Source organism: Lampetra planeri, chromosome 55, assembly GCF_965212315.1.
Source record: "Lampetra planeri chromosome 55, kcLamPlan1.2.h2, whole genome shotgun sequence".
NCBI classification, from domain to species: Eukaryota; Metazoa; Chordata; class Hyperoartia; order Petromyzontiformes; family Petromyzontidae; genus Lampetra; species Lampetra planeri.
Window position 1 is genome coordinate 1,221,835 of NC_136161.1, and position 123,119 is coordinate 1,344,953.

The 123,119-nt window shown below is 49.7% G+C and overlaps 1 protein-coding gene across 3 annotated transcripts; it reads left to right on the forward strand.

Moving 5' to 3' along the window:
* Positions 1–6,021: 6,021 nt before the first annotated feature.
* On the forward strand, positions 6,022–120,787 carry LOC144735410 (uncharacterized). Of its 3 annotated transcripts, none has more exons than XM_078617802.1 (12): positions 6,022–6,162; positions 54,573–54,869; positions 57,007–57,075; positions 57,337–57,405; positions 58,179–58,247; positions 65,371–65,433; positions 65,702–65,767; positions 72,843–72,927; positions 90,146–90,268; positions 93,399–93,506; positions 110,083–110,211; positions 120,633–120,787. In XM_078617802.1, the coding sequence occupies exons 1-12, from the start codon at positions 6,141–6,143 to the stop codon at positions 120,742–120,744; spliced, it is 1,212 nt and encodes a 403-aa protein (XP_078473928.1). In that variant the 5' UTR covers positions 6,022–6,140; the 3' UTR covers positions 120,745–120,787. The 3 variants fall into 3 exon arrangements, with proteins under 3 accessions (XP_078473928.1, XP_078473929.1, XP_078473927.1); XM_078617801.1 differs by having other exon boundaries at positions 6,024–6,162; positions 65,371–65,439; XM_078617803.1 differs by lacking the exon at positions 65,371–65,433 and having other exon boundaries at positions 6,023–6,162.
* Positions 120,788–123,119: the final 2,332 nt, after the last annotated feature.

The following is a 123,119-nucleotide window of genomic DNA, read 5'->3' on the forward strand; positions in this document are numbered from 1 at the left end:
AAACCAACTCATAACTATGCAATGTTTGGAGAAATGTATCATGAAAACCAAAATAACGTCAATCACACCTTGGACCATGGCCAGTGACAAAGTTTCACTGCGATAACAAGTCAATGATTATCCAAATACGCTTCATCAGCAGCGTATTTTTTTTGACAAGCAACGAGCTCAATTTGTATGGTTCTGTTGCAGAAACGTCCTAGAAATTATTTTTACTTAAAAAGTCAGATATGGAATTCACTGCATTTTTACCAAAAAAAAGTCGTCAAATAAGGACACTATTATCGCACTAACATTTTTCGAAAATAATAATCAAGGAGAGGTCTTTGTCAATTAACTGCTGGATGAGAGTCACCAAATGCTGCGATTCCTGGGAATTGTTCGATCACACTTCACCCTGCTCGTCAGTGCAGGTTGCTTACGATGGAGGCCCAGGACTCTTTCACATATCACTCGCCATTGAATTTAGTCATGGCCAAATTGTTTTCGCCATCATCATTAGCCATGACGTATCCACTGCTGTATGAAGGCCTTCCCATCCGTGTCCAACCCTCATGATGTTGTGATGCAACAATCTTTCCATTACCAGCATATGGGTTGATTTTCTGCACAGATATTAACATCATCAATCATTGGAAGGACATTATTAGCCAAGTAAAGTCTTAACTAACTGTTATGTTTCCATCTTACCTGCCTATGTTAACTGTTATTTCCGACTCTCTGAGTACATCACCAGGTTAAATATCTTTGAGGCGTCCCAGCCACAGGAGGATCCCCACCACCTCCAGTGGCTAGGACCGTCTCACATTGACATGCTAATCTCTCACATTAACATTTACGTACAAACTCCTTCTCTAGCTCCGCCCACTTACCCTTGGGTTAAACCCACCTAAATCCTATGTAAACTCTTGTTGCAGCAGCTCTTTCTCCTATGTCACCAGTTATCCTGCTGTATCTATTTCACCTGATGATGGTTGCTTGTTTTGCGATCGAAACGTCATGATCTATTAATTTTATATCTACATGACTTTACCGAAAGAACCAAAGAGTATAATCACGTAATTCTCAGTTCATGAACACCATGTTGAAATTATTGGTACTAAATCATCACTCAACTTATTTACTAATATATTCAAAGAACCTTCAAGCACATGTAAATTCACATCCGAAACACAACTCTTAGAGCCATTGTGGTTTGAGCTATTTGGTCAATCAAAGAGTTATTTCTGGACCAAATTTGGGAGTGATCCACCCTTTTATCATTTTTCCAAACGAAATCTGCTATGGATACAGAGTCTATGTAAAATAACCTACACGGTGATTTGCCCTTGAATCTTCATTTGTGTTGTGATGACATCAAAATGGGATTTTGTGAAAAAAGCATATTTGGAGGAAATGACTAAGTGAGGTCAACAAGGTCAAATAGCAACATACCCATTTCCAGTAAACCAGCTCGAAACTATGCACTGTATGGAGAAACGTATCATAAAAACCAAAAGAAAGGCAATCACGCGTTGGATCATGGTCAGTGACAAAGTTTCACTGCGATAACAAGTCAATGATTCTCCAAATACGCTTCATCAGCAGCGTTTTTTTGACAAGCAACGAGTTCAATTTGTATGGTTCTGTAGCAGAAACGTCCTCGAAATGCTAGATTTTAAGCTTTCGTGACTGCAAGGATTCATACTGTTATTTTTTTTTCGGTAAAGTCACGTAGGTAAAAAAATGAAATTAAAATTAATAAAAAATTAAAATAAAATACAATTAATTTCATTTTTTTACCTACGTGACTTTACCGAAAAAAAAACTAAGAGTAATAAAAACTAAGAGTATGAGTCATCGAAATTATTTTAACAAAAGAATGTCAGATGTGGAATTCACTGCATTTTTACCAAAAAACGGTCGTCAAGTAATAACACTATTAACGCACGAACATTCATTTAAATAAAAATCACGGAGAGGCTTTTGTCAATTAACTGCTGGATGAAAGTCTCCCAAAGCTGTTTGATTCCTGAGAATTGGTTGATCATACTTCACCCTGCTTGTCAGTGCAGATTGGTTACGATGGAGGCCCAGGACTGTTTCACATATCACTCAGCAATAAATGTATTCATGGCCAAATTGTTTTCATCGTCATCATTAGCCATGAAGTATCCACTGCTGTATGAAGGCCTTCCCATCTATGTTCAACCCTCATGATGTTGTGATGCAACAATCTATCCATTGCCAGCACATGGATTGATTTTCTGCTCTTTCTCCACAGAGGATGCTCAATTTTTCGTTGTGTTCTCTCCTTTGCCTACCTCTCCATCGGTATCTCTATAATTGTCTCTCAATTCTAATTGCTATCTCTCTCTGTCAAAGTGCTGGCATTTCATCTGCCACTCTTCTATCTTACTGGTGTGCATTATCTAATTAGTTTGATCTAATTCCTGTTTCTCAGTTTAATCCCCAAAATGCACCTCACCATACCAAATATTGCACTTCATAGCGTAGATCACAGCAGACATCACAGCTGTCTCGATGGCTGGTCAACACGAAGTGCATATTGTAACGCCGCGTGGTCCGTACGGACAGTGAAAAGCTGCCCATAGAGATACGGCCGATACTGTTGGACGAAAAAAACAATAGCCAGTCGCTCGCGGCGGGTGACGCAGTACCTCTGTTCTGCCGGTGACCACTGACCTTGTCCGAGCGCCCATACAAACCCACCTACCCTCACCGAACCAGGACCCGAATCACGCGAACTGTCAGGTGCGGCGCAGTGAATCGTGTGTAATGTGTATGTGGGCCGAGCATGTGTAGTGCCGCGACTTGCCGGAGACTGCTGTGATGACTTTGGAACTTGGGCGTCGTCCGGCCGAGGTCCTGATGCGCGCTGCCATGGAGCCCGACACCCTGAAGCAACGTGGCCCCGGAGGCCACAGTTTTAACAAGTGACGAGGGCCGTCGCTGGTCTCGGTTGCTCCAGCTTGCGCGCTGTGTGCTGGGGCGGTCGGCCACCCGACCTCCAATCCCCTGATCGAGCCGCAGCGAAGACCTCCTCCGATGGCTGAGCGTCTTGTGGTCTGCTGGGCGCCGATGCTGAAGCACAGGCGATGATAGGCCATTTTCGTTTAAAGACTTCGTGCACGTGAATGTTCATAGTGACTCGCAAGGAGCATATATCAGCATCGTCTGCCGCGTGGATTACGATGCCCAACTTCTGTGCCAACGCTAATAGCTTTTCCGTCACCATGGCATCAATGCCTTCGCAGTCCATGCGAGGGCCAGGAGTGCTGTGCGGTAGGCGAGAGGAGTCTCCTTCTCACCCTTTCGCCGGTCGTGGAAGTGGTGTCGATTGGCAGACAGCGGTCCATAGACCGTGGCCATCAGCTGAAGTGCTGCTTGCAGTGTAGAGCGGCTCGATCTCGGAGTCGACATAAGAGTGGCCAGAGCGTCGTCATCCAGAGTCGCCGGGAGAGCTTGCAACGCATTATCGTCGGTCCAACCAGACATCTCCTGGTGAGCGAGAAATCGTCAGTGAAAAGCTCCCCAGTTGCCTCCCTCTGCTGTGAAAGCTGTTAAAACGGGCAGCCGCTGCTGGAACGTCTGCTTCGTTCCCGGCTGCCGATGTTCCCACGCAGCAACGTCATACAGTGCAATGGCGGCCCCCTCCGTAGGTCACAGCACGTCTGACGCGGAGGCCGCTGGTTGGTCTCGGCAGCGCCCGTCGCTTAGAGATGCCGTGGCGGGCGGTGGTTGGACTCCGCCACCCACATGGTGCGCTTGGCCCCCGTCACTCCTGGAGCTCGTTGCAGAAATGGCGCCAATTTCAAGTTGCGGCGCGGTGCCGGTTGCGGGAGCCGCCGTTTTTGGCGCCAATTTTCCCGACGCGCTCCAGCAACCGCTCCGCCCGCCAGAGTGATCTCTTCCAGTATGGAGGCGGCGGCGAGCAGCAGTTCAGCAAGGCGGAAGTGAGCATCCTGGAGCCCACCCCCCGACTGCGGCGGTACGTCTGGCAGCTGCGGCGGTTGTTGAAGCATTGGCATCGCCTCAGACTCCGTTTCCGAGTCCCGCGGACTCGCCTCCGCAGAGTCGTCACGTTGGCCCGGTTTGTGCGCATGAACTGTCTTCCTTGTGTCCCTCTCGTGCAGGTAGAACCACTTCTGACCCCAGTTGTAGTGGGCTTATATGACGACGGAGAAGGTTGATGGAGACAACACGTATTTATTACAGGTAACTTCAATTACAGCAGAGTAGCGACCCTGACACTCGAAGAGGAAACGGCTGGGTAGGTTAGAGCGTGGTGGAGGGTGAGGAGGGTGATTTTGAAAGAGGAACAACTTGGTGTTCATCTTGGGGGTAATGAGGTGTGGCTGTGATATTGTATGTTGATTTATACAGAGCTCTAACATGTTTAAACGTGTGTTCCTTGGACAGAAACATTAACATGACTTTGAATTTGTATGAATTGGGATAGAGAGTGGAGGAAAAATTTATTTTTTATTTTCATTATGCTTGCTGAACAAGGATCCAAAGGTTTAAAATTGGAACTGCAGACAACAAACAAACAACCCACAGAGTGGTGAGGAAAAACTATCCCAAACAATTCAAGCTGTAAGAGATAAAATATTATGGCGTTTATAAACCGAGTAAGTCAACTAGTCACCTAAAAACCCTATTATATGGTCGACTAGCTGACTCGTTGATGGGTGGTTTGAGTGTATCAGACCCTTAACGATGCGCCACAGAGCACGGGAGCCTCGAGCCGACTCATGACATGCAGAGCATAGAACGAGTTGCAAGACGCAATAATGTGTCGGTTGGCAGATCTGCAGGCTAGTCGGAGAGTCTCGAAACCAGTTTTCTTCCAAAGATGCTCCAGCTTCATCAGATTATGCTTTGCTGTGATCACCTCCGGTAACAGCGAATGACCTGTTCTCCTTGGACTTGTTCGGATGGGCACGACTTCATCAAGAACAGCAGCAATATCATTTTTTTAATTGAGTTGCAAATTAATCTCCCATCGATGCAGGATGTAGACATGCCAGTGATGACCTGAGCTTCTGACAGAAAGCATCGTGGTCCCATCGTTTCTAGTTTATGTACGATATCTTTGTGACAGGTTTATGAATAATCAATAATGCCACTTTGCACATTACGAGACTGGAACCTGATATGAGCACATCTTCAATAATAATGTCGGTCACAGTTACGGCTTCGGCGGATTTGCAGATGTGATCCAGTATATTTTTCGAGCGACATGTTGTGGCACTGACGTACTGGGTTAAACTGTGACTGTTGATAATCTCGGCGAGTTCACTGTTGATGTTACCACAAAAGCTGGTAAAATCAGAAAAGCTGATAAAATCACAAAATCTGGTAATATCGCAAAAGCTGGTAAAATCACAAAAGCTGGTAAAATCACAAAAGCTGGTAAAATCACAAAAGCTGGTAAAATCATAAAAGCTGGTAAAATCACAAAAGCTGGTAAAATCACAAAAGCTGGTAAAATCACAAAAGCTGGTAAAATCATAAAAGCTGGTAAAATCACAAAAGCTGGTAAAATCACAAAAGCTGGTAAAATCAAGGGCAACAGCGACATGGTCAGGCTGTTTCATGGGACTGGTGTGTTATGCTGCACTGGTGTACCGCCAAAACATACTTTCATCATTTTTTGGAAAGATGGATATATGAAGTAAATATATGTATATTCTGGCAATTTATACTTCAGCATGGCACTCAGTGCAGTTTTTTAAAGGTATGAATCAGAGATATAGTTACAATTAACACTTATAAATTTTGTAAATTTGCATATTAAGTGACGTGTCATAAGTTTACGTTCAGCGTAATAGATAAAGGCTGTACTCGAGTTTGAAAGGGATACAAGTGCTGGGTGTTTAGCACAATCCCCCGTGGGCAACAGAATGACGTGAGTTCATTAAGAAACCAATGTCAAAAACAGCTTCCTCTTTTCTCAAGAGATGCCACAAACATTGAACGTCTGGCAATGACCTTTAAGTGGGGTGTGTGGGAGGTTTTATGACCGGGGAAAATGCTATATAAACACTTTCACAGCATCTTGGTGGCATCAGTGTGATCCGATCACTGAAGACTGTGCATGGCAAGTCATTGAACAAGTGCAACTAGATGCTGTGATGCATACAGGCGACTCAGAAGGTGAGTGAAAATGACATGCAGTTAACCCTTTCCCATTATCTGTATGTACATATTTAAAAAAACGTATTTAAATGAAAAATTAAATACAAACGACAAAATATAATTTCACTTTACCCTGTTTAAAAGTCTTGTGAGATTTGCCGTAGAAAATATCCAAACTCAACACGTTTTTCAACACTGCGGCCTTTAAAATACTATATTTAAATGCGACATTTTGGGTAATTCATCATGCTCAATAATTGTTATCCATGGATCACTTGCCCATCAAGGATGTGCATTCTAACCCACAACCATGATCTAACCAAGTTAGAAAGTCCGCAAATTTATAAGCTTACATTTTGTTTCGGGATTATTGGCTATATTCTCATACACGAGCAGGGTAGGGAAATTGGTTTGCGAGCGCGACCCGAGGTCTCGCCGTTGCGGCAGGGGCCAGCCGAGATAGCTCCCAGCTCCTGCCGGTACTTGTGCGCTATCATCGCTCGTCCCTGCTGACGACTCCACCGAGGACGCATCACGTGGCCCTTTGCCCTGCTGCCGGGCCTGGCCACTGACTCGGAAGGGCTGTACGTACGTATGTTGAACTTCTTTCGGACCGTACATAGCCAACTATGTTATATGGAGGGCTGGCCTCAATGCACCTCGAACTCATCATCCATTATTCACTTTTTTGTTTTAGATCGCATAAATGTAAATGCGTCATGAACCAAACTCCACCCGCCACAGTCAATGAATAAGGGTTTGTCATGTGAACAAAACTTGCCAAAAGTTACTGCTTCAGTATACCGTATTCCCATATCCTGTATCGGCAATACCCCTTCCCCCGAGTGCCCGGGATCCCCGAGCCCAATAGTTGGTGTATGACGAGTGGTGGTCCAGCCCGAGCACACGTGAGGGAGTCCCCCCACTCGGGCCTCCATCCACCTCACTATTAATACCTCACTATTAATACCTGGAGACTCGGCGAACTCCCCATCGGATGCAAAGTTGGTGACTGGGGGTGATCCGTGGTGGTTTGAGCAGCGCAACAAAACAAAAAAGCCAAAAACATAAATTTTGTAGAGATTACAAGGTTATTAAGGAATACTGCACAACTAACAAGCGAGGTCGTAAATTCAACTCAAGAATAAGAAAATTGGTTAAAAAACAAGTGTTGCACTCAAAATGAGAAAATTCATTATTTTGATCCCAAAATGTTATTTTTATCGAATTTGACGTGCTGAATAAAAGTGGGTAGATGTGTAAATAAAACGAAACATATCGAAACCCACCAACTTTTGTTCAGCCCATCAAATTTTAATACATTTGGGGTCAAAATAATGTATTTTCTATACTTGAGAGCAAATAAAAGTGTGTGCATTGAAAAACTAATTTTTGTTTACCAAATTTAGTTTATATCGTTTTCAATCTAAATGTCGACGGCTATACGACAATGAAAGTAAAATTATTTATTGGTAACAGTCATGGTAGGAAATTAATTTAAGTAACCACTGAGGAAGTTATTGCGTTAATGTAAAAAAAAGTGTTATATTTATGGCTAGACACTGTAAAAAAATACGTTCGAGTCCCACTGGTACACTTATTAAAGACTTGGACGTAAATTTTGGTAATTTGCATATAGTAAGCGTTTGTAAAGTTTAAGTGCAGAAAATAAATGGAAGTAGCATTCGTCTCGCTGCTTATACATATGCAAATTTAAAACGTGATTTACAGGGGGAGAACATGCAAACGGACAATATGTAAGTGGCAGGTTAAGGATGGAACCCAGGACCTCCTGTATACCAGGCAAGGTAGTAATCATCTTGCCACCACATGATGTTAAATGTGAAGAAAAGCAACCCTATTTGCCTTAAGGTCTATGAAGAAATCATCCTAACATAGAATGTGGTCGATCTGTTTGGACCTCGAAATTAAAGAAGATGAGCAGGGATAGTGGCACAAGCAAATTGTCATAGGGCTGGGGGGCACGTATTTACCTGCAGTTGTACTATAAGTCTATGCTGCTTGCTTTCAGCAAACCGCACTGACCAGTGGTGGGTGAAGTTTGGTCAAACGGCCTCTGCAACCAGTGCAGTGAGTGGAGGCTGTCATCCAGCAGTGGAATGACAAAAGGTCTCTATGCTCTTAAGGGAATTCTGTAGAAATTGTGCATTGCCATGGCAGGGGCTATGTTTAACAACCACTGACGACATTGCTGAAGCAGAACCTATTTTGTTAGCGTGTCGAGATGGCAATGGTGGCTAGCCTACAGAGGGAAAAAAGTATTTGATCCCGTGCTGATTTTGTACGTTTGCCCACTGTCAAATAAATGATCAGTCTATAATTTTAATGGTAGGTTTATTTGAACAGTGAGAGACAGAATAACAACAAAAAAATCCAGAAAAACGCATGTCAAAAATGTTATACATTTATTTGCATTTTAATGAGGGAAATAAGTATTTGACCCCTCTGCAAAACATGTCTTAGTACTTGGTGGCAAAATCCTTTTTGGCAATCACAGAGATCAGACGTTTCTTGTAGCTAGCCACCAGGTTTGCACACAACTCAAGAGGGATTTTGTCCCACTGCTCTTTGCAGATCTTCTCCAAGTCATTAAGGTTTCGAGACTGACGTTTGGCAACTCGAACCTTCAGCTCCCTCCACAGATTTTCTATGGGATTAAGGTCTCGAGACTGGCTAGGCCACTCCAGGACCTTAATGTGCTTCTTCTTGAGCCACTCCTTTGTTGCCTTGGCCGTGTGTTTTGCGTCATTGTAATGCTGGAATACCCAATCACGACCCATTTTCAATGCCCTGGCTGAGGGAAGGAGGTTCTCACCAAAGATTTGACGGTACATGGCCCCGTCCATCGTCCCTTGGATGCGTAGAAGTTGTCCTGTCCCCTTAGCAGAAAAACACCCCCAAAGCATAATGTTTCCACCTCCATGTTTGACGGTGGGGATTGTGTTCTTGGGGTCATAGGCAGCATTCCTCCTCCTCCAAACACGGCGAGTTGAGTTGATGCCAAAGAGCTCCATTTTGGTCTCATCTGACCACAACACTTTCACCCAGTTGTCCTCTGAATCATTCAGATGTTCATTGGCAAACTTCAGACGGGCATGTATATGCGCTTTCTTGAGCAGGGGGACCTTGCGGGCGCTGCAGAATTTCAGTCCTTCACGGCGTAGTGTGTTACCAACTGTTTTCTTGGTAACTATGGTCCCAACTGCCTTGAGATCATTGACAATATCCTCTAGTGTAGTTCTGGGCTGATTCCTCACCGTTCTCATGATCATTGCAACTCCACGAGGTGAGATCTTGCATGGAGCCCTAGGCTGAGGGAGATTGACAGTTATTTTGTGTTTCTTACATTTGCGAATAATCGCACCAACTGTTGTCACCTTCTCACCAAGCTGCTTGGCGATGGTCTTGTAGCCCATTCCAGCCTTGTGTAGGTCTCCAATCTTGTCCCTGACATCTTTGAAGAGCTCTTTGGTCTTGACCATGGTGGAGAGTTTGGAATCTGATTGATTGATTGCTTCTGTGAACAGGTGTCTTTTATACAGGTAACAAGCTAAGATTAGGAGCACTCCCTTTAAGAGTGTGCTCCTTATCTCGGCTTGTTACCTGTATAAAAGACACCTGGGAGCCAGAAATCTTTCTGATTGAGAGGGGGTCAAATACTTATTTCCCTCATTAAAATGCAAATCAATTTATAACAATTTTGACATGCGTTTTTCTGGATTTTGTTGTTGTTATTCTGTCTCTCACTGTTCAAATAAACCTACCATTAAAATTATAGACTGATCATTTCTTTTTCAGTGTGAAAACGTACCTAAATCAGCTGGGGATCAAATACTTTTTTTCCTCACTGTATGTAAGCAGTTGAATGCAGAGTAATTGAAAGCATGCACATCGCTGTATGACAGTGGAGTGAAATGACATTTAGAGCAAGGCAAGACATATAGCACGTTTAATTTTCGTATTTACGATCTTTAGGTTATTTAATGTATGGGAGACGGCAATACACATGTAACGACTGACGACGAAATAGTAAGAGACACTTTTATTTGGACACAGCCACAATAAGGGACCATAGGCTTCATGCTTGTTTTCCAGCTTGTAACTTCCTCCGAACGTCCCTACTCCACGTACTATCCGCTTTTATATTCCTCAGCCCCCTTTCTCGAACCTTCTTGTCCTTGTTTTCCCCTCTAACGGATACTCTCTGTTTTCCCGATTAATCTCGTTCAAACCTTGTTCCTCCAATCCCTTTAAAAGTTAGCCTTCCGACCAATGACCGTGGAGGCTTATTTCTACCAATCAGAGACCTTTGTTTATTTTTAAATAGCCGTTAGACTGCATTTTGGACTATGGAATTATTTAGTCATTACACACATCTTATAATAATGCGCGTATAAGCACAGCAGTGTATATATCTCTTTGGTTTTTTCGGTAAAGTCACGTAGGTATAAAATAAAATAAATTAAATCACGAAGTTTCGATTGCAACACAAGCAATCATCATCAGGTGGGAAAACCACAGCAATCATTTGTTTTGCTGAAGTGGGAGAGAGAGTTACCGTGGTAAGAGGATATATAGGTAAGAAAGAGGGAGGAGCAAGGGGGAGAGGGAGGGGTGGGTGTGTGGGGTAGGTAGAGGGCGAGCGCTGCGTCATGTAGTAGTACCTGGCAGATATGATAGACGACAACCACTACAAAGCAGTTAGGGTTTTACATAGTTAATAACATCCTTCCAATTATTGCTCAATTTGTATCCATCTTCTCGGTTAAAGTTATGTCTATGTTTATATATCTGGATGGCTTCATGAACAAACCTTTGATAGTAGCCCGAAGGTTTGCAGAGTTCCTTGGTCTCGAAAAAAAACAATATAATGCGAGCCCACATTGTTGGGCTGACAGGATGAATGATCAGCACGACACTAAAAGAACATCAGAGGGATATTAAATACTCACAAATACAACTGTCAGCAGTAGCAGAACACGCGTGCCAACAAGGACACTCAATTGATTTTGACAATCTTGAAGTTCTGTGCAAAATTAGCTTCTACTGGCCAGAACTAATTAGATAATCTATCGAAATTGAAAGAAATACAAATAATCTTAAACGTTCGGATAGCTGCCGACTTAGTGATGCGTATCATCATCAAATAACACATTGTGTAAATGCATGCCTATACAGGCCACCATACTTCAATAGGGATTACCGTTGGTATGGCTATTTTAATACACACAATGGACAGGAAGGACAATATGAAAGGGCTCACATAATGCGCATGCATAATGTGCGTTGACTCAGTAATCCCTCCTCCCACTTTGCGCAAGAGTGCAGAAGGGTGGTCACCACATCTACGCTTCTATATAAGGAACGAAACAGGTGGACTTCTCCACAAATCTGGCTGTCGCCTGACGAAGCTAGTTGCAATTACTGGCAAAACTTTGTAATCAGATTGTAAATGTTGTGGCTTGGCTCTCCAACAAACCGGTGTGCTGTACTAGTGACGAATTGACATGTTCTGTTTACATAACCCTTATTAGTTTGCTGTATCGGGTGGTGGCGGGTTTTACCGACACATTTATATATTTGCCCGATCTAACTAAAAAAAACTATTATTGGACAAGTCGTTTGCCGTCTCAGGTGGGTGTGACCATTCATGATTTCAAAAGGGTATGAAATGTACGATTATTAATTTAAACAATTTCGTTATAAACACGAATCGGGCCACGATGGGCAGGACCTGGTCCAGTTTTTTTCTTATGAAATCGTGAATTGTCACGACAGGCAAGTATGTATAGAAAATGTCAGCTCGTTAGGCTTCATAGATCCGAAGATATTAAGCGTCAAAGATTTGAAATACTATAAACAGATAACACGGAACGTTCACGAAAAATGTGTAATAAACAGCAACTATAATATGAGAGATCAAGAGGTGCCATATAAAAAGTTAGGTGCAGGTAAGCTTTGTTTTTGGTATAATAGGGAAATAAAGAGGGGGAGTGCATGGAGTAGCGATGCATAGAGCAAAGTTTTAGCGAATGAGATTTTTTATAGTAAGGATGCACTTCTGAGGCTTCGGGAGGGATTTAGAGGAACTGAGTGATAATTCATGTCATTGGAAGATTTATTTAAGAAGATCTTAAGGATGAAGACAGCCCAGTATTGGACTTTCCAGATATCCACAGGGACATATTTGAGTTAATGTACTCTGTGCAATAATGGGTGTCAAGGGCAAAACAGAGAGTTGAGTGTTATAATGGAATTATGCGTTTTCAGGTACATTCAGAAGATACGCAGTAGATAGTGTCACAATAATTAAATAGGGGCAGGATGGTTGTTTTAACTATTGAGATGGGGTCGAGGTGGAATAAAGTGTTTTTGTATCGGAATGCAATTTAGTGTTTATTTCTGTGGCCATGTTGTCAATGTGGGTTCTGAAAGGCAGTTCCGAGTCCAGAATAATGCCTCAATATTTAAAGTTGTCGATCTGCTCAAAAGGTGAGATTTCTGAGCCACAATAACCATAGGTGGAGAGACAGGTTTGGGGCAACTGTAAAATAACATAACTTGTTTTTTTTGCATTGCAGGGTATTAAGTTGAATATTATACAGGTAGGAACAATGTTCCACACTGCCCACCAGGGATAATTTGTCTGACTGTCTGTCGTGCATAAATATATATATAATATAAACAGCTCCTTGATTGCTGGAGACCTACTGCCGGGTACGGAGAGGGGAGGTGCCTAAGGGAGGAGGGTCAGGGGAGGGGCCTAAGGAAGGGGGAGTCAGGAGAGGGGCCTGAGGGGGGGGGGTCAGGGGAGGGGCCTAAGGATATGGGGGGGGGTCAGGGGAGGGGCCTAAGGGAAGGGGGGTCAGGGGAGGGGCCTAAGGATATGGGGGTGGTCAAGGGAGGGGCCAAAGGATATGGGGGGGAGTCAGGAAAGGGGCCTAAGGGAGGGGGGTAAGGGGAGGGGCCTAAGCAAGGGGGAGGGGCCGATAGTTAAGGGGGCTGGCTACCTGGCTGGCTGCCTGGCTACCTAAAGTCAAGTTATCTTTTATACAGGTAGGAACAACAGGTTCCACACTGCCCACCAGGGATTATTTGTCTGTCGTGCATTTTTGTCTGTCGTGCACAAATGCGCTGTCCAACCAAGTTCCTACCTGTCCACTCTGAAGGAACATGTTTTTTTGTCTGTCTGTCTGTCTGTCTGCGTACGCTCGCTTGCGGGGGATTTGGCTCTCGGGCCGTGGGGTTCGCCGAGATTAAATTTTGCCGGTGGGGACGCCCCCGGCCCCGCGGTGGGAATAGGCATTTCCGATTTTTCGTTCCTAAACTTTAAAGTGGTCCGATTATCGATTTAGTGCGAATTCTCTTTATTTATATATGTTTACGTTTGCCGACCAGCGCGCGACGAAGCACTCTGATGCACATGCGCGAGGGCGGTTGCCCCTGGCAACGGGCGGTTGCCCCTGGCAACAGGCGGTTGCCCCTGGCAACAGGCGGTTGCCCCTGGCAACGGGCAGCAACGCCGTCGCTGCGGGGTGGACGCCATTTTTAATTCCCGTTAAAAATATGCACACGCATTAACACGCGACACTGAGGTAAATTCATAAAAGTTTCACGTCCTCTTCACTCCCCCCCCACCCCAATGTGTGCAATTACTATTATAGGGTCGGTAGATAATACAATTATAGCGATTAGACAGTATTATTGTAGCGCGGGGAAGGGGGGGTAGCGGCCCCAGCACACAGCCTCGGCCGGGTGGTACTAGGCCTCGACACCCCACACTTGTCAGGCGAAGACTTTGTGCTATAAACTCGATATACCCAGCGTAGCCCGGGGGAAAAATACATTTAAAATCTTCTGAAAACTTTAAAACATAACATACCAATGAAAATACAACTGTGTAATTAAAGTTTTAAACCCGACTGCGCCAAGAATCGATTCTCTGAATCGCGCAAAGGAATCGAAGGTTGTAGATTCATTTAGAATCCGCTTATTCCCGTTTAATATAAGTTGGTTATAGAGTTGATATAAACTGCTACGAATGGGAAATATCCGGCATTGACCGGGGCAAAAATATAATTAAAAACTCCTGAAAACTTTAAAACATAACATACCAATGAAAATAAAACTCTGTAATTCAACATGTAACCAAGCGCGAAAAGAAGCGATTCTTCGGAATCGTTGCGAAAGAATCAAGGGTTGTAGATTACTTTAGAATCAGCCGATTCCCTTTTTAACAAACTGCGTGTCGCCAAGTTTGCTGAACATTTCCAACAGACCCACACATTCACACATTTAGCTTTTACATTTAACATACAAAACGTCAGCATGTACTGCTGTCATCATAAGCAAAAATATATAAACCCTCACCACTCTCCCTCACCACTCACCCTCACCACTGACCCCTCTCCATCAACACTCATGCTCACCACTCACCCTCACCAATCATCCTCACCACCACCACTCACCCTCACCACTCACACTCAACACTCACCCTCACCACCACAACTCACCCTAAACACTCACCCTCACCACCACTCACCCTAAACACTCACCCTCACCACCACTCACCCTCACCACTCACCCTCACCACCACCACCACTCACCCTCACCACTCACCCTCACCACTCACCTCTCACCACTCACCCTCACCACTACCACTAACTCTCACCTCTCACCACTCACGCTCACCACTCACCCTCACTACTCACTCTCACTAATCACCCTCACCACTCTCCCTCACCAATCACCCTCACCAATCATCCTCACCCTCACCACCACCACTCACCCTCACCACTCATGCTCACCACTCACCCTCACTACTCACCACTCACGCCTCTACCTCACCAATCACCCTCACCAATCACCCCTCGCCCTCACCACTCACCCTCACCAATCACTCTCACTACTCACACTCACCCTCACCACTCACCCTCACCACTCACCCTCACCACTCACCACTGACCACTCACCCTCACCACTCACCCTCACCACTCACAAATCATCCTCACTACTCACCACTCACCCTCACCACTCACCCTCACGACTCACCACTCATGCTCACCACTCACCCTCACCACTCACCCCTCACACTCACCACTCACGCTCACCACTTACGCTCACCACTCACCCTCACCACTCACACTCACCACTCACCCTCACCACTCACCCTCACCACTCACCCTCACTACACACCACTCACCACTCACCCTCACCACTCACCTTCACCACCACCACTCACCCTCAATACTCACCCTCAACACTGACCACTCACCCTTCACTACTCACCACTTACCCTTACCACTCACCCTCACTACTCACCCTCACCACTCACCACTCTTCCTCACCAATATTGCTCACCATTCACCACTCACCCCTCACCACTCTTCCTCACCACTCTTCCTCACTCCTCACCACTCACCACTCACGCTCACCACTTGCCACTCACCCTCACCACTCACCATCATTACTCACTAATCACCCTCAAAACTCACCCTCACCACTCACTACTCACCCGCACCACCCACCCTCACCACTCACGTTCATCACTCACCCTCACCACTAACCACTCACCCCTCTCCCTCACCACTCACCCTCACCACTCACCCCTCTCCCTCACCACTCATGCTCACCACTCACCCTCACAAATCATCCTCACCACCACCACTCACCCTCACCACTCACACTCAACACTCACCCTCACCACCACCACTCACTCTCACCACTCACGCTCACCACTCACCCTCACTACTCACTCTCACTACTCACCCTCACCACTCTCCCTCACCAATCACCCTCACCAATCATCCTCACCCTCACCACCACCACTCACCTTCACCACTCACGCTCACCACTCACCCCTCTCTCTCACCACTCACCCTCACCAATCATCCTCACTACTCACCACTCACCCTCACCACTCACACTCAACACTCACCCTCACCACCACAACTCACCCTAAACACTCACCCTCACCACTCACCCTCACCACTCACCACTCACGCTCACCACTCACCCTCACTACTCACTCTCACTAATCACCCTCACCACTCTCCCTCACCAATCACCCTCACCAATCATCCTCACCCTCACCACCACTACTCACCCTCACCACTCACGCTCACCACTCACCCTCACTACTCACCACTCACGCCTCTACCTCACCACTCACCCTCACCACTCACCCCTCGCCCTCACCACTCACCCTCACCAATCACTCTCACTACTCAGACTCACCCTCACCACTCACCCTCACCACTCACCCTCACCACTCACCACTGACCACTCACCCTCACCACTCACCCTCACCACTCACCCTCACAAATCATCCTCACTACTCACCACTCACCCTCACCACTCACCCTCACCACTCACGCTCACCACTCACCCTCACCACTCACCCCTCACACTCACCACTCACGCTCACCACTTACGCTCACCACTCACCCTCACCACTCACGCTCACCAGTCACACTCACCATCACCACTCACGCTCAATACTCACCCTCACCACTCACCCTCACCACTCACCACTCACCCTCACTACACACCACTCACCACTCACCCTCACCACTCACCTTCACCACCACCACTCACCCTCAATACTCACCCTCAACACTGACCACTCACCCTTCACTACTCACCACTTACCCTTACCACTCACCCTCACTACTCACTCTCACCACTCACCACTCTTCCTCACCAATAATGCTCACCATTCAGCACTCACCCCTCACCACTCTTCCTCACCACTCTTCCTCACTCCTCACCACTCACCACTCACGCTCACCACTTGCCACTCACCCTCACCACTCACCATCATTACTCACTAATCACCCTCAAAACTCACCCTCACCACTCACTACTCACCCTCACCACCCACCCTCACCACTCACGTTCATCACTTACCCTCACCACTAACCACTCACCCCTCTCCCTCACCACTCACCCTCACCACTCACCCCTCTCCCTCACCACTCACGCTCACCACTCACCCTCACAAATCATCCTCACCACCACCACTCACCCTCACCACTCACACTCAACACTCACCCTCACCACCACCACTCACTCTCACCACTCACGCTCACCACTCACCCTCACTACTCACTCTCACTACTCACCCTCACCACTCTCCGTCACCAATCACCCTCACCAATCATCCTCACCCTCACCACCACCACTCACCTTCACCACTCACGCTCACCACTCACCCCTCTCTCTCACCACTCACCCTCACCAATCATCCTCACTACTCACCACTCACCCTCACCACTCACCCTCACCACTCACCCTCACCACTCACCCTCACCACTCACCACTGACCACTCACCCTCGCCACTGAACCTCACCACTCACCACTCGTGCTCACCACTCACCCTCACCACTCACCCCTCACACTCACCACTCACGCTCACCACTCACGCTCACCACTCACCCTCACCACTCACCCTCAAAACTCACCCTCACTACACACCACTCACCACTCACCCTCACCACTCACCTTCACCACCACCACTCACCCTCAATACTCACCCTCAACACTGACCACTCACCCTTCACTAATCACCACTTACCCTTACCACTTACCCTCACTACTCACCCTCACCACTCACCACTCTTCCTCACCAATATTCCTCACCATTCACCACTCACCCCTCACCACTCTTCCTCACCACTCTTCCTCACTCCTCACCACTCACCACTCACGCTCACCACTTGCCACTCACCCTCACCACTCACCATCATTACTCACTAATCACCCTCAAAACTTACCCTCACCACTCACTACTCACCCTCACCACCCACCCTCACCACTCACGTTCATCACTCACCCTCACCACTAACCACTCACCCCTCTCCCTCACCACTCACCCTCACCACTCACCCCTCTCCCTCACCACTCACGTTCACCACTCACCCTCACAAATCATTCTCACCACCACCACTCACCCTCACCACTCACACTCAACACTCACCCTCACTAGCACCACTCACCACTCACCCCTCTCTCTCACCACTCACCCTCACCAATTATCCTCACTACTCACCACTCACCCTCACCACTCACCCTCACCACTCACCCTCACCACTCACCACTGACCACTCACCCTCGCCACTGAACCTCACCACTCACCACTCGTGCTCACCACTCACCCTCACCACTCACCCCTCACATTCACCACTCACGCTCACCACTCACGCTCACCATTCACGCTCACACTCACCATCACCACTCACGCTCAATACTCACCCTCACCACTCACCCTCACCACCACCACTCACTCTCACCACTCACACTCAACACTCACCCCTCACTACTCACCACTCACCCTCATCACTCACCACTCTTCCTCACCACTATTCCTCACCATTCACCACTCACTCTCACCACTCACCACTCATCCTAACCACTCTTCCTGACCACTCTTCCTCACCCCTCACCACTCACCACTCACGCTCCCCACTCACGCTCATCACTCACCACTCACCCTCACTACTCACTTATTACCACTCACACTCACCCTCAACACTCACCCTCAACACTCACCACTCACCCTTCACTACTCACCACTTACCCTCACCACTCACCCTCACTACTCACCCTCACCACTCACCACTCTTTCTCACCACTATTCTTCACCATTCACCACTCACCCCTCACCACTCTTCCTCACCACTCTTACTCACTCTTCACCACTCACCACTCATGCTCACCACTCACCCTCACCACTCACCCTCATTACTCACTAATCACCCTCACCACCCACCCTCACCACTCACGTTCACCACTCACCCTCACCACTCACCCCTCTCCCTCACCACTCACCCTCACCACTCACCCCTCTCCTTCACCACTCACGCTCACCACTCTCCCTCACCAATCATGCTCACCACCACCACCACCCACCCTCACCGCTCACACTCAACACTCACCCTCACCACCACAACTCACCCTAAACACTCACCCTCACCACCACTCACCCTCACCACTCACCCTCACCACCACCACTCACCCTCACCACTCACCCTCATCACTCACCTCTCACCACTCACCCTCACTACTCACTCTCACTACTCACCCTCACCACTCTCCCTCACCAATCACCCTCACCAATCATCCTCACGCTAACCACCACCACTCACCCTCACCACTCACGCTCACCACTCACGCCTCTACCTCACCACTAACCCTCACCACTCACCCCTCGCCCTCAACACTCATGCTCACCACTCACCACTGACCATTCACCCTCAACACTCACCCTCACCACTCACCCTCACAAATCATCCTCACTACTCACCACTCACCCTCACCACTCACCCTCACCACTCACCACTCATGCTCACCACTCACCCTCACCACTCACCCCTCACACTCACCACTCACGCTCACCACTCATGCTCACCACTCACGCTCACCACTCACACTCACCACTCACCCTCACCACTCACCCTCACAACTCACCACTCAACACTCACCCTCACTACTCACCTTCACCACCACCACTCACCCTCAACACTCACCCTCACCACTCACCTTCACCACCACCACTCACCCTCAACACTCACCCTCAACACTCACCACTCACCCTTCACTACTCACCACTTACCCTTACCACTCACCCACACTACTCACCTTCACCACTCACCACTCTTCCTCACCACTATTCCTCACCATTCACCACTCACCCCTCACCACTCTTCCTCACTCCTCACCACTCACCACTCACGCTCACCACTCGCCACCCACCCTCACCACTCACCCTCATTACTCACTAATCACCCTCAACACTCACCCTCACCACTCACTACTCACCCTCACCACCCACCCTCACCACTCACGTTCATCACTAACCCTCACCACTAACCACTCACCCCTCTCCCTCACCACTCACGCTCACCACTCACCCCTCTCCCTCACCACTCACGCTCACCACTCACCCTCACAAATCATCCTCACCACCACCACTCACCCTCACCACTCACACTCAACACTCACCACCACCACTCACTCTCACCACTCACGCTCACCACTCACCCTCACTACTCACTCTCACTACTCACCCTCACCACTCTCCCTCACCAATCACCCTCACCAATCATCCTCACCCTCACCACCACCCCTCTCCCTCACCACTCATGCTCACCACTCACCCCTCTCCCTCACCACTCATGCTCACCACTCACCCTCACAAATCATCCTCACCACCACCACTCACCCTCACCACTCACACTCAACACTCACCACCACCACTCACTCTCACCACTCACGCTCACCACTCACCCTCACTACTCACTCTCACTACTCACCCTCACCACTCTCCCTCACCAATCACCCTCACCAATCATCCTCACCCTCACCACCACCACTCACCCTCACCACTCACGCTCACCACTCACCCCTCTCCCTCACCACGCACCCTCACCACTCACCCCTCTCTCACCACTCACCCTCACCAATCATCCTCACTACTCACCACTCACCCTCATCGCTCACCCTCACCACTCACCCTCACCACTCACCCTCACCACTCACCACTGACCACTCACCCTCAACACTGACCCTCACCACTCACCACTCGTGCTCACCACTCACCCTCACCACTCACCCCTCACACTCACCAGTCACGCTCACCACTCACGCTCACCACTCATGCTCACCATCACCACTCACGCTCAATACTCACCCTCACCACTCACCCTCACCACCACTCACGCTCACCACTCACACTCACCCTCAACACTCATCCTCAACACTCATCCCTCACTACTCACCACTCACCCTCACCACTTACCACTCTTCATCACCACTATTCCTCACCATTCACCACTCACCCCTCACCACTCTTCCTCACCACTCTTCCTCACTCCTCACCACTCACCACTCACGCTCACCACTCACCCTCATTACTCACTAATCACCCTCAACACTCACCCTCACCACTCACTACTCACCCTCACCACCCACCCTCACCACTCACGTTCATCACTCACCCTCACCACTAACCACTCACCCATCTTCCTCACCACTCACCCTCACCACTCACACCTCTCCCTCACCACTCACGCTCACCACTCACCCTCACAAATCATCCTCACCACCACCACTCACCCTCACCACTCACCCTCACCACCACAACTCACCCTAAAAACTCACCCTCACCACTCACCTCTCACCACTCACCCTCACCACTCACTCTCACCACTCACGCTCACCACTCACCCTCACAACTCACTCTCACTACTTACCCTCACCACTCTCCCTTACCAATCACCCTCACCAATCATCCTCACCCTCACCACCACCACTCACCCTCACCACTCACGCTCACCACTAACCCTCACCGCTCACCACTCACCCCTCTCTCTCACCACTCACCCTCACCACTCACCCCTCTCCCTCACCACTCTTCCTCACCACTCTTCCTCACTCCTCACCACTCACCACTCACACTCACCACTCACCCTCACCACTCACCCTCATTACTCACTATTCACCCTCACCACTCACCCTCACCACTCACTACTCACCTTCACCACCCACCCTCACCACTCACGTTCACCACTTACCCTCACCACTCACCACTCACCCCTCTCCCCCACCACTCACCCTCACCCCTCTCCCTCACCATTCACGCTCACCACTCACCCTCACCAATCATCCTCACTACTCACCACTCACCCTCACCACTCACACTCACCCTCACCACTCACTCTCACCACTCACCCTCACCACTGACCACTCACCCTCACCACTCACCCTCACCACTCACCCTCACCAGTCATCCTCACTACTCACCACTCACCCTCACCACTCACCCTCACCACTCACCACTCATGCTCACCACTCACTCTCACCACTCACCCCTCACACTCACCACTCACGCTCACCACTCACGCTCACGACTCACCCTCATCACTCACACTCACCACTCACACTCACCATCACCACTAACGCTCAATACTCACCCTCACCACTCACCCTTACTCCTCGCCCTCATCACTCACCACTCACCCTCACCACTCACCCCTCTCCCTCACCACTCTTCCTCTCCACTCTTCCTCACTCCTCACCACTCACCACTCACACTCACCACTCACCCTCACCACTCACCCTCATTACTCACTATTCACCCTCACCACTCACCCTCACCACTCACTACTCACCTTCACCACCCACCCTCACCACTCACGTTCACCACTTACCCTCACCACTCACCACTCACCCCTCACCCTCACCACTCACCCTCACCACTCACCCCTCTCCCTCACCACTCACGCTCACCACTCACCCTCACCAATCATCCTCACTACTCACCACTCACCCTCACCACTCACACTCACCCTCACCACTCACCCTCACCACTCACCCTCACCACTGACCACTCACCCTCACCACTCACCCTCACCACTCACCCTCACCAATCATCTTCACAACTCACCACTCACCCTCACCACTCACCCTCACCACTCACCACTCATGCTCACCACTCACTCTCACCACTCACCCCTCACACTCACCACTCACGCTCACCACTCACGCTCACGACTCACCCTCATCACTCACACTCACCACTCACACTCACCATCACCACTCACGCTCAATACTCACCCTCACCACTCACCCTTACTCCTCGCCCTCATCACTCACCACTCACCCTCACCACTCACCCTCACCACTCACCCTCACTACTCACCACTCACCCTCACCACTCACCCTCACCACTACTACTCAACCTCACCACTCACACTCACCCTCAACACTCACCCTCAACACTCACCACTCACCCCTCACTACTCACCAATTACCCTCACCACTCACTACTCACCACTCACCCTCACAACTCACCACTCTTCCTCACCACTATTCCTCACCATTCACCACTCACTCTCACAACTCTTTCTCACCACTCTTCCTGACCACTCTTCCTCACCCCTCACCACTCACCACTCATGCTCCCCACTCACGCTCACCACTCACCATCACCACTCACCCTCACTACTCACTTATTACCACTCACACTCACCCTCAACACTCACCCTCAACACTCACCACTCACCCTTCACTACTCACCACTTACCCTCACCACTCACCCTCACTACTCACCCTCACCACTCACCACTCTTCCTCACCACTATTCCTCACCACTCACCACTCACCCCTCACCACTCTTCCTCACCACTCTTCCTCACTCCTCACCACTCACGCTCAACACTCACCACTCACCCTCACCACTCACCCTCACCACTCACTACTCATCCTCACCACCCACCCTCACCACTCTCGATCACCACTCACCCTCACCACTCACCACTCACCCCTCTCCCCACTCCATCTCCACTCACGCTCACCACTCACCCTCACCAATCATCCTCACTACTCACCACTCACCCTCACCACTGGCGCTCACCATTTACCCTCACCACTCACCACTCACCCCTCTCCCTCACAACTCACCCTCACCACTCACCCCTCTCTCACCACTCACACTCACCATTCACCCTCACCACTCACCCTGACCACTCACCCTCACCAATCATACTACTCACCACTCACCCTCACCACTGACCCTCACCAATGACCACTCACGCTCACCACTCACCACTCACCCTCACCACTCACCCCTCTCCCTCACCACTCACACTCACCACTCTCGCTCACCACTCACCCTCACCACTCACGCTCACCACTCACAACTCACCATCACCACTAACGCTCAAAACTCACCCTCACCTCTCACCCTTGCTACTGACCCTCACCCCTCACCACTCACCCTCACTACTCACCGCTCACCCTCACCACTCACCCTCACCACCACCACTCACTCTCACCACCACCACTCACCCTCACCACTCACACTCACCCTCACCACTCACCACTCACCCTTCACTACTTACCACTTAACCTCACCACTCACCCTCACTTCTCACCACTCACCACTCACCCACACCACTCACCACTCTTATTCACCACTTTTCCTCACCCCTCACCACTCACCACTCACCCTCACTACTCACTAATCACCCTCACCACTCACTCTCACCACTCACTACACACCCTCACCACTCACCCTCACCACCACTCACCCTCACCACTCACCCCTCACACTCACCACTCACGCTCACCACTCACCCTCACCACTCACGCTCACCACTCTCACACACCATCACCACTCACGCTCAATACTCACCTTCACCACTCACCCTTACTCCTCGCCCTCATCACTCACCACTCGCCCTCACCACTCACCCTTACCACTCACCCTCACTACTCACCACTCACCCTCACCACTCAACACTCTTCCTCACCACTATTCCTCACCATTCACCACTCACTCTCACCACTCTTCCTCACCACTCTTCCTCACCACTCTTCCTCACCCCTCACCACTCACCACTCACGCTCACCACTCACCCTCACTACTCACTAATCACCCTCACCACTCACCCTCACCACTCACCACACACCCTCATCACTAACCCTCACAACCACCACTCACCCTCACCACTCACACTCACCCTCACCACTCACCCCTCACAATCACCACTAACACTCACCACTCATGCTCACCACTCACACTCACCCTCACCATTCACCTTCACCACTCACGCTCACCATTCACACTCACCACTCACGCTCAATTCTCACCCTCACCACTCACCCTTACTCCTCGCCCTCATCACTCACCCTCACTACTCACCACTCACCCTCACCACTCACCCTCACCACCACCACTCACCCTTACCACTCACACTCACCCTCAACACTCACCCTCAACACTCACTACTCACCCCTCACTACTCACCAATTACCCTTACCACTCACTACTCACCACTCACCCTCACCACTCACCACTCTTTCTCACCACTCTTCCTGACCACTTCCTCACCCCTCACCACTCACCACTCACGCTCCCTACTCACGCTCAACACTCCCCACTCACCCTCACCACTCACCCTCACTACTCACTTATTACCAATCACACTCACCCTCAACACTCACCACTCACCCTCCACTACTCACCACTTACCCTCACCACTCACCCTCACTACTCACCCTCACCACTCACCACTCTTCCTCACCACTATTCCTCACAATTCACCACTCACCCCTCACCACTCTTCCTCACCACTCTTCCTCACTCCTCACCACTCACCACTCTCGCTCAACACTCACCACTCACCCTCACCACTCACCCTCACCACTCTCGATCACCACTCACCCTCACCACTCACCCTTCTCCCTCACCACTCACCATCACCACTCACCCCTCTCCCCACTCCATCTCCACTCACGCTCACCACTCATCCTCACTACTCACCACTCACCCTCACCACTGACGCTCACCACTCACCCTCACCACTCACCACTCACCCCTCTCCCTCACAACTCACCCTCACCACTCACCCCTCTCCCTCACAACTCACACTCACCACTCACCCTCACCACTCACCCTCACCACTCACACTCACCAATCATACTACTCACCACTCACCCTCACCACTGACCCTCACCACTGACCACTCACGCTCCCCACTCACCACTCACCCTCACCACTCACCCCTCTCCCTCACCACTCACACTCACCACTCACGCTCACCACTCACCCTCACCACTCACCCTCACCACTCACACTCACCATCACCACTAACGCTCAATACTCACCCTCACGTCTCACCCTTACTACTCACCCTCAACACTCACCCTCACCACTCACCCTTACTACTAACCGCTCACCCTCACCACTCACCCTCACCGCTCACCACTCACACTCACCATCACCACTCACGCTCAATACTCACCCTCACCACTCACCCTTATTCCTCGCCCTCATCACTCACCACTCACCCTCACCCTCATCACTCACCCTCACTACTCACCACTCACCCTCACCACTCACCCTCACCACCACCACGCACCCTCACCACTCACACTCACCCCTCTCTCACCACTCACCCTCACCAATCATCCTCACTACTCACCACTCACCGTCACCGCTCACCCTCACCACTCACCCTCACCACTCACCCTCACAACTCACCACTGACCACTCACCCTGAACACTGACCCTCACCACTCACCACTCGTGCTCACCACTCACCCTCACCACTCACCCCTCACACTCACCACTCACGCTCACCACTCACGCTGACCACTCACGCTCACCATCACCACTCACGCTCAATACTCACCCTCACTACTCACCCTCACCACCACCACTCACGCTCACCACTCACACTCACCCTCAACACTCATCCTCAACACTCACCCCTCACTACTCACCACTCACCCTCACCACTCACCACTCTTCCTCACCACTATTCCTCACCATTCACCACTCACCCCTCACCACTCTTCCTCACCACTCTTCCTCACTCCTCACCACTCACCACTCACGCTCACCACTCACCCTCATTACTCACTAATCACCCTCAACACTCACCCTCACCACTCACTACTCACCCTCACCACCCACCCTCACCACTCACGTTCATCACTCACCCTCACCACTAACCACTCACCCCTCTCCCTCACCACTCACCCTCACCACTCACACCTCTCCCTCACCACTCACGCTCACCACTCACCCTCACAAATCATCCTCACCACCACCACTCACCCTCACCACTCACCCTCACCACTCACCCTCACCACCACAACTCACCCTAAACACTCACCCTCACCACTCACCTCTCACCACTCACCCTCACCACTCACTCTCACCACTCACGCTCACCACTCACCCTCACTACTCACTCTCACTACTTACCCTCACCACTCTCCCTTACCAATCACCCTCACCAATCATCCTCACCCTCACCACCACCACTCACCCTCACCACTCACGCTCACCACTAACCCTCACCGCTCACCACTCACTCCTCTCTCTCACCACTCACCCTCACCACTCACCCCTCTCCCTCACCACTCTTCCTCTCCACTCTTCCTCACTCCTCACCACTCACCACTCACACTCACCACTCACCCTCACCACTCACCCTCATTACTCACTATTCACCCTCACCACTCACCCTCACCACTCACTACTCACCTTCACCACCCACCCTCACCACTCACGTTCACCACTTACCCTCACCACTCACCACTCACCCCTCTCCCTCACCACTCACCCTCACCACTCACCCCTCTCCCTCACCACTCACGCTCACCACTCACCCTCACCAATCATCCTCACTACTCACCACTCACCCTCACCACTCACACTCACCCTCGCCACTCACCCTCACCACTCACCCTCACCACTGACCACTCACCCTCACCACTCACCCTCACCACTCACCCTCACCAATCATCTTCACTACTCACCACTCACCCTCACCACTCACCCTCACCACTCACCACTCATGCTCACCACTCACTCTCACCACTCACCCCTCACACTCACCACTCACGCTCACCACTCACGCTCACGACTCACCCTCATCACTCACACTCACCACTCACACTCACCATCACCACTCACGCTCAATACTCACCCTCATCACTCACCCTTACTCCTCGCCCTCATCACTCACCACTCACCCTCACCACTCACCCTCACCACTCACCCTCACTACTCACCACTCACCCTCACCACTCACCCTCACCACTACTACTCAACCTCACCACTCACCCTCAACACTCACCCTCAACACTCACCACTCACCCCTCACTACTCACCAATTACCCTCACCACTCACTACTCACCACTCACCCTCACAACTCACCACTCTTCCTCACCACTATTCCTCACCATTCACCACTCACTCTCACAACTCTTTCTCACCACTCTTCCTGACCACTCTTCCTCACCCCTCACCACTCACCACTCATGCTCCCCACTCACGCTCACCGCTCACCACTCACCATCACCACTCACCCTCACTACTCACCACTTACCCTCACCACTCACCCTCACTACTCACCCTCACCACTCACCACTCTTCCTCACCACTCTTCCTCACTCCTCACCACTCACGCTCAACACTCACCACTCACCCTCACCACTCACCCTCACCACTCACTACTCATCCTCACCACCCACCCTCACCACTCTCGATCACCACTCACCCTCACCACTCACCACTCACCCCTCTCCCCACTCTATCTCCACTCACGCTCACCACTCACCCTCACCAATCATCCTCACTACTCACCACTCACCCTCACCACTGATGCTCACCATTCACCCTCACCACTCACCACTCACCCCTCTCCCTCACAACTCACCCTCAAAACTCACCCCTCTCCCTCACCACTCACAATCACACTCACCATTCACCCTCACCACTCACCCTGACCACTCACCCTCACCAATCATACTACTCACCACTCACCCTCACCACTGACCCTCACCAATGACCACTCACGCTCACCACTCACCACTCACCCTCACCACTCACCCCTCTCCCTCACCACTCACACTCACCACTCTCGCTCACCACTCACCCTCACCACTCACGCTCACCACTCACAACTCACCATCACCACTAACGCTCAAAACTCACCCTCACCTCTCACCCTTGCTACTGACCCTCACCCCTCACCACTCACCCTCACTACTCACCGCTCACCCTCACCACTCACCCTCACCACCACCACTCACTCTCACCACCACCACTCACCCTCACCACTCACACTCACCTTCACCACTCACCACTCACCCTTCACTACTTACCACTTACCCTCACCACTCACCCTCACTACTCACCACTCACCCTCACCACTCACCACTCTTCTTCACCATTTTTCCTCACCCCTCACCACTCACCGCTCACCACTCACCCTCACTACTCACTAATCACCCTCACCACTCACCCTCACCACTCACCACACACCCTCACCACTCACCCTCACCACCACTCACCCTCACCACTCACCCTTCACACTCACCACTCACGCTCACCACTCACCCTCACCAATCACGCTCACCACTCACACACACCATCACCACTCACGCTCAATACTCACCTTCACCACTCACCCTTACTCCTCGCCCTCATCACTCACCACTCGCCCTCACCACTCACCCTTACCACTCACCCTCACTACTCACCACTCACCCTCACCACTCACCACTCTTCCTCACCACTATTCCTCACCATTCACCACTCACTCTCACCACTCTTCCTCACCACTCTTACTCACCACTCTTCCTCACCCCTCACCACTCACCACTCACGCTCACCACTCACCCTCACTACTCACTAATCACCCTCACCACTCACCCTCACCACTCACCACACACCCTCACCACTAACCCTCACAACCACAACTCACCCTCACCACTCACACTCACCCTCACCACTCACCCTCACCACTCACCCCTCACACTCACCACTCACACTCACCACTCATGCTCACCACTCACACTCACCCTCACCATTCACCTTCACCACTCACGCTCACCATTCACACTCACCATCACCACTCACGCTCAATACTCACCCTCACCACTCACCCTTACTCCACGCCCTCATCACTCACCCTCACTACTCACCACTCACCCTCACCACTCACCCTCACCACCACCACTCACCCTTACCACTCACACTCACCCTCAACACTCACCCTCAACACTCACTACTCACCCCTCACTACTCACCAATTACCCTCACCACTCACTACTCACCACTCACCCTCACCACTCACACTCTTTCTCACCACTCTTCCTGACCACTTCCTCACCCCTCACCACTCACCACTCACGCTCCCCACTCACGCTCACCACTCCCCACTCACGCTCACCACTCCCCACTCACCCTCACCACTCACCCTCACTACTCACTTATTACCAATCACACTCACCCTCAACACTCACCCTCAACACTCACCACTCACCCTTCACTACTCACCACTTACCCTCACCACTCACCCTCACTACTCACCACTCACCCCTCACCACTCACCCTCACCACTCACCCTCACCATTCTCGATCACCACTCACCCTCACCAATCATCCTCACTACTCACCACTCACCCTCACCACTGATGCTCACCATTCACCCTCACCACTCACCACTCACCCCTCTCCCTCACAACTCACCCTCAAAACTCACCCCTCTCCCTCACCACTCACAATCACACTCACCATTCACCCTCACCACTCACCCTGACCACTCACCCTCACCAATCATACTACTCACCACTCACCCTCACCACTGACCCTCACCAATGACCACTCACGCTCACCACTCACCACTCACCCTCACCACTCACCCCTCTCCCTCACCACTCACACTCACCACTCTCGCTCACCACTCACCCTCACCACTCACGCTCACCACTCACAACTCACCATCACCACTAACGCTCAAAACTCACCCTCACCTCTCACCCTTGCTACTGACCCTCACCCCTCACCACTCACCCTCACTACTCACCGCTCACCCTCACCACTCACCCTCACCACCACCACTCACTCTCACCACCACCACTCACCCTCACCACTCACACTCACCTTCACCACTCACCCTTCACTACTTACCACTTACCCTCACCACTCACCCTCACTACTCACCACTCACCCTCACCACTCACCACTCTTCTTCACCATTTTTCCTCACCCCTCACCACTCACCGCTCACCACTCACCCTCACTACTCACTAATCACCCTCACCACTCACCCTCACCACTCACCACACACCCTCACCACTCACCCTCACCACCACTCACCCTCACCACTCACCCTTCACACTCACCACTCACGCTCACCACTCACCCTCACCAATCACGCTCACCACTCACACACACCATCACCACTCACGCTCAATACTCACCTTCACCACTCACCCTTACTCCTCGCCCTCATCACTCACCACTCGCCCTCACCACTCACCCTTACCACTCACCCTCACTACTCACCACTCACCCTCACCACTCACCACTCTTCCTCACCACTATTCCTCACCATTCACCACTCACTCTCACCTCTCTTCCTCACCACTCTTCCTCACCACTCTTACTCACCACTCTTCCTCACCCCTCACCACTCACCACTCACGCTCACCACTCACCCTCACTACTCACTAATCACCCTCACCACTCACCCTCACCACTCACCACACACCCTCACCACTAACCCTCACAACCACCACTCACCCTCACCACTCACACTCACCCTCACCACTCACCCTCACCACTCACCCCTCACACTCACCACTCACACTCACCACTCATGCTCACCACTCACACTCACCCTCACCATTCACCTTCACCACTCACGCTCACCATTCACACTCACCATCACCACTCACGCTCAATACTCACCCTCACCACTCACCCTTACTCCTCGCCCTCATCACTCACCCTCACTACTCACCACTCACCCTCACCACTCACCCTCACCACCACCACTCACCCTTACCACTCACACTCACCCTCAACACTCACCCTCAACACTCACTACTCACCCCTCACTACTCACCAATTACCCTCACCACTCACTACTCACCACTCACCCTCACCACTCACACTCTTTCTCACCACTCTTCCTGACCACTTCCTCACCCCTCACCACTCACCACTCACGCTCCTCACTCACGCTCACCACTCCCCACTCACCCTCACCACTCACCCTCACTACTCACTTATTACCAATCACACTCACCCTCAACACTCACCCTCAACACTCACCACTCACCCTTCACTACTCACCACTTACCCTCACCACTCACCCTCACTACTCACCACTCACCCCTCACCACTCACCCTCACCACTCACCCTCACCATTCTCGATCACCACTCACCCTCACCACTCACCCCTCACCCTTCTCCCTCACCACTCACCATCACCACTCACCCCTCTCCCCACTCCATCTCCACTCACGCTCACCACTCATCCTCACTACTCACCACTCACCCTCACCACTGACGCTCACCACTCACCCTCACCACTCACCACTCACCCCTCTCCCTCACAACTCACCCTCACCACTCACCCCTCTCCCTCACCACTCACACTCACCCTCACCACTCACCTTCACCACTCACACTCACCAATCATATTACTCACCACTCACCCTCACCACTGACCCTCACCACTGACCACTTACGCTCCCCACTCACCACTCACCCTCACCACTAACCCCTCTCCCTCACCACTCACACTCACCACTCACGCTCACCACTCACCCTCACCACTCACGCTCACCACTCACACTCACCATCACCACTAACGCTCAATACTCACCCTCACGTCTCACCCTTACTACTCACCCTCAACACTCACCCTCACCACTCACCCTTGCTACTAACCGCTCACCCTCACCACTCACCCTCACCACCACCACTCATTCTCACCACCACCACTCACCCTCACCACTCACACTCACCCTCAACAATCACCACTCACCCCTCACTACTTACCACTTACCCTCACCACTCACCCTCGCCACTCACCACTGTTCCTCACCACTATTCCTCACCATTCACCACTCACTCTCACCACTCTTCTTCACCACTCTTCCTCACCCATCACCACTCACCGCTCACCACTCACCCTCACTACTCACTAATCACCCTCACCACTCACCCTCACCACTCACCACACACCCTCACCACTCAGCCTCACCACTCACCACACACTCTCACCACTCACCCTCACCACCACTCACCCTCACCACTCACCCCTCACACTCACCACTCACGCTCACCACTCACCCTCACCGCTCACCACTCACACTCACCATCACCACTCACGCTCAATACTCACCATCACCACTCACCCTTATTACTCGCCCTCATCACTCAGCACTCACCCTCACCCTCACCACTCACCCTCACTACTCAATACTCACCCTCACCACTCACCCTCACCACCACCACGCACCCTCACCACTCACACTCACCCCTCTCTCACCACTCACCCTCACCAATCATCCTCACTACTCACCACTCACCCTCACCGCTCACCCTCATCACTCACCCTCACCACTCACCCTCACCACTCACCACTGACCACTCACCCTCAACACTGACCCTCACCACTCACCACTCGTGCTCACCACTCACCCTCACCACTCACCCCTCACACTCACCACTCACGCTCACCACTCACGCTCACCACTCACGCTCACCATCACCACTCACGCTCAATACTCACCCTCACCACTCACCCTCACCACCACCACTCACGCTCACCACTCACACTCACCCTCAACACTCATCCTCAACACTCACCCCTCACTACTCACCACTCACCCTCACCACTCACCACTCTTCCTCACCACTATTCCTCACCATTCACCACTCACCCCTCACCACTCTTCCTCACCACTCTTCCTCACTCCTCACCACTCACCACTCACGCTCACCACTCACCCTCATTACTCACTAATCACCCTCAACACTCACCCTCTCCACTCACTACTCACCCTCACCACCCACCCTCACCACTCACGTTCATCACTCACCCTCACCACTAACCACTCACCCCTCTCCCTCACCACTCACCCTCACCACTCACACCTCTCCCTCACCACTCACGCTCACCACTCACCCTCACAAATCATCCTCACCACCACCACTCACCCTCACCACTCACCCTCACCACTCACCCTCACCACCACAACTCACCCTCACCACTCACCTCTCACCACTCACCCTCACCACTCACTCTCACCACTCACGCTCACCACTCACCCTCACTACTCACTCTCACTACTTACCCTCACCACTCTCCCTTACCAATCACCCTCACCAATCATCCTCACCCTCACCACCACCACTCACCCTCACCACTCACGCTAACCACTAACCCTCACCGCTCACCACCTTCTCCTCTCTCTCACCACTCACCCTCACCACTCACCCCTCTCCCTCACCACTCTTCCTCACCACTCTTCCTCACTCCTCACCACTCACCACTCACACTCACCACTCACCCTCACCACTCACCCTCATTACTCACTATTCACCCTCACCACTCACCACTCAACCTCACCACTCTTCCTGACCATTCTTCCTCACTCTTCACCACTCAAGCTCCCCACTGACCACTCACGTTCACCACTCACCCTCAACACTCACCACTCACCCCTCTCCCTCACCACTCACCCTCACCACTCACCCCTCTCCCTCACCACTCACGCTCACCACTCACCCTCACCCATCATCCTCACTACTCACCACTCACCTTCACCACTCACACTCACCCTCACCACTCACCCTCACCACTCACCCTCACCACTGACCACTCACCCTCACCACTCACCCTCACCACTCACCCTCACCAATCAACTTCACTACTCACCACTCACCCTCACCACTCACCCTCACCACTCACCACTCATGCTCACCACTCACTCTCACCACTCACCCCTCACACTCACCACTCACGCTCACCACTCACGCTCACGACTCACCCTCATCACTCACACTCACCACTCACACTCACCATCACCACTCACGCTCAATACTCACCCTCACCACTCACCCTTACTCCTCGCCCTCATCACTCACCACTCACCCTCACCACTCACCCTCACCACTCACCCTCACTACTCACCACTCACCCTCACCACTCACCCTCACCACTACTACTCAACCTCACCACTCACACTCACCCTCAACACTCACCCTCAACACTCACCACTCACCCCTCACTACTCACCAATTACCCTCACCACTCACTACTCACCACTCACCCTCACAACTCACCACTCTTCCTCACCACTATTCCTCACCATTCACCACTCACTCTCACAACTCTTTCTCACCACTCTTCCTGACCACTCTTCCTCACCCCTCACCACTCACCACTCATGCTCCCCATTCACGCTCACCGCTCACCACTCACCATCACCACTCACCCTCACTACTCACTTATTACCACTCACACTCACCCTCAACACTCACCCTCAACACTCACCACTCACCCTTCACTACTCACCACTTACCCTCACCACTCACCCTCACTACTCACCCTCACCACTCACCACTCTTCCTCACCACTATTCCTCACCATTCACCACTCACCCCTCACCACTCTTCCTCACCACTCTTCCTCACTCCTCACCACTCACGCTCAACACTCACCACTCACCCTCACCACTCACCCTCACCACTCACTACTCATCCTCACCACCCACCCTCACCACTCTCGATCACCACTCACCCTCACCACTCACCACTCACCCCTCTCCCCACTCCATCTCCACTCACGCTCACCACTCACCCTCACCAATCATCCTCACTACTCACCACTCACCCTCACCACTGACGCTCACCATTCACCCTCACCACTCACCACTCACCCCTCTCCCTCACAACTCACCCTCAAAACTCACCCCTCACCCTCACCACTCACCCTGACCACTCACCCTCACCAATCATACTACTCACCACTCACCCTCACCACTGACCCTCACTAATGACCACTCACGCTCACCACTCACCACTCACCCTCACCACTCACCCCTCTCCCTCACCACTCACACTCACCACTCTCACTCACCACTCACCCTCACCACTCACGCTCACCACTCACAACTCACCATCACCACTAACGCTCAAAACTCACCCTCACCTCTCACCCTTGCTACTGACCCTCACCCCTCACCACTCACCCTCACTACTCACCGCTCACCCTCACCACTCACCCTCACCACCACCACTCACTCTCACCACCACCACTCACCCTCACCACTCACACTCACCTTCACCACTCACCACTCACCCTTCACTACTTACCACTTACCCTCACCACTCACCCTCACTACTCAACACTCACCCTCACCACTCACCACTCTTCTTCACCACTTTTCCTCACCCCTCACCACTCACCGCTCACCACTCACCCTCACTACTCACTAATCACCCTCACCACTCACCCTCACCACTCACCACACACCCTCACCACTCACCCTCACCACCACTCACGCTCACCACTCACCCTCACCAATCACGCTCACCACTCACACACACCATCACCACTCACGCTCAATACTCACCTTCACCACTCACCCTTACTCCTCGCCCTCATCACTCACCACTCGCCCTCACCACTCACCCTTACCACTCACCCTCACTACACACCACTCACCCTCACCACTCACCACTCTTCCTCACCACTATTCCTCACCATTCACCACTCACTCTCACCACTCTTCCTCACCACTCTTCCTCACCACTCTTCCTCACCACTCTCCCTCACCCTCACTACTCACTAATCACCCTCACCACTCACCCTCACCACTCACCCTCACCAATCAACTTCACTACTCACCACTCACCCTCACCACTCACCCTCACCACTCACCACTCATGCTCACCACTCACTCTCACCACTCACCCCTCACACTCACCACTCACGCTCACCACTCACGCTCACGACTCACCCTCATCACTCACACTCACCACTCACACTCACCATCACCACTCACGCTCAATACTCACCCTCACCACTCACCCTTACTCCTCGCCCTCATCACTCACCACTCACCCTCACCACTCACCCTCACCACTCACCCTCACTACTCACCACTCACCCTCACCACTCACCCTCACCACTACTACTCAACCTCACCACTCACACTCACCCTCAACACTCACCCTCAACACTCACCACTCACCCCTCACTACTCACCAATTACCCTCACCACTCACTACTCACCACTCACCCTCACAACTCACCACTCTTCCTCACCACTATTCCTCACCATTCACCACTCACTCTCACAACTCTTTCTCACCACTCTTCCTGACCACTCTTCCTCACCCCTCACCACTCACCACTCATGCTCCCCATTCACGCTCACCGCTCACCACTCACCATCACCACTCACCCTCACTACTCACTTATTACCACTCACACTCACCCTCAACACTCACCCTCAACACTCACCACTCACCCTTCACTACTCACCACTTACCCTCACCACTCACCCTCACTACTCACCCTCACCACTCACCACTCTTCCTCACCACTATTCCTCACCATTCACCACTCACCCCTCACCACTCTTCCTCACCACTCTTCCTCACTCCTCACCACTCACGCTCAACACTCACCACTCACCCTCACCACTCACCCTCACCACTCACTACTCATCCTCACCACCCACCCTCACCACTCTCGATCACCACTCACCCTCACCACTCACCACTCACCCCTCTCCCCACTCCATCTCCACTCACGCTCACCACTCACCCTCACCAATCATCCTCACTACTCACCACTCACCCTCACCACTGACGCTCACCATTCACCCTCACCATTCACCACTCACCCCTCTCCCTCACAACTCACCCTCAAAACTCACCCCTCACCCTCACCACTCACCCTGACCACTCACCCTCACCAATCATACTACTCACCACTCACCCTCACCACTGACCCTCACTAATGACCACTCACGCTCACCACTCACCACTCACCCTCACCACTCACCCCTCTCCCTCACCACTCACACTCACCACTCTCACTCACCACTCACCCTCACCACTCACGCTCACCACTCACAACTCACCATCACCACTAACGCTCAAAACTCACCCTCACCTCTCACCCTTGCTACTGACCCTCACCCCTCACCACTCACCCTCACTACTCACCGCTCACCCTCACCACTCACCCTCACCACCACCACTCACTCTCACCACCACCACTCACCCTCACCACTCACACTCACCTTCACCACTCACCACTCACCCTTCACTACTTACCACTTACCCTCACCACTCACCCTCACTACTCAACACTCACCCTCACCACTCACCACTCTTCTTCACCACTTTTCCTCACCCCTCACCACTCACCGCTCACCACTCACCCTCACTACTCACTAATCACCCTCACCACTCACCCTCACCACTCACCACACACCCTCACCACTCACCCTCACCACCACTCACGCTCACCACTCACCCTCACCAATCACGCTCACCACTCACACACACCATCACCACTCACGCTCAATACTCACCTTCACCACTCACCCTTACTCCTCGCCCTCATCACTCACCACTCGCCCTCACCACTCACCCTTACCACTCACCCTCACTACACACCACTCACCCTCACCACTCACCACTCTTCCTCACCACTATTCCTCACCATTCACCACTCACTCTCACCACTCTTCCTCACCACTCTTCCTCACCACTCTTCCTCACCACTCTCCCTCACCCTCACTACTCACTAATCACCCTCACCACTCACCCTCACCACTCACCACACACCCTCACCACTAACCCTCACAACCACCACTCACCCTCACCACTCACACTCACCCTCACCACGCACCCTCACCACTCACCCCTCACACTCACCACTCACACTCACCACTCATGCTCACCACTCACACTCACCCTCACCATTCACCTTCACCACTCACGCTCACCATTCACACTCACCATCACCACTCACGCTCAATACTCACCCTCACCACTCACCCTTACTCCTCGCCCTCATCACTCACCCTCACTACTCACCACTCACCACTCACCCTCACCACCACCACTCACCCTTACCACTCACACTCACCCTCAACACTCACCCTCAACACTCACTACTCACCCCTCACTACTCACCAATTACCCTCACCACTCACTACTCACCACTCACCCTCACCACTCACCACTCTTTCTCACCACTCTTCCTGACCACTTTCTCACCCCTCACCACTCACCACTCACGCTCCCCACTCACGCTCACCACTCCCCACTCACCCTCACCACTCACCCTCACTACTCACTTATTACCAATCACACTCACCCTCAACACTCACCCTCAACACTCACCACTCACCCTTCACTACTCACCACTTACCCTCACCACTCACCCTCACTACTCACCCTCACCACTCACCACTCTTCCTCAACACTATTCCTCACAATTCACCACTCACCCCTCACCACTCTTCCTCACCACTCTTCCTCACTCCTCACCACTCTCCCTCACAACTCACCCTCACCACTCACCCCTCTCCCTCACCACTCACACTCACCTTCACCACTCACCCTCACCACTCACACTCACCAATCATACTACTCACCACTCACCCTCACCACTGACCCTCACCACTGACCACTCACGCTCCCCACTCACCACTCACCCTCACCACTCACCCCTCTCCCTCACCACTCACACTCACGTCTCACCCTTACTACTCACCCTCAACACTCACCCTCACCACTCACCCTTACTACTAACCGCTCACCCTCACCACTCACCCTCACCACCACCACTCACTCTCACCACCACCACTCACCCTCACCACTCACACTCACCCTCAACAATCACCACTCACCCCTCACTACTTACCACTTACCCTCACCACTCACCCTCACTACTCACCACTCACCCTCACCACTCACCACTCTTCCTCACCACTATTCCTCACCCTCACCACTCACCACACACCCTCACCACTCACCCTCACCACCACTCACGCTCACCACTCACCCTCACCAATCACGCTCACCACTCACACACACCATCACCACTCACGCTCAATACTCACCTTCACCACTCACCCTTACTCCTCGCCCTCATCACTCACCACTCGCCCTCACCACTCACCCTTACCACTCACCCTCACTACACACCACTCACCCTCACCACTCACCACTCTTCCTCACCACTATTCCTCACCATTCACCACTCACTCTCACCACTCTTCCTCACCACTCTTCCTCACCACTCTTCCTCACCACTCTCCCTCACCCTCACTACTCACTAATCACCCTCACCACTCACCCTCACCACTCACCACACACCCTCACCACTAACCCTCACAACCACCACTCACCCTCACCACTCACACTCACCCTCACCACGCACCCTCACCACTCACCCCTCACACTCACCACTCACACTCACCACTCATGCTCACCACTCACACTCACCCTCACCATTCACCTTCACCACTCACGCTCACCATTCACACTCACCATCACCACTCACGCTCAATACTCACCCTCACCACTCACCCTTACTCCTCGCCCTCATCACTCACCCTCACTACTCACCACTCACCACTCACCCTCACCACCACCACTCACCCTTACCACTCACACTCACCCTCAACACTCACCCTCAACACTCACTACTCACCCCTCACTACTCACCAATTACCCTCACCACTCACTACTCACCACTCACCCTCACCACTCACCACTCTTTCTCACCACTCTTCCTGACCACTTTCTCACCCCTCACCACTCACCACTCACGCTCCCCACTCACGCTCACCACTCCCCACTCACCCTCACCACTCACCCTCACTACTCACTTATTACCAATCACACTCACCCTCAACACTCACCCTCAACACTCACCACTCACCCTTCACTACTCACCACTTACCCTCACCACTCACCCTCACTACTCACCCTCACCACTCACCACTCTTCCTCAACACTATTCCTCACAATTCACCACTCACCCCTCACCACTCTTCCTCACCACTCTTCCTCACTCCTCACCACTCACCACTCACGCTCAATACTCACCACTCACCCTCACCACTCACCCTCACCACTCTCGATCACCACTCACCCTCACCACTCACCACTCACCCTTCTCCCTCACCACTCACCATCACCACTCACCCCTCTCCCCACTCCATCTCCACTCACGCTCACCACTCATCCTCACTACTCACCACTCACCCTCACCACTGACGCTCACCACTCACCCTCACCACTCACCACTCACCCCTCTCCCTCACAACTCACCCTCACCACTCACCCCTCTCCCTCACCACTCACACTCACCCTCACCACTCACCCTCACCACTCACACTCACCAATCATACTACTCACCACTCACCCTCACCACTGACCCTCACCACTGACCACTCACGCTCCCCACTCACCACTCACCCTCACCACTCACCCCTCTCCCTCACCACTCACACTCACGTCTCACCCTTACTACTCACCCTCAACACTCACCCTCACCACTCACCCTTACTACTAACCGCTCACCCTCACCACTCACCCTCACCACCACCATTCACTCTCACCACCACCACTCACCCTCACCACTCACACTCACCCTCAACAATCACCACTCACCCCTCACTACTTACCACTTACCCTCACCACTCACCCTCACTACTCACCACTCACCCTCACCACTCACCACTCTTCCTCACCACTATTCCTCACCATTCACCACTCACTCTCACCACTCTTCTTCACCACTCTTCCTCACCCATCACCACTCACCGCTCACCACTCACCCTCACTACTCACTAATCACCCTCACCACTCACCCTCACCACTCACCACACACCCTCACCACTCACCCTCACCACTCACCACACACCCTCACCACTCACCCTCACCACCACTCACCCTCACCACTCACCCCTCACACTCACCACTCACGCTCACCACTCACCCTCACCGCTCACCACTCACACTCACCATCACCACTCATGCTCAATACTCACCCTCACCACTCACCCTTATTCCTCGCCCTCATCACTCACCACTCACCCTCACCCTCACCACTCACCCTCACTACTCACCACTCACCCTCACCACTCACCCTCACCACCACCACGCACTCTCACCACTCACACTCACCCTCAACACTCACCCTCAACACTCACCACTCACTACTCACCAATTACCCTCACCACTCACTACTCACCACTCACCCCTCACCACTCACCACTCACGCTCCCCACTCACGCTCACCACTCACCACTCACCCTCACCACCCACCCTCACTACTCACTTATTACCACTCACACTCACCCTCAACACTCACCCTCAACACTCACCCTTCACTACTCACCACTTACCCTTACCACTCACCCTCACTACTCACCCTCACCACTCACCACTCTTCCTCACCACTATTCCTCACCATTCACCACTCACCCCTCACCACTCTTCCTCACCACTCTTCCTTACTCCTCACCACTCACGCTCACCACTCACCACTCACCCTTATTACTCACTAATCACCCTCACCACTCACCCTCACCACTCACTACTCACCCTCACCACCCACCCTAACCATTCACGATCACCCCTCTCCCTCACCACTCATGCTCACCACTCACCCTCACCACTCATGCTCACCACTCACACTCACCATCACCATTCACTCTCACCACCACCACTCACCCTCACCACTCACACTCACTTTCAACACTCACCACTCACCCCTCACTACTTACCACTTACCCTCACCACTCACCCTCACTACTCACCACTCACCCTCACCACTCTTCCTCACCACTATTCCACACCATTCACCACTCACTCTCACTATTCTTCCTCACCAATCTTCCTCACCCCTCACCACTCACCACTCACGCTCACCACTCACCCTCACTACTCACTAATCACCCTCACCGCTCACCCTCACCACTCACCACACACCCTCACCACTCACCCTCACCACTCACACTCACCCTCACCACTTACCCTCACCACTGACCACTCACCCTCACCACTTACCCTCACCACTCACCCTCACCAATCATCCTCACTACTCACCACTCACCCTCACCACTCACGCTCACCACTCACACTCACCATCACCACCCACGCTCAATACTCAACCTCACCACCCACTCTTACTACTCACCCTCACCACTCACCACTCACCCTCACCACTCACCCTCACCACTCACCCTCACTTCTCACCACTCACCCTCACCACTCACCCTCACCACCACCACTCACCCTCACCACTCACACTCACACTCACCCTCAACACTCACCATCAACACTCACCACTCACCCCTCACTACTCACAAATTACCCTCACCACTCACTACTCACCACTCACACTCACCACTCACCACTCTTCCTCACCATTCTTCCTGACTACTCGTCCTCACTCCTCACCACTCACCACTCACGCTCCCCACTCACGCTCACCACTTACCACTCACCCTCACCACTCACCCTCACTACTCACTTATTACCACTCACACTCACCCTCAACACTCACCACTAACCTTTCACTACACACCACTTGACCTCACCACTCACCCTCACTACTCACTCTCACCATTCATCACTCTTCCCCACCCCTATTCCTCACCATTCACAACTCACCCCTCACCACTCTTCCTCACCACTATTCCTCACCATTCACCACTCACTCTCACCACTTACCACTTATCCTCACCACTCTTCCTGACCACTCTTCCTCACCCCTCACCACTCACCATTCACGCTCCCCACTCACGCTCACCACTCACCACTCACCCTCACCACTCACCCTCACCACTCACCCTCACCAATCATACTACTCACGACTCACTCTCACCACTCACCACTCATCCTCACCACTCTTCCTGACCACTCTTCCTCACTCTTCACCACTCACGCTCCCCACTCACGCTCACCACTGACCACTCACGCTCACCACTCACCCTCAACACTCACCCCTCACCACTCACCACTCACCCCTCACTACTTACCACTTACCCTCACCACTCACCCTCACTACTCACCACTCACCCTCACCACTCTTCCTCACCACTATTCCTCACCATTCACCACTCACTCTCACTTTTCTTCCTCACCAATCTTCCTCACCCCTCACCACTCACCACTCACGTTCACCACTCACCCTCACTACTCACTAATCACCCTCACCACTCACCCTCACCACTCACCACACACCCTCACCACTCACCCTCACCACTCACACTCACCCTCACCACTTACCCTCACCACTGACCACTCACCCTCACCACTTACCCTCACCACTCACCCTCACCAATCATCCTCACTACTCACCACTCACCCTCACCACTCACGCTCACCACTCACACTCACCATCACCACCCACGCTCAATGCTCAACCTCACCACCCACTCTTACTACTCACCCTCACCACTCACCACTCACCTTCACCACTCACCCTCACCACTCGCCCTCACTTCTCACCACTCACCCTCACCACTTACCCTCACCACCACCACTCACCCTCACCACTCACCCTCAACACTCACCATCAACACTCACCACTCACCCCTCACTACTCACAAATTACCCTCACCACTCACTACTCACCACTCACACTCACCACTCACCACTCTTCCTCACCATTCTTCCTGACTACTCTTCCTCACTCCTCACCACTCACCACTCACGCTCCCAACTCACGCTCACCACTTACCACTCACCCTCACCACTCACCCTCACTACTCACTTATTACCACTCACACTCACCCTCAACACTCACCACTAACCCTTCACTACACACCACTTGACCTCACCACTCACCCTCACTACTCACTCTCACCATTCACCACTCTTCCCCACCCTTATTCCTCACCATTCACAACTCACCCCTCACCACTCTTCCTCACCACTATTCCTCACCATTCACCACTCACTCTCACCACTCACCACTTATCCTCACCACTCTTCCTGACCACTCTTCCTCACCCCTCACCACTCACCATTCACGCTCCCCACTCACGCTCACCACTCACCACTCACCCTCACCACTCACCCTCACCACTCACCCTCACCAATCATACTACTCACGACTCACTCTCACCACTCACCACTCATCCTCACCACTCTTCCTGACCACTCTTCCTCACTCTTCACCACTCACGCTCCCCACTCACGCTCACCACTGACCACTCACGCTCACCACTCACCCTCAACACTCACCCCTCACCACTCACCACTCACCCCTCACTACTTACCACTTACCCTCACCACTCACCCTCACTACTCACCACTCACCCTTACCACTCTTCCTCACCACTATTCCTCACCATTCACCACTCACTCTCACCACTCTTCCTCACCACTCATCCTCAACCCTCACCACTAACCACTCACGCTCACCACTCACCCTCACTACTCACTAATCAACCTCACCACTCACCCTCACCACACACCCTCACCACTCACCCTCACCACCACTACTCACACTCACCACTTACACTCACCCTCACCACTCACCCTCACCACTCACCACTGACCACTCACCCTCACCACTCACCCTCACCACTCACCTTCACCAATCATCCTCACTACTCACCACAAACCCTCACCACTCACCCTCACCCTCACCACTCACCACACACCCTCACCACTCTCCCTCACCACCACTCACCCTCACCACTCACCCCTCACACTCACCACTCACGCTCACCACTCACCCTCACCACTCACCCTCACCAATCATCCTCACTACTCACCACTCACCCTCACCACTCACCACTCATGCTCACCAATCACCCTCACCACTCACCCCTCACACTCACCCTCACCACTCACGCTCACCACTCACACTCACCAGCACCACCCACGCTCAATACTCAACCTCACCACCCACTCTTACTACTCACCCTCACCACTCACCACTCACCCTCACCACTCACCCTCACCACTCGCCCTCACTACTCACCACTCACCCTCACCACTCAATCTCACCACCACCACTCACCCTCACCACTCACACTCACACTCACCCTCAACACTCACCCTCAACACTCACCACTCACCCCTCACTACTCACAAATTACCCTCACCACTCACTACTCACCACTCACACTCACGACTCACCACTCTTCCTCACCATTCTTCCTGACTACTCTTCCTCACTCCTCACCACTCACCACTCACGCTCCCCACTCACGCTCACCACTTACCACTCACCCTCACCACTCACCCTCACTACTCACTTATTACCACTCACACTCACCCTCAACACTCACCACTAACCCTTCACTACACACCACTTGACCTCACCACTCACCCTCACTACTCACTCTCACCATTCACCACTCTTCCCCACCCCTATTCCTCACCATTCACAACTCACCCCTCACCACTCTTCCTCACCACTATTCCTCACCATTCACCACTCACTCTCACCACTCACCACTTATCCTCACCACTCTTCCTGACCACTCTTCCTCACCCCTCACCACTCACCATTCACGCTCCCCACTCACGCTCACCACTCACCACTCACCCTCACCACTCACCCTCACCACTCACCCTCACCAATCATACTACTCACGACTCACTCTCACCACTCACCACTCATCCTCACCACTCTTCCTGACCACTCTTCCTCACTCTTCACCACTCACGCTCCCCACTCACGCTCACCACTGACCACTCACGCTCACCACTCACCCTCAACACTCACCCCTCTCCCTCACCACTCACCCTCACCACTCACCCTCACCACCACCACTCACTCTCACCACCACCACTCACCCTCACCACTCACACTCACCACTCACCCTCACTACTCACCACTCACCCTTACCACTCTTCCTCACCACTATTCCTCACCATTCACCACTCACTCTCACCACTTTTCCTCACCACTCATCCTCAACCCTCACCACTAACCACTCATGCTCACCACTCACCCTCACTACTCACTAATCAACCTCACCACTCACCCTCACCACACACCCTCACCACTCACCCTCACCACCACTACTCACACTCACCACTCACCCTCACCACTCACCCTCACCACTCACCACTGACCTCTCACCCTCACCACTCACGCTCACCACTCACCTTCACCAATCATCCTCACTACTCACCACAAACCCTCACCACTCACCCTCACCACTCACCACACACCCTCACCACTCTCCCTCACCACCACTCACCCTCACCACTCACCCCTCACACTCACCACTCACGCTCACCACTCACCCTCACCACTCACACTTACCACTCACACTCACCATCACCACTCACCCTCACCACTCACCCTCACCACCACCACGCACCCTCACCACTCACACTCACCCTCAACACTCACCCTCAACACTCACCACTCACCCCTCACTACTCACCGATTACCCTCACCACTCACAACTCACCACTCACCCTCACCACTCACCACTCTTCCTCACCACTCTTCCTGACCACTCTTCCTCATCCCTCACCACTCACGCTCCCCACTCACGCTCACCACTCACCCTTCACTATTCACGACTTACCCTCACCACTCACCCTCACTACTCACCCTCACCACTCACACTCACCCTCACCACTTACCCTCACCACTGACCACTCACCCTCACCACTCACCCTCACCACTCACCCACTCCAATCATCCTCACTACTCACCACTCACCCTCACCACTCACCCTCACCACTCACCACTCATGCTCACCAATCACCCTCACCACTCACCCCTCACACTCACCACTCACCCTCACCACTCACGCTCACCACTCACACTCACCATCACCACTCACGCTCAATACTCAACCTCACCACTTACTCTTACTACTCACCCTCACCACTCACCACTCACCCTCACCACTCACCCTCACCACTCGCCCTCACTAGTCACCACTTACCCTCACCACTCACCCTCACCACCACCACTCACCCTCACCACTCACACTCACACTCACCCTCAACACTCACCCTCAACACTCACCACTCACCCCTCTCTACTCACAAATTACCCTCAACACTCACTACTCACCACTCACCACTCACCACTCTTCCTCACCATTCTTCCTGACCACTCTTCCTCACTCCTCACCACTCACGCTCCCCACTCACGCTCACCGCTTACCACTCACCCTCACCACTCACCCTCACTACTCACTTATTACCACTCACACTCACCCTCAACACTCACCACTAACCCTTCACTACACACCACTTGACCTCACCACTCACCCTCACTACTCACTCTCACCATTCACCACTCTTCTCCACCCCTATTCCTCACCATTCACAACTCACCCCTCACCACTCTTCCTCACCACTTTTTCTCACCATTCACCACTCACTCTCACCACTCACCACTCACCCATCTCCCTCACCACTCACCCCTCTCCCATCTCCCTCACCACTCACGCCCACCACTCACTCTCACCAATCATCCTCACTACTCACCACTCACCCTCACCACTGACGCTCACCCTCACCACTCACCACTCACCCCTTTCCCTCACAACTCACTCTCACTACTCACCCCTCTCCCTCACCACTCACGCTCACCACTCACACTCACCACTCACCCTCACCAATCATACTACTCACCACTCACCCTCACCACTGACCACTCACGCTCACCACTCACCCTCAACACTCACCCCTCTCCCTCACCACTCACACTCACCACTCACGCTCACCACTCACCCTCACCACTCACGCTCACCACTCACACTCACCATCACCACTAAAGCTCAATACTCACCCTCCTATCTCACCCTTACTACTCACCCTCACCACTCACCCTCACCACTCACCCTCACCACTCACCCTCACCACTCACCCTCACCAATCATCCTCACTTCTTACCACTCACCCTCACCACTCACCACTCACGCTCACTACTCACCTTCAACACTCACCCTTCTACCTCATCACTCACACTCACCACTCACGCTCACCACTCACCCTCACCACTCACCCTCACCAATCACCCTCACCACTCACCCTCACCACCACTCACTCTCACCACTCACCCTCACCACTCACTCTCACTACTCACCCTCACCACCACCACTCACTCTCACCATTCACCACTCACCCTCACCACTCACCCTCACCACTCACGCTCACCACTCACCACTCACCTCTCTCCCTCTCCCTCACCACTCACCCTCACCACTCACCCCTCTCCCTCACCACTCACGCTCACTACTCACCCTCACCAATCATCCTCACTACTCACCCTCACCACTCTCCCTCACCACTCACTCTCACCACTCACGCTCACCCTCACTACTCACCCCTCTCCATCACCCTCACCACTCACCCCTGTCCCTCACCAATCATCCTCACTACTCACCACTCACCCTCTCCACTTACCACTCACCCCTCTCCTTCACCACTCACCCCCCACCCCTCCCACCCCCCACCTAACCCCACCCTCCCCACCCAGCCCCCCCCCCCCCACCTAGCCACTCCCCCGCCCACCCAGTCCCTCCCCACCCTCCCCTCTCCACCCAGCCCCACCCCTCCTATTTTTGGATGCACGACGGACGGACGGACACAATAAATCCCCTGTGGGCTGGTGTAACCAGGAGGTTCCTTCCAGTATGACGTTTCTTTACAGAAAGTAAAAAAATAAGTATACGCAGCGCAGTGCTACAGTGAGGGAAAAAAGTATTTGATCCCCTGTTGATTTTGTACGTTTGCCCACTGACAAAGAAATGATCAGTCTATAATTTTAATGGTAGGTTTATTTGAACAGTGAGAGACAGAATAACAACAAAATCCAGAAAAACGCATGTCAAAAATGTTATAAATTGATTTGCATTTTAATGAGGGAAATAAGTATTTTAACCCTCTGCAAAACATGACTTAGTACTTGGTGGCAAAACCCTTGTTGGCAATCACAGAGGTCAGACGTTTCTTGTAGTTGGCCACCAGGTTTGCACACATCTCAGGAGGGATTTTGTCCTACTCCTCTTTGCAGATCTTCTCCAAGTCATTAAGGTTTCGAGGCTGACGTTTGGCAACTCGAACCTTCAGCTCCCTCCACAGATTTTCTATGGTATTAAGGTCTGGAGAATGGCTAGGCCACTCCAGGACCTTATTGTGCTTCTTCTTGAGCCACTCCTTTGTTGCCTTGGCCGTGTGTCTTGGACCATTGTCATGCTGGAATACCCATCCACGACCCATTTTCAATGCCCTGGCTGAGGGAAGGAGGTTCTCACCCAAGATTTGACGGAACATGGCCCCGTCCATCGTCCCTTTGATGCGGTGAAGTAGTCCTGTCCCCTTATCAGAAAAACACCCCCAAAGCATAATGTTTCGACCTCCATTTTTGACGGTGGGGATGGTGTTCTTGGGGTCATAGGCAGCATTCCTCCTCCTCCAAACACGGCGAGTTGAGTTGATGCCAAAGAGCTCCATTTTGGTCTCATCTGACCACAACACTTTCACCCAGTTGTCCTCTGAATCATTCAGATGTTCATTGGCAAACTTCAGACGGGCATGTATATGTGCTTTCTTGAGCAGGGGGACCTTGCGGGTGCTGCAGGCTTTCAGTCCTTCACGGCGTAGTGTGTTACCAACTGTTTTCTTGATGACTATGGACCCAGCTGCCTTGAGATCATTGTCAAGATCCTCCCGTGTAGTTCTGGGCTGATTCCTCACCATTCTCATGATCATTGCAACTCCACGAGGTGAGATCTTGCATGGTGCCCCAGGCCGAGGGAGATTGACAGTTCTTTTGTGTTTCTTCCATTTGCGAATAATCGCACCAACTGTTGTCATCTTCTCACCAAGCTGCTTGGCGATGGTCTTATAGCCCATTCCAGCCTTGTGTAGTTCTACAATCTTGTCCCTGACATCCTTGGAGAGCTCTTTGGTCTTGGCCATGGTGGAGAGTTTGTAATCTGATTGATTGATTGCTTCTGTGAACAGGTGTATTTTATACAGGTAACAAGCTGAGATTAGGAGCACTCCCTTTAAGAGTGTGTTCCCAATCTCAGCTCGTTACCTGTATAAAATACACCTGGGAGCGAGAAATCTTTCTGATTGAGAGGGGGTCAAATACTTATTTCCCTCACTAAAATGCAAATCAATTTATAACGTTTTTGACATGCGTTTTTTGGATTTTGTTGTTGTCACTATAATATGAATTCTTGTTCATGTTTTTGTTTTTTGTTTGTTGCGGTTGTACCCGATTCAAGAGTTGAATGGCTCACAGGGCTATACCTAATAAATAAACTTGAAACTTGAACTTGAAACATAAGTGACGTCATGCCATGATTATTGATGAAGGGGGGGGGGGGGAGAGAGCTCCATGTGGAATGACGTCATCCACTCTTTATTATTAATGAGGGGGTGGTGGCGGGGTCGACATGGGTGATGTCATCAGCTCATGTGATGAGCGGGTAGAAGCTCCATGTGGAATGACGTCATCCGCTCATGATTTGGAGGGCGTTTGTGTCCCGCGCGTGACGTCACTCCATTTGCCGCACCCCGTCATTAAGGTCGAGCGGAAATAGTTTTTTTTCGCAAATTCGCTTTAAATTTCACGTTTCTTTTTTGAAAGTTAATCTGATAAATGAAAGTAAATCTAATAAATAATTATACGCAGCAACAAAGTGGATTTGGGGTCTTTATTTGTTTCCTTCAGCACTTTAGCCAAAAGAAAAATTAACCCGTAAAAACAAAGTTTTTCACTATAAATCCTTTATATGCGTGGCATCGGTTTTATTTTTTTATTCATTTCTGTTTTTCTTGAGTAAGAGTTTCATTTTTATGGTGTGTTGACACACATCCAGAATAATTTGCTGTGTTTAGGAAAAATATATGATTGTGTTAGTGAAATTTTTTTTTTCCCTAAAAAGTGGAAAATTTTGGAAAAAAATTTTTCACGAAAATAAATTGTCACGCACAACGAGTCTGTGTGCAAAATGTCAGCTCGATTGGATCACGGGAAGTGGGTTAAAAAACGACCGAAAGATCTGCACGGTCGTAAGCGCGCAAGCAAGCAAGCGAACTTAATATAAAGGATTTAATAAGTCAAATTTATGCTTCTGCGGGGGCCGACGTCCACCTCTCCGTTCCCCGTGAGCGGGCAGGGCGCGACGTCCACCCCCTCCACTCCCCCCTCCTCCTCTTCGGCATCTCGCCGGGCCCCGCTGATCGGGTGATTGGCCCCCGCGCCAGCGCCCTCTCTGAGGGACATATCTGAATGGCTGGCTTACCACCGCCCGGGGTTCTCCCACACGCACCCTTGTAGGCGCGTTTTTCCCTCAAAGCAGGCGCTGGTCAAAAGGAACGGCGGCGGTATGAATATGCACGCGCCCCTCTGAATAATTAAGCCCTAATCCACGTGCCCACAATGCTAACGCAAACTGAAGAGACGGCCGCTGTATGAATATCTGTAGGCGCGTGCCTCCCCCAACGGCCAGCGCTACGGCCCCCGGAGGACCCGCCAATGTTATTCAAACACGCGGTGCGAACTCGCTGCATAAAGCGCGCTGTGTAAACAGGCGAGCGCTTACAACTGCCGAGGTTATCCCGCACACGCCGAGCACTAATCAGCAGAAATGGCGGCAGTATGAATATGCCCCCGCACCCATGGCTAAGCCTTAATCCGCTGTGCAAACAGAGGCTCATGCTAGCGGAAAATAAACGGCGGGGATAGGACTATGGGGCACGCCTCACCGTTAACGCTATTTCTACTGTGTAAACACGCTGCGTAAATCGTGCTGTGTAAACACGCATGCGAGCGCAAGCACGCGGAAACGACGGTGGCCGTATATGCTGCAGTGCACGCGCCTCACGCTCATGCTCAAATCAGTCACACCACCCCCACGCTGCAGCCCTGCGCTCAAGCCGGGCACCACGTTTCTCCACGCAGACGCGCTACACAGATCACAGACGCTACGCCGAGGTTCTGCCCACACACATAAATTACACGACGCCGATACTAGAGTTTATTAATGTTGCAAATACGCATTAACCGGAGGAAGAATATTTCGCGAGAGCCTAGCGTAACCCATGAACCCAGCTACTCAAACGTCCTACCACGTACTTTGAAACTGGACTCGCGGCGTCCCACAGACGCTGAGAGAGTCGGAGGGAGAAGGACGAGAGAAGACTTGCCCAATCACTGTCTAGCAGCAGCACTGGCTGGCATCTCACGGATGCTGTGAGCGGATTGAAGAGGCAGGACGGCAGGCAGGAAGTCGGTCGTGACGGCCCAGGTTGTAAACTGCCCTAATCGTCCCGGGGCTCCCACCTTCATATTATAAACTTCAAAGGCCCGGAGGGCGTCGCGTCATGCAGCCAATGACGCGCCTACCTTTCAATTTACAACTGATGCCCCCTCTCACCTGGACCGTCCGTTATGCCCCCATCCATCATTTTCTTAGTTTGAGTCTTAGTTTTTTTTTTGCTTTTTGCTCCTTACCTATTGTTCTCCCGTGCCCAGTAGTTTGAGCCTTCCGGTTATGCTCTTTCCACCTAATATTCCACTCTCTGTCTTCCCCCCAATGTTGTAAGTTACTCATTGCGGTCGGCCCAGGGAACCTTTTCTTTTTGCGCCCATACAATTTTAAGCCAATTTAGGGGCACCACAATGTAACCGGTCCTGTGGGGGTTGGCCAATCTCCTGGAACCGGGAAACCGTGGGACTCTCCCCCTAGGGGCCCTTTGGATTAAACCCCGATGTGCCAGGCAACCCCCCCGCCAGGACACTACGTGGGTGGCTGCATGCGGATGTGTGTTTAGTGTGGGGGGCGGGAGGGAGTCGCGGCGCTTGCGGAGTTGCTCCGCGGTCGTAGCACCACACTTCTACATTTTGTTTAAATATACATTTCTCGGTGATTTTCCAGATCTTGTATTGCAATCCAATTTATTTGAACCCCAGCGACCGAAAGCAGAAGAGAATAAAGCATCAGAGCAGTGAATTAGAACAAACTGAAAGTCAGTTATATACAGTGCTTCAGTGAAATGCAGTTAAGTGTTTAATGGCATACTTTCGTGCAAGATTCACTGCCATTTAATTTACACAAGATACAATTTTACTCTGCTCATTTTTTTCTTAAATATTACAGCTTCCGTCCTAGGACGGGCAAAGAAGCTAGTAAATTAAATAATAGAATACGACGTTTTGATTGCAACACAAGCAACCGTCATCAGGTAAGAATGAATGAGAAAACAAACCTAGTAAACTTAGAAATGTAATGCAATACAACACAGTCGGCTAACACAACAGTCACTCGACCTGGTTGATTACCTTCTTCCAAAGATTGCTAAATTTGAGAGAGAGATAAAACACAGACATGGAGACACAGACAGACACACATGCAGAGAGACACACAGACATAAAAACAACCACTGTGTTGAGGCCTGATATAGAGATCGATGAGTGGCCGGAGGCGAGAAAGGACCTATAGACAAAGAAAATTGGAACTTGACAAACCTGGTACATCTAAGGAAAGTACTGTAAGAAAACCAGTAACAATATGAACATTTTAATAGGCGAGTCCTATCAGGTATGAAAATGAAAAGCATCGTTTTATTCAATTTGAATTGGAATATTTACCGATTATGAACATAGAACAAACATTGTATTTTACGTAGAAATGTACGCTAAAAATTACAACTCGAGGCAGAAAATGGTGCACAAGGATTCGAGAACAAAATGCAAAATGTTATATGTCCAGTCAAAAAAGTGGGCTTGGGCAGGTTTCACCGCTAAAAGGGATGGTAGCAAATGGACGACACTGGGTGGCACCAAGAGCATGGGTCACGTCAGAGACGAGAATAATGCTGAAAGTGATGATATGAACTTGTGCGCAAAAAAAGACGTGGATTGTCGCATCACAGGGTGAAGGCTTTGTTCAGAAAATAATAAAGACTGATAATGATGTTAACTTGCTCATTCATGTTAATAAGTTGTGTATTTTTCGATTGGATTATATTGAATGCGCTAATCAGACATCTAACTTATTCAACTGGTGTGCTCCCTTTTGCAATTGAACAGACACTACAGAGAATGATATTTCTTGGCATGACGTGATCTGGGAAAACAAAATAAAACTTATAGCATGGATTCGTGAAGACCCCTCTGATTTGCTGGATGAACTGGACTGTAAACACATAATAAACAGAGAGGTTTATAAACAGGCTAAAGAAATCAATGACTCTAAGAAGCAGTCTCGCTTCCTCGTCGACCACTTCATTGACAGCCAAAAGGAGGATTGCAAAAAATTCCTACAATCGCTCAGAGATGTGAAAAACAGTTACCATCTGGAGCTCCAGGATTGGATTGAAAATATCGGTAAGTAACCATTTCAAGTGTGCAATCTAGACCTCCCCGAATAGAAATCATATAGACTGTATGCATTAAATGGATACGTTCATTTAAAAGGAGCATAGTCTCGGTCGTACTGGATTGGTGTCACTGTAACGGTGCGTTCCTTTGGGACATGCTTTAGCAGGTTTCGGTCTATACCAGAAACCCTAGCGAGCATCGCTGTTGTTTAAATTATGGTGGGGCCCCTATTTCACTCGACGCCCCAAATGACCATGTGCGGAATATAACCAAGATCACTGCCGGTATAGTCCAGATATATAGGGTTTACTTATAATTTTAATCGCTAAAGGACAACCGGCCTACTACCCTCACCACACCACAACAACCAACACAGTCACACAACAACCCGGCAACCACGGCTTCACAGACTTCCTCCACCACGAATGCTGGTGGGAGAAAACTGCTGAGCAAAACCCCGAAGGCACGCACGAAGCACCAACCGGCTCTGGAACAAAACACTCCCTCAACGAATCAGTCCCCAGCACAGCAGCCACCTCGAGTGAAATGAAATCCCCCCACCCCGCCTCAGTCTCCATCTCCAGCACAGCAGCCGCCTCGAACAGGATGAGGCGCGGAATGAAACCCCCACGCCCCTCCCCTCCCCCCAATTCAATCACACCCTTGGGCCCCTCCACAATTTGATTAGCACAGCGTGCCCACGAGTCCAAACCCCCTTGCCCACGAGATAATCCAATCCCACACACCTGCAACCACTTTTGCACAAAGCCACCCCCGCACGTTCCTCGCTCCTCCCCAAACAAAGAAACACCCTGCCCCCAAAGCCATCACTCTGACTGCCACAGTCACTTGTTGTTAAACTATTTCGCTCATACATTATTTCTAATAATTCCTGACTGTCTTCATCATTTGCTGCTCCTCTTACTTCTGATTTCTTTCCTTCTTTTAAGGGTACAGCACTAACTGAGCTCTGTGATATCAATTATTCTAAGCTCACTCCTTTGATTTTTAAATCTCGATCGTTTTCCAAATAGGTTTCTCCAAAATAACTTTACTAGTCTGGCTTTATTTGCATTCGATCTGTTCTAAGATGGTAGCGGTAACTTCCCTTCTTTAGAAGCCGGGTTGTGATCCAGAGTTTTTGGTTAACTTCCATCCTATCTCTGAAGTGCTGTGGCAAATTGACTCCAGCAATATATGGCCTTAAATTATCTGCTTGACCCTGATCAATCTGGATTAAGTTCATGGCATAGCACGGATCCTGCCTTGTCTAAGGTGGTAAATGAACTGTTGAGCTCTGCAGGCCACGAAATTTCAGGTGCTCTCGTTCTTCTTTATGTTAGCAATGTGTTTGACACGATTGATCTAAACTTTCTAATCAAGTGCCTGAACAACTGTGTGGAGTACATTTGTCCTCTGTCAGCCCAGTGTTATTTGGGGTTCCTCAAGAAACGACACTTGGACCCTTTCGGCTCCACTTGGAGCTTTGCTTTGATTTCTGGGGTTGTGCTATCGCTGTTATGGAGACGACACCGACATATATTTTCAGTTGAGATCTGCCTGCATCTGTGACATATGTGCTTCCCCATCACTCATTCATAAAATATTGGATGCAGAATAGTTTTCTTCTGCTGAATGGTTACAAGACCCAAGTACTTCTTATTGACTGTCCCCCAACAGTTGAGCAACATTTGACCAATACAACAGGTGATCGATGGCCAGAGCATCTGCTGGACACATTAAATTTAAACACTCAAGGTGCTATTTTACCAGTCTCATTCCTTTGACCTTTCTCCCTTGCTGTGATAAGTTGTGGGGCCTCTCTAACCCTGTGTCCATGTAACACCACAGTCATTGTAGTCTGAAATCCGTATATCATTCCTTTACACACACATTTCCCATAATTGTCATCTCCTGAATCAGCTACATACCTGTTTTCACACCAACGTTTGCATTATCATTATTACTTTCATCATTGCCCTAACTCCAGTACATTTTCAGCATTATAACGACATAAATTTGTTACAACAAAAGCACACAAGTAAACACTGGACACCACCATCTAAGGAGTAATGGAATGCCTGGATGTTTATTTTTTAAACGAGGAGACATGCAATTATAACGCCTTTGTCTCTACACCCAGGACTTCAAGAGCCAACGTATGGACATTCACTGACTGTGCAACAATCACGGTATCCTCAGAAGAGTAAAGGTTGGTGACCCTCACTTGACGACAAGATGTGCCATGCAGACTATGATTCACTACACAACAGAGCACGCAGTACATGCAGATATTGAAGACAGTGAGGGCAAGAACATACCAATGCATTCTCAGCATTACGACATAAATTTGTTACAACAAAACCACACAAGTAAACACTGCACACCACCATCGAAGGAGTAATGGTAAGCCTAGATGTTTTGTTTTTTACCAGGAGACATGCAATCCTAACGCCTTTGTCTTTACACCCAGGACATCAAGAGCCAACGTCTGGACATTCACTGACTCTGCAACAATCACATAATCCTCAGAAGAGTAAAGGTTGGTGACCCTCACTAGACGACAAGATGTGCCATGCAGACTACGATTCACTACACACCAGATCACCCAGTACATGCAGATATTGAAGACAGTCGGGGCAAGAACATACCAGTACATTCTCAGAATTACGACATAAACTGGTTTCAACTGTAGTGGGTACAAATTTGAGAAGACTTCACTCTTCTGGAGGCAGCACGTTTATTTCAACATTTAAAATACACATAGGAGTACGGCCCTTTTCACCGATCCCTAGGGAGGTATCCCCTTCCAGGCTAGCCTGCCCTAATACTAGTTGCGCTCTAACCTCTTCACTGGTTAAGCTTTGACCCAACCCTAGCCAGGGGTTCGGGTTCTGCCCTTGGGCTCTTTGCATAGATCTTCAAGGTGGCAGCTCCAGGGTTGCTCTTGAGTCTTCGGGTAACGACGACTGCCGGGTCCATTCAGGGGACCGTCTTTTATACTCGTCTCTGGCTCCCTCCGCCCCTAGCCACTCCTCTTTTCTGGAACCGTCTGGAGGGGCCTGGAGAGTGATGTTATCCCACACCCCCCTTCCTGGGGGTCTGGGGGTTTGTTCCCTGACTCATCACCATTAGATTCACCTTTGCCCCCTGTTGACTCGAGGCCGTCATTACAGGCTACAAGTAGTGACGATCATGCACAGCGCTCAAAGATGGCTCAACGATGCTGCTACACAACAAAAGCACGCAAGTAAACACTGCCCAACACCATCGAAGGAGTAATGGAAAGCCTAACGATTTTGTCTCTACACCCAGGACTTCAAGAGCCAACGTATGGACATTCAGAGACTCTGCAACAATCACAGGATCCTCAGAAGAGTAAAGGTTGGTGACCCTCACTTCACGACAAGATGTGCCATTCAGACTACAATTCATTACACAACAAAGCACCCAGTACATGCAGATATTGAAGACAGTAGGAGCAAGAACATACTAGTACATTCGCAGCATTACAACGACATAAACTTGTTACAACAAAAGTGTCCTGGGCCCAACTGAGTCGCATATGTACTTCTTAGAGGCAACACATTTATTACACCAACACGAATACACAAGGGGGTAGCTGCCCATTTACCAGATACAGCCAGCCTAGGGTGTTGGACCACCTGGCTAACTACACTAACATATTGAGAGTTAGATACAACTGACCGGAACCCTCTCGGGTCCCGGACCACGTGTTGGAGGCTTCTTCTTCATGTAGAACGTAGATCTTCAGATGACGGTAGCAATAACGACCGCAGTCCCCACGGGACCCGGCTTATATGCTCCCGGGTCGGGGCTGGCTCCGCCCTTGGCCCCGCCCACCTTCGAGAGAACTCTGGCTTTCTCTAGACTCTTCTCGAGTCCATTTTCCCCCGGACACGTGGCCACCCCTTAGCCCCCATCTGGGGGCCCCCTGTATACTTTACTGGTCACGTGCCGTCGGGGTCAACCAGAGGGCCATGGCTCAGGTAACCCTATCCCTGGGCTGACAATCTCCCACTCCTTCCAATAGGAGACAGCACTGCACGCCATGCGTGGTGCCACTGCGCTATCCCAGCATTCACCAAGCCCTCACTAGGGCTGGTACTACACCCACCTATGGGTGTCCGCGATGACGGTGCATCGTATGCCGTGCCTTGAGAGAGCCAGCATTACTCGGTGACATGCACGATGCTGCTACATACGTGATGTCCGCGATGTGAGTACATTGCATGCCTTGCCTCTAACACATATACACAACCAACAGGGAAAAAGGGCGCAAGCCCAACAATACACAAGGGAGAAAAGAAAAAAAACGAAAACATGTGGATGTTCGGAATCCCCTTACTCACCACCACCTCCCACATTCACCGTGTAACAACGCCCATGAGCACAATAACGGCAAGGTTCAGCAAATAGCCGCCATGACCCAACGAGCGTGGCAACCAACTGACAGTGTGGGAGCGTGTGTGCATGGGGATCACGAAAACCGAGTCTTTGAGCGAATACATTTTGACGGGCCCCTAGGGGAGGTGGGCTCGCTCATCCTCGAGGTCCCAGGGGGAATGTGCAAATATACCGCCAAACCCAGCTCCTCACGAAGAGCACTAGGCCAGGTTGAAGGGTCCTCCTCGTCCAAAGCCAGCGAAGCCGGCACAGGCGGCTGCTTGGGGGACATCAGGCGCGCAGCACTCCGCTGAGGACCAACCTCACCGGGCAAACACCTCAGCTCATCGGACACACCCGACACTCGGCCCCTGCGGTATGGAGATGATATGAACTCACGCGGAGCGATGAATGGTTTAAGGTGAGAGGGATGTACGAACCAACTCCGCCATCCCAATCGGATCTGGACACACTGCGGCCGAACAACCCGAACAACATCAACTGGCCCTCTCCAGGGTTTGAATAATTTAGGCGATGTACCCACCGGTAACTGTGGACAGTGCAACCAAGCTCTGTCCCCAGATACCCACTCATGTGTAGAAGTACGGACCCCCTTAAGCCGCTCATTGGCTAATTGGCGCGATTCGGAATTTACCGTGGAAGCTTCCCGTGCCTCAGAAATCTTTTGAAGATGGAAGCGCACCAAGTCCAAAATATTAGATTTAGCCCTGTTGGGTGCTGCTTGTAACTGAACATCAATTGGGGGATCGTATTCCCTTCCCTACACTAAATAAAATGGTGAGTAGCTAGTGGATGCATGAGGAGCTATCTAATAAGTGGCCAGGACTGTGAGGATGTGCAAGTCCCAATCGAGTTGGGACTCACTGACCTGATGGCTCAACATAGAGGTCAGATTCCTGTGCAGCCACTCAACCATGCCATCCATCTGCGGATGGTATGGTGATGTGCGTACTTTCTTTGTTCCCAAAAAATCAAAGACTTCACACAACAATCTAGAATAACAATTATTGCCCTGAACAGTCAAAAGACGTTCGGGAGCACCCTTGTCCATCACAAAATCATTGAGGAATGCCTCGGTGATCATCGCTGCCGATTGGTTGGGGAGCGGCCAGGCCACGGGCCAGGGTGAAAAATACTTGACTCCCACAAGCAAATACTTATTCCATAAGTGGAAGTGGGAAACGGACCAAGGATGTCCAGAGCAGCAAGTTTGTTAATGCATGAAACCTGAATTGATTGTAACGGTGGACAACAGGGTTTCGCCGGCGGCTTCCACCGCGCACACTGCACACAAACCTTTGAGCAAATTAGCAACATCCTCTGCCATGATAGGCCAAAAGAAGTCTAACTTGAGCGTTGCCAGCGTCTTTTGCACGCCCAGGTGCAAGAGACGCTCGTGTACAGCCCAAACAACCCTGCCTCAAAAGGCTGTGGGCACAACAATCTTATAAGGGTGCAGCCCCCCATCCCAATGCATGAGTAAGCCGCCGCTAAGGATGACAGAGGCGATGCTGCGCTGATCCGTGCCCACATCAGTCTCTCTGAAACGACGTCGTAATTTAAGCAGGGAAGCGTCCTCCGTCTGGATGCGTCCTCATTCCTCGTAGTCCAACCCAATGACAGCGTCCCACGAACTGCTGTCCGCCTCGACTGTCACAGCCTCAGCCGATGTCGCGAGGTGAGGGGGCGAGGTCACATTGGCTTGTTTACAGCATCCGGAGCCCGAAAAGCATGCGCACCCCTCACTCATTGGCAATCGCGACAGTGCATCGGCGTTCATATGACAGAAAACCTTGCGATAAGGAACTTGAAAGGAATAGTCCTGGAGGACCTCCAGCCAGCGTGATAGTTGGCCTGATGGTTGGTCGACATGCAATACGTACTGGAGCGCTGCGTGGTCAGAGCGCACCTCAAAGTGTCTACTGTACAAGTAGGGGCGATACTGTTGCACAAAGACCATGATAGCCAACAGTTCCCGGTGTGTGATACAGTGCCGCTGTTCAGCCGGAGACAGCACCCTGCTGCCGTATGCAACAATACTCTCAACGTCATTGACGACTTGGACAGCTCCAATTTTGGTGATACTGGCGTCTGTATCAAGGATGAATGGCAACAATAAATCAAGGTAGCGCAGGGGAGGAGCATTTACCAAGCTATCCCGGGTGGCACAAAATGTGGCCTCCTCCTCCCCCCAATGCAATTTGTGACCTTTAGCCATCAATTCGTGGAGAAGTTTCGTGATGGACGCAAACCCGGCAACAAAGCGGCGATAATAAGACGCAAACCCTATGAAACTGCATACCTCCCCCACTAACGTGGGGGTCGGCCAAGTTCGGACGCACGCGGTTTTTTCCAGGTGGGTCGCAATACCCGATTCGCTAACTATATGGCCAAGATACCGAACCAATTTCTGGAGAAAGTAACATTTCTGTGGCTTAGATTTCAGGTTAGCCGCACGCATTTTGAGAAAGACAGCGCGGAGACGTTCTAGGTGTTCATCGAACATACTTCTGAAGACGATGACATCGTCGAGATATATTAAGCACGAGTCCCACTGGAGACCAGCTAGGACCAGTTCCATTAAGTGCTGGAACACGGCCGGCACAGAATGAAGACCCATGGGAAGCTGATTAAATTCAAACAAGCCTTGTAGTGTACGAAAGGCAGTCTTAGGTTTCGAGGCTTCATCAAGCGGCAACTGCCAAAACCTGGAAAGGAGATCAAGAGTAGAAAAGAACCGCGCCCCCGCCAGAGTGTCTAGCTAGTCATCCATCAGAGGTAAGGGATACGCATCCGCGACGGAGACCTGATTAAGCTTGTAGAAGTCGACACAAAACCGTAAGCTACCATTGTGTTTTTTTACAAGTACAATTGGGGTTCCCAAAGGGCTGGTCGTGGCTGAAATAATGTCCACGTCTAATATTTTGTCAACCGCCAGCCGAACGTGTTCCTTTTCCGTAGGGCTCAGCTGGTAGGGATTCTGCCGAAAAGGAGAGGCATCACCCGTATCAATATGATGGCTCAAGAGCAATGTGCAGCCAATATCAAATTTTCCCTTGCTCGTAGCTTTCCCTTCTGGCCCTCAGACAAATCCACACTCTCGGCACTAAGCTTATCCATCCACCCCTCATCCATGTATATGAGACGTGGTGTCCACATTTCCGACGACGCTCCCCTCAGGAAGCGCCAGCGACGCATGAGTAAGCACAGTTTACTCCTGTTAAGAACTTGAATGAAAGGTTCCTGATCGTTGGATACTAACGTCTGAGCTGCCACTAACATCAGTCCACAAGGCCCCAAAATAATTCCTTATGCCAACACTCTCGGATCAAGCGGCTTCCACAATCGGAGGGGAACCAGCATTTGCGCACTGGGGGGAATCTTCAGCGTTTGACGCGCAAGTACTTGCACGGTAGCGTTTTCCGTGCATAAGCGGGTGGGGGAAAGCAAAAATGACATTCAATGGCCGGATGGTAATTCCAGGCACCCCTGGTCAACCCTAATTTTCAGGAGTATCCTGCCCAGAAAATCGGTCCCAAGCAAACAAGGAATGGCAAGGGACATGGAAACAAGAACATGTCCTGTCAATTTTACATTAGGAATGCACACCTTGGCTGTTCTTTGCCCAATAATACCCAATGAGCCTCTGTTAGCGGTGAAGCATGGTGCTTCGACAGGGCCTAAGACCCGACATTTATGCGGCAAAATATTATAAATCAATTCAGAAATGATGGTCGCCGACGTACCAGTGTAAACAAGCATCCTAATTTCCACACTTACTATAAACCCAACCACGGCGGACAAACCCGCGGTCGCGGCCACCACTCGATGGGCCAGCTCTGACCACTGACCAGGTCAGAGCAGTAGAAAGTCATGATCATGCTCAGGCACCCCCCGTACCGACACGCGACAGGTACGCGATCCAAACGTCCTAGATGGGTGAGGTGGAACCAGGGGCCGAGTGTGGAGAATGTTGCAACTCACCTTAGGGTACAGGGAAGCGGATGATGGCAATGGTCCAGGGAGGCTTCGTCATGGTACGTGGCAGCCCGACGAGACGTGCCACAGCAGGCCATAGCTGTAGCAGACGACGCGACCGCCTCCGGCACGAGGCGATGCCTTTGGCCGTCGCTGTTCATCTGTCCATTGTGTCACACCGTCCCCTCGCCTGCCTCCACCCAGGGTCGATGCACAGGCTGGAATGGGCTCCACGTCTTCAGGTGCAACTGGCTCCTCCCAGGCCACAGTACACGCAATCAACCCCCTATGTCGTTGTAAAACATGCTGGGCCTGAATGCATTTGGCAACCTTGAGAGACGAGAGATCATCGTCATCCACGGCTGGCAGAACGGTGTTGAGGTCCTTGGCCAATACCAGTAGTCTTTCGAGGACCAACGCGTCGATGCCATCGTGGTCCATTCTTGAGAAGGCATCCTTCGTTAGTGCCAAAAGTGTGCTACGGAAGGCGAGGGGTGTCTCGGCTTCCCCTTTCCGTCATGTAGCAAACTTGTGGCGCACATTCGACGGACACTCGTAAATCGCCACCATCTGGTCAAAATCCTGATTTAGGGTCGACCTTTCTAATGGTGGGATAATAAGAAATGCCGCGAGGGCATCGTCGTCAAGGGCGGCGGGTAGCGCTCTCAGCGCCTCCGCCTCCGTCCACCCAGTTAAGTCAGCGTTCGTGAGGAATCATCGCTTGAAGGCCGCCCAGTTGCCACCGGCGGCTGCAAATTCCTTAATAAAGGGAAGCGGACGCCGGAGAGATGGGATGTCCACCGGTGATGTCGATGCAGCTTCGGATTTGGCGGGCTGCATACTCTGCGCCGGCGAGAAAATGGCGGCCGCGAGCACGGGCTGCGCCACCGAAGTTGCCGCATAGCGTGAAATGGCGGTGGAGTCGTCTTCTTTAAGCGGCTCCGCTGCTCCCTCTGTCACTGCCGAGTCTGCTGGTTGGAGCTCCGCAAGGATGGACGCCACGACCTGGAGGAGCTCCGCGAGGTGACCGTGCCGAGCCCGAAGCTCCGTTCCCGCCAGCGACAAAGTGTTGTGTGCCCAGACGGCGCCCTACTGAGCCGGCAGCGCCTCTCCTCCATCCTCATAATAATTCTCACGACGTTTCGGCCACAACACAAGCAGCCAGGTCTGTCGAGGCGACAGGTCTTCACCTGAGGACGGCTGCTTGTGTTGTGGCCGATACGTCGTGAGAATTATTTTATTATGTTTTATTTTTATTATTTTATTACTTCCCTTCTACGTGACTTTACCGAAAGAACCAAGAAGATAACACACTGGAAGTTTCGATTTAAAGCTTTCGTGACTGCAGGGATTCATCTTCTTGGTTCTTTCGGTAAAGTCACTGGAAGTTAGCTACAACTGACCAGACCCTTCTCGGGTCCCGGACCATGTGTTGGATGCTTCTTCTTGACGTAGAATGTAGAGCTTCAGATGACGGTAGCAACGATGACCGCGGTCCCTGCGGGGACCCGGCTTCTATGCTCCCGGGTCGGGGTCAGCTCTGCCCTTGGCCCTGCCACCTTCGAGAGAACTCTGACTTTCTCTCGACTCTTTTCGAACACACTTGCCCCAAGACACGTGGCTACCCCTTAGCCCCCATCTGGGGGGCCACCTGTATACTTTATCGGTCACGTGCCGTCAGGGTCAACCAAAGTGCCATGGCTCAGGGTAACCCTATCCCTGGGCTGACACTCTCCCACTCCCTCCAGTAGGAGACAGCACTACACGCCATAATCGGTGCCGCTGCACTATCCCAGCGCTCACCAAGCCCTCACTAGGGCTGGTGAGCGCTGGGATGACGGTGCATCGCACGCCATGCCTTGCTAGAACCGGCATTACTCGGTGACATACACGATGTTGCTACATACGTGATATCCGCGATGTGAGTACATCACACGCCTTGCCTCTCTAGGGCAGGCACCATACAGTGTCATCCGCGATGTCACTACAAAAGCACACAAGTAAGCACTGCACAACACCATCTAAGGAGTAATGGAAAGCCTGGATTTTTATTTTAAACCAGGAGGCATGCAATCCTAACGGCTTTGTCTCTACACCCAAGGACTTCAAGAGCCAACATATGGACATTCACTGACTCTTCAACAATCACAGGATCCTCAGAAGGGTAAAGGTTGGTGACCCTCACTTGACGACAAGATGTGCCATTCAGACTACAATTCATTACACAACAAAGCACCCAGCACATGCAGATATTGAAGACAGTAGGGGCAAAAAATACCCGTACATTCGCAGCATTACAACGACATGAACTTGTTACAACAAAAGCACACAAGTAAACACTGCACACCACCATCTAAGTAGTAATGGAAAGCCTGGATTTTTATTTTAAACCAGGAGACATGCAATCCTAACGGCTTTGTCTCTACACTCAGGACTTCAAGAGCCAACGTCTGGACATTCACTGACTCTGAAACCACATGATCCTCAGAAGAGTAAAGGTTGGTGACCCTCACTTCACGACAAGATGTGCCATGCAGACTACGATTCACTACACAACAGATCACCCAGTACATGCAGATATTGAAGACAGTAGGGGCAAGAACATACCCCTAACCCACACAGAAATCACTGCGAAAAAGACTGGGATATACCCCCCACACTTTTCAGCACTCACTTCTTGCATGCTGGGCACACCATCACATATGTAATCTTTTTTGTAATTTCAAAAAAGTCACAGGACTTCCTAAAATGTCTCCTGATGCACTGCATCAGATGCCTTCTTCTAGCGCGGTGGCTGCGTGTGCAAGCGTGCCCACTCAGGTTGCCTGCCCCGACTCGCGCAAAAATAGCCGTATGAATATGCCGGGCCTCTGCTCCCTCCCATGAAATCTGTTTCACTCTGCCTTGGCGGCAAGAGCGCAGGTGTATGTGTGAGCGCAAGTCCCGGGCACACGATGATCGAATCAATGGCAATATTCGCGCGCTAATCCCCTGTCCAAACACGATCGATGGCAATATTCGCGCGCTAATCCCCCGTGCAAACACAATCGGCAAGCGCAAGCACGCAGCCACAGACGCGCACACGCTCGAATTACGCACCACACCGACCCCCTTAAGGCGATCGTCGCTACGTAAACCCACTGCATAAAATGCGCTAGGTAAATACGCACGCGATCGCACGCACGCGAATGTCAGCGATCGTTTTAGGATTGAATACCCGCGCGCTTCACACATATGCATATACTCACACCACCCCTACACTCTCTCCACACACACAGAAATTACGAGGCGTCGTTGTTCTGCGCTAAAATGTATTAATGGGGTACCTGAAGAAAAGCCCTGCGTGGCCCAGAGCAAAACTACCGAGACAGCAGCGTTCCACCCATCTCTATCCAAACCCTCGGGGAGCCCTCGCGCTATTCCTCACCCCTCTCACATACTCACAGTTTCTCACGGACGTGCTGGGAGTCAGAGGGACGAGGGTCCGGGAGGTCTCTGCCTGGGTCGATTTGTGGCTGCACTCGCGAGCGTCTCTCGGATGATCGAGCGGCTGGGAGTCTGACCGCGTCGCTGGCCGCCTGGAGAAGAACTAACTTAACCGTTTCTTTTTTTCTCCCTTTTCACCTCCCTATTCAAAAGTCCCATCTCGGGTCGTCTTTCATGCGCGCCAGCTCGCTAGGTGTTTTGCTCTCCCCACGGCCCTATTCCCCTGTGTTCGATGTGTTTTCATCGCGGTTGCTTGGTGAGCTCGCCGTGGCCATACAATTTTAAGTTAATCAACAGGGCCGCAGTGCAATTCGGCCTGGGGGGGGGGGGGGTCAGCCAATCTCCTGGCACTGGGAAACCGTGGGACATCCCCACGAGGGTGCCTTCGGGTAAATCCCCAGGTGCCAGGTGACCCCCCCCCCCCCCACGAGGCCCTACGTGGGTGTATGTGTGTGTTTAGAGGGGGTGTGCGTGCGTTCGTGTGGGGGTTTGCAAGGGGATAGCAGCGCTGGCAGATTTGCTCCGTTGCTGCGGCACCACAGTCTCTTTTCCAGCAAGCAGAGTAAAACGTTTCTGGCTGTTTGGGATCAAAGACCAGTTGCAGATCTTATGCGAACTTCAAGTCTGTGAGGTATTTGCCATCGTCTTAATTCGCTTCATAGCCCCCTTAGAGTGGTCGCTGTTAATGTCAGAAACAAACAGATACATCACTGGAATTTGTGCACTTTGGAGTGCTGGATTATGCCATTTGTAAGTAGTGGCGTTTGTTATACACTGGTGGAGCAATTCATACCTCAGTGGACTTTTCCTGGTAGGATGGGGATGGTTAAGTTTATTTGTATGTTTTGGTGATTTGTTTACCTTTCTTGTACTTGCACCAATATCATGTTTTTTACTCTTTGTTTTTGTAACATTATTACCGTCCGCTACTGGACATCTGTGAAATATAGCTTCATAGCTCATCGAATTCTTCCAGTATAAATAAATATTCTGATTCTGATTCTGCAGGTCACCTATCTTGGTGGCAGTGGTGTAGGTGGCTTCTTCTTCAGTCACCAGGTTGATTGCATTAGCCGTGATTTCTCACTTGCAGGTTGCCATCTTCCATTCTGATATCTCTTGTGACAGACTCGTGGCTCGTGAAATATATTGGTGGGTCACAGAAAAATAGTGAAATAAAGTGTTTTAATTAATCATAAATTAATTACGCTACATATATAATCTGAAAACAATACGGACAAAATAGGGCACAACTAGACTTACATTAATTAGAAATAAATTGCAACTGTCATGTGTAAAATGTGTGAACCAGAGCTATCACGTGCTGGTGGCGTGTACTGGATTGCTTAACAAACCTTTTCCACTCCATGGCACACTATTGAGCTTGTTCGATTTCCGTGGCAAAACAAATTCCCACACAGAGAATGGGTGGGAATTACAAAGCTGAGAGATAATTTATGGTCCCTTATACTTATTGAGAACAAGGACATCAAGTGGTGCTGCCACATCCGTGACAATAATTTACTCACCTGCACGAGCATATTCATGTAGGTGTGTTTGCCTGTGTGACTTCATGTCTGTGTGTTAAAGTCTGTGTATACATCATCACGTATGGAAATTTGTTCAGTAGCGAAATGCCAATGTCTGCTGGCCACGAGAGGGCATCGTGTAGTTTTGCTATTCCTCCACTGAATGAGTGCAGACTCTAGTGGTTTACTATATCACCAAGGAGTTTCGGTTGCATGGCCACAATCGCATTGGCTTGTCTTTAGTTAATTTATGAAGGAGATGTGTACATTGGCCTGTTGATATTCTAAAGCAGTTGATGGTACACTTGTAGTTCGATATTTGGGTCTCAAATGAGGTGTTTATTGTGAATGTCCACGTTGTTTCACTGTTGGCCAGCATTCTTCGAGATCTAGGTGAGATTCTAGAATGGTGACAGAGTGATTCCAGAAATGGAATCGGGACTCAAGTCGGCGCCAATGTACATGCTTAAGGTCTTAGTTGATGGGCAGGTTGCCGTTGGCTAGAAATCACGTAAACTCCGTTGTAGTTTGAACGTCTCTCTGGATAATTCATGGCAGAATGTTAGCCATAACAAGGAGGCAGGTGATTTATGTCGGTTTCAGCGTTCAGGTTATGATGCCAATTGTGTTATTTAATTGTGCATCTAGCAGTTGTACGAGCTCCTGGACCAGGCTGCAGCACAGCGATTCTGCCACTGAGTGGATGAGTAAGAGGGTGGCAGTTCGCAGGGCATCAGCTGAGGCACCCCAGGCCGTTCTTGCAAGTTTCTGTACCAGGGCTATTATTGATTTAGTATTTTCAGATGTGTTTAATGTGGGGATTGAAGGTCAGGCTTCTATCTATGATAACCCCTTGACATCCTGTAGTGGGGTCACAGCTCACTGGGCTACCAGTGACATTTGTAGCTTGCTGACCCGCCCCTACTGGACATCTGTGAAAAAGAGCGTGATGGCTCATCGGATTCCTCCTGCAATCTAAATAAAGATTTTGATTCTGAAAATATTTGATTCTGACGGAAATGTGCCTCCCATAAAAGTAAGATCAGTTTTTAAAGTGTTGGCCTGTGCAGCAAGGGCTGTTATCTACAAATATGAACTTGTGAGATAAATGTGCACGGCAGTTCACATATATATGTTAAATGGTGTTAAATAATGAACTGCACTGCAAGACCTAAATAAAGGTGCCATGAGTTGGGAGAGTTTTGGGTATTCTCTGGCTGCTCCAGCTTTCTCATCATGTGGCTCCCTTTCTGCCCGTCTGTATTTCTCTGTATTAGAGTGAGAAAATGATGTGGGCGTTACAAGTTTAAATTATGATATCAGTGATAAGAATGTCAAGGTTTGATATACATTAAACACATGCCAGTAATTGGTGATGCTGTGTTGGCAATAGTGCATAAACACATTTTACAAAAAAAACTCACATTCGTCAAATGTCATTGAATGGTTTGCTTACTTGAGTAGCATGGTTCACAAACCATTGGATATACTGAAGTGTCAAAACGACTGAGACTGGGGCATTAGATTGAATTTTACCATGTTTGAAATGTGTTATCTTAACCAAAGGGTAAAGTTATATGTTTGAGATACGTCTGAACACTTTACAGAATTTTGCGTTATCGATGGGATGACTGTGCAAAGTCATAGGCTGCTGCAGGAAACTAAGATGAAACTTGCTACCTGCATGATATCGTGAAGCCAACAACTGTATGTTGGGAATATGGCTCTCATTCCCTTGGCTGACCCTGCCCGCTAGTTGCTCTGAGCTAGGAAAGCTCTAGGGTGGAGGACGAGGCCAAGGGTCATATTGATTGTATAAGATTGACTGTTCCTGTCGAGATGTAGGGAAATAATAGGAGCTTGCTTTGCTGACTTTGCCAAGATAAACTTTATGAAGAATAAAATTAATTTACAAAACTGAACAAGAACACTAAAATTGCATGAAGAGTGTACCACTGTACAATTAAAACGAGGGTCAGATAAGGTTTTGGCCAAAAGTACTCACGGCATAGTAGAAATATGATATTCCAAAAATTGGTTAAAAAACAAAGATATAAATGATAATGGTGAAAAAACAAAGTGTCACATTTGCTGATGATATAATCAAATATGGGCAAAATAGTGGCATTGACTACATTCAGTTAGACTACATGTAGAATACTGTGTTTGTTTCTGTCAAGGAATACAAGTTTTTTTTATTTTCTTGGGCAAGTGATCAAAGTGGGTGTTAAAATATAGTTTCGAATCCAGATAACGCCTAGATATTGAAAGTTGTCAACCTGCTTAATACGTTGTAAGTCCAGAGCCACAATGTGCATAGGTGGCAAGACAGCCTTGGGGCTTATATTCTTAGGTTTTTTCGGTAAAGTCACGTAGGTAAAACATTAAAATTAATAAAAGTAAAATAAAATAAAAATCACGACGTGTCGGAGGCAACACAAGTCTCCGTCATCAGGTGGGACCGTCACAGCCAGATTTGCTGCATCAAGTGAGGCAATGATTCAAGATGTAATCCCTTAAAAGCAAGTTGAGGGGGGAGGAGAGGGGGGGGAGCTCATCAGAATGTGGTAGCCAATGAATGGAACGTATCGGGAGGGAGGGGAGCGGGGCTCAAAGACGGCACGAAGTGCCACGTAGAACGCATCGGGAGGGGGAGGGGGGCGGGGCCAAAAGGATGGACGACGTGGCACACGAGAGTCGGCGGCGTGGACGTGGTTGTGCGCAAGCAACCACTGCTGCACACGCCAACGCATTGGACAGAGAGGGGGAGGGGAGGCCAAAAGAGAGTGTGGGGTGCAAGTGTACGTGGACATGTGTGTGTACAAGCACCTGTTGATACACATGATATAAAAGAACGAAAATGCCCATGTTTATACCAGTGCTGGCTGAACAATGAAGAGAGTACTGTTAAACACTGGGGATGTTAACACTCGGTAAAGTAAAGTAAAATAGTGCCTGTCAGATAAGATGGTCAAAAAATGTGTAATTAAGTCTTTTTTGCGTGGTTGATAACATCTTTCCAATGATTACTAAGTTTGTACCCATCATCACGGTTGAAATTATGTCTGTGTTTGTATATTTGTATGGCTTCGTGTACAAACCTTTGATGGTAGCCAGGAGGTTTGCAGAGAACCTTTGTCTCGGAAAAGACACTTTCATGAGAGCCCACCGAGTTGTAGCAATGATCGGCAACGGCCAAAGAATCAGTTCTGCCGTGTTTCAGATCTGACTTGTGCTCGCGGACACGATCAGAAACATGACGTTTCGTTTCTCCAATGTAGCAATCACCACAAATGCAACTCAATTTGTAGACTCCAGGATACTGTAAGTCAGAAACGACATCCTTCACAGATGGAATCAGATCACGGATTTTATGCACTGTACTGAATCAGACTTGGATCTTATGTTTGTTTAGAATTTTGGAGATCTTTTTGGTCACGCCTGCTATGTATGGTAACGTGATAGTTTTGGTCGGAGTTTCATGTGGCTGTTTCTGTGTGGTGGGAGAAACAGCTTGGCGGATAGTGCGGTCAGAGTATCCGTTCATCCTGAGGGCCCGATGTACATGTCTTAATTCACCGGTCAGGTGGTGTTGGTCAGAAATGCCATGGGCTCTGTGGTATAGCGTTTTGATGAGAGAATTCTTTTGAGATGGGTGGTGGTGGGAATCCGGTTTCAAGTAGGAATCTGTGTGGGTGGCTTTCCTGTAGACAGAATGTCCCAAGGATCCGTCAGGCCTCCTCTCAAACAGAATATCCAAGAATGGTAGTTTACCGTCTTTCTCCACTTCCATGGTGAATCTGATGGATGGGTGTCTAGAATTGATGTGGTCCAAGAAGTGGTTCAATGCTGGGAGGCCATGTGGCCAGATGACGAAAGTGTCATCCACATACCTCTTCCACAGGGAAGGACGCAGGGTGGATGTCTGGATGGCGTCTGATTCAAACTTTTCCATGAACATGTTGGCTATAACTGGTGACAAGGGGGAGCCCATAAGGGTACCCTCATTCTGTTTGTAGAAGGTGCCATTCCAGGTAAAATAGGTGTTGGTGAGGCAATGCCTAACCAGCGCAGGTACTTCAGAATTCAATCCATGTTGGACTAAGTCCTCAATTATTGTTAGGGTGTCCGGTACTGGGACTTTGATGATGGAGACTTGTGTTGCCTCCGAAACGTCGTGATTTTTTTTTATTTAACTTTTATTAATTTTAATGTTTTACCTACGTGACTTTACCGAAAAAACCTAAGAATATGAATCCTTGCAGTCACGAAAGCTTCAAATCTAGCTTTGATGCTGCCAAAGATGCAGATTATCAATGTCCTGCTGTAGATCAGAGATGACATATGTGTATTGTCCAAGGCTGACTATCATGGCTGTTAATGCATGATTACACGGTATTTTAAGTAATGTGTAATGCTTTGGCAGTGTGTTTATAGGTCTGTCGAAAACGTGATCTGACAGTTTTTGCTTTAAACTCATTCAATGTGTTAAACCGGAATTAAATCAATATAAACGTAGCACATCTCTATCTCATGTGCAAAACTTGTACTTTCACAGGTGGCTGGAATAAATCCCAACAAGACATATCCAAGAAGTTCAGTGATACAAAAAGTGTAGACACAGGATCAGATCGTCAACGCAGGTAATATATGCTGCACGACTGTCATGAGAAGTGATATGGAAACAAGTATATTACAATGTAACAATGAAAAAACTCAATAAAAAGGTAGTTAAAAATGTGTTTTTCTCGCATACTATAGAAAGTAATTCTAAATGCTATACGCATAACGTAATCTATAATTACAACAAATAAATTGGCATTAAACATCAGTTTTCAAATTGAATATGGTATAACCTGCTTAACATATATCTTGCACAACTTTCACACACGAATAAAAAATCTATCTTTATAACTTGCATTATAAGGGTTATTTCTTCATATTTTATAGTTTAAAATGTACTTTAATCAAGCGATCATATTTTACTTTGTAACCTTTTTTCTTAATCACCACTATATTTCCATTCAATATATTTACATCTAATTACGCTGCTATAGTATATTATTCTACAAACCTACACAATCTCTGTTGAACTATGCTGTACTGGTTTTCTCTACTCTGTCTATCTCGTGTGCACTACTCAGAGCTATGTCTCTAACACCCTGCTCCTCTTCTCCTCGACAAGAAAGTTCGTATTGTCACTTGACATGTTATTAAGACAGATAGCCTAACGTTAAATATGTTACGACTTAAAGCTTTCGTGACTGCAGGGATTCATCTTCTTGGTTCTTTCGGTAAAGTCACGTAGAAGGGAAGTAATAAAATAATACAAATGAAACATAATAAAATAATTCTCACGACGTTTCGACCACAACGCAAGCAGCCGTCCTCAGGTGAAGACCAGGTCTGTCGGGGAGACAGCGTCTGAATGAAACACCACCACGCTTGGAGCGTATATTTAAGCTGGGTTGGAAGGGGGGAAGGGCGCCTTGACAAAAGAATGTGCATATCAAGAGGAATTTAGCATATTAATGGGAAATGCAGATATGTGATTAGTATTACTTGTGAAATGCGTAGGAGGTGTGCGGGGGGTTTCAAAGTCATTTTATGCCCGTGCATTATGCAGGATTAGCAGCATCAAAGGGAGGGGATAGGGGTAGCATTAATAAAGGGAAGGAATGTTAATAGTATGTAGCTGCAGTAACTAAACAACCACGTAAAAAACTAAAGTATAAACTAAATAGTATCATCAGTATACTAAGTATACTCTCCAATAAACTGAGCTACTAACAGTAAGTAATACATTACAATTCTATGCCGCAAAAAATATAATATGCTTCCAGCTAAACTTTTTTCCCTTACATCACAAGGGTCTACCCCGTACTATATGCTGCCATAGACAAACCCAACATTAAATTATATACTGTATTAATATACACCACCCTATACCTTAGAATAATACATAGTGTAATATTACACTATGTATTATTCTATCCACCCTACTGTATATCACACTGCTGTATATTCACTATACAATTACGATACTATATATTGCCTCATACATTGTATTAAACATTACAATTTTATACTATTTATTATTATACAATCTGCTATACACTATACCATTGACCGTCGAGTGAAAGATACTAAGAGGAAGCAAAATGAAACACCACCACGCTTGGAGCGTATATTTAAGCTGGGTTGGAAGGGGGGAAGGGCGCCTTGACAAAATAATTTGCATATCAAGAGGAATTTAGCATATTTATGGGAAATGCAGGTATGTGATTAGTACTACTTGTGAAATGCGTAGGAGGTGGGCGGGGGGTTTTCAAAGTCATATTATGCCCGTGCATTATGCAGGATTAGCAGCATCAAAGGGAGGGGATAGGGGTAGCATTAATAAAGGGAAGGAATGTTAATAGTATGTAGCTGCAGTAACTAAACAACCACGTAAAAAACTAAAGTATAAACTACATAGTATCATCAGTATACTAAATATACTAAATATACTGAATATACTCACTGGTTGTTCAGAAAAACGTGTTTCGGATTCGATCGCTTAAATGTAAATGTACCATAAACCCACCTCCGTCCACCACAGCCAATTAGTATGAGTTTGGTCACGTCAACAAAACGTGTCCATTATTTACTGATCTCCAAGTCGAGTGTTAACAAATGGCGCCGTACATAGTCAACCGTGCTAATCGGAGGTTTGGGGCAAGGACAAACTAAACATCTTTAGAGCAACTAAAATTTCACATTCAAGTGGTCAAGACAGATAACTGTATCAGGAGCAGTGGAGTGTATCACTTTAATGTCTCCTTCGTATTTGTGGATCAGGCACTACATCGTTTTATATTGTATGTTCGATTCTGGATTACCAGTCGCACATTGGAGTTTTTAATTGTCTGTTTGTGCATCTGGTATCCGTATCTGGCACAGTTTGTGCGGATGCAGTTTTGGGTGGACCATGAGCTTCGCGAAAGATCAAAACCAGGCATCTTATGCGCTGGGTCTATCACAAGGTGTTTGTTTGCGAGTTATTATACTTCATTCACCTAAAAGCTTCATCAGGGTTGAAATAATTGAAGGTTAAGTGCATAGGTACAAAAGGGATTGAGTGACTTCCAGCGATGACGAGGGACGTTAGAGGTCCTGATTAATAGGTAGGCTACGAGTTTCCTATGAAATAGGCATTAGACTACATCTGCATCAACCTACTGGGGTGGCCATGTTATTGCTCAGATATAGTGTTGCACTTATCACAAAATACCATTGTAAATGTTCTAACTCACACCATAGTTATTTTATATATTTGTGATTATCGAATACTTCACATGGAAATACATAAGCAGTTTACATCTGTAACGTATGCAGTTTGCATGTATATGATAAATATCATGCCCAATCAAACATGCGAATACATAAAGTATTAAATGGTCTACGCGAAAAGTTCATGTCGGTAAGTAATCTAGCTGTGACAGCTACAAATGTTGCACCTCTGTTTTAAATCAAAGAGTTAAATAACTTGAGACCGGTGCCACATTCTGTTATGTCTGGGAGATTGCTCTACGTTTAAGAATTTGTGTCTGAATGAGTGTTTCTCTTTGGTTTTTCACTCTAGGGTCATTTACATCCTTAGTATTTCTGTATTGAAGGACAGGTATTGCTCGAGTGAAAGGATAGCTGTTCAGTTAAGTGTGTGGCCATTTTAATGGATACATTTGTAGTGTTGCAGATTCTGGAGACGGATCTTGGAGGCAACACTTGTTTATTTATAACACACAGAGTAACGGTCAGTTATACAGCTTAAGAATACAGCCTATGGCTAGCGTGCCTGACACTGGTCACGCTCTCAGGTCCTCCTGCTATGCGTTACCTAGGGGAGGCTATCCGACCCGACCTAGCAGGGTGCGGGTCCCAACCACTGGCCGGCTCGGACCAGGCCCTGATAAAGACGTCTGGCCAGGGGTTCCCAGGGTCTCAACACTGAGCCACACAGAGTCACGGCCCTGATAAGGGCAGCGGGACTAGGGGTCTCAGGGTCCTAGCTGGCTTGCTCCATCTTCTGTCTTCTTCAACTGGTCCCGGACCTCTGGAGAGGTCCGTTTATATACACCTTCCCCACCGAGGGGCGGGGCTGCGTGGGATCCTTTAATACCCCACAGCCCCCTCCTGCTCCGGGGCTAGGGATGTTGCGACTGCCCTTGCTGGGCTGTGTCTGCCCCTGCGGGTAAGTATACGCCGTCCATTTACGTCGCTACACAAAGCCCATTTACATCCCTACACATTAGTAAACAATGGACTACAAGTAAGCCATGTTTCTATTGTTTTGTGATTATGAAAATGTGGTAGTGTTGCTAGATTACAGTTCGTTAGGAACAAATGAATGTTCAACGATATTTCAATTGAAAATGACATGCAACATTAGGACGAGACTAGAAGATTTCGGTCCGTGAGGGCCATCATCTCCTGAGTCCTGCAGAGGCCTTGGGGGCCTTTGGGCTTCAATTGTAACCCATAAAAGCAATAGTAAAATATAAACTACTGTAACAATGGAGGATGAATCTTGATTTGAAGCTTTTGTGACTGCAGGAATCTATCCTCTTTGGTTTTTTCGGTAAAGTCACGTAGGTAGAAAAATAAAATGAAACAAAAAAATAATATATCACAAACTTTCGATCGCAACACAAGCGGTCGTCCTCAGGCAGAAAAAATAATCCAGCAGTGGAACTGCTGAACCAGCGAGAGAGCTGTTACAACAAGGTTATATTTGTGGTGATTGGCAAGCAAGTGGGGTCTGAGCTAGAAATGAATTCCATCCCCGGACACAAGCATGTCAGTTGTCTTAATGGGGGAGATTAGGGAGAGAGAGATTAGAGAGTGATTCACATTTAATGAGCTTCCGTTGCCGCATACGAAAATCATACCCGCATATACGCACAACAGCAGTGTTAATGGAATATTAGCACTATGTTGATGGGAGACGTTGAGCAGGGAGATTAGGGGGATTAGTAAGTTAATGTCATGTCTTTGTGTAACACAAGCTGCGGCGCTGCCAACTGCGCTGTGAGGCAAGCACGTCCACGCAAGAGAACCACCGCAACGGTGGTCGCGCCAGTGAGACACAAAGCCCATCACAGCCAGAGCTATCGATATATCGAGGCTAAGGGAGCAGAGGTGGCCATGTTAGTGAGACCCCAGCCCGTTAATGCAGAGGCACTTAACAGGGCAATGCAACTCAGAAAGTCGGAGGTATCAGCCAAACGGCAGGGAAGAATGGAAGCACCACAGCAAGTTACGTCTTTGCTTAGTTAATAATGTCCTTCTAATGATTGTTCACCTTATACCCATCTTCTCGGTTGAAATTGTCTCTGTGTTTATATATCTGGATGGCTTCATGGACAAATCTTTGATGGTAGCCTGAAGGTTTGCAGAGTACCTTGGTCTCGGAAAAACACAATATAATGCGAGCCCACTGCGTTATAACAATAATCAGCCACTGCAGAGGTATTGGTTCTGCCGTGTTTCAAATCTGCAACAGCTCTGTTGCATTTCAGCAGTTCCACTGCTGGATAAAAAAAGATTCTGCCTGAGGACGACCGCTTGTGTTGCGATCGAAATGTCGTGATATTTTATTATTTTTTTCTATTTACGTGACTTTACCGAAAGAACCAAAGAGTCAGGGAGGAAGATTCAACATTTCTGAAGTGTGCATCCTTGGCTCTTGTTGGCGGTGACTCCAAAGGTGGGACGGATTGCCAATTGTTTTCATGTCATCGAGAATGGAAATATGTTTTCAACTGGCGTCAGAGGAATCCGAGGGATAAAAAGCTCCTTCTGGTCGTGATGTACACTTGCAACCTTGGCTTCGATTATTTGATTGTTCATTGTCAAGATGCTAAAGTATGTTCCATTGCAGTGTAGACTTTCCAAAGAAGCATGATGCAGAAGCCAACCTTCAGATTGAGCAAGTGTGGTGGAAATTAAGTTTGGTTAAGCCGGTTGATAAAATGAAAAGGATATAATCGTTCATTATCAGAATCAGAAAGGGTTTTATTCACCATGAAAGTTCGCACAGACAAGGAATTTACTTTGGCAGGTAGGTGCATACATTCAACATATAGGAATCTTAAATCTTAAGTAAGTGGTGTACAAGTCTAACTATACTAAAGGTATAAAGTCTAACTAATACGAAGGGGCTAAAGTGTGTAATAATTTTGAATATAATAATATATATAAAATAGCTATAATATACAATATAAAAATACAAAATAACAAATAGGGTAACATAGAGCAAATATGGCAAGGTGTTATTGTTCAGATAAAGTGTTAAAGTCAGTGTGAGCCCTTGGCCTTGTTGAAGAGGCCAGCAAGTGGATGGGAAGAAACTGTTTTTGTGGCGTGAGGTTTTGGTCCTGATGGAACGCAGCCTTCTGCCTAAGGGGAGTAGCTGGAACAGAGAGTGTCCAGGGTGGGAGGAGTCAGCCACCATTATCCTCGTTCGTCTCAGGGTCCTCGAGGTGTGCATGTCCTCAAGGGTAGGCAGATTGCAGCCAATCACCTTCTCAGCCGTGCGGATGATACGCTGCAGTCTGCTCTTGTCCTTGGCAGTGGCAGCAGCGTACCAGATGGTGGTGGAGGAGGTGAGGATGGACTCAATGATGGCTGTGTAGAAGTGCACCATCATTGTCTTTGGCAGGTTGAATTTCTTCAGCTGCCGTAGGAAGTACATCCTCTGTTGTGCTCTCTTGGTGACGGAGCTGAAGTTCAGTTCCACTTGAGGTCCTGGGAAAGGATAGTGCCCAGGAAGTGGAAGGACTCCACAGTGTTGACTGGGGAGTCGCACAGGGTGTTGGGGGTGAGTGGGGGTGTATTCTTCCTGAAGTCCACAACCATCTCCACTGTCTTAAGAGCATTGAGCTCTAAGTTGTTCTGGCTACACCAGGTCACCAGGTTGTCAGCTTCCCACCTACAGTATAGTCAGACTCATCCCCACCAGAGATGAGCCCAATGAGGGTGGTGTCGTCCGCAAATTTCAAGAGTTTGACTGACGGATGACTGGAGGTGAAGCTGTTGGTGTACAGGGAGAAGAGGAGAGGGGAAAGGACGCAGCCCTGAGGAGATCCGGTGCTGATGGACCGGGAGTCAGAGACTTGTGTTCCCAGCTTAAATCACTGCTTCCTGTCAGACAGGAAGTCTGTGATCCACCTGCAGGTGGAGTCGGGCACGTTCAGCTTGGAGAGCTTGTCCTAAAGCAGGGCAGGGACGATGGTGTTGAAAGCAGAGCTGAAGTCCACAAACAGGATCCTGGCGTAGGATGCTGGGGTGTCCAGGTGCTGTAGGGTGAAGTGGAGGGCCATGTTAACTGCGTCGTCCACAGACCTGTTGGCTCTGTAGGCAAACTGCAGGCGGTCCAGGAGAGGGTCTGTGATGGCTTTGAGGTGTGTCACCACCAGGAGCTCAAAACACTTCATTACCACAGAGGTTAGTCCTGTTGGCCTTGGCTTTATGGGTACAGGGATGATGATATACCTACGTGACTTTACCGAAAGAACCAAAGAGTACAGATACATCTATTCTATTCTTGCACAAGTTGGCTGGCAACCTTTCCATTGCACAGGATGGCCATTTTGGTAGAGCTGCTCTCTCAGGGGCTACTTCTCACAAGTTAGTAACTAGTTTTATGTTTTCCCACCGGCTCATGCACACTCTGTTATTGCTTTGTAAGTCTATTAGTGTTTTCGTTGGCGTTGATGTATTAGTGCTCTAATCCCACACCCATTATTTAATAGACTGTAGAAATTGTGGATGAATTTAACACCCCCGTGCAATAAACATATTTGGTTCTTCAGTACCTATTAATCACAATAAAGGCAGTCCCCTGATTACGGAAGGGTTAAGTTCCCGAGGACGATCCGTAACCCAAATTTTCCGTATGTAGGAAACTGAAACTGTTTCCCACAAAATCAAGATAAAATCCCATATCCGGAAATATTTGTGCCTCCCCTACCATTTTCTCTCGGTACTGTATTGTGCTTCGTTCATTTTCTATCACTACCTTATCGTAATTTGTCCATATACTCTGCACTTCCTACAATTATTTCATTTAATCGAAGATCTACCCTAACAGTTAACTAATGGAACATATACTATGTCCGCTTGTTTCTAAATACCACAACATTCTTAAAAAAAATAAAAAAAATTGTTAATAGAAAGCAGTCAATTCTAGATTTGAAGCTTTCGTGACTGCAAAAATGCATACTCTTAGGTTTTTAAGGTAAAGTCACGTTGGTAAAAAATCAAGTCTTCAGGTGGAACCGTCACAGCAAAATAACTGTATCAAGTGAAAATAGCTCTCAGAGACATGCCCTATATACTGGTTAAGGGGAGGGGGGATGAGCCCAGATGGGCCGTGGGGGGGGGGGGGTTTAAGGGCTCAGGATTACGCTACCTATTCTTGGTTCTTTCGGTAAAGTCACGTAGAAGGTAAGTAATAAAATAATAAAAATAAAACATAATAAAATAACGCTACCTTTTTGGTATGCAAGCCGTTTGGTTTGCTGGCAAACAGTTGAGTGAAAAGCTCAAGAGCTACAATGGCTGTACAATTACAAGGCACCTAGATTTTGGCTTGGTTGATGACATCTTTCCAATGATTGCTTAATTTAAAACCATCCTCTCGGTTGAAGTTGTGTCTATGTTTGTATATCTGGATGGCTTCATGGACAAATCTCTGGTAGTACCCGGGAGGTTTGCAGAGTACTTTGGTATTGGAGAAAACGATATCATGAGAACCCGCTGTGTTGAAACAATGATCAGCTACGGCCAAATAATTCGTTCTGCCGTGTTTCAAATCTGATTTGTATTCGCGAATTCGGTCAGAAATATGTCGTTTCGTCTCCCCGATGTAGCAGTCACCACAGTTACAACTCAATTTGTAAACACCGGGGTACTGTAAGTCAGGAATGACATCCTTTACGGATGGGATCAGATCACAGATTTTGTGTACTGTATTGAATCGGACCTGGATTTTGTGTTTGTTTAGAATTTTGGAAATCTTTTTGGTAACGCCTGTTATGTATGACTCACACACAGACATACGTGGACTCACACACACATTGACGTAAACACACATATGTACTTACTCACACACATATGGACTAAGACACACACACATGGACTTAGACACACATAGATAGACTGACACACACACAGCCCTACACACATACACATGTGACACACAGACATCTACTTTAGATACACAGACGTGGATGAACACACACATATGGACTCACACAAACGCATTGACTTACACACACACATCGAGTGACACACACATGTATAGACTTACATACACGTGGACTAACACACACACATATGGACTGACACACACATACACATGGACGTACATGGCCACATCACAGACTGGCAGACCGTCGCAGCGTCATAAAAGCGCAGCAAATAAAGGGAACAGTTAGTAACCTAAAAATTAAGAGTTTTGTGCACGCAAACATTATTATTGTAATATCTCCCAACGTATTTGTTTGATAATAGTGTAATGCGGGCGAAAGCGACCTTCCGGATGTGACGTCACAAGGAGGCGGAGCCAGATGACGTGGGTGAAAGGTTGGGGTCCTTAAGTGGGTAAACCGGAAAGAGAAGTCAGTCGGGTTGTGAATGGAAAAGGGTGAGGCCACGAGGGCGAACGAGAGGAGGGGGGCACCGCCGGCGAGCGGGAGCCGACCCCAGAGTACAGCCAGGAAGGCTGTGTGTTAGAGGCAGCGGTGTGGCTGCAGAGAGTCGCAGGAGCGACAAAGAGAGAGGAGAGTACAGCCAGGAAGGCTGTGTGTTAGAGGCAGCGGTGTGGCTGCAGAGAGTCGCAGGAGTGACGAAGAGAGAGAGAGACAGCACGAGGCTGTCAGCGCTGCGGAGTGAGCAGCAGCGATTACAGCCAAGGGGGCTGAGAGTGAGTAACAGCAGCGGAGCTGCTGTGGGGGCTGCAAGAGCGACAAAGAACAGCAGCGGAGCTGCTGACGGTGACTGGAGTGACATCGGAACCAGCACTGAGAGAATAAGAGAGACAGCCGTGTGGGTAATACAGTACGGACCAAATAAAGGACACTGAGCCAGAGATCGTGGTCAAGTCTTTTATTACACTGGTGTCAGAAGTGAAACGGCTTGTCAAGACGGCTCGGAAGAAAGAATATTCCTGTGCCATCATCTGCTACATCATCCGACTTACGATTGAGACAGATGGCGCAGCTGGAGACCTGGAAAATCGTGCTGGCAAAACCGTGTGAGCTCACCACGCCGACGACGGCAGTGGGGAGAGCCGAGGGTGGTCTGCAGGCCGACGCCTTGCCTGCGCTGCCAGCGCCATCTGCCACGCGGCACGGAGACGCCATCTTGGGCGTGGCAGGGGAGAAACGGCGGGAAGCCGCCATCTTGTCTTCACCGCGGCGGGGAGACGCCGCCATCTTCAACATCGCGGCGGAGAGGCAGCCTTGCGCTGCCATCTGGAGGTGCCGCGGGGAGAGCAGCCTGCTGTGAGCTGCTGTTTTGCGAGGGGGAGCTGCGAGGAGAGGACGACGACGCTACAGCTGCTGGGGCGGGAGCTCTCCCGTCCTGGCTCGGGTGTGTGACAACGGAGCAGTCAAGTCGCCGAACGAGTTCTGCGAGACGACTCAAGTTGCCGCCCTGCCGTCCTCTTCTTGCTGCAGCCCCGGGCGGGTCGTAACGATACGCACCCGGCCTTTACACGCACCTCACTTATCTTTCGAGGGCCGGGGGGGGGCGATTTTGTTCTCTCATGACTCGATTGTGCGGAGCGCGGTTCGGACTGTGGGCATGTGTGTGTAATAACGATGAACGCGCTATCTGCTTGTTGCTCGGTGTCAATTAAAGTGTGTACGTGTGTTGAGAATGGACGGAGAGTATGCTGTGCTTGCTGAGTGTTAAATTGTGTGTGTGCGCTGCGGTGTGGAGTTGTTATATTGATGGCGAAGTTAATTATTAACTCGGGAGCGTCGGGTATCTTGCGCTGTATCATCTCGTGGGTTACCTTGTGCGATGGGCTTAATTGAAAAATATATATATATATTTTTTGGTGTATTGTGCTGCGAGGTGCTATGTGCGATGTGGTTGTTGCAAGAGAGAGAATATTTGTGTTGCTGCAATGTTACGACTGGATTAATGGTGTGTTGGTTACCTGCAGATCGGCTTGCTAGTGTGCTTAAATGTGCGCGTGTGATCGCGATATGCTGACTGTATGTGCTGTTACACCGTTCTGTACGGTTATGGGGTGCGATGCATTGATTGACTATTGGGGTTGGGATGTTATTAATTGTGCGTACCTGTTGGAAATTGGTAACAAATTCGAGGGGGACCCTATTATTTGGTCGTATGGATGTTATGTACACGCGATTTTGTGTATATTATGGGTAACGGCGCTTTGTGAGAGAGAGAGCGCGCTTTGAGGGTGCGTGATGACGCCGTTGTGGGTGTCTCAAAGGTTAATGCTAATGGGACCGTAAATTGGCGCCAAGTTGCGTCGCGTATTCGGTTGGTCGCATGCAGCCACGAGTTGCTTTGCGAGTTGGGTTGTGTAACCAATGTGGTTGGTAAAATATTGGTTAAAAATTCCCCGATATGACTGCTGCGCGCAGCAAGCTGGGGCTGTGCGTCTATCGTTGTTGGGATTGTTACAATAAGACGGGGGAAGCAATTTGTGACCCCCAGCAAAGGGAAGCTGGGGTGCACGAATGGAGAAAACTGGCCACGTGTTCGCACGTTGGGCCGCCATTTTGCGCACACGCGGGGTATGGCGTCGATGCGCTTTGCGGAAAGGGCCGCCATTTTGAGTGCGCGCGAGATATTGCGCGAACGCGCTGGGCGAAGGGGGCCGCCATTTTGAGCGCGCGGGAAAAACCTCGGTGGGGCAAATATTCCATCTGTTATGCCTGCCATTGTTGATTGGGTGATGCACGAGTGGTGGTCACGTCGGCCTATGGCTGATGGCTGACCTGACAGCCCGGAGGCGAAACCTCCGTGGTATGTCTTAAACTAATGGGCCGTGTGCTCATATGGCTCGGGGAGTCATGGTTCAGTTGTGCGGTGGCAGACTGAACCTGGTGTGCCGGGGGCTCACGGGTTTTGGGTTAGGGCGTTATTGTCTCTATAAGAGAACATTACCCCGTGGGGGGGGTCGTTGATATCTGGCCTTGCCGAGGGATTGATCTTCCCTTGGCTATGAAGAGCATTTCAAAGATTGATGGAGCTCGTTTGACGGGGTTGCAGTGGCAGACGTGTCTTATATATTTGGACGATATCATTGTCTTCAGCCGCACATTTGAGGAACATTTAACACGGCTGGAGACAGTGTTCACGAGGATGCGCTCTGCGAATTTAAAATTTAAACCAAAGAAATGCCACCTACTGCAACGGTCCGTCCGTTATCTGGGGCACATTGTGAGTGCTGAGGGGGTGTCCACGGATCCGGAAAAGACGGCGTGCGTCCGGGATTGGCCGACTCCGGCCACCGTGGGGGATGTTCGGCGGTTTTTGGGATTTGCCTCGTATTACCGAAGATTTGTGCCGGGTTTTGCGACGATTGCGAGGCCCTTGCATCTCCTTACGGGTAAAGGACGGAAATTTGTTTGGGGACAGCCGGAAGAGGCGGCCTTTCGGAGTCTGCGTGATCTATTGGCTATGGCTCCGACATTGGATTATCCCGATTTTGATCGCCCTTTCATTCTTGATACGGACGCGAGTGACACAGGTAATGGGGCGGTATTATCACAGTCTAAAGGGGGCGTAGAGCGCGTCGTGACGTATGGTAGCCGAGTCTTGTCGCCTGCGGAAACATGCTACTGTGTCACTCGTAGAGAACTTTTGGCGGTTGGTTTTTCCTACGGCAATTTCGACCGTACCTTTACGGTCGTTCTTTTATTGTGCGTACGGATCATGCGGCCTTGCAATATGCACTTAAAATGGACCAGCCATCGGGACAGTGGGCACGTTGGTTGGACACGCTACAGGCATTTTCCTTCCAAATTCAACATCGGAAGGGAGTGCGCCATGCGAACGCTGACGCACTTTCCAGATTACCAGGGCGCGCCCCTTGTAAATGTGCGTCGGGGACGCATAGGTGTTCGCCGATTCTAAACCCCCCTCAGCCGCTTACGTTGGCCGTCGAGAAGTCGGATACTCCGATGGAACCGGGACCGACTGACGGGGTTTTGAATCTGCCGCGGTCTGTCTGGATTCGGGAACAAATGATGGATGAGTTGTTGTTGTCCATGCGGAAGCGGTCTATGAGGGACAATGGGAGTCCGAGTACGGCTGTGGGGCCGCGAACCGCTCTCCGAGATGGTCTGCTTATGTGGCGAGAAGGGTTCCAGGAAAGCTGGCGTGTGGTGCTACCAACGTCCTTGCGATTCGAGTTGATGAGAACTCTCCATCGTGACACACTATTGCATTTAGGGGTGCAGAAGACTTTGTTGACGTTGCAACGTCATTATTTTTGGCAAGGCTGGTGTGTGTCCATCGCTGATGGGATAGTAAGGGAGGAGCATGGCCGAGTGCTGCTCATCCCCGAAATGGCACTAGCTGAGAGTATGGTAAATGGATGTTGCCGTGGGTTGACGACCACGGTGAGGGTTACGGCGAATTAAACGTTACCGCTGGGGAGCGTGGCTCTCTCCACGCGAGAGTGTGCAATTAGGGGTTGTTGGTTTGTTGAGAGTGACTGTGGGTACATGCTGTGTACGTCTGAGGTCTGTGCTGGTCCTCAAGGGAGGACTGCTGGTGGGTAAGAGCAGAAATTTTTTTGTTGTTGTTGTTTTCACGTGTAAATAATATTGTTGTTAAAATGTAAATACTGGGGCGTCCATCGCGGTTATTTGGGTAATTATTGGGGTTTTCTTAAGCGGCCCGGAATTACATCATCTCCACTACCCTGGGGCCGGGTGGCTGTCGTGTACGACATGCGGATGTGCGTTGTTGTGCTTTGTGCTGTTGTTGTTCTTGTTGTTATATTACATGCTTAGTGTCCTTTAAGGGGGAAGGTCGGTTCACCGCATTACGCTTTGGTATTGTTCAGCCGAGGTCGGCTGGGTTTTTTCTATGGGGGAGGGTGGTGTAATGCGGGCGAAAGCGACCTTCCGGATGTGACGTCACAAGGAGGCGGAGCCAGGTGACGTGGGTGAAAGGTTGGGGTCCTTAAGTGGGTAAACCGGAAAGAGAAGTCAGTCGGGTTGTGAATGGAAAAGGGTGAGGCCACGAGGGCGAACGAGAGGAGGGGGGCACCGCCGGCGAGCGGGAGCCGACCCCAGAGTACAGCCAGGAAGGCTGTGTGTTAGAGGCAGCGGTGTGGCTGCAGAGAGTCGCAGGAGCGACGAAGAGAGAGGAGAGTACAGCCAGGAAGGCTGTGTGTTAGAGGCAGCGGTGTGGCTGCAGAGAGTCGCAGGAGTGACGAAGAGAGAGAGAGACAGCACGAGGCTGTCAGCGCTGCGGAGTGAGCAGCAGCGATTACAGCCAAGGGGGCTGAGAGTGAGTAACAGCAGCGGAGCTGCTGTGGGGGCTGCAAGAGCGACAAAGAACAGCAGCGGAGCTGCTGACGGTGACTGGAGTGACATCGGAACCAGCACTGAGAGAATAAGAGAGACAGCCGTGTGGGTAATACAGTACGGACCAAATAAAGGACACTGAGCCAGAGATCGTGGTCAAGTCTTTTATTACAATAGTAAGCAATCAACGTGAGTTCGTATCTGCACACAAAATTATTATATTATTATAGTAATGTTTGTCAACTAATGTGTTTAATAATAGAAAACATTGGACTTGATTTGTTAGCATAGGAAGCTTGGAAATGTGTACTTACCATAGGCGTGTTGAGGCCTTGTGCCATGCGTAGCCCCCCTCCTGGCCTACATTGGCGAGGCGGCGGAGTTGGCACATTGCCAGGCTAGGGGCTTGACCGCTACACTCCCCCCCCCCCAGCATCTCCCGCCCGTGCAAGAATAATGGTATGTACAGTGATACCTCGGTTCACGAACTTAATTCGTGAACTGACTCTGGTCGCGAACTGAATTGGTCGTGAACCGAGGAACATTTTCCCATAGGGTTAAATGTAAATCCGGTTAATCCGTTCTGACCATTTGTTTGGGTTTTTGAAGCACAAAAATATGAAACAAATTACAATACACATTAGTACTGTACAGTATAGTAATGTATAAAGAGAGAACACTAACCTTGCTTGAGATGACTTCAGTAAGCACTCAAACGGGTGAACTGTACAATACAGTAAGTACAGTATTGTACAGTACAGTAGTACAGTACAGTACTGTATGTGCTAAAAAGCACACCAAAAAGTCACTGAAAGTGTCTTCACAATACTCACAGTACTTCTTTCTGTGTCTCTTCTTCTCTCCACGATCTTCCTACAGGAAGTCACGACCATGTGACAGCCTGGAAATAGCATTAAAATGGCCGCGGCTCCTGTTCGTGAACCGAAGCGGAGTTCGTGAACCGGAGCATATTTTTATAAACTTTTCTGTTCATGAACCGAGTTGTTCGTGAACAGAAGCGTTCGTGAACCGAGGTATCACTGTACGCAGTAAAATATTATTATCTAGGGAGTCTGTAGTATTAACTGGACACATCGTGTTGGGGGGAGGGTGCAGAGGACATGACACTGTGAAGAAGTATCCGCAGCGTTATGTGTGTATGTGTTGGCTGTAAAACGCGTAAAAGGAAATGTCCCCCGTGAGCTCGAGCAAAGGCACATCACTTGGCAGGGTCCGCCCCCACCCCCCACCACGCAATTGGCGTCAGTTGGTACGGTCGATGTCGAGCAATAAATAAATAAATAATAGAAACGGCACAAATGTGATAATTAAACTACTTTAAAGTTTAGGGATGGGAAAACGAAATAGCCTATTCCCACCACGGGTCTTAGGGCGTGCCGCCCTGCAATTTTTTTCTACATATAGCCCACCGTCCGAGAGCCAAATCCCCCGCAAGCGGGAGCGCGCAGAGACTTTTATATATAAGAAGAAAGAAAGAAGAAGAAGAATATGTTTCTTAGAGCTATCTTCACTTGATACAGTTATTTTTCTGTGACGGTTACACCTAAAGACGGAGGCTTGTGTTGCCTCCGAAACGTCGTGATTTAATTTAGTTGTTTTAATTTATATTATTTATTTTTATTTTATTTATTTTTTACCTATGTGACTTTACTGAAAAAACCTAAGAATAGAAAGCAGTCACTTCCGAATGTTAATTTCCCGTGCATTAGGCGAGGCCTAGACTTCACATACTAATACGCACCTTTCGTCACTAAGTGACGGTGACATCACCATTGCGCCTGTGCCAGGCCAGGCGCACTTTGAGGCCACATGAAGTGTCGTAGGCTTGTTGGCAGATCACAGGACAGTCCCAGGTGCCATGGGCTGGCTGAGATGCTCCGCTCATTGTTGTGAGCGTCACTCCTCTACCCTCAGCTGTTGTTGGAGGGCGACTGCCTCCAACTCAGTAGCGTCCACGAGCCTCCTCCACAGAGTCCGATCTTGACACCACTGGTAGCAGTCTTCAGAAAGTCCACTCAGCTCCACCTCCTCCCATACTGCATCAGTACATATCTTTTCCAACCCATGTCGTGCCCATTTATACACCTCTATACGACCAAATAGAAGCTGCTTGGACATGCAGTGGCTGGGCATGCAGGCTACATGACCCAGCCAATGCAGTCATGCCTGCCTGAGGAGCTCACTGATGGAAATGTGTCTAGATTTCTCAAGGATTTGTGAGCTCCTCACACAATCCAACCTGGTTAAACCCAGGATGAATTGTAAGCAGGCCAGCCTGAATGTTTCTAATCGGTGCAGATGTTTCACCAGAGGAGTCTACGTTTTACAAGCATAGAGAAGCGAGGGCATGACTGTGGTCAAGAAGACCCGAAGCTTCATGCGGAGTGACAGACTAGGTAGCTTCCACACAGCATTACGCAGCTGATGAAAAGACAATGCCGCCTGACTGATTCGGAATGAAACCTCTGCTATCAAATCGGAGCTGGTCAGAAGCACACTGCCAGTTATGGGAAACTCTCCACTCCACAACTGCCCCCATCACCAATGGGGAGTTGTGGGGGTGGTGTATTCGATGGTACAAAATACCCAGGCAAGTGCTTAGTTTTGGTGGGGCTAATGGCAAGGCCCCACCTCTTAGTGGCAAGCTCCAGGTTCAGCAGCAGCGCCTCCATCTCATCCTCTGAGTGAGCAGCAATCACCACATCATCAGCATACATAATATGGATTACCAATAGGGCGCCATCCATCGACCACACCAGGGCATCGATCAACCTCCCATTGTATCTGTACCAAATGGAAATTCCTCTGGTACAGCCATGGAAAGTGTCGCGAACTACGTGGTCAAAGATGATGTTAAATATTGTGGGAGCCAGAGGACATCCCTGTCACACCCCAAGTTGAACAGGGAATGGCTCCAACGCCTTGCCACGTAGCTTTACACGGGACTGCCCACCATCGTGAAGGCCTTTAACGATTGTGGGCATAGAGTCAAGGACTCTGAAAGTACGAAGAACTGCCCACAGCCCTGGCCTGTTTATGGTATTATAGGCCTTGACCAGGTCAATAAAGCAGATATGTACAGGATACGTGAATATCAAATACTTCACCTGGAAAGTCTGTTGAGATGGAATATATAATTTGTAAGGTTGTCAACAGAACTATTCAAAATAGACCTTAGACTGAAAATGTTACACTGTAAACTAAATGTGTTTTGTGTATGGAGCATTAAAGTGTTTTACAAGGGTAACACTCTGTTTAATATATTTCACAGTGTCAGGAACACCATTAACAGATTTGAAGATAAAACACAAACTATCAAGCGACCCATGTCCTACAATGCTGAGCCAAGTTATTCAAAAGAAATTGGAGATACAAAATCCACATCCACATACAGGTAAGAATGGTTCATGAAGTCTATGAAAGAAAGTTGTGGCAGTCAAAAATCTAGTCATGTAATATCTCATCACATGACAGTTCTCAGAATACACTTTTCTGTTAATGGGTTGTCACCTGCTCATAACAAAACATCAATGTATGCACTTCATGTAAAGCGTTTTCACTAGTACAAACAAGGATCAAAGGAAAAACGAGTGTAGTATTTAATATAACGTCTAGGGCAGTTGGGTATCTCCAAGTGATCCAAGTCACAACACAGCAGCTGGATTCTTTAGTATGGAGTCAGCCCAAATCTAAATTATGATAACAGACACGTTTCATATCTTACAAAATTTAACATTATATTTTTTGAACAAGCATTTTACAAGAAACATTTTAATATCTAACATAAAACATCTGCCCAAATCATCTGAAGTACCTCCTACAGTCCCTTATAATACTGCATAAACGAAACAATACGTATTTACATAATTGATCAAAAAAAAATTAGCTCAATTCTATTTTATTGTCAATAAACGTATGATACAATTATTATTTCTTATACCAGTGTAGGGGGCCCAACTGAGTCGCAGACGTACTTCTTAGAGGCAACGCATTTATTACACCAACACGAATACACAAAGGGGTAGCTGCCCCTTTACCAGATACAGCCTAGGGTGTTGGACCACCCGGCTAACGACACTAAACATAGACATCTTTAGAGCGACTACAATTTCACATTCAAGTAGTCAAGCCAGGTAACCATGTCAGGAGCAGTGGAGTGTATCACTTTAATGTCTCTTTTGTATTTGTGGATCAGGCACCACATCGTTTTATATTGTATGGCCGATTCTGGATTACCAGTCGCACATTGGAGTTTTTAATTGTCCGTTTGTACATCTGGTATCCGTATCTGGCACAGTTTGTGCGGATGCAGTTTAGGGTGGACCATGAGCTTTGTGAAAGACCGGGGATATTTTAGCGCTGGGTCTTTTACATTGCGTTTGTTTACGAGTATTTTACTTCATTCACCTATAAGCTTCATCATGGTTGAAATCATTATTGAAGGTTAAGTGCATAGCTACAAAAGGGATTGTGTGACTTCCAGCAATGACGAGGGACGTTAGAGGTCCTGATTATTAGGAAGGCGACAAGTTTCCTCGATTCGCAGGACTTCCCAGAGGGTTGCAGCATAGTTGTGCATGGTTGGGGGGAGAGATGTGGCAACAGCACGGGCAGCCAGGGTGATGGGGTCGACTTGAGGCTTCCAGTGGTACATCGCATTGTTCATTTGGACATCAACAAATCAAGTGTGACTACTTCTGGTTCAATGGTGCAAAGTACTCGGCTATAGAGTACATAAGGGCCATCGATGATGTCCATAGCACTGGCGCTGATGCTCGCCAGCTTGTGTTTGCCAGTTTCTGGACCAGGTTCATCCTTGTTTTGGTGGCTACCTTTTTCAGGTGGTCATGGAAGTTTATCACACAGTCCAGGTTCACTCTGGAGATAGGATAGAGTGGGATCGTGTCGTACAGTATTCCCGCAAGTCACTATCAAAGTATGATTGGCACTCCTATTATCAAGATAAAATGCATTGACTGTTTGTGATGATTTGGCTTAAGCCTCCATTTCCAGAAATAGTCTGGCATGGGTTGCTGACGCCGCCTCGGTGGTGATGACGTCCCTGATCTAAACGTTGCTCTATGCAGCTCATTGACCCTCCCCAATGTTCCCGAGTGGATGTTCGCAGAGGCTTTATGAAATGTCCCCGCCTGTCTAACTTAACCAACAGTATCTGCTTCGATTGCGTTGCAGACTGACAAGTATGTTTAGGTAGCCATGGTGATATTCCTGGCTACCAAAACATCATGGTTTTCCTTGCTCCTATGAATTAGCCTACTTCTGACACCAAAGTGGGAGCTTGCAGCCCGTGGGGGGATTAAGTATCCGCGTCCTGATAGTACCCCCCGGTTCCGTGGAGGAGAACTGGAGTTTGCAAATCGTGGTCTGTGTCTGGGACATGATCGACCCACTATTTCTGGCCCACACAGTAGCGCTATATACTGCACTGCACAGCACTGTGCATTGCTTGTGTTGTGCCGTTAGCCATAAACTACTCCCAACTTACTCACAACCCTCAATCATCGTTCTCACGTACCACACTCCCATTCGTATCCTGCAAGAACACACGGCTTCCTCCCGTTGTGAGTCACCACGTGACCCACATGTCAGTGGGGCTGCAGTTTCAGAGGTTTTGCTATTGCCATGCAGGTCACTGGTGATGGAGGGAAACTTTTCTAGCATGATACTTGTGCTGGCTGCACCTTTTTATCTCTAAGGAACCAACATGGTTAGATCACCCGCTCTCACATTTAGACCACGCATTTGCTAAAATAATACGGGGTTTATTCACACGAACCTCTTCTTTTGTATACTAAACTTGTGATTTTGAAAATGGCCATGGTGGAACGATAATTGTCTTGGATCTTCGTTTCTTTAGTGAATCGCACGACTCTGTTCTCGTGTCTCTGCTATGCATTGCAATAAAAATGCCTCAGATGCGTTGGGTGAGATGAAATGGACACTCAATCACAAGTGCTGTTAGTGTTTCTGGCTTTAAAGCCCTCTTGTTTTACTCCACCATTCACCCGTATCTCACCTGTCAGTCACTCCCCTTCAACGGTTATTGCCCATAGTCGGTGAGCCAAACCTTGAAACTAGTATTTTACTGTTTCCTGGAATTGGATGGTACCCCTTTCAAACTGCTGCTGTTGCCACTGATTGCAGCTGGTGTGTGTCAGCCGTGGTCCATTCATAACCACTTTGGCTCCAGCACGAAGTAGCCTATTTGTGGAGGTATCACTACCCTAGCGAAGCCCTGCCACCATGGACACTTTGGATTTTGCCATAACAGGAAACCGCAGAGTTTCTTGTGCAGAACATTTCATACAAGATCAACCAGGTTATTATCCCAAGAAGTCTGCAGAGTGAAGTGTTCGAACCAAACCAGTTTTCGTGGTACGTTCCTTAGTTCAGCCCATGGCATATAGAACAGATTACGCCTTAAGATTAATTGCGTGAAAAAAAGCCATATTTACACGTCTTTTGTGATTTTTTAATCCAATTATATTGTTTTTTCTATCAAGTGTTCCTACAAGTCAGGAATCAGACAATGCCCGGACAGATGAGCAAAGTGAAGATCAAGGCCGCATTAAGCCAGCATCTTTGGGTACAAAAGCTACACATTTGCAAAGGTAAATCCAAAAAATGCAACCTCTACATCACATATACGATTCATTTCGTAAGGTACACTTCATGAATAAGCATTGCTATGAATTATTCTTTGGTTCTTTTCGGTTAAGTCACGTCTAAAAATAAAATAATAAATCAAAATAAAACAACACATTACGACGTTTCGATTGCAACACAAGCAATCATCATCAGGCATAAAAGAAATAGCAACAAAAATCTAACTAAAGAATAATTCCTGCAGTCACGAAAGCTCCCAAATTAAGATTGCTATGAATAGCGAACATGATTGAAATCATAACTGTAGGGATGAACAGTTCAAACCTACTTGCATTAATAAGATTGAGATTATGAAATTGATACAAACTAATCTTATATAATCCATGTTTCTAGAAATCCAAGCTAGATGGGGAGGGTTTAAATGATCGTGATCGATTGGCATCATATTATAATTGCATTTATCTTGCTTAATGAGCGAGATAAGTTTTAAACAAATTGTGCATTAAGATAAAACTTGTAAAACGATAATTGTTTTCTCATTGAGTTCCATGTCCAAAGCTGAGCTACGTTTCAGGCCAAACATTTTCGACGCTTGAACAACTTTTTTATCTTGAGAAATCCAAATAATAATTTAGAAATTCAATAATTTTCCACACATTAAGAGCCACAGTGCCAGATCCCCATATAGCGTTAGACTGTTGAGGCAAACAAAGTTGAGCTAGCACGTAAGGCCAGTACAGCACGTGGGAGGGTGGCAGGTGGTCAGCACCACGCTCCACCGCCTTTGTCTCCATCGTGGCGATGTTTATACACCGCACCAGGTACTAATCTTAAGCAGAGTCGACATAGGGGAGGCCCGGTCCAGTTTAAGTAAAAGTCATTGTGTTGTCCGTGAATGATGATCGAACTCGGGTGATGGGTTTATAGTGCTGTGCGCTAACGGTTACATCACCCACTCCAATGGCAACCAAATCGGATTCGTTATCGCTTGAGAATCAAAAGCACAACGTAAAACAAATTACAAAATATACACATTTTAAGTGCTGAAAATACAGCACACCTGCGATTAGCACGGTTGGCTACGTACGGTGCGAGAAAAGTCCATACATTCCATGAAATAGGCATTAGACTACATCTGCATCAACCTACTGGGGTGGCCATGTTATTGCTCAGATCTAGTGTTGCACTTATCACAAAATACCATTGTAAATGTTCTAACTCACACCATAGTTATTTTATATATTTGTGATTATCAAATACTTCACATGAAAATAAATAAGCATTTTACATCTGTAACGTATGCAGTTTGCATGTATATGATAAATATCATGCCCAATCAAACATGCGAATACATAAAGTATTAAATGGTCTACGCGAAAAGTTCATGTCGGTATGTAATCTAGCTGTGACAGCTACAAATGTTGCACCTCTGTTTTAAATCAAAGAGTTAAATAACTTGAGACCGGTGCCACATTCTGTTATGTCTGGGAGATTGCTCTACGTTTAAGAATTTGTGTCTGAATGAGTGAATGAGTGTTTCTCTTTGGTTTTTCACTCACGGGCTATTTACATCCTTAGTATTTCTGTATTGAAGGACAAGTATTGCTCGAGTGAAATGATAGCTGTTCAGTTAAGTGTGTGGCCATTTTAATGTATACATTTGTAGTGTTGCAGATTCTGGAGACGGATCTTGGAGGCAACACTTGTTTATTTATAACACACAGAGTAACGGTCAGTTATACAGCCTAGGAATACAGCCTACGGCGAGCGTGCCTGACACTGGTCACGCTCTCAGGTCCTCCTGCTATGCGTTACCTAGGGGAGGCTATCCGACCCGACCTAGCAAGGTGCGGGTCCCAACCACTGGCCGGCTCGGACCAGGCCCTGATAAAGACGTCTGGCCGGGGGTTCCCAGGGTCTCAACACTGAGCCACACAGAGTCACGGCCCTGATAAGGGCAGCGGGACTAGGGGTCTCAGGGTCCTACCTGGCTTGCTCCATCTTCTGTCTTCTTCAACTGGCCCCGGACCTCTGGAGAGGTCCGTTTATATACACCTTCATCACCGAGAGCGGGGCTGCGTGGGATCCTTTAATACCCCACAGCCCCCTCCTGCTCCGGGGCTAGGGATGTTGCGACTGCCCTTGCTGGGCTGTGTCTGCCCCTGCGGGTAAGTATACGCCGTCCATTTACGTCGCTACACAAAGCCCATTTACACCCCTACACATTTGTAAATAATGGACTACAAGTGAGCCATGTTTCTATTGTTTTGTGATTATGAAAATGTGGTAGTGTTGCTAGATTACAGTTCGTTAGGAACAAATGAATGTTCAACGATATTTCAATTGAAAATGACATGCAACATTAGGACGAGACTAGAAGATTTCGGTCCCTGAGGGCCATCATCTTCTGAGTCCTGCAGAGGCCTTGGGGGCCTTTGGGCTTCAATTGTAACCCAAAAAAGTAAAAGTAAAATATAAACTACTGTAACAAGGGAGGAAGAATCTTGATTTGAAGCTTTCGTGACTGCAGGAATCCATCATCTTTGGTTCTTTCGGTAAAGTCACGTAGGTAGAAAAATAAAATGAAACAAAAAAATAATATATCACAAACTTTCGATCGCAACACATGCGGTCGTCCTCAGGCAGAAAAAATAATCCAGCAGTGGAACTGCTGAACTAGAGAGAGAGCTGTTACAACAAGGTTATATTTGTGGTGATTGGCAAGCAAGTGGGGTCTGAGCTAGAAATGAATTCCATCCCCGGACACAAGCATGTCAGTTGTCTTAATGGGGGAGATTAGGGAGAGAGAGATTAGAGAGTGATTCACATTAAATGAGCTTCCGTTGCCGCATGCGAGAATCATACCCGGATATACGCACAACAGCAGTGTTAATGGAATATTAGCACTATGTTGATGGGAGACGTTCAGGAGGGAGATTAGGGGGATTAGTAAGTTAATGTCATGTCTTTGTGTAACACAAGCTGCGGCGCTGCCAACTGCGCTGTGAGGCAAGCACGTCCACGCAAGAGAACCACCGCAATGGTGGTTGCGCCAGTGAGACACAAAGCCCATCACAGCCAGAACTATCGATATATCGAGGCTAAGGGGGCAGAGGTGGCCATGTTAGTGAGACCCCAGCCCGTTAATGCAGAGGCACTTAACAGGGAAATGCAACTCAGAAAGTCGGATGTATCAGCCAAACGGCAGGGAAGAATGGAAGCACAACATCAAGTTACGTCTTTGCTTAGTTAATAATGTCCTTCTAATGATTGTTCACCTTATACCTATCTTCTCGGTTGAAATTGTCTCTGTGTTTATATATATGGATGGCTTCATGGACAAATCTTTGATGGTAGCCTGAAGGTTTGCAGAGTACCTTGGTCTCGGAAAAACACAATATAATGCGAGCCCACTGCGTTATAACAATAATCAGCCACTGCAGAGGTATTGGTTCTACCGTGTTTCAAATCTGCAACAGCTCTGTTGCATTTCAGCAGTTCCACTGCTGGATAAAAAAAATTCTGCCTGAGGACGACCGCTTGTGTTGCGATCGAAACGTCGTGATATTTTATTATTTTTTTCTATTTACGTGACTTTACCGAAAGAACCAAAGAGTCAGGGAGGAAGATTCAACATTTCTACAGTGTGCATCCTTGGCTCTTGTTGGCGGTGACTCCAAAGGTGGGACAGATTGTCAATTGTTTTCATGTCATCGAGAATGGAAAAATGTTTTCAACTGGCGTCAGAGGAATCCGAAGGATAGAGAGCTCCTTCTGGTCGTGATGTACACTTGCAACCTTGGCTTCGATTATTTGATTCTTTATTGTCAAGATGCTGAAGTATGTTCCATTGCAGTGTAGACTTTACAAAGAAGCATGATGCAGAAGCCAACCTTCAGATTGAGCAAGTGTGGTGGAAATTAAGTTTGGTTAAGCCAGTTGATAAAATAAAAAGGATATAATCGTTCATTATCAGAATCAGAAAGGGTTTTATTCGCCATGAAAGTTCGCACAGACAAGGAATTTACTTTGGCAGGTAGGTGCATACATTCAACATATAGTAATCTTAAATCATAAGTAAGTGGTGTACAAGTCTAACTATACTAAAGGTATAAAGTCTAACTAATACGAAGGGGCTAAAGTATGTAATAATTTTGAATATAATAATATATATATAAAATAGCTATAATATACAATATAAAAATACAAAAATACAAATAGGGTAACATAGTGCAAATATGGCAAGGAGTTATTGTTCAGATAAAGTGTTAAAGTCAGTGTGAGCCCTTGGCCTTGTTGAAGAGGCCAGCAGCGGATGGGAAGAAACTGTTTTTGTGGCGTGAGGTTTTGGTCCTGATGGACCGCAGCCTTCTGCCTAAGGGGAGTAGCTGGAACAGAGAGTGTCCAGGGTGGGAGGAGTCGGCCACCATCTTCCTCGTTCGTCTCAGGGTCCTCGAGGTGTGCAGGTCCTCAAGGGTAGGCAGATTGCAGCCAATCACCTTCTCAGCAGTGCGGATGATACGCTGCAGTCTGCTCTTGTCCTTGGCAGTGGCAGCAGCATACCAGATGGTGGTGGAGGAGGTGAGGATGGACTCAATGATGGCTGTGTAGAAGTGCACCATCATTGTCTTTGGCCGGTTGAATTTCTTCAGCTGCCGTAGGAAGTACATCCTCTGTTGTGCTCTCTTGGTGACGGAGCTGAAGTTCAGTTCCACTTGAGGTCCTGGGAGAGGATAGTGCCCAGGAAGCGGAAGGACTCCACAGTGTTAACTGGGGAGTCGCACAGGGTGTTGGGGGTGAGTGGGGGTATATTCTTCCTGAAGACCACAACCATCTCCACTGTCTTAAGAGCATTGAGCTCTAAGTTGTTCTGGCTACACCAGGTCACCAGGTTGTCAGCTTCCCACCTACAGTATAGTCAGACTCATCCCCACCAGAGATGAGCCCAATGAGGGTGGTGTCGTCCGCAAACTTCAAGAGTTTGACTGACGGATGAACGGAGGTGCAGCTGTTGGTGTACAGGGAGAAGAGCAGAGGGGAAAGGACGCAGCCCTGAGGAAATCCGGCGCTGATGGACCGGGAGTCAGAGACTTGTGTTCCCAGCCTAACGCATTGCTTCCTGTCAGACAGGCAGTCTGTGATCCACCTGCAGGTGGAGTCGGGCACGTTCAGCTTGGACGATGGTGTTGAAAGCAGAGCTGAAGTCCACAAACAGGATACTGGCGTAGGATGCTGTGGAGTCCAGGTGCTGTAGAGTGAAGTGGAGGGCCATGTTAACTGCGTCGTCCACAGACCTGTTGGCTCTGTAGGCAAACTGCAGGCGGTCCAGGAAAGGGTCTGTGATTGCTTTGAGGTGTGTCACCACCAGGCGCTCAAAATACTTCTTTACCACAGAGATTAGGATGACGGGTTTGTAATCATTAAGTCCTGTTGGCCTTGGATTTTTGGCTACAGGATGATGATATACCTACGTGACTTTACCGAAAGAACCAAAGAGTACAGATATATCTATTCTATTCTTGCACAAGTTGGCTGGCAACCTTTCCACTGCACAGGATGGCCATTTTGGTAGAACTGTTCTCTCAGGGGCTACTTCTCACAAATTAGTAACTGGTTTTCTGTTTTCCCACCGGCTCATGCACACTCTGTTATTGGTTCGTCAGTCTATTAGTGTTTTCATTGGCGTTGATGTATTAGTGCTCTAATCCCACACCCATTATTTAATAGACTGTAGAAATTGTGGATGCATTTAACACCCCAGTGCAATAAACATATTTGGTTCTTCAGTACCTATTAATCACAATACATGCAGTCCCCTGAATACGGAAGGGTTAAGTTCCCGAGGACGATCCGTATCCCGAATTTTCCGTATGTCGAAAACTGAAACTGTTTCCCACAAAATCAAGATAAAATCCCATATCCGGAAATATTTGTGCCTCCCCTACCATTTTCTCTCGGTACTGTATTGTGCTTCGTCCATTTTCTATCATTACCTTATCGTATTTTGTCCATATACTCTGCACTTCCTACAATTATTTCATTTAATCGAAGATCTACCCTAACAGTAAACTAATGGAACATATACTATGTCCACTTGTTTCTAAATACCACAACATTTTTAAAAAATTGTTAATAGAAAGCAGTCAATTCTAGATTTGAAGCTTTCGTGACTGCAAAAATGCATACTCTTAGGTTTTTTCGGTAAAGTCACGTAGGTAAAAAATCTATAAAATAAAAAAAATGAAAACAACTGAATTAAATCACGACGGTTCGGAGGCAATACAAGCCTCCGTCTTCAGGTGGAACCGTCACAGCAAAATAACTGTATCAAGTGAAAATAGCTCTAAGAGACATGCCTTATATACTGGTTAAGGGGAGGGGGTATGAGCCCAGATGGACCGTGGGGAGGGGGGGTTTAAGGGCAAACGAGGATTATGCTACCTCTTCTTGGTTCTTTCGGTAAAGTCACGTAAAAGGGAAGTATTAAAATAATAAAAATAAAACATAATAAAATAACGCTACCTTTTTGTTATGCAAACCGTTTGGTTTGCTGGCAAGCAGTTGAGTGAAAATTGTAATTGTAAAATGGCTTTACAATTACAAGGCACCAAGATTTTGACTTGGTTGATGACATCTTTCCAATGATTGCTTAATTTAAAACCATCCTCTCGGTTGAAGTTGTGTCTATGTTTGTATATATGGATGGCTTCATGGACAAATCTCTGGTAGTACCCGGGAGGTTTGCAGAGTACTTTGGTATCGGAGAAAACGATATCATGAGAAACAATGATCAGCTACGGCCAAATAATCCGTTCTGCCGTGTTTCAAATCTGATTTGTGATCGCGAATTCGGTCAGAAATATGTCGTTTCGTCTCCCCGATGTAGCAGTCACCACAGTTACAACTCAATTTGTAAACACCGGGGTACTGTAAGTTAGCAATGACATCTTTTACGGATGGGATCAGATCACGGATTTTGTGTACTGTATTGAATCGGACCTGGATTTTGTGTTTGTTTAGAATTTTGGAAATCTTTTTGGTAACGCCTGCTATGTATGGCAAAGTGATAATTTTGATCGGTGTTTCAGGTGGTTGTTTTTGCCTGGTGGGAGAAACAGCCTGGCGGATAGTCCAGTCAGAGTATCCGTTCATCTTGAGGGCCACATGTAGATGTTTTAATTCACTGGCCAGGTGGTGTTGGTCAGAGATGCAATGTGCCTTGTAATTGTACAGCCATTGTAGCTCTTGAGCTTTTCACTCAACTGCTTGCCAGCAAACCAACCGGCTTGCATAACAAAAAGGTAGCGTAATCCTCGTTTGCCCTTAACCCCCACCACGGCCCATCTGGGCTCATCCCCCCTCCCCTTAACCAGTATATAAGGCACTAGCGGTGAGTACCCGGCGTTGCCCGGGCGAAAAAGACAGACACACACATGTAGTTACACACACAAATCGACTGACACACACACAGAGTTACACACACATATCGACTCACACATACATACATAGACTGAACAAAAACAACCGCCATTCGCCAGTAAGTGGCGGTGACGTCACCACAACGCTTGTGCCAGGCTTTGTGCACCTTGAGGCCACGTAAAGTGTCGAACGCCCGCTGGCAGGAGGTCACGGGGCAGACCCAGATGGGACAGGTCGACTGACTGAGACGACTGGCTGATGCACCACCTGTGCCCCCTACTGTGGCAACTTTGTGTGCTTTAGCCACCCGGCGCTCCGCTCGTTGTTGGGAGCGTCGTTCCTCCGCCCTCCGTTGTTGTTGGAGGGCGACTGCCTCCAACTGCCCAGTAGCGTTCTTCAGGAGGCTCCTCCACAGAGGCCGATCTTGACACGGCTGGTACCAGTCATCGGCAAGTCGACTCAGCTCCACATCCTCCTGTACCACATCACTCCATGTCTTCTCCAGCCCGTGCCGGGCCGTTTAGCCCCCTCGATCCGGCCGAACAAAAGATGTTTAGGCATGCGGTGTCTGGCCATGCGGGCTACATGACTCAGGCAACGCAGCCTTACCTGACGGCGGAACTCACCGATGGGACTTTGTCAACATCTTTCAAGGATTTGTGAGCTCCTCACACAATGCAGCCTGGTTAAATCCAGGATGGATCGTAGGCAGGCCATCCTAAATGTTTCTAACTGGCGAAGATGTTCCATTAGGGGGGCGCAAGCATAGAGAAGGGAGGGAATGACCGTGGCCGAGAAGACCTGAAGCTTCGTGCGGAGTGATAGACCAGGTAGCTTCCACACAGTGTTACGCAACCAATGAAAAGATAATGTGGCTCGACTGATTCAGAGTGAGACCTCTGCTGTTAAACCAGAGCCGGTCATTAGCACACTGGCAAGGTATGGGAAACGCGCCACTATCTCCACAACTGGCCCATCACCAATTGGGAGTTGTGGCGGTGGAGTGTCCGATGGTAGAAAATAACCAGGCAGGTGCTTAGTTTTGGTGGGGCTGATGGTAAGGCCCCACCTATTGGTGGCAAGCTCCAGGTTCAGCAGCAGCACCTCGAACTCCTCCTCCGAGTTGAGCAGCAATTAGCATATCATCGGCATACATAACGTGATTGAGCAATAGGGAGCCATCCCTTGACCGCACCCGGGCATCGATCACCCTCCCATTGTATCTGTACCAGATGGAAATTCTAGCGGTACAGCCATTGAAGGCTTTACGAACTACGTGGTCCAAATATATGTAAAATAATGTGGGAGCCAGAGGATATCCCTGTTACACCCCAAGGTGTACAGGCAATGGCTCTGACTCACGGCCACGTAGTTTGACGCGGGGCCGCTCACCATCATGAAGGTCCTTAAGGATGGTGAGCAGTGGATGAGGGACTCGGAAAGCACGAAGAACAACCCAGAGGCCAGGCCTACTGATGGTATCATAGGCCTTGAGCAGGTCAATAAAGCACACACATGGATTAAGACGCAGACATGGGCCTACAGACACGCAAAGAAATGGACTTACACTGACTAACATGGAGGCATGCACACAGCAACTAACACACACGCATATGGACTCACACACACACACACACATCGACTTACACACACACACATATGGATTGACACACACATTGACATCCACTTGAGATACACACACATGGAGTTACACACACATATGGACGTACACACATACAGCGACTCACACACATATATACATAGAGTGACACATACATTGCCGTACACACACATACAGACTGTCACACGTAGACATCCACTTGAGATATACACACATGGAGTTACACACACATATATCGACGTACACACATACAGCGACTCACACACAGACATACGTGGACTCACACACACATTGACGTAAACACACATATGTACTTACTCACACACATATGGACTAAGACACACACACATGGACTTAGACACACATAGATAGACTGACACACACACAGCCCTACACACATACACATGTGACACACAGACATCTACTTGAGATACACAGACATGGATGAACACACACATATGGACACACACAAACGCATTGACTTACACACACACATCGAGTGACACACATATGTATAGACTTACATACACATGTGGACCAACAAACACACATATGGACTGACACACACATACACATGGACGTACATGGCCACATCACAGACTGGCAGACCGTCGCAGCGTCATAAAAGCACAGCAAAAAAAGGGAACAGTTAGTAACCTAAAAATAAAGAGTTTTGTGCACACAAACATTATTATTATAATATCTCCCAACGTATTTGTTTGATAATAGTAAGCAATCAACGTGAGTTCGTATCTGCACACAAACATTATTATAGTAATGTGTGTCAACTAATGTGTTTAATAATAGAAAACGTTGGACTTGATTTGTTAGCATAGGAAGCTTGGAAATGTGTACTTACCATAGGCGTGTTGAGGCCTTGTGCTATGCGTAGCCCCCCTCCTGGCCTACATTGGCGAGGCGGCGGAGTTGGCACGTTGCCAGGCTAGCGGCTGGACCGCTACCCCCCCCCCAGCATCCCCCGCCCGTGCAAGAATAATGGTATGTACGCAGTAAAATATTATTATCTAGGGAGTCTGTAGTATAAACTGGACACATCGTGTTGGGGGGGGGGGTGAAGAGGACATGACACTGTGAAGAAATATCCACAGCGTTATATGTGTATGTGTTGCCTGTAAAACGCGTAAAAGAAAATGCTCGAGCGAAGGCGCATCACTTGGTAGGGTCCCCCCCCCCCCCACGCAATTGGCGTCAGTTGGTACGGTCGATGTCGAGCAATAAGTACAAAAAATAGAAACGGCACAAATGTGTTAATTAAACTACTTTAAAGTTTAGGGATGGGAAAACGAAATAGCCTGTTCCCACCGCGGGGCTTAGGGCGTGCCGCCCGGCAAATTTTTTTCTACATATAGCCCACCGTCCGAGAGCCAGATCCCCTGCAAGCGGGAGCGCGCGGAGAATTTTATATATAAGAAGATGTCTCTTAGAGCTATCTTCACTTGATACAGTTATTTTGCTGTGACGGTTACACCTAAAGACGGAGGCTTGTGTTGCCTCCGAAACGTCGTGATTTAATTTAGTTGTTTTAATTCATGTTGTTTATTTTTATTTTATTTTTTTTACCTATGTGACTTTACTGAAAAAACCTAAGAGTAGAAAGCAGTCACTTCCGAATGTTCATTTCCCATGCATTAGGCTAGGCCTAGACTTCACATACCAATACCCACCTTTCGTCACTAAGTGACGGTGACATCACCATTGCGCCTGTGCCAGGCCAGGCGCACTTTGAGGCCACGTGAATTATCGTAGGCTTGTTGGCAGATCACAGGACAGTCCCAGGTGCCATGGGCTGGCTGAGATGCTCCGCTCATTGTTGTGAGCGTCACTGCTCTACCCTCAGCTGTTGTTGGAGGGCGACTGCCTCCAACTCAGTAGCGTCCACGAGCCTCCTCCACAGAGTCCGATCTTGACACCACTGTTAGCAGTGTTCAGAAAGTCCACTCAGCTCCACCTCCTCCCATACTGCATCAGTACGTATCTTTTCCAACCCAATGTCGTGCCCATTTATCCACCTCTATACGACCAAATAGAAGCTGCTTGGACATGCAGTGGCTGGGAATGCGGGCTACATGACCCAGCCAATGCAGTCATGCCTGCCAGAGGAGCTCACTGATGGAAATGTGTCTAGATTTCTCAAGGATTTGTGAGCTCCTCACACAATCCAACCTGGTTAAACCCAGGATGAATTGTAAGCAGGCCAGCCTGAATGTTTCTAATCGGTGCAGATGTTTCACCAGAGGAGTCCACGTTTTACAAGCATAGAGAAGGGAGGGCATGACTGTGGTCAAGAAGACCCGAAGCTTCATGCGGAGTGACAGACTAGGTAGCTTCCACACAGCATTACGCAGCTGATGAAAAGACAATGCCGCCTGACTGATTCGGAGTGAAACCTCTGCTGTCAAATCGGAGCTGGTCAGAAGCACACTGCCAGTTATGGGAAACTCTCCACTCCACAACTGCCCCCATCACCAATGGGGAGTTGTGGGTGTGGAGTATTCGATGGTACAAAATACCCAGGCAAGTGCTTAGTTTTGGTGGGGCTAATGGCAAGGCCCCACCTCTTAGTGGCAAGCTCCAGGTTCAGCAGCAGCGTCTCCATCTACTCCTCTGAGTGAGCAGCAATCACCACATCATCAGCATGCATATGTAATAAAGGACTCCATCGGTCCTTTATTTGTGTTCGTCTTCCGCTCACCCCGCTGGCCTCCTCCTCGGCCCAGCGTTGTCTCTCCTTGCGCCCCGCGCACTCTGCAGCTACCCTGCTGCTTCCTATGCAGCCCCACTGCTGCTCCGCTATGCAGCTACTCTGCTGCCTGTGCAACCTCGCGCCCTCTGCTAGCCTCCGCTAGTTCTGCAGCTACTCTGCTGCTCCGTGCAACCTCGCACGCCCTGTGCTAGCCTCCGCTAGCTCTGCAGCTACTCGGCTGCTCCGTGCAACCCCTGCACGCCCTGTGCACCCCGCGCACTCTGCTCTCTCCTCACCCCGCTGGCTGGCGCCGTCCGATGAGCCCCTCGGCCACCAGGCTGAAGCACGGCGGCCACCCAACGTGGTCTCCCTCTTCACTCCCTAGACTCCCCTGATGTCTTCCGGTCTCCTTACTCTAACCCCTCGCCCACGTGACCCTGACTCCTCCCTCTCCCACGTGACCCTGACTCCTCCCTCTCGGATTGTCACATCCGACCTGCCCATTTACGCTCGCATTACACCACCCCCCCCCCCCCCCCCCGTAAAGAAAAATCCAGCCGTCCTCGGCTGAAACAGGACAAAATAATGCGAGCGAAGGCATCACAATCAGGAGTCCCCCAAACACAACAGAAATTATAACAACAACACAAGTAACGAAAGAAGAGTGATCAGGATCCGGAACAGAACACCGGCCTGTCCTCCGTGCAACAACAACAAGAATAAGAATGGAACAATGCACAACAACGGCAACCGACACGCAAGAACGGCCGACGCGCACAACCCAGGAATGTGGTGTCTTAGAGCGTGTCCATGTTGCTGTTCCATCCGCTCGGCTCAAGTCCAACATCAAAGAGCAAGTGGTAAAGCAGGAATGACGAACGGGCGCTCAATTGCTCCTTTAAGTCCTCATCCAGTTAGCACACCAGGTAACACCCAGTGTGGCAGGCGCCGAAGATCTGTGACGAGAAGGAGAATCCAATCCCCTGAGGCACAGCACAACAATGCACATCCGCATGTCGTACACGACAGCCACCCGGCCCCAGGGTAGTGGAGATGATGTAAATCCGGCCCGCTTAAGAAAACCCCAATAAATACCCAAATAGACGCGATGGATGCCCCAGTATTTACATTTTAACAACAATATTATTTACACGTGACAACAACAACAAAAAAATGTCCTGCTCTTGCCCACCAGCAGTCCTCCCTTGAGGACCAGCACAGACATCGCACGTACACAGCATGTACCCACGGTCACTCTCAGCAAAGCCCCCAGTCGCACACCCTCGCGTGGAGAGAGCCACGCTCCCCAGCGGTAACATTTAACTCGCTCTAACCCTCACCGTGGTCGTCAACCCACAGCAACATCCACTGACCATACTCTTGGCTAGTGCAATTTCGGGGATGAGCAGCAACTCCGCCATGCTCCTCCCTTACTATCCCATCAGCGATGGACACACACCAGCATCTTATAGTCTGACGCTTTATAGCCAAGGGAAGATTAATCCCTCGGCAAGGCCAGACACCATCGACCCCCCCCCACGGGGCAATGTTCTCTTATAGATTCAATAACGCCCTAACCCAGAGAGGAACAAGTCCACGGCCCTTCCCGCTGGAGGACCCACAAAGAGAATCCCCGCTCCATGCTAGCCAGGTCACCCGGATCGCTGGCACGTAACGGAACCTCTACTCCAGAATCCCGTGAGCCCCCGGCACACCAGGTTCAGTCTGCCACCGCACAACTGAACCACGACTCCCCGAGCCATATGAGCACACGGCCCATTAGTTTGAGACATACCACGGAGGTTTCACCTCCGGGCTGTCAGGTCAGCCATCAGCCATAGGCTGATGTGACCACAACTCGTGCATCACCCACTCAACAATGGCAGGCATATACAGATGAAATATTTGCCCCACCGAGGTTTTTCCCGCGCGCTCAAAATGGCGGCATCCTTCGCCAAGCGCATCTCCGCAATACCCTGCGCACGCTCAAAATGGCGGCCCCCTTCGCCAAGCGCATCCTCGCAATTTCCCGCGCGCGCTGAAAATGGCGGGCCAACGTGCGAACACGTCGCCAGTTTTCCCCGTGCGTGCACCCCAGCTGCCCTTTGCTGGGGCAAAACACACATCCCCCCGTCACGTTTCAACAACCCCCCAATGATAGGACGCACCGCCGCGGCTCGTAGCGCCCAGCAGTCATATCGGGAGAATTTTTACCCATATTTGACCAAAACACATTGCTTACACACACCAACTCACAAACCAACCCCTGGCCGCATGCAATCAACAGAATGAGCGGCGCCACTTGGCGGAAATTTACGGCCCCATCACCCTTAACAGCAGAGTCACCAACAACAGCATCATCGCGCACTCTCATCGCGCGCCCTCTCTCTCAACAAGCGCAATTACCTATGAACACACACGCAATCTCGTGTGCATAAACACCCATACAACCACATTTTTGGGTCCCCCCCGAATTTTTACCAATTTCCAAACAGGTACGCACAATTAATAACAATCCCAAACCCAATGGTCAACCAATGCACCGCACTCCGTATCCGTACAGAACAGTGTAAATAGCACATGCAGTCACATATCGCGATCACAAGCGTACATTTAAGCACAATAGCAAGCAGATCTGCAGGCAACCAACACCCCATTAACCCTGTCGTAACTTGCAGCAACAACAAAAATATTCTCTCTTTTGCAATCAACCACATCGCACACGGCACCTTGCAGCAACAACACGCAACCATTTTTTTTCAATTAACCACATCGCTCACGGCTCCCACGAGATGTTACAGCGCGAGATACCTGACGCAACCGAATTAATAATTAACTTCGCCATGAAGATAACATCTCCACGCCGCAACGCACGGACACTATTTGACACTGAGCAAACAAGCAGATAGCGCGTCCATCGTCAACACACACACAGCCCGAACCGCTCTCCGCTCGCTCAAGACATGACAACAATCGCCCCCCCCCCCCCCCTGGCACACGCTAGATGGGTGAGGTGTGTGTTAGGGCCGGGTGCATCTCGTTACGACTCGCCCGGGGCTGCAGCGAGCAGAGGACGGCAGGGTGGTAACTTGAGACGCCTCGCAGAACTCGAACGATGACTTGACTGCTCCGGTGTCTCGCACCCGAGCCAGGACGGGAGAGCTCCCGCCCTAGCAGCTGCAGCTTCGGCGTCCTCTCCTCGCGGCTCCCCTTCCCCCGCAAAACAGCAGCTCCACAGCAGGCTGCTCACCCTGCGGCGCCTCCAGATGGTAGCGCACGGCCGTTTCTCCGCCGCGAAGTTGAAGATGGCAGCGTCTTCCCGCGGCGGTGAAGACAAGATGGCGGCTTCCCGCCGTTTCTCCCCGACCACACCCAAGATGGCGGAGCCCTGCCGCGTGTTGGAGAGGCGGGAAGCGTGGGCCAGGCCCCAATGGCGGACGGCGCAGCCCCACTCGGAGACTCACCGCTTCCAGGCCCGCCGCGTGGCCGATCCGGCCTCGTCGCCGGCGCAACCAAGGTGACAAAATCCAGCAGAACGGGCCACAGCGATTCAAGTTGGACTGCCACGTAGCCGCTGGAGGACGTGCGCCGGCGGCCGTTTCTTCGTCGTCAGAAGACGTAACAAGTGGGTTACGCTTTTTCAAGTTCTCGGCCGTCTTCCTCGATGTTATTTTGCATTGAAAAAGTCGACTCTGACACCAATGTAATAAAGGACTCCGTCACACGATGTTGATCTCCGTCGGTCCTTTATTTGTGTTCGTCTTCCGCTCACCCCGCTGGCCTCCTCGGCCCAGCGTCGTCTCTCCTTGCGCCCCGCGCACTCTGCAGCTACCCTGCTGCTCCCTATGCAGCCCCACTGCTGCTCCGCTATGCAGCTACTCTGCTGCCTGTGCAACCTCGCACCCTCTGCTAGCCTCCGCTAGTTCTGCAGCTACTCGACTGCTCCGTGCAACCTCGCACGCCCTGTGCTAGCCTCCGCTAGCTCTGCAGATACTCGGCTGCTCCGTGCAACCCCTGCATGCCCTGTGCACCCCGCGCACTCTGCTCTCTCCTCACCCCGCTGGCTGGCGCCGTCCGATGAGCCCCTCGGCCACCAGGCTGAGGCACGGCACCCACCCAACGTGGTCTCCCTCTTCACTCCCTCGACTCCCCTGATGTCTTCCGGCCTCCTTCCTATAACCCCTCGCCCACGTGACCCTGACTCCTCCCTCTCCCACGTGACCCTGACTCCTCCCTCTCGGATCGTCACATCCGACCTGCCCATTTACGCTCGCATTACACATAATATGGATTACCAATAGGGAGCCATCCATCGACCACACCAGTACATCGATCAGCCTCCCATTGTATCTGTACCAAATGGAAATTCCTCCGGTACAGCCATGGAAAATTTCGCGAACTACGTGGTCAAAGATGATGTTAAATATTGTGGGAGCCAGAGGACATCCCTGTCACACCCCAAGTTGAACAGGGAATGGCCCCAACGCTTTGCCACGTAGCTTTACACGGGACTGCCCACCATCGTGAAGGCCTTTAAAGATTGTAGGCATAGAGTCAAGGACTCTGAAAGCACGAAAAAATGCCCACAGCCCTGGCCTGTTTATGGTATTATAGGCATTGACCAGGTCAATAAAGCAGATATGTACAGTATATGTGAATATCAAATACTTTACATGAAATGTCTGTTGAGATGGAATATATAATTTGTAAGGTTGTCAACAGAACTATTCAAAATAGACCTTAGACTGAAAATGTACAACTGTAAACTAAATGTGTTTTCTGTATGGAGCATTAAAGTGCTTTACAAGAGTAACACTGTGTTTAATATATTTCACAGTGTCAGGAACACCATTAACAGATTTGAAGATAAAACACAAACTATCAAGCGACCCATCTCCTACAATGCTGAGCCAAGTTATTCAAAAGAAATTGGAGATAAAAAATTTATATCCACATCCACATACAGGTAAGAATGGTTCATGAAGTCTATGAAAGAAAGTTGAGGCAGTCAAAAATCTAGTCATGTAATATCTCATCACATGACAGTTCTCAGAATACACTTTTCTGTTCATGGGTTGTCACCTGCTCATAACAGAACATCAATGTATGCACTTCATGTAAAGCGTTTTCACTAGTACAAACAAGGATCAAAGGAAAAACGAGTGTAGTATTTAATATAATGTCTAGGGCAGTTGGGTATCTCCAAGTGATCCAAGTCACAACACAGCAGCTGGATTCTTTAGTATGGAGTCAGCCCAAATCTAAATTATGATAACAGACACGTTTCATATCTTACAAAATTTAACATTATATTTTTTGAACAAGCATTTTACAAGAAACATTTTAATATCTAACATAAAACATCTGCCCAAAACATCTGAAGTACCTCCTACAGCCCCTTATAATACTGCATGAACGAAACAATACGTACTTAAATAATTGATAAAAAATTTAAATTAGCTCAATTCTATTTTATTGACAATAAACGTATGATACAATTATTATTTCTTATACCAGTGTAGGGGGCCCAACTGAGTCGCAGACGTACTTCTTAGAGGCAACGCATTTATTACACCAACACGAATACACAAAGGGGTAGATGCCCCTTTACCAGATACAGCCTAGGGTGTTGGACCACCCGGCTAACGACACTAACATAAACATCTTTAGAGCGACTACAATTTCACATTCAAGTAGTCAAGCCAGGTAACCATGTCAGGAGCAGTGGAGTGTATCACTTTAATGTCTCTTTTGTATTTGTGGATCAGGCACCACATCGTTTTATATTTTATGGCCGATTCTGGATTACCAGTCGCACATTGGAGTTTTTAATTGTCCGTTTGTACATCTGGTATCCGTATCTGGCACAGTTTGTGCGGATGCAGTTTAGGGTGGACCATGAGCTTTGTGAAAGACCAGGGATATTTTAGCGCTGGGTGTTTTACATTGCGTTTGTTTACGAGTATTTTACTTCATTCACCTATAAGCTTCATCATGGTTGAAATCATTATTGAAGGTTAAGTGCATAGCTACAAAAGGGATTGTGTGACTTCCAGCAATGACGAGGGACATTAGAGGTCCTGATTAATAGGAAGGCGACAAGTTTCCTCGATTCGCAGGACTTCCCAGAGGGTTACAGCATAGTTGCGCATGGATGGGGGGAGAGAAGTGGCAACAGCACGGGCAGCCAGGGTGATGGGGTCGGCTTGAGGCTTCCAGTGGTACATCGCATTGTTCATTTGGACATTGACAAGTCAAGTGTGACTACTTCTGGTTCAATGGTGCAAAGTACTCGGCTATAGAGTACATAAGGGCCATCGCTGATGTCCATAGCACTGGCGCTGATGCTCGCCAGCTTGTGTTTGCCAGTTTCTGGACCAGGTTCATCCTTGTTTTGGTGGCTACCTTTTTCAGGTGGTCGTGGAAGTTTATCACACAGTCCAGGTTCACTCTGGAGATAGGATAGAGTGGGATCGTGTCGTACAGTATTCCCGCAAGTCACTATCAAAGTATGATTGGCACTCCTATTATCAAGATAAAATGCATTGACTGTTTGTGATGATTTCGCTTAAGCCTCCATTTCCAGAAATAGTCTGGCATGGGTTGCTGACGCCGCCTCGGTGGTGATGACGTTCCTGATCTAAACGTTGCTCTATGCAGCTCATTGACCCTCTCCAATGTTCCCGAGTGGATGTTCGCAGAGGCTTTATGAAATGTCCCCGCCTGTCTAACTTAACCAACAGTATCTGCTTCGGTTGCGTTGCAGACTGCCAAATATGTTTTGGTAGCCATGGTGATATTCCTGGCTACCAAAACATCATGGTTTTCCTTGCTCCTATGAATTAGCCTACTTCTGACACCAAAGTGGGAGCTTGCAGCCCGTGGGGGGATTAAGTATCCGCGTCCTGATAGCACGCCCCCGGTTCTGTGGAGGATAACTGGAGTTTGCAAATCGTGGTCTGTGTCTGGGACATGATCGACCCACTATTTCTGGCCCACACAGTAGCGCTATATACTGCACTGCACAGCACTGTGCATTGCTTGTGTTGTGCCGTTAGCCATAAACTACTCCCAACTTGCTCACAACCCTCAATCATCGTTCTCACGTACTACACTCCCATTCGTATCCTGTAAGAACACACCGCTTCCTCCCGTTGTGAGTCACTACAGCAGCCCCACGTGTCAGTGGGGCTGCAGTTTCAGAGGTTTTGCTATTGCCATGCAGGTCACTGTCTCCAGCACAAAGTAGCCTATTTGTGGAGGTATCACTACCCTAGCGAAGCCCTGCCACCATGGACAAGGGGGGGGGATCACGCTTACTCTAATTGTATTCAGATTTTATTAATGGCAAAATACATACAAAATTGGGTTATGCGCAACTCACCTGTCTCTATTACACAAATTCGGTAATGCAAAACTCGCTTACTCTTGCATAGTATGCAGTGTGTAGGTTCTGGCGTATACCTAAAACTATGGGGTTGCATGCATAACTAATGTATGTGTAGTGGTGATACGCGCTGGCAGTAGGGATCGTGTGGCAGCGCGTGGTGATTGGCTGTGTGTCGGTGACGTGCGCTGACAGTGAGAGATCATAGGGCAGCGCGGGGTCATGGGTTATGTGGTGGTGATTGGCTGTGTGTTGGTGACGCGCGCTGACAGGGAGGGATCGTATGGCAGCGCGGGGTGATTGGTTGTGTGGTGGTAACACGCGCGGGGAAAACGGATCGTGTGGCAGTGCGTCGTGATTGGTCAACGAGAGTGGGTGCTCACATCGCGGTCCGCATAGGCTCCGTCTCCTCGGGAGCGGAGGACTATAAAAGGCGGTGCGCGCGGGCGCTCGGGGAGTTTTGGTGACCAGTGAAGACGGAAGACGGAGGAGGAAGAGATAGAGCCCTGAGACACCTAGTCCCGCTGTCCTTGTAAGGACCGGGACCCTGTGTGGCTCAGAGGCGGGACCTTGGGACCCGGGGCCGGACGTCCGTGTGAGGGCCGGGCCGCGGGACCCAGTGGTCGTGACCCATACCCAAGCTGGGGTGGGTCTGTAGGTTCCCCCGGATGCTACGGGGCTGGAATGCCTGTGTGTGCGTAGCCGGGTGGAACGTGTAGCGTGAGCTGTAGTAACCACACGTGTCGGGTGGAACGTGTAGCGTGAGCTGTAGTGACCACACGTGTTATTGTGGCAAGACAAGTGTTAATAAAGTGTGCTACCCGTCAAGTGGTCTCCCGCCGTAATTTACAATACTACAACTGGCGTCAGGAGTGAAACAGTCTTCCAGCCATGGATACCAGGAAGACTCATTGGACTCACGAGTGTGACCGGGAGGAAAACCACGACGACTCGGGCCAGCAGGCATCAGGGGATGAAGAGGAGGAGATGCCGGCGCCACAGGAACCCTCATGGGCGCCCAACGAGCGGCTGGGGGCTGATGCCGGACTCCGCGACGCGCACTCCCGCCTGGCAGAACTATTACTCGCCGCGGCGTCCATCCTAGCGGAGATCAGCACGTCTGGAGGAGCGAGAACGTCGACGGACATTGAAAGGGCTCGCGTTGCTCATTCCCGCCAAAATGACTTTTAAATTCCAGCCATTTCTGCTGAGCGGCCATCTATTGGCGGGAACTGCGAGAAACACGTGGCGGGAGTCCTCCAATCCCTGCCGCTTACGTCATCAGCGCGTGCTACGGGCCGCCATCAGCCACCCACCATAGGGGCCGCCATTTTGCAGGTCGACAGTGCGGCGCGGGAGAGTCACGAGAAAGAGGATCATTTTCCAGCAGCGTCTTCCCGCATTGACAGCCTTCAAGGCAGAAGGCGGGGACTGGGGCGCATTCCAGCGAAGATTTATCGCCCATCAAGAGATGTTCGCCTGGTCCGACGCTACGGCGCTGCGGGCACTGCCTGCCATGTTGGACGACAACGCGCTCGCGGCCTTCAGGTCCGCACCGAGATCGGCCCGCTCCACGCTCAAGGCTGCGCTGGGCCTCATGGCCAAAGTGTATGGACCACCTTCGGCCTGCCGCCACCAATTTTACGAGCGACGGAAGGCGGACACGGAGACCGCGCTCGCCTACCGCACGGCGTTGTTGGCTCTCGCCGACGCTGCGTTCCCTCGTATGGACGAGGAGGGGCAGGACGCTATGGTTTTGGAACAACTGCTGAAGTTGGCGCAGGACCTGGGGGTCCCCATCAACACAGCCGACGAAGTGGACATATGTTCGTTGCGTGTTGCAACGAGTATCCAGGCGCACGAGGTCCTGAAGCGGAAACAGATGGTCGTCTTCACTGCTGCCGCGGTCTCAGCTCCGGCCACGGTGGTCACCGAGCCCCAAGTCGTTCGCCCACGGGAGGAGGCGTTCGCTGCAGCACGACCGGGGGATTGGAGGTCGGGGGGTCGGTCGCCTCTGCGATCGACCCGCAAGCTGAAGCAACCGAGACCTCCGACGTCCCTCATCACGTGCTACAACTGCGGCCTTCGGGGCCACGTGGCGTCCGGGTGCCGCGCTCCACGTCAGCGCGCCACGGGACCTCGGCTGGACGACGACCAAGGCCCCAAGTCGCCCCAACTACCCCCGGCAAGTCGCGGCACTTCACATGCTCGGCCTACATACACGACACACATGGGCCGTCGCTTTGCGGCGGAGGATGTGCGATTGGGGGTCGGGGATTCGGTTCGGAGAGGGGGGTTCGTACGGGGCCGGGGGGACATTAAATGGTCCGAGTTGGGCCACAGAATGGTGGCTGCGTCGGCTGGTTCGTCGGTCGTTATGGGATTCATAGACGGGGTCGAGGTCAGGGTGTTGGTGGACACGGGAGCGTCGGCGACTATAATTTCCGACCTCATTTATAACATTCTCCCCGTCCAATGTCGACCTCTGCTTCCGGTGGACATGCCATTTTACGCGGCAAATGGGGGCTCGTTGGGTATTATCGGTCAGAATCAGGCGACCATTTGCTTAGGGGATATTAAATTGGCGGGACCTGTTTTCGTCTCCTCTTCCCTAGCGGTTCCTTGTCTGTTGGGCACAGATTTTTTGGCTAAGATGCCCATTAAAATTCTCGTGGATCAACGTTGTATTGAGCTGCCATCGGGTCACTGTATTTCATTTTTATCTAACCCTACTGAAATACGGACGGCGTGCGCGACGATCCAAGCGCTAGCGACAAAGACGGTGCACGTGCCCCCGGGTTCGCAGATGTTGATACCCCTCCGGTTGCGGAAGCCATTGGGTGGGGAGACTGCGGGACAAGGCGTGCTTTTGGGTCCATCGAATAGAGCGGTCGGCGGTCTGGATTTGGCGGTGGCTCAAACGTTGGTTCGGGCTGACGGGGACCCGTTCGTTATGGTTTTAAACGCCGGTTCGCGGCCGGCCGTTATTCCGCAGGGCACTGTGCTCGCTCACGCGGCACGGGTCCCTGTGGAAGAGCGCCTTATTGCACATGTTGATCCCGTCCCGGCGCAGAAAATTCTATCGGGTGATGACCTTGAATGGGTCGATTCGCTGTGTGCGGACTCCAGTGATTTGTCAAGGGTGCAATTGGGTGCGCTGCGCGCTCTGCTGATCGAATTCTCCGATGTGTTCAGCATGCACAAATATGATATTGGGTGCACGGACCTGTTACGCCACCACATTGAAACAGGCGATGCGGCACCAGTCCGGCAGAATCCCTTCTGGCTGAGTCCTGCCGAGAAGGAACACGTTCAATCGGCCGTCAATGACATGCTGACGGCCGACATCATTTCGCACTCATCCGGTCCATGGGGAGCACTTATCGTTCTGGTTAAAAAGCAAGACAGGTCCTTGCGGTTTTGTGTAGATATCCGTCGCCTGAATAAAATCTCCGTGGCTGACGCGTATCCGCTCCCCAGAATGGATGAGTCCCTGGACGCATTGTCCGGGGCGCGGTATTTTTCTACACTTGACTTACTGTCGGGATTCTGGCAGCTGCCTCTCGACGATGAGTCTAAACCTAAGACAGCATTCCGGACCCCAGGGGGCCTGTTCCAGTTTAATCGGTTGCCCATGGGACTCCACTCCGCTCCCGCGACGTTTCAGCGCCTTATGGAATTGGTTTTGTCGGGTCTGCAATGGGATACTTGCTTAATTTACCTTGACGATGTCATTGTTTTCAGTAAAACTTTTGAGGAACACCTCCAGCGATTAAGAGGGGTGTTCTTGCGGATGCGATCGGCTAAGTTGAAGTATAAACCGGCGAAATGCCACCTTCTTTGGAAATCCGTGAGGTACTTGGGCCACATTGTCGATTCTTCAGGGATCTCCACCGATCCCGCGAAGACGAACTGTGTCAGTTCATGGCCAACGCCCACGTCGGTTTCTGAGGTCCGCAGCTTCATTGGTTTTGCTTCCTACTACCGCCGATTCGTTGAGCATTTCGCCACCATTGCCAAACCCTTGCACGCTCTAACAGCCAAAGGAGTCAGGTTTCGATGGGGGCCAGAGGAGGAGGCCGCGTTCTGCTCCCTCCGGGATGCCTTGGTGGGTGCCCCGCCCTTACGTTACCCTGACTTTACGAGTCCCTTCTTGCTGGATACTGATGCTAGTAACACGGGCATTGGGGGGGTGCTCTCACAGGTCGTTGGGGGAGTTGAACGGGTGGTCGCCTATGGTAGCAGGGTTTTGTCGCCTGCGGAACAGCGCTACTGCGTCACCCGTCGCGAGTTGCTGGCTATTGTTTTTTTTTACAGCAATTTAGACCTTATCTCTATGGCCGTCATTTTACGGTCTGGACGGACCACGCGGCGCTTCAGTATTCATTGAGGGTCGCCCAACCCTCGGGCCAATTTTCACGGTAGTTGGAAGTCCTCCAGGACTATCAATTTACGACCACTTACCGTAAGGGGTTGCGCCACACCAACGCGGATGCCCTGTCGCGGTTGTCGCCTCGTCCCGAATGTGCGTGCTTGATGGGGTCGGCGCGCTGTAAACCGCCAGGTGCTGTACCTGAGAGTGAGTTGGTCGCGGCCGCGAATGCGCCGATGGTTGACGTTCCCGCTACCCCTGCGGGCGGGGACTCGCTACTCTCACTGTCTCTCGTTGAGTGGGGCCGACTCCAGATGGCTGACAGCTCCCTGCTCGCGTTGCATCGCAGGGCGGGGGGTCCTGAGGAGGGTCGATAGCGAGCTGGCTCCTGGCTGCTCAAGCAGGGCCTGCTAATGAGATGGGACAATGTGTCCTGGCGGCACGCACTCGTCGTGCCTTCCGCTATGCGGGGCAAAGTTGTTCTGGCCGCACACGAACGCCTCTTGCATCTGGGGTAAACAAAACGCTTGCTCTGCTCCAGCGTGACTATTATTGGCCGGGGATGGGGAGCGATGTGGTCAATATACTGAAGGGGTGTGTGGATTGCGCCAAACGGAAACCACCGCCCGTTGCGCCAAATCCACCGCTGCAGTCTATTCAGGTCTCGTGCACTAACGAGCTCGTTGAGCTGGATATTTTGGGGCCTTTTCCTGTCACGCCTAGGGGTAACAAGTACCTGTTGGTTGGTGTGGAATACTTTACCCGATGGCCTATGGCGTGGCCACTCGCCAACCAGTCGGCGGCGGCCGTGGCGGACGCCTTTGTCCAGGGCTACGTCTTGGACAAGGGGGCTCCCGAACGCTTGCTGACCGACCAGGGAAATAATTTTTCGAGTAAATTGCTGCAGGAGGTGTGCGGCCTTTTGGGTACTAAAAAGGTGCGTACCTCCCCGTACCACCCACAGACTGACGGGATGGTGGAGCGACTCCACAGGACTTTAACTTCCGTGTTGTGCCAGCAGGTGTGCGAGGCACAGGTCGACTGGGACTTGCAGGTCCCGGGGGTCCTCGCCGCGTATAGAATGGCCCCCATGCAGCTACGGGGTTCTCCCCATTTTATCTGATGTACGGTCGGGAGGCCAATCCGCCCATGGAGACTCAGCTGGGACTTTCCGTGCCACGGCCTAATTCCAAATTGGCCGATCATATTAAATTTAACGGGAGGCCGCACGGCTTAATTCGAGATCTCCGCAAATCGCCAACGAGCGCTTGCGTGCACGGAAGGTGTCCGTGCATGATTGGAAACCGGGCGATAGGGCCTGGCTGCACTGCCCTCATGCACCTTTGGCTACGTCGCCTAAATTGTTGAGGCCATGGTGGGGACCCGTGGAGGTCGTGCGGGTTGCACGCCCCCAGTGTGTTCAAATAAAATGGGGAAAGCGCCGTTGGTACGTTCACCCCTCCCGGCTGAAACCGTTCTCGCCTCCATATGGCCTTCCTTTATGTCGTGAGGACCGAGCATGTGAGGTGACCGACGACCCGGGGAGGGAAATGTCTCCGCCTGATCCTCACATGTTTTCGCCTGATCCGCTCCCAGGTGTCTCGGAACTGACAGCTGCCGACCACCGGCGACCGGATCCCCGCGACACGGCCGGTCCTTCCAGGGCCGAACCGTGCCTTCCGGGGCTGCCAGAGCCACCAGACGGTCGTCAGCGTCCCATCCCGTACGATGGACCGGCCAGGCGGACTCGCGCTAAGTCGCGCCACTTTTCCTGACCAATGAATGAGGTGGAGGTGCGATGCGAGTTGGCCGGCTCGTCTCGTCACGGCGTTCCCCGTCCGTTCGACCGCTCTATCGTTCCGTTCAAGGAGCAAGCGGGAGGGGGATCGGGAGTCGAGGAGACACTGGACACGTCGGTCTTTTCAAAATAACTTTTATTCGGTTACTCGTCGGTTTGTACATAGTTCGTTCTTGTCACTAGTTAACGTTCAGGTGTTGTGTTGTTGTGTTGTGTTGCTGTGTTCCATTCTGGTTAATGTTACGGGGCACACTTGGAGAGTGGGGTTTTTTGTTTTGGGGGGTTTTTGGCAGCCGGTCCGGCTGCGAGCTCTGTGGGAGGGGGGGATGTAGTGGTGATACGCGCTGGCAGTAGGGATCGTGTGGCAGCGCGTGGTGATTGGCTGTGTGTTGGTGACGCGCGCTGACAGTGAGGGATCATAGGGCAGCGCGGGGTCATGGGTTATGTGGTGGTGATTGGCTGTGTGTTGGTGACGCGCGCTGACAGTGAGAGATCATAGGGCAGCGCGGGGTCATGGGTTATGTGGTGGTGATTGGCTGTGTGTTGGTGACGCACGCTGACAGGGAGGGATCGTATGGCAGCGCTGGGTGATTGGTTGTGTGGTGGTAACACGCGCGGGGAAAACGGATCGTGTGGCAGCGCGTCGTGATTGGTCAACGAGAGTGGGTGCTCACATCGCGGTCCGCATAGGCTCCGTCTCCTCAGGAGCGGAGGACTATAAAAGGCGGTGCGCGCGGGCGCTCGGGGAGTTTTGGTGACCAGTGAAGACGGAAGATGCAGGAGGAAGAGATAGGGCCCTGAGACACCTAGTCCCGCTGTCCTTGTAAGGACCGGGACCCTGTGTGGCTCAGAGGCGGGACCTTGGGACCCGGGGCCGGACGTCCGTGTGAGGGCCGGGCCGCGGGACCCAGTGGTCGTGACCCATACCCAAGCTGGGGTGGGTCTGTAGGTTCCCCCGGATGCTACGGGGCTGGAATGCCTGTGTGTGCGTAGCCGGGTGGAACGTGTAGCGTGAGCTGTAGTAACCACACGTGTCGGGTGGAACGTGTAGCGTGAACTGTAGTGACCACACGTGTTATTGTGGCAAGACAAGTGTTAATAAAGTGTGCTACCCGTCAAGTGGTCTCCCGCCGTAATTTACAATACTACATATGCATTACTCCCCTTCTTCCCTCTCCCATCTCTCATCACCCGTCCCAACACTGCCTCCCTGCGCATCATTCAATGGCCTAATGGCATACGCAGCTGCCCGGCTTCCCTAGGAATGGGCATTTGAACTCACCCTGCATCTATCACAGTGTCTGGATGTACTGTCCCACCTGTACGTTAGAGATATAATTTTCTGTGTCGTTAATCAATCAATGGTGGCCTTATACTTTTTTACAGCATGTATCGCATTACATCCCGTTTTGTATTTTAAATAATCCGGTTTTGTGAACTAGATGTAGTGCTTTGAACATTTTAGACCAACAATAATGTTACGCGCTTAAAATGGGCTTTATAAATAAAAAATAAAAACGAAAAAACATGAATTCACACCTCCTCCATTATAGTATGTGATTGGTTGACACCCAGGAAACTTTGGATTTTGCCATAACAGGAAACCGCAGGGTTTCTTGTGCAGAACATTTCATACAAGATCTACCAGGTTATTTTCCCAAGAAGTCTGCAGAGTGAAGTGTTCGAACCAAACCAGTTTTCGTGGCACATACCTTAGTTCACCCCATGACATATAGGACAGATTACGCCTTAAGATTAATCGTGTGAAGAGAAGCCATATTTACGTCTTTTGTGATTTTTTTAATCCAATTATATTTTTTTTCTATCAAGTGTTCCTACAAGTCAGGAATCGGACAATGCCCGGACAGATGAGCAAAGTGAAGATCAAGGCCGCATTAAGCAAGCATCTTCGGATACAAAAGCTACAAATTTGCAAAGGTAAATCCAAAAAATGCAACCTCTACATCACATATACGATTCATTTCGTAAGGTACTCTTCATGAAAAAAGCATTGCTATTAATAGCGAACATGATTTAAATCATAATTGTAGGGATGTACAGTTAAAACCTACTTGCATGATTAGATTGAGATTATGAAATTGATACAAACTAATCTAGAAATCCAAGCTAGAATGGGGAGGGTTTAAATGATCGTGATCGATTGGCATCATATTATAATTGAGCGAGATGAGTTTAAAAAAATGTTGCCTTAAGATTAAACTTGTAAAACGATCATCGTTTTCTCATTGAGTCCCATGTCAAAAGCTGAGCTACGTTTCAGGAAAAACATTTTCGACGCTTGAACAACTTTTTTATCTTGAGAAATCCAAATTATGATTTAGAAATTCACAAATTTTCCACACATTAAGAGCCACAGTGCCAGATCCCCATATAGCGTTAGACTGTTGAGGCAAACAAGTTGAGCTAGCACGTAAGGCCGGTGCAGTACACGAGAGGTTGGGCAGGTGGTCAGCACCACGCTCCACCGCCTTTGTCTCCATCGTGGCGATGTTTATACACCGCACCAGGTACTAATCTGAAGCAGAGTCGACATAGGGGAGGCCCGGTCCAGTTTAAGTTAAAGTCATTGTGTTGTCCGTGAATGGGGATCGAACTCGGGTGATGGGTTTGTAGCGCTGTGCGCGAACGGTTACGTCACCCACTCCAATGCCAACCAAATCGAATTCGTTATCGCTTGAGAATCAAAAGCAAAACGTAAAACAAATTACAAAGTATACACATTTAAGTGCTGAAAATACAGCACCTCCTATTAGCATGGTTGGCTACGTACGGTGCGAAAAAAGTCCATACATTCCATGAAATAAGCATTTGACTACATCTGCATCAACATACTGGAGTGGTCATGTTATTGCTCAGATCTAGTCTTGCACTTAGCACAAAATACCATTGTAAATGTTTTAACTCACACCATGGTTAATTCTTGACTTAAAGCTTTCATGACTGCAGGAATTCAAATACTTCACATGTAAAGTCCTTTGAGATGGAACTTCTTTATAAATGTTGTCAAATTTACATGCATACCAGACATGTCATGATAAATAAAAAATTTTAATCTGTAACGTATGCAGTTTGCATGTATATAATGAATATCACGCCCAATCAAATATGCGAATACATATGTAGTGCTGAATTTTACGCGGACAACTTCTTTCTTTTCTGTCGTCACTTTATTTGTCCAACACAGAACATTTCGCCGCCATCCTTTAACGCGTCCTCCGCTCGCTCGCCGCGCCCTGCCGGCCTCATTCGCTCCATTCCTCCATCTCTCTCCGTCTCTCCCGACTCATTTCTCTGCTTCCCCGTCCCGCTCCAGCCGTCACTCTTTCTCGGCTTCTCCGTCTCACTCCGACTGTCGCTCTCGTTCGGCTCCCCCGTCTCACTCCATCTCTCCCATTCAGCTTCTCCATCTCTAATGCTACCCTATACGTCTTCTTCCACTCCACTGCTACCCTACACTTCTTCTTCCTCTTCACTGCTACTCTATGCTTCTTCTACTCCACTGATACCCTATACTTCTTTTTCTCCACTGCTACTCTACATTTCCATGTAAAGCTTTCGTGACTGCAGGGATTCATCTTCTTGGTTCTTTCGGTAAAGTCACGTAGAAGGGAAGTAATAAAATAATAAAAATAAAACACAATAAAATAATTCTCACGACGTTTCGGCTACAACGCAAGCAGCCGTCTTCAGGTGAAGAATGAGACACTGCCAAGCTAGGAGCTTATATATAAGCTGAGTTGGAGGTGTAAGAAGAGCGCCTTAACAAAGGAATGTGCATATCAAGAGGAATTCAGCATATTCATGGGAAATGCGTAGGAGGTGGGCGGGGGGGTTTCAAAGTCATATTATGCCCATGCATTATGCAGGATCAGCAGCACCAAAGGGAGGGGGCAGGGGGTAGCATTAACAAAGGGAGGGAATGGTAATAGTATGTTGAAGCAATGAAACATGTGAATGGGAGAACGGTGGCAGGAGACCCGCAGCGGAGCAAATAATGCATTCCCTGTGGAGAACACAAGATACAAAGTTAATGCCAGTGAGTGGACTGCGGTTTGAAAGTCACCGTAAACGTGAACAACAATCAGTTAAGATCCGAAATGGTTTATTACGTCAGCAATCATTGGAAGGACGTAATAAACCATTACACATTCCTTTGTTAAGGCGCTCTTCTTACACCTCCAACTCAGCTTATATATAAGCTCTTAGCTTGGCAGCGTCTCATTCTTCACCTGAAGACGGCTGCTTGCGTTGTAGCCGAAATGTCGTGGGAATTATTTTATTGTGTTTTATTTTTAT

Bases quoted from the DNA above. Each gene is read 5' to 3' on its own strand.
- LOC144735410 (XM_078617801.1), top strand. From the start codon at position 6,141: ATGCATACAGGCGACTCAGAAG. The intron at 58,248-65,370 runs GTTGGTGACCCT...TCTACACCCAAG, and splicing joins GGATCCTCAGAAGAGTAAAG to GACTTCAAGAGCCAACATAT. The intron at 93,507-110,082 runs GTAAATCCAAAA...TATATTTCACAG, and splicing joins AAAGCTACACATTTGCAAAG to TGTCAGGAACACCATTAACA.